At 35.7% G+C, this 140,278-nt stretch overlaps 18 protein-coding genes, 1 long non-coding RNA gene and 1 pseudogene across 37 annotated transcripts in view; 7 read left to right on the forward strand and 13 right to left on the reverse strand.

Annotated features, from left to right (window-relative positions):
• Positions 1–18,261: 18,261 nt before the first annotated feature.
• Positions 18,262–18,992, reverse strand: LOC104711596 (LOB domain-containing protein 28-like). The gene has a single exon (XM_010428292.2). It carries the CDS (start codon positions 18,980–18,982, stop codon positions 18,407–18,409), a length of 576 nt encoding a protein of 191 aa, XP_010426594.3. The 5' UTR covers positions 18,983–18,992; the 3' UTR covers positions 18,262–18,406.
• A 765-nt stretch (positions 18,993–19,757) lies between these two features.
• Positions 19,758–21,584, forward strand: LOC104711597 (phosphoglycerate mutase-like protein 4). The gene is made up of 7 exons (XM_010428293.2): positions 19,758–19,904; positions 19,992–20,070; positions 20,237–20,287; positions 20,366–20,476; positions 20,790–20,921; positions 21,011–21,086; positions 21,183–21,584. Exons 1-7 carry the CDS (start codon positions 19,885–19,887, stop codon positions 21,404–21,406), a joined length of 693 nt encoding a protein of 230 aa, XP_010426595.1. The 5' UTR covers positions 19,758–19,884; the 3' UTR covers positions 21,407–21,584.
• Positions 21,585–24,876: 3,292 nt separating this feature from the next.
• On the forward strand, positions 24,877–28,380 carry LOC104711599 (CDPK-related kinase 5). The gene is made up of 11 exons (XM_010428294.3): positions 24,877–26,016; positions 26,135–26,265; positions 26,360–26,401; positions 26,495–26,603; positions 26,688–26,766; positions 26,847–27,143; positions 27,218–27,330; positions 27,414–27,521; positions 27,616–27,678; positions 27,768–27,935; positions 28,023–28,380. Exons 1-11 carry the CDS (start codon positions 25,441–25,443, stop codon positions 28,158–28,160), a joined length of 1,824 nt encoding a protein of 607 aa, XP_010426596.1. The 5' UTR covers positions 24,877–25,440; the 3' UTR covers positions 28,161–28,380.
• A 2,099-nt stretch (positions 28,381–30,479) lies between these two features.
• LOC104711600 (uncharacterized) lies at positions 30,480–32,848 on the forward strand. Of its 2 annotated transcripts, XR_015565751.1 has the most exons (5): positions 30,480–30,618; positions 31,017–31,144; positions 31,710–31,919; positions 31,992–32,103; positions 32,530–32,848. It is a non-coding gene; the product is annotated as an uncharacterized LOC104711600 (long non-coding RNA). The 2 variants fall into 2 exon arrangements; XR_015565752.1 differs by lacking the exon at positions 31,992–32,103.
• Positions 32,849–37,272: 4,424 nt separating this feature from the next.
• On the forward strand, positions 37,273–38,632 carry LOC104711601 (uncharacterized). Of its 2 annotated transcripts, XM_010428295.3 has the most exons (4): positions 37,273–37,604; positions 37,690–37,847; positions 38,110–38,165; positions 38,377–38,632. In XM_010428295.3, exons 1-3 carry the CDS (start codon positions 37,465–37,467, stop codon positions 38,121–38,123), a joined length of 312 nt encoding a protein of 103 aa, XP_010426597.2. In that variant the 5' UTR covers positions 37,273–37,464; the 3' UTR covers positions 38,124–38,165; positions 38,377–38,632. The 2 variants fall into 2 exon arrangements, with proteins under 2 accessions (XP_010426597.2, XP_087323653.1); XM_087467527.1 differs by lacking the exon at positions 38,110–38,165 and having other exon boundaries at positions 37,312–37,604.
• Positions 38,633–39,157: 525 nt separating this feature from the next.
• Positions 39,158–42,255, reverse strand: LOC104715519 (uncharacterized). The gene is made up of 5 exons (XM_087467618.1): positions 41,755–42,255; positions 40,733–41,004; positions 40,256–40,349; positions 40,048–40,159; positions 39,158–39,539 (listed from the first exon to the last, which is right to left on the reverse strand). Exons 1-5 carry the CDS (start codon positions 41,894–41,896, stop codon positions 39,335–39,337), a joined length of 825 nt encoding a protein of 274 aa, XP_087323744.1. The 5' UTR covers positions 41,897–42,255; the 3' UTR covers positions 39,158–39,334.
• Positions 42,256–44,274: 2,019 nt separating this feature from the next.
• On the reverse strand, positions 44,275–45,086 carry LOC104711602 (uncharacterized). Its single transcript, XM_010428297.3, has one exon. The coding sequence runs from the start codon at positions 44,988–44,990 to the stop codon at positions 44,418–44,420; it is 573 nt and encodes a 190-aa protein (XP_010426599.1). The 5' UTR covers positions 44,991–45,086; the 3' UTR covers positions 44,275–44,417.
• Positions 45,087–46,956: 1,870 nt separating this feature from the next.
• LOC104711603 (uncharacterized) lies at positions 46,957–48,012 on the reverse strand. The gene has a single exon (XM_010428298.2). The coding sequence runs from the start codon at positions 47,928–47,930 to the stop codon at positions 47,103–47,105; it is 828 nt and encodes a 275-aa protein (XP_010426600.1). The 5' UTR covers positions 47,931–48,012; the 3' UTR covers positions 46,957–47,102.
• A 326-nt stretch (positions 48,013–48,338) lies between these two features.
• LOC104711604 (uncharacterized) lies at positions 48,339–56,923 on the forward strand. Its single transcript, XM_087464232.1, has 25 exons — positions 48,339–48,553; positions 48,705–48,845; positions 48,924–49,033; positions 49,133–49,298; positions 49,390–49,490; positions 49,588–49,660; positions 49,755–49,890; positions 49,999–50,159; positions 50,282–50,406; positions 50,496–50,595; positions 50,760–50,856; positions 51,002–51,053; positions 51,144–51,245; positions 51,319–51,465; positions 51,539–51,701; positions 52,069–52,299; positions 52,384–52,538; positions 52,992–53,120; positions 53,228–53,345; positions 53,427–53,622; positions 53,823–53,934; positions 54,016–54,170; positions 54,448–55,834; positions 55,971–56,165; positions 56,271–56,923. The coding sequence occupies exons 2-25, from the start codon at positions 48,710–48,712 to the stop codon at positions 56,745–56,747; spliced, it is 4,824 nt and encodes a 1,607-aa protein (XP_087320358.1). The 5' UTR covers positions 48,339–48,553; positions 48,705–48,709; the 3' UTR covers positions 56,748–56,923.
• Positions 56,924–57,494: 571 nt separating this feature from the next.
• LOC104715520 (precursor of CEP9-like) lies at positions 57,495–58,441 on the reverse strand. Its single transcript, XM_010432915.2, has one exon. The coding sequence runs from the start codon at positions 58,371–58,373 to the stop codon at positions 57,657–57,659; it is 717 nt and encodes a 238-aa protein (XP_010431217.2). The 5' UTR covers positions 58,374–58,441; the 3' UTR covers positions 57,495–57,656.
• Positions 58,442–63,233: 4,792 nt separating this feature from the next.
• On the reverse strand, positions 63,234–65,710 carry LOC104711605 (uncharacterized). Its single transcript, XM_010428300.3, has 6 exons — positions 65,086–65,710; positions 64,600–64,829; positions 64,244–64,502; positions 63,989–64,168; positions 63,741–63,896; positions 63,234–63,646 (listed from the first exon to the last, which is right to left on the reverse strand). The coding sequence occupies exons 1-6, from the start codon at positions 65,113–65,115 to the stop codon at positions 63,479–63,481; spliced, it is 1,023 nt and encodes a 340-aa protein (XP_010426602.1). The 5' UTR covers positions 65,116–65,710; the 3' UTR covers positions 63,234–63,478.
• Positions 65,711–78,142: 12,432 nt separating this feature from the next.
• Positions 78,143–81,000, reverse strand: LOC147938858 (uncharacterized). The gene is made up of 6 exons (XM_087464136.1): positions 80,879–81,000; positions 80,417–80,779; positions 80,176–80,308; positions 79,819–80,072; positions 79,514–79,720; positions 78,143–78,897 (listed from the first exon to the last, which is right to left on the reverse strand). Exons 4-6 carry the CDS (start codon positions 79,957–79,959, stop codon positions 78,853–78,855), a joined length of 393 nt encoding a protein of 130 aa, XP_087320262.1. The 5' UTR covers positions 79,960–80,072; positions 80,176–80,308; positions 80,417–80,779; positions 80,879–81,000; the 3' UTR covers positions 78,143–78,852.
• LOC147938859 (uncharacterized) lies at positions 80,687–91,705 on the forward strand (annotated as a pseudogene).
• Positions 87,313–90,875, reverse strand: LOC104711606 (phospholipase D zeta 2-like). Of its 17 annotated transcripts, none has more exons than XR_015567015.1 (10): positions 90,583–90,875; positions 90,108–90,297; positions 89,794–90,010; positions 89,363–89,435; positions 89,095–89,209; positions 88,895–89,025; positions 88,665–88,792; positions 88,372–88,573; positions 88,070–88,159; positions 87,313–87,611 (listed from the first exon to the last, which is right to left on the reverse strand). XR_015567015.1 is itself a non-coding variant. In XM_087467366.1 (9 exons), exons 6-8 carry the CDS (start codon positions 88,964–88,966, stop codon positions 88,413–88,415), a joined length of 234 nt encoding a protein of 77 aa, XP_087323492.1. In that variant the 5' UTR covers positions 88,967–89,025; positions 89,095–89,209; positions 89,363–89,435; positions 89,794–90,010; positions 90,108–90,297; positions 90,583–90,872; the 3' UTR covers positions 87,910–88,159; positions 88,372–88,412. The 17 variants fall into 17 exon arrangements, 3 of the variants coding, with proteins under 3 accessions (XP_087323492.1, XP_087323490.1, XP_087323491.1); XR_015567023.1 differs by having other exon boundaries at positions 88,372–88,446; positions 89,132–89,209; positions 90,583–90,872; XR_015567018.1 differs by having other exon boundaries at positions 89,132–89,209; positions 90,583–90,872.
• Positions 91,706–100,398: 8,693 nt separating the features above from the next.
• Positions 100,399–104,192, reverse strand: LOC104715521 (zinc finger BED domain-containing protein RICESLEEPER 3-like). Its single transcript, XM_010432917.2, has 5 exons — positions 104,160–104,192; positions 103,820–103,901; positions 102,294–102,367; positions 101,689–102,149; positions 100,399–101,506 (listed from the first exon to the last, which is right to left on the reverse strand). Exons 1-5 carry the CDS (start codon positions 104,190–104,192, stop codon positions 100,399–100,401), a joined length of 1,758 nt encoding a protein of 585 aa, XP_010431219.2.
• Positions 104,193–112,267: 8,075 nt separating this feature from the next.
• Positions 112,268–113,752, forward strand: LOC104711607 (uncharacterized). Its single transcript, XM_010428301.3, has 4 exons — positions 112,268–112,885; positions 112,969–113,036; positions 113,133–113,342; positions 113,465–113,752. The coding sequence occupies exons 1-4, from the start codon at positions 112,529–112,531 to the stop codon at positions 113,535–113,537; spliced, it is 708 nt and encodes a 235-aa protein (XP_010426603.1). The 5' UTR covers positions 112,268–112,528; the 3' UTR covers positions 113,538–113,752.
• Positions 113,753–115,062: 1,310 nt separating this feature from the next.
• On the reverse strand, positions 115,063–116,205 carry LOC147938860 (uncharacterized). The gene has a single exon (XM_087465784.1). The coding sequence runs from the start codon at positions 116,203–116,205 to the stop codon at positions 115,063–115,065; it is 1,143 nt and encodes a 380-aa protein (XP_087321910.1).
• A 3,192-nt stretch (positions 116,206–119,397) lies between these two features.
• Positions 119,398–120,582, reverse strand: LOC104711608 (uncharacterized). Its single transcript, XM_010428303.3, has 2 exons — positions 119,980–120,582; positions 119,398–119,690 (listed from the first exon to the last, which is right to left on the reverse strand). The coding sequence occupies exons 1-2, from the start codon at positions 120,365–120,367 to the stop codon at positions 119,653–119,655; spliced, it is 426 nt and encodes a 141-aa protein (XP_010426605.1). The 5' UTR covers positions 120,368–120,582; the 3' UTR covers positions 119,398–119,652.
• Positions 120,583–122,161: 1,579 nt separating this feature from the next.
• On the reverse strand, positions 122,162–124,337 carry LOC104711609 (scarecrow-like protein 7). Its single transcript, XM_010428304.3, has one exon. The coding sequence runs from the start codon at positions 124,176–124,178 to the stop codon at positions 122,547–122,549; it is 1,632 nt and encodes a 543-aa protein (XP_010426606.1). The 5' UTR covers positions 124,179–124,337; the 3' UTR covers positions 122,162–122,546.
• Positions 124,338–137,152: 12,815 nt separating this feature from the next.
• LOC147938861 (steroid (22S)-hydroxylase-like) overlaps positions 137,153–140,278 on the reverse strand; it is a 3,460-nt gene continuing 334 nt past the window's right edge. Inside the window, exons 1-8 of the mRNA XM_087467485.1 lie at positions 140,142–140,278; positions 139,725–140,049; positions 139,475–139,627; positions 139,032–139,343; positions 138,794–138,886; positions 138,623–138,701; positions 138,372–138,481; positions 137,153–137,494 (exon numbers count right to left, since the gene is read on the reverse strand). The exon at positions 140,142–140,278 is cut by the window's right edge and continues 334 nt beyond it. Coding sequence (XP_087323611.1) covers positions 137,249–137,494; positions 138,372–138,481; positions 138,623–138,701; positions 138,794–138,886; positions 139,032–139,343; positions 139,475–139,627; positions 139,725–140,049; positions 140,142–140,278 — 1,455 coding nt within the window. The 3' untranslated portion in view covers positions 137,153–137,248. The remainder of the gene's footprint in view (positions 137,495–138,371; positions 138,482–138,622; positions 138,702–138,793; positions 138,887–139,031; positions 139,344–139,474; positions 139,628–139,724; positions 140,050–140,141) is intronic.

The following is a 140,278-nucleotide window of genomic DNA, read 5'->3' on the forward strand; positions in this document are numbered from 1 at the left end:
GGCCGCACACTAGTCTCTAGATATGTAAAGTTTCTTGAACAACAAGGATACTATGATAAGAAGGATTGGGAAGGCCTCAAAGACTTATCTCAACCCAATACTGACCGGGCGGCCAACTTACGGTTCCTCCTTAACCATTTGGGCATCACCAAACCATCATATCCCGAGGCGTCTCTACCAAAACCACCCTCCGATGGGCCTACAATATTATCGGAACCTCCGGGAACTCATGATGCTTCTCCTTCCCATACGGAGAACAATATTCAAGAGCCAAGAGAGACACAATCCGAAGAAGCCTTGACTACACCACCTGATCTATCACCTGACGATAGTACAGCTGAGACAGGCCAGCCCACACCATCTCCACCACAACTTCGGCGCAGTGAACGTTTAAAACAACCGCGGTGTAGTGAAAGGTTAAAGAATCAACGACTCTACTACAACAATCAGGCTGTCGCCCACCCTATTCAGGCCGTGTGTTCGCTTGACCTTATCTCCTCGGATCACTCTGCCTTCCTTGGTAAGCTTGATGAGCACTTTGTTCCTCAAACCTACGAGGAAGCTAAGCAAAATAAGAAGTGGCTTGATGCGGTAGACGATGAAACGGCGGCTATGATCCGGAATCAAACTTGGGACGAGGCTGATCTCCCTAAAGGTAAAAAGGTTGTCAGCTCCAAATGGGTATTCACTATTAAATATATGAGCACTGGAGAGATCGAGCGCTACAAAGCCTGCTTCGTCGCACGCGGCTTCACTCAAACCTATGGACTTGACTATACGGACACCTTTGCTCCGGTGGCCAAACTCCATACAGTCTGGGTCGTCTTGTCCTTGGCCACTAACCTCTCTTGGGAGCTTTATCAAATGGACATCAAGAACGCCTTTCTTCAGGAGGAGCTGACCGAGGAAGTCTACATGCATCCTCCACCGGGTTTAGAGCACATTTTTGCTCCGGGTAAAGTTCTCCGGCTTCACAAGGCGATCTATGGTCTCAAACAGTCTCCGCGGGCGTGGTACCACAAGCTAAGCTCTACACTCCGCACGAATGGTTTCAAGCGCTCTGAAGCTGATCATACGCTGTTCACTCTCCGGACTGACGGTGGCCGCGTCGTCGTTCTCGTCTATTTTGATGACATCATTATCACCGGTGATGATAAGGACGGTATTTGTGCCACTAAGGCTCTTCTTAACTCTACCTTTGATATTAAGGATTTAGGTGAACTTAAATACTTCCTTGGGATAGAAATCTCTCACTCTTCGGAGGGATTGTTTCTATCTCAAAGGAAGTATACACTTGACCTTTTACATGAGACAAGTAAGATAGGAGCTAAACTGGTGTCCACGCCGCTTGAGGAAGGTTACCAGGTCAAGCGAAAGGGGGAGAAGCCAACACCCGGTGCTCCAGTTAACAAGTCGCACGAACCATACGAAGATGTGGGACACTACCGTAGGCTGGTGGGCAAGCTTATCTATCTTATGATCACGAGGCCGGACATAGGCTATGCGGTGAACCAAGTCAGCCAACACATGAAGGCTCCAACGAATTTTGACTGGCAGACGCTCGAGAGGATCCTATGTTATATCAAGGGTATTCCAGGACAAGGCATTTGGATGGGAAAGAACAACAACACGGAACTCGTCGGCTACTGTGATGCTGACTACGCTGGTGATACAATAGATAGGAGGTCCACGACAGGGTATTGCACATTCGTTGGAGGGAACCTAGTGACCTGGAAGTTGAAGAAACAGAAAGTTGTGTCTCAATCAAGTGTCGAGTCGGAATATAGGGCTATGAAGAAGCTAACCAATGAGCTCACATGGCTCAAAGGCCTCCTCAAGGACCTTGGAGTGGAGTCTGATCAACCAATCACCATGCATTGTGACAATAAGGCGGCGATACACATAGCAACCAACTCGGTCTTCCATGAAAGGACTAAGCACATTGAGGTAGATTGCCATAAAGTGCGAGAAAATATTGAAGAAGGTGTAGTCTTGCCGTGTTACACTCCAAGCAAAGACCAACTGGCGGACATCTTCACCAAAGCAACGAGTCCTCAGATTTGTGAATACATTTCCAGCAAGCTTGGACTAGTAGATCCAACATATCCGTGAAGAAACTCCTCTAACCTGTGAAGATCATACTCTTTTCCTTAACATGGTTTTATCCCATGTGGTTTTCTATGTTAAGGTTTTTAATGAGGTGATCTTATGCGGGTTCCAAGCTTAGCTGTCTCCCTTGGCTAAGCTTGAGGGGGAGTATTGACCAAGATCACCATGTCCGTACAACTATGTCATAAGGCCGAGTTATCTATGAGAATAAGGAGGCCTTATTGGTGTAAGCCCATGAGAAGGTTCGAGATCCTCCTTGTAGCCGTTAGAGAAGAAGAGAGAGTGGAGTCACGGGTTGTGCTTCATTTAAGGAAACAAGGAGGGGTCGCTTTCAATCTTGGGAAGAACCAATTCTCTTTCCTTATCTTTTATGCGATTTATTGTAAAGGGTGTAGCCCTAGTTCTCTTAGAATATATAGTCTTTTGTAAACCTTTGTAAGATATACTTATGGAATATAACTTTCTCTCATTCTTCTTGCCGACAATTCTCTTCTTCTCAACCTCTTCCGCTTAAATCCCAACAAGCCCTTCATTGATTGCTTTGGAAATGATGAAAAGAACGGGTTCTTTAATTCCTTGTAGAACTGGCAAAAATGATGCTTGTGGGGTCTTCTCTTTGGAATCTTCTAGTTCAATGAGAGTAATCAGACTTGCAATGGACTTGTTGAATTGTTCCCTTAAGGTTCTTGCTCCCAGCCTTGTCATAGGTTTGTGTATCATTGTTGGCAGAACAGGTTCTTCAGGAAATAGTAGAACGGGTTCTTCGGGAAATGGCAGAACGGATTCTTCCGGAAGTTTACTATTGATGTCCTCATCACTTGTGGTGAGTTTTTAGATTGAAAAACCCTAACGTCGAATCTCTGTCTCACTGGTGAGTTTTTAGATTGGAAAACCCTAACGTCGAATCTCTGTCTCACTATGGGAACCCATCGAATCTGCCTTATGGATCGAATTCTTTGATCCCCAATACCTATCCTCTGCCAGACCAACATAAGAGCTATGGAACCCATCGACTCTGCCTTATGGATCGACTTCTTTGATCCCAGATACCTATCCTCTCAATAATCTGCCAGACCATCTTAGTTTTGGGAACCCACAGATGACTTCTCTGCTCCCAAACTCTCCAGATACCTACCAGCAACAGTCTGGTGAGCCTTAACTGCAAAGTCAACAGCCAACACATACTACTACTCATCCAATGTTCAACAACTTTGAGTCGATTGAGACGTTTCTTCAAGATGATACGGATTTCAATGGTTTGAATGCTGCTACAGATCCACCTAACATTCATGAATATATCCCTCTAACTAGTCGTAGTAACCAGAGCGGCGGAAAACAACCTCTGTCTGGCGATCTAAGTGATGTTGTCGCTCCCCACCCATAAGTGGATACATGGAACTTCAGACATAGTAGCTTTAATCGGTTCCATTGATTGGATATATTGTGTTTTGAGTGGATAGAACTATAGTTGTATTGTTTATGCATCTGCTTTAATGTAAAAATGTTAAGCTTTAACTAGTAAAACTATGGAGAACCAAAGCATAAATCTGAATAATAGTTGATTAATAACCAAATGTTTGAGACAAGCTCTTAATTACCAAGAAAAACACCAAACTCTATTAGCAAAATAACAAGAAGATAATGAGAAGTAAAGATGAGATAGGCAATCCTCGCTCACATCCCTCGTATACCTTAGCCTCATGTCGGCTAATCCCTCACAACATTCATCATAATCCTCCATCTCATCACTCTTCCTTTATTTATAGACATCACGTGCTACTTCCTTTGACTCTAACAAACCCTTACACCTTCAACCAAAACAAACTCTTTATCAACATAAAAATTTTGAACCACTAAAATATCTTATGGAGACTGAATAGCTTACCTCGTTCTCCTCCATTGATATCTCCATGTAGGTTTCACCACACTCTCGGTTGATAAGGCGTGGAGATCAAACCGGTGAGCACATAAATGCTTTGGAAATTATCCTATATCGTTCCTTAGTGATATATCATGGTTTTAGGTGTTTTTAGCCATGATATAAGTCTTATTTATAGAGTCTTTGGTATTTTTAGAGTCTTTTGAGTCTTTATAGGATTTAGCATGGATGGAAGCATAATGGAGCTAAATAGGAGGATTTGGAGCATAATCAAGCATTGAGGATGAGCTGCAAAGTTGGGAGACGAATTCAGAGAAGGCATCGACCAATGCAAATGATAGTGTCGATCGATGCATAGCCAAGAAGAAATCGGAAGTTTTCCCAAAAGTTTTGAAGATTTACAAAGCTGTCCCAAAGTTTTCCATATTTGCATCATTAGTCCATGGACGTGTTTTAGGAATATAAATAGGATTTTTGTGGTCATTGTTTAGACCTAAGTTTTATTTTTCCCTGCAACTTTTGAGAAAGAACCCAGAGAGATTTTTAGAAAGCTTTTGGAGAGAAGAATCAAGACTTCTTCAGAGAAGATTCAAAACTCACTTTCTTCTTCTTTTAATCTCTTAATGCAATTTATTCAGTTATTGATTTGTGTTCTTACAATGATGTCTGAGTAGTTAGCTTGTTAGGTTCAGAGTTTTTTACAGGGTCTTTATGGTTTACTAGATCTGTTTATTTAGGATTCATTATCTTTCTAGATCTTCATCATAGGTTGTTCTTCATATTAATTCTTGATTGATCACCTAGAATTAATAACCTAGAAAAATAAATTGATATGAGAATATAAGTGATTTTCCTGATTAAACCTTTTGATGAGCAAAATTACTTCTTCCAAAGAGATTTGATTTAGTAATTTTGTGAACAATCTAAACTTGTATTTTAAACTGATTTTTAACCTTGAATTTTACAAAGAGATTTGGATTTTCTGGTTTTAAATTTAGATAATATTTACAGTGAAAACTGATTTATTTTACAAAAGAGTTTAGAGTTCTAGATCTGATTTTAAATTGCTTGAATCCTATTAATTTATTGATTAAATAATCTGTAATTTCCTGAAAAATTCCCTAGACCTAGCTTTTTAATTCCCTAAATTTACAACAGTTTTTATTTCTGTTTCTGCATTGTTTTTAAATTAATATTTTGATTTAGCATAATTAAAAGATTAATAAGTCTATTGTGTGATCTAGAGTCTCTGTGGATTTGACCCCTAGAGTATTACAACTGCAAAGCTGTTAGTACCATTAGGGTATTACAATTTGAGCATATCAAATTTTGGCGCCGTTGCCTGAGACTCTTTTGATTCACCATTAGATTAAAGTCATTGATTTTGTCTAAATTTTTATTTTTCTATTTTACTCACACGCTTTTGTTTCCTTTTTCTTGTGTGTTTAGGTACATGCCTAAGCCTAGGACCAGGAGCAAACCCACTGGTCCAGTTGTGAAGCTTACAAACCAAGAGTTAGGACAACTACAACGTGAAAATACCAAAGCAGCCAAGTCAGCAAAGATGGTCAATACAATCATATTGAGACCTGATGAGGCTGGAGTTTTGAGGGATCAAGAGGGTAATGTGCCCAACGAGCAAGGCCAGAAACTTGATGTTGAAGGACGGGTTATTCAGGAAGAACTCATCGTAACCGAGGAGAATGCACGTTGCATCGACCAACGCAATGGTGGCATCGATCGACGCAACCAAGAAGGCATCGACCGATGCAACGTTGGCGTCGATCAACGTAATGCCAGAGCCGGTGCGAATGGTGCGGATTTGGATGGTAACGACCAGCAGAACCTTCAGGGCAGACGGGACAACAATGGAGAGCTTGTCAAGATTCTTGCAGACTTCAACATACCAGACTTTTTCTATAAGAACCGATCCGCAATTGTCCCTCCTCCATTCCCAAGGAATGATTTTGAGTTGAAGCCTGCCTACTTTGCTCTTGTTGGAGAAAAGCCATTCCAGAACCTGCCACATGAGAAGCCTCTAGACCACATTGAGCACTTTGAGGATATAGTCACAAGCATCAAGGCTAATGGAGTCACAAAGGACTATCTCTACTGTAAGCTCTTCCCCTACTCTCTTGCTGGGGAAGCATCTCATTGGCTAAGGCAACTGAAACCAGGATCTCTGATGACCTGGAATGACATCAAGGTGGCATTCTTAAACTACTTCTACGATGATGCGATGTCTGATGAGCTGAGGATTAAGCTTTCCACCTTACGACAAGGACCAGCTGAATCTTACAAAACTGCTTGGGTGAGGTTCAAAGTATACCAGAGGGATTGTCCAAATCATGGGTTCTCAGAGGTGCAGTTGATTAGTATCTTCTTCAGCGGGATTGACTGGAGATATCAGATGGCTTTGGATGCTGCTAGTGATGGGAACTTCAACACAAGGTACCCAGATGACGCTGAAAAGTTGATAGAAAGACTAGCATCTAGCAACAGTACTAAGAATGCGGACCTAGAGCGGAAAAGAGCACATGAAGGCCATGATTCAAATCATTTTGGTACAGTGAATGCTAAGTTGGATACAGTGCACAATCTTCTTGTGGGAAAGGAGTCTGTCAATTGTGCTGAAAATGTTGAGACTTTTGAGCCAAAGCCAGAGATTACAGAAGAAGATGTCAACTATGTGTATGGAGCTGGATATTAAAATCAGAGATCTGGTCAGAAGAATTCCTTCACAAGAAATCCAAACAACAACTTCACTAGGAACTATGTTTCTTCTTCTTACCAACCCCTCCTTCCACCCAATTCAGAGAGCAAGATGGAATCAATGCTTGGACAGATTTTGGAAGGTCAACAGAAGTTAACAGTAGACTTTAATGGGAAGATTGATTATGTATACATGGAGCTGACTGGGAAGTTTGATGCATTAAATACTCATGTTAAGAAGCTGGAGAATCAAGTGATTCAGACTGATGGGTCTGTTAAAAGACAAGAGGAATTTCTTTCAGGAAGAACAGAGTCGAACCCCAAGCATGCTTGTAATGCAGTTTTGGTGAAGGAAGGAGACGACGATGATACTACGGTTGCAGAGCTTGCATCGACCGATATGCAGCAGCATTGATCAATGCAACCACCATCCAGCGTCGATCGATGCACCACAAGCATCGATCGACACCCCCCACAGACAGCTTCGGTTTCTGTTCCAGTTCAACAATCTGATTCAAAACAAGCTTATAAGCCTAAGGTTCATTTTCCTAAGCCTAGGAGATCCAAGCAGGAGCTTGAGGAAGCTAGATTCAAGGCTATGATGGGTAAGGTGATGGTAGAGATGCCTTTGATTGATGCAGTCAAGTTTTCTCCTGGGATTAATCGATATGTGAAGAGGATGGTCACTAATGGTTTGAGCCCTGAGGAAGGAGCTTTGCTAACCAAGGATGTCAGCTCAATTTTGTTGAATCAGCCTCCACAAAGGAAGAAAGAGAGGAAAGTGACAGTGGTTGTATCTGAGAAAGTGAGTGCAGTGATTCAGAGTAGGATTGCAGAGAAGTTACCAGATCCTGGAAGTTTTGTGTTAGATTGCTCTACCTCCATAGGAAAGTTTTGTCACTCTCTTTGCGATCTTGGCTCTAGTATCAATTTAATGACACATTCTGTTGCTGTGAGACTTGGGATTACAGATTTCAAGCCAACTAGGATCTCTCTTATCTTAGCTGATCAATCCAGAAGGATTCCTGAAGGTGTCTTAGAAGATGCTCCGATTAAGATTGGAGATTGCATGATTTCCACTGACTTTGTGGTGCTGGAATATGACAAAGAGCCTAGTGATCCTCTCATCTTAGGACGCTCATTCTTGGCTACAGCTGGTGCTATCATAGATGTAAAGAAGGGACACATATCTCTGAATGTGGATGATTTGGTCATGAACTTTGAGATGGATAAGCTGAGAAGAGCTCCCACTATTGATGGTCAGACATTTTCTATGGAAATTGCTTCTGATGATGATCCGCTCATAGAGCTTCATAAAGACATTACTGCTGGGTATGTCAACGAGTTGGAGACTGCTGAGAAAGTGAGCAAGCAAGCTGTTAAGCTTGAAAATTGGAGTGGAGATCATCTAATCAGTACTAGATACCATGATGAGGTTCTAATCCATGACAAGTTGCTGGTAGATGATGTTTTTATAATGGAAACACGGATTGTTGAGGAAAGTTGCATAATCGTTGAAGAAACACGAGTTGCTGACTAAGCATCGATCAATGCAGATGTAGCATCGATCGGCACACCTCCACGAGAACGTCCAGACTTATCCAAAACCGAAGATTCTCGAGTTGATTCCTTAGCTGCAAGTCCTAGACCAGTTTTAAAGCTGAAATCTCACCATTCCACAGTCAAGAACCCACATGTAAAACCAAGGTACACATCTTCTTCACTCGAACCTTCTCCTATCATCAATGAGACTTTCAAAAGTACAAAAATTGTTTTACAGTTAACCAAGCCACGAGATTATCGTAGAGCGCTTGTTTCTTCTGTTGATGATTTTGCAGGACATAAAAGACACCCACCCATACCCAAGTCTCGCCTTGGTCCTGTTCGTCATGTCCTTGGTAGACCTCATTCATCTACTGCTTATACACCACCTTGGATGATGAGACATTCATCTCTAAGGCATTCATTGCCATGTTCCGATCCACTGGATGCCTGAGATCCGACACAGTCAAGCTAATGACTGAAAACATGCGCTTAGTGGGAGGCAACCCACTGGTAGTTTTTTTTTTCTTTTTCCTTTTTCTTTTGATTTATTTTTATTTAATTTTATTTGCCAATCTCTTACTTGATAACATTGGAAAAAATTTTATTTAAGTCTAGGGGAGGCAGTTACTAACTATGTTTTTTTTTTTAGAGTCAGTTAAAATAAAATAAAAAGAATTTGTTGAGTCAAAATTATTGTTGGGAGCTATGATTTTTCTTTTTAGTACTGCCTTGGTTGATTAATGCTGCAGATTGAGTCCAAAATCTGACTAATGAAAAATCCAAAGGCTGACCAGTGAACCAAAGACATCTGAATTTCCAACAGAATCTACAAAAGCCTGAGGCAATTTCTGTGCTTTTCGTTTTACCTCATCAAGGAGATTGATGTTCATAGAGCTTGACTCCTTGTTCATACCTGACAAGTAAGATTTAATAAGAAAAAAAAAAATGGTACTGCTCTCCCTTATTTAAGTTTAAAAGATTTTTCCTAAGAGCTTTGTTAAAAAACAAAAAACAAAAAGATAAGATGATTTTGATCAGTCTAGAGGGATAGGTAAATTACCTGTGATCCCATTATTCTACTCTTGAGTCAAATGATCACACAAAACTTGGAAATGAGGGGTAGGTAAATTACTGATGACCCCACTATTCGCCTACACCTTTGATAAAAAGAAAAAAAAGAGAGATAAGAGAAAAACAAATAAAGCAAAGCTCAAAAGAAGATAAAAATAGAATAAATCTGGGGGAGAGAAAGAGTACGACAAGTTGTAAAGATATTGTCTTGCTTGTTATGGTATTGTACGGGAATGATTCTAGAAGGTTCTTGACATTGATCAAATTGATAAGTCTCATCGATGAAGGCTTAATGGAGGATGTTGTGGAATTTGGTTTGAATTTGGGATGCTACGAATGTCTAGGGAGAAGTACATGGTGGTTCGATTTGGATTTGTCTGCTAAGCATATGGATTATGGTTTGGATGATCATGACATTATTTTAAAAAGAAAAGGAGTTTCCGCGTTTTCATCCCTTTTCCACAGATTAAGTTTTTGATTTGCTTGAGTGCAAGCAAAGGCTAAGTCTGGGGGAATTGATATATCATGGTTTTTAGGTGTTTTTAGCCATGATATAAGTCTTATTTATAGAGTCTTTTTGGTATTTCTAGAGTCTTTTGAGTCTTTATAGGATTTAGCATGGATGGGAGCATAATGAAGCTAAATAGAAGGATTTGGAGCATAATCAAGCATTGAGGCTGAGCTGCAAAGTTGGGAGACAAATTTAGAGAAGACATCGACTGATGCAAATGATAGTGTCGATCGATGCAGAGCCAAGAAGAAATCGGAAGTTTTCCCAAAAGTTTTGAAGATTTACAAAGCTGCTCCAAAGTTTTCTATATTTGCATCATTAGTCTTTGGACGTATTTTAGGAATATAAATAGGATTTTTATGGTCATTGTTTAGACCTAAGCTTTATTTTTCCCTGCAACTTTTGAGAAAGAACCCTGAGAGATTTTTAGAGAGCTTTTGGAGAGAAGAATCAAGACTCCTTCAGAGAAGATTCAAAACTCCTTTTCTTCTTCTTTTAATCTCTTAATGCAATTTATTCAGTTATTGATTTGTGATCTTACAATAATGTCTGAGTAGTTTGCTTGTTAGGTTCAGGGTTTTTTACAGGGTTTTTATGGTTTATTAGATTTGTTTATTTAGGATTCATTATCTTTCTAAATCTTCATCATAGGTTGTTCTTCATATTAATTCTTGATTGATCACCTAGAATTAATAACCTAGGAACATAAATTGATATGAGAATATAATTGATTTTCCTGATTAAACCTTTTGATGAGCAAAATTACTTCTTGCAAAGAGATTTGATTTAGTAATTTTGTGAGCAATCTAAACTTGTATTTAAAGCTGATTTTTAACCTTGAATTTTACAAAGAGATTTAGATTTTCTGGTTTTAAATTTAGATAATATTTACAGTGAGAACTGATTTATTTTACAAAAAAAGTTTAGAGTTCTATATCTGATTTAAATTGCCTGAATCCTATTAATTTATTGATTTAATAATCTGTAATTTCCTGAGAAATTCTCTAGACCTAGCTTTTTAATTCCCTGAAAATACAACAGTTTTTATTTCTTTTTCTGCATTTTTTTTAAATTAATATTTTGATTTAGCATAATTAAAAGATTAATAAGTCTATTGTGTGATCTAGAGTCTCTGTGGATTCGACCCCTAGAGTATTACAACTGCAAGGCTGTTATTATTATTAGGGTATTACAATTTGAGCATATCACTTTGAATATACATAATGAAACTAAAGTTCTTTTAAACAATGTCTTGATTTGTTGTGCAACATTTTCACACATAGATGTAACAGGTAAGCTATTTGGGTTTGATTTAAGATTTTAAATATTCAATAAAAAATTATAAAGAAAAAGTCTAAATCATATTTTTTTAACAACCAACGATGTTCCCACTAATTCCCAATTGAATTACACAAACTACTATAGCGTAAGCACGCTGAACTGTGGAGTTCTCTCAGGACTTTTGACCGAAAAGATAATTGCATTTTGGTAATATAGGTGCCCAAATCAATTTTTTTAAACCTCTATGCAAGTCTCTTAAACCGGAGTGTCACAAAAAGCCTAAATCATATTTGTTTAACAACCAACAGTGTTCCCGCTAGCTAATAGACTGTGGATGTCATGGGGTCAATTTTGCAAATGTTCATATGCTTGAAACAAATGGTTGTTCAATGTTGCTTCTATCAAGTGTGGCTCTGTGCTTTCAAGTAGTTTCTTCATTAATGCACCTCCAGATTCACACTCTTCAAAAGGCTGATTAAGCTTCCACTCATTGTCCCTAGTGAAATATGGTGTAATGATGTAACACTTCTTTTTTTGTTGTTGACAAACAAGACAACGGTTGACCATATACATCTACATTGAAACAAAGAAGATAAGTGGATTATATATAGATTATTCTCGCAAACCATAACAATCTTCATTTTATCATTGGAAGGATTACTTTGACAAAAAAAAAAAGTCAACTGAAGAATTAAGCAAGTAACACTTATAGATTAGAAAATTGGGTAAAAACAAAAATTTAAATTCATTATTGGTTATGTGTAAAAATAAAGAAATAAAAAATGAACACACTTATCCAATTGGTTCGTGCATAAAACATAGACCTTAATTGAACGACGGCTTTTGAACTATAAAATGTGTGGTGAACATGCATGCATAAAATGAAAATCCATGAGGCACTCACGCTCATCTTCTGGTTTTTCTTTCTTTCTTTTCCTTCATCGCTAGTTTAATTAATTCACATTATTAAAGGAACATAAAATCTAAAGTTAATACATCAATTAATTCACTCTTTTCTGTAACATTTTTTAATTATTAAAATAATAATTTACAATAATTTAAACTAAAATATAAGTCAAAACGAAATGAAAAAAAAAAAAAGCAACAAACAGGTTGGATTAACTGATCACTTTCGGTATTAAAAGAGGAAGCAACAGACGGTGTCCTAGTCATGTTAGGTCGCCGGAGAGTGTGGAAGAACAGGTCGGAAGAATATTGATCGGAAAAGTAAAATGGAGATAAATTAAGAAACGCAGAGATGAGTGAGAACAGAGCAAATATCTTAGTGCGTTCGGCAGAAAGTGCAAATTGAAGAGGGGAGCCGAGTATTTATAGACGCAAAGTGGGCGGCAACCCTACGGAAGGTAATCATAACCTATGCGGCGCTTCAGCTTCCGACCTAGTTATATAAAAATTTGGTTTTTCTCTCTTCTTCTTCCTCCAGCTCATCACTTTTTATTTTCAATTTTAACAAATTAATTCACATCATAAAAGGAGTACAAAATGTAAACTTAATGCATCAATTAATTCACTCATTTTTGTAATATTTTGATAATTATAAAAACCAATAATTTAAACTAAAATATAAACCAAAAACGAATTGAAGAAAAAAATAAACAAAAGAAAATATCAAAGTCAAATATAAATAGAGATTACATAAATATAAAATTAGTTATTTCTATCATAACATATAATAATTATGTAAATATTTGTAAAACACTAGAAATGGGAGAAAATAAAGCTATTATATATTTAATGGAACAACAATTACTTTCAAGAGTTACAATTATTAGGATAAAAAAAAATAAGATTTTTTTTTTAATAAACACAAAAAACTTAAAGGTTTTTTTAAATCAAGAGGTTATTCAATTCTTGGTATTAAATTATAAATTCATAGATTAAAAGTCGGTGTATATTAGTAATATATATATATATGTATTTACAACTTGAGACTATTTTGTTACTGTTAAATATCAAATATTTCTCCGCGACTCGCTTTGATCTTCCGGCCTTACAGTTCCATGCTGATATGGCTCTTCCGGGATACTTAATTGGCAAGAAAAGAAATATCATGGCATGGTGTGAGGGAGATGAAGAAGAAGATTATAAGTGGTATACTTGCATCACTTTTTACGAAATTGATCAAGGTGGTGTAAGAAAACAAATTGAGACCGGACGACATGGACTCAATGAGTACAATGACCCGTTGATTTGTAGTTATGTTTATGTTCCAAGTCTGATTCCGGTTCCAAAATAAGAGGTAGATATATGAGGACTGGTTTTTAAGCTCTGTTATATGTTTTTGTTAAGCCTTCTACTATGCATGTATGTTGGAAATTGGAATTAATCAACAAGGTTACTGTTTTATTTAGAGAAAAATAAAATGTGAAATTTCAAATTGATGCAAACACTCTTGACTTGTCATACTCAACAGAAGAAATCTATTTTACCAATAAGTTATGCAATTGTCAACGTTAAAGCATCCAAAAACTTCATAATTTTTTTTTGAACTACTCTTAAAAGATTAGAAAAAAAAAGGAGTCTTGGCACTGTAAAAGGAAACTTAGAAACCAAGAAATTAAGTTACCCTAAATTAATTCGGAACCGCCCAATGTCTTTTTGGGTTAATTTAATTCGGTTGGTATTTCAGTCCGGTTTAAACGTAACCGATTCGCTTACTTCACTCATCAAGATTGAAAAAAATCACAATTTTGGTTCGGCTGAACCGTGACCGGTTCACTTGCTGGAGTCGATGAGGGTTAAAGAAAGATTCACAATTTGGTTGGGTTTACGAAATGAACTCTCGTTTCCTTCTTACTAATTCGCGCTCCTTTAAAACAATCTGCCAGAATCCCAAAACAAACACCGAAAACTAACTGAGAAACGAAAAAGGAAACACGAAACCATTTTTTGATCATTGAAGAATCCCAAACTACTGACCCTGGCCCTGGCCCTGACCCTGCTCTAATTCCGCGGTTACAGTTCCAAACTCGTCCGGGATACTCCATCGGCAAGCACAGAAATATCATGGCATGGAGTGAGCAAACTGTAGAAGAAGAAGATGATAATTGGGTTTCTGTTTTCATTTTTTACGAAGTTGATGAAATTAAGTGGTGTCGTCACAAGGGTAATTGAGACAAGAAGACGTGGTGACTACATTGGCCTGTCAATTTGTAGCTACGTTTATGTTCGTAATCTGATTCCGGTTTCAGAATAAGAGGTAGATATGAGGGTTGCTTCGTGTTCTTCTCAATGCTCTGTTTTTTTGGTCTTTGTCTTTGTTGATCGTCTACCATGTAGTTGAAGTCAACTATGATACTATGTATCTACGGATGTTACTGAATTGACCACTGGTTTTAGTTGTGTTTGTATTACGATCTTGAGAAGATATGGGTTTGGTACAGAGTTGTATGTGTATTAAAATCAATCATTCGTAACCCAGATATATAGCTAAACCCACAGGAGCAGAAACTGAGCATCATTTCAACTGTATCTATATGCAGAGCCGGCCCATAGGCCAAGCCAATGAAGCATTAGCTTGCGGCCTTATATATTATATACAAAATTCGGCCCTATTTTCTCAAAAGTTTCTTTGGTCTAGTGGCGTTAAGAGCATAAGGAAAGACTATCCCATTTTGAGTTCGAACCGCTAGTCACTAAAATTCAGCCTATTTTTTTTATTTGATTGTGGCCATCAAAAAGTTAGCGACGGCTCTGTCTATATGCTAGATGCCTAGATAATAAACATGGTATTATCTGAGAAATTTCAAGCTAATTTGGAAACCAACAAAAGAAAAAACAAGTATTCATTCAGTAGTCATCCTTAAATAATTTCTATATTTGTTTGTAAACATAAGATTGCACCCTGTTTTTCCTCAACGTTACACATTACCCCTAGGGTAAAGAAGACAGAGCATTGCATTTGTAAAAACATAAGATTGCGCAATTGGTAATGACCAACAATATAAACAACAGTTTATTTACGAAGACTTACAGTAAAATGTGCAATGTCCAAGAGTCTCCAACGTATGTAGTTTAGTCCATATGCTGAAGTCAGAGATGTCAATCCTTAAGGAAAGGAAGACAAGTTTTCGCTTAAAAAAAAAAAAAAAAAAAGGAAAGGAAGACAAGTAAATCTGAAGGAAGACAAGTAAAGATTCACAATTTGATCGGCGAGGAAGAATCTGAAGGCGCGTATTAAGGTGAGTTTCTCAACTGTGACCTTGATATGTTTTATAGCATTTTTAGAATATTTTACTTACACTGATTTTTCAGAAATCAATATAATTTTGATTTGTATATTTGTAAGTATATTTTAGTGAAATTTTGCATTAAAATAGTATGTAACTATTTAATTAGTTTTAATATGTGGTATTTTCAAAAAGATATATCTAATTATTATTCAGTTAATTACTGTTTAAAAAAAAATAATGGCATATTAATGTAATTAATTAAAAAATTAAAAAAAATAGAAAATTTAAAAGTATTTTGCTAAAATGTGCATAAAGCTCTATAAAGATTGACACATCAACTTTTTCTCTATAAAGATTTTCTATTAATATATAGGAGATATATGGGCCTTGCTCTCACATTCTCATCCCTTTGCAAGGTTTATTCCCTTACCTTCGATCTACTGCTGCGCAAATTCAAACATTGCAATTTTTGCTAATGTGTTGTTACCACTTGATTTTTTTTTTTTGGGTTGTCTTAAAATATTAGTTGAGCAATTGAATTACACAAACAATTTTTGAATCGGTAGCATTATTTTGTAAAAAAAAATATATTTGATATCACTAGAATTTCTAGAAATGTTAACTATATACATTAAATAAACAAAAATTCAAATTGGATATTTATAGTCAAAAATTTCGCTTGTGTAGATGGGTACATCACAGAGAATAACTAATCAAATGTGCACAATAACCTACATACAAAGGCTAATATTAATTTTGGCAGCCGATTAAAAATCTATTCTTCTAAAAGAAAAATACCACATTGCTTTTTGGTTCTCTTAGTCTGCTTAGGTCATTGATTATGTCAAACCAATCAAGTTTATATTACACTACTCTTTATCCAGTCATAATGCATAAAACTAAATTTGTTAATTATTTAATTGATAGAATTTGTAAGTTATTTAAAAGATAAAATTTACTTCTAAATTCGTAAATATATAAATAAATACTATAATAACTAAATTTGTAAGTTATTTAAAAGATAGAATTTACTTCTGCATATTCAATCTCGATGATTTGATTAATACGAAATTTATGTTCCTCGTTCAGCTAAAACAGAGATTAATATGATCTAAGCAAAGTAGAAGGGAGAAAACTAGTGTACTCACGAACGAAATTCAGTGGCTGAAGCGAAATTTGAAAAGTATGAGAAATTATCTTCAAGAATCTACTACACACCGCAGCAATGAGATCATCTAGCTCGCCTAGCTCTTTGGATCCCATTTGGAACATTTCTCATGAGCTATCATCACTAGAAGAAATATGTATGTATTGCACCACAATCGGTGAAAATGGATCAAGAGGAGCCTTGTTATACAATGACGATTGTATAAGTGTTGACTGATGCTGGCTTTGAGTTGCTAATGAGGGATCTGTGAGATAAGAGGTTTGTCCGTATAGAAGAGGATCACCATAAAGTAATGTTGATTGATGTTGGCCTTGAGTTGCTAGAAGATGGCAGATGGACTAATAAGGAGAGTGTGAAACTTATTTTTATATATATGATTTCATGGTTCAAAACTGTGATCGATAATATCTTTCTGTCACGGAAAATTTTAATCATTGCACTCTCAGTGTTGATTAGCTTAATAAGAAAGTGATGTCACCATGTCAGTGATATAAGAAGTGCTTTGAATTAATGGACTTCTCTGATTTATTTAGAGACCAATGTACATACATTGTACATGTGGTTTTATAAAACTATAGACCATATGAATATGGTTCTTGTATTAGATGGCCACAACTAGCTTAAGGTTGTTGTGACGAGTTCACATATGCCTCCCAGTCATTTGTGTGGTCATCATGAAGTAAACCCTGGTTGTTGCCAGATTGATGTGGACTCAAAAAATATATTTAAGTTTGTGTATCTAATAATATAGGTACATAAAAATATATGTATTTGACAACAACAAAAAATTAACATATGAATTGATATAAGAACCATAACCACATGTTCTGTACGCGTAGTTCCATGTTTAGTGAATTTTCCTTACATATCAAACTATTGACTCAACATTATCACTTGAACTTGTGATTGTTAGAACATATAACATTAAAGAGATTTCAAATATATCTTGATAACGAAATTAATAATTGTAAGGTAAAAAATCGTTACCAGTATGAAGCCAAAGTCAAACTCAAATCAAACAATTGGTTTGAGGACAAAACTTGTGTATTGTTGTTGTTCACTTCAATCCAGCTTAATCCTGAATCTTTAGTAGAAGCTAATCCTCTAATCTTCCTTCTCATATCTGCTGCATCCTCCCATCTCCCATTCACTATTGACTCCACATCATCACATGAACTTTTGATTGTTAGAACATATATATATCTCGATAACCAAATTAATAATTGTACGTAAGTTAAAAAATCGTTACTGGTATGAAGTGAAAATCAAATTGGTTACCCTTTCATTTATTTACAACTATATCATTTGTAGATAGTAGATACTGAACTTGATGTATCATATTATACACCTTTTTTTGGCTTCTTAATATTACTATTATACATATTGACACTACTCCTAAATTAGCAATTTATTAAGTTACGGACGGATTTAACTATGTGATCTTCACTTTTCATCACTATTCAACAAGTACGATCATAGAGAGAATCAACCACCAACTGTGACTTTGTAGGTGTTTTTACTGTATAATTGAATAAAATAAAATCGTAAAACGTCGATTATAATCGTATATACAGAACCAAGAAGACATGTTCGATTATACAGTATATCACGTCGATTATACAGTATATATCATGTCTTTGGCTGACTAGCAAATTAATTGCCAAAAGATCTATAAAAAAATTTGAAAACATGATATTTGCATGTAGATACAGAACATGTTTATCTGGAAACTGATGACCACAAAAAACGCTTGATTTCTAAATTCATCATGACCACAAAAACTGATTCTCACTTTATCCTGAGTATATAGTTCCCTTTACTTGCATAAAAACTAAAATAATTAAAAATCGTTAAACGTCCCATTAGTTCATGTAGCTATGTACAAATAAGATAATATAAAAGGGTTATCAAGACTATTTCCAAGATTTAGGTATGGTTCATATCTTCTTGTCACGGACAATCATCACATTCTCATTGTACTGCGTCTGCGACTCTTGCGTTTGCTGGAATTGAGCAGTTTGTGTGGATGCAAAACGCTGAGCCTCGTCTTGTAGCTGCTGAGCCGTTAAACAACCGTCATTATTAGTCGTATCCGGTATCATAGGATTGGGATGGATTCTTTGCTGATACGTGATTGGAGGCGGTGGCACAAATGTCGTCGGGACCATACCGAAAGAGGAGGAGAGTTCGTTCTTGGCGATTGCGATTTGGTTTTGAAGGTCTTTAAGCTGATATTGGAGGGGGTCTAAGATACTATTGACACCATGGATGGGGTCATTGTCACGAAGTTGTGCCTCCCAAGCGAGCGTGCTCATTGCAAAGTCTCTGTGGTTAGGGGGAATCTCGTTGATAAGTGAAGCAACATGGCTTGCTCCGAATACCTTGTGGACCATTTCGTAGCTTTCTTGTTTGTTCGTTGGGAAGTAAGGCGCAAACACACAGTCTTTTGTGCACTTTCTCCTCAGGTGCTTGCACGCAGCGCATGGTGGCGTTATAGTGTTGTCCTTGTCCATTTGATTATACAAAAATCTGTTAGAAGAAAGAAAATATATATTTACACACTTAAATTAAATACATAATAACTTCATATCTTTTTTATTTATTCAAACCCTGAATTAAACCGAATCAAACCAAACGTAAAAAAAAGTCAGATTGTTTTTTCCCAAAACATAAACATAAACAAACTGGAAAATCCCAATTAAGCATATATATAGCCGCAATTTTTGTGAATTCCAAACAGCAAACAGTAAGTAATTAAGGAGATTAAGGTTACAACTAAAAACCATGGATTGCGTTGTCCACTCAGATATACTATATGGTAAAGAAGGTGAAAACATAAACATTAATAATGTATTATGTACAGTATATAAGAAGAAGATGAATCTAAGCGATTTCTAATTAAAACCAGATTTTGAGATGGAGAATGAATATATATATATACTTCTCTGTAAATTCTCTTCTCTACAGTAAAATCTCCTACCACGCAATTTTCGATCCTTTTTAACGATTTCCTACAACGACACAGAGTTTTATATTTAGGTCAAAGTTTCCAGCTACTTAATATTTTAAATAATTAAAACAGTAGATAAAATCAAATGGATAATTATCCAGAAATAATGTTTTTTTTTTTATTTAAAGTTAATACAGTATGATTCTAGTAACATTAATATTTGATTTGATTCGTCTATAATTCCAAAAGATTATGGTAAAAAGTTAATGTTTGACAAAACAAAACAAAAAAAAGTCAAATGTTAATTTAAATATCTGCTATAGTTTACAAAGGGCAAAGGCCCATTAATAAAAAGCAATGAAAGCCCACTAATGTTTGTCATCACATTATTGTTTGGAATTTGGTTGTCTCGTCGTCGTCGGATCTAAAAAAGCAAATTGACCGGCGATTTCATTCAGATCTCCGATGGCGGAATCAAGCTTTGAGTATGCTTCTTCTAAGTTCTAATTTCTCTGATTTTAGTTTTTTTTTCAATGTTAATGGAATGTTCTTGTTGGTTATTTTAATTACAGTTCCGGTGATCGTGATTATGCTGAGATTGTTGTTGTTCGTCATGGTGAAACTTCTTGGAATGCCGAGAGAAAAATCCAGGTTATTGCAATAGATGTATCTTCAATTTTTATTAGCTATGGTTAGTATTCGATGTAAAAGTAATAGTCTTTTGGGAATTTTTGATTGGAGATGTAGAAGAAGAAAATGTGGTTGGTTGGTTGGTTGGTTGGTTGGTTGATTTGGTATGTGTGTGTGTATGTTGCAGGGTCATTTGGATGTTGAGTTAAACGATGCTGGAAGACAACAAGCTGTTAGAGTATGTTGGTTGTAACTTGAATCTTGATAATGATGATGCGTTTTTTTTTTATAACTTTTCTCTTCTTTTGAAATGAAGGTTGCAGAACGGTTATCAAAGGAGCCTAAGATATCTTATGTTTACTCTTCTGACTTGAAGAGAGCCTTTGAGACTGCTCAGATCATTGCTTCTCAATGTGGCAACCTTGAGGTACAAACCCATTTCTTTTACTTCCTTTTATGAATCTTCCTTCTCCTAAAGTCTCCACCTTTGTGCTCTTTCTTTCTTGTTTTGGTTCTTGTTTTGGTTTAAAGACATTATTCGTAGACATGTAGCTATGTGTTGAAACCCACTTCCTTTTGTTGAATCTGCTGCTTCTGAAGACTCTCCACCTTTATGCTCTTTTTGTTGAGCGGTTGTTAGCAGATAGTTCTAAGTTCTGAAATAAGCTCTTTTCATCTATCACATTTTGTGGCTTTGAATGCATATATATATCTTTCAACTGTGTTTAAATGCTATGCAGGTACTTACTGATCGTGATTTGCGGGAAAGAAATTTAGGAGATATGCAAGGGCTTGTCTATCAAGAAGCTTCAAAACTTCGCCCTGAAGCTTACAAAGCCTTTTCATCTAACCGCACTGACGTTGATATCCCAGTAAGATATTATTAAACAAGAAGCTTTAGTTTATATAAATGATGCTTGGTTTCTTGATTCAAACAAATCTTGTTGATTGATATGAAAAGGGTGGAGGAGAAAGTCTTGACAAACTTTACGACAGATGTACATCGGCATTACAGAGAATTGGTGACAAACATAGAGGTTTCTTACTTTTCGTGTGTGTTTGTTTCTTATAGATTTATTGTATTACGACTCCAACACATATGTTCTAAGTATTGGTTTTTGGGTATGATGAAGGTGAAAGAGTAGTAGTAGTGTCTCATGGAGGAACCATTCGATCTCTCTACGAAAGAGCTTGTCCAAGTGCAAGAAAAGTTGAAAAGATACTCAATACATCGGTCAATGTGTTCCGTTTATACGACGGAGACAAATGGACTATCCAAGTTTGGGGGGACGTGAGTCATCTGGACCAAACCGGTTTCTTACAATCCGGTTTTGGTGGTGACAGAACCTCTGGTTAAGATTCAATACTCTTCTTCTTCCTCTTGGAAGAGCATTTATGTAATTTAAGTTTCACTCCATTACCATTTTCAAAGTTTAACATTTGACCCCACAACTTGGAGGTTTTCTCAAGTTGATCAAGTAAATTGGGAGTATTGTTAAAGTACACTTGCTATTTATATTTTATCATTTTCTTCATTTGCAACAGTGAAGTTAAAAGATGAAATGTATTCTGACATTGAACAATGAAAAATAATCAATATGGGAAATGAAATAAGATTCTTGAGGGGGACCAAATCGTGGTGTCCCAAATACAGTGTGTTGAAGTTTGGGAATAGAAACATTGAACAATGAAGTTGTTTAGTAACTTGACTGAACTCTAAAACCAAACTATAGTGTTACACCCTTGAATAACATTGGGATCATCATCTAAACACTTTTCTTTCTTCTTGGAGATTGAGAAAGAGATTTTGTTTAATTTACAGACTTACCCCCTTAATAATAATATAACCCTTTTATATTGGCGCCATCACTATCAAAAAGAAAAAGGGAGAAAGGTACGTTGAGTCCATTTGACCATATTGTTTGGCCCCCAAGAGCACCTTCTGATTTTTGGCGGCAATGGCAAAGGGGTAAAACTGGCAAAAAAAAAACATAAACAGGGGTGACACAAAACAAAGTAGAGATATGTTATTTTCCTAAGCTTCATGATTGTCATCATTAGGAGTATATGAGTATCATGTTGTTGCTTTCTTTATCGACTTTTTTGTTCATTTAATGAAGTCTAGACTATATAGTATATCTCGAGTTATTATGTTAGTGGTTACAGTGTTACACAACAATTGCTTCTAGTTATATAACAAAATAGTATTACGTATGTCACCATAGCTCAAATGATGAGAGCCGTCGTCGGTACATATTTTTATAGTACTAAAAATGGTTCTATTGAAGACGATGTTTCAAGATTATGAAAGCTAATGAAATTTTTTTTGTTGTATCGAAAACAAAATAAAGACTAACTAAACAGTAGAAGAAGAAACATTGTAAGAGTACAGAGGAAACGTGGAAGAAGAGAGAATACAAAAGGGTGGCCATATATTTTTATTTTTATCATTGCGGTGTACCATGCGATAAATCATAATCTATACATCACTTTACATATAATCTTCCTGCACTATATATGTATCACAAGATTTGCGAAGTTGACTTTGGGATCTTTTTAGTGGAGGATATCAATTATAAATTTATTCTGCCCTTCTTTTAATGAGAGGATGCACAAAATTAAATAAAGGGTAAAAAGTCTATTCACAATTCTTGGATCTTGTTTTACCATTTGTTTCCATTACACCGCTCTATTCTACTATTAAGTGATTTATTTATTGCAAGATTCATATGATAGGTTCATGGGATGTTAAGCTTCGTGCCGCTAATCAGTCACCTTGACTATATGATTTGCTCACGTATTACAAACAAGTATATAAATTCTTCTTTTTGGTTAGAAACAAAGTAGCTAGTATCATTTTCTTATTTCTTTAACTGATCCTCTTTTAAGCTTAGGATTGTTGTTAATTGCTATCACAAATTGATCCTAGCTTTTATTAAGCACAACTTCTGTATACACGTTTGTACATATCGAAAATATTAGTCTATATATTTATCTACATTAGTTTTTCCTATAAAAAAAAACACAATATTTAATTAGTCTTTTGCTAGACACTTTTTTTTTTTGTTATAAAAGGTTTCACTTGGATGAGCAATTAGAAAAGAAAAAGTCAAACTGATTTACAAGAAAATAGGGAAATACAAAATTCATCAACACATAAAAATCTTATAAGGGATACATAATGAATATGTTTACCACTACGTGTGCATGCATTTGAAATAAATAAAACTAAATCATACGAATATAAGTGGGGGAAAAATGATAGCTAGCTGCAAAATTTGAATTGGCTTCTCAATATGTCGGATGCAACAAGCAACCAAGTTAAGCAAGTTTCATTTTCATCATCATACGAATTATACAAAATACAACACAATCATTATAGTTTTCATACAGTCTCACGTTGTATTGCTTTTATTTAATAATAACTATAACTAATTACGCAAAATCGTCAAACATTTGTATCAAACTTTTGCGCCTATAACGTAGCTAAAGATTTTGTTCTTAATTAAAAAAAAAATGTCAAAATCTTACAAGTAGCAGTTAGGTTTGTTTGTGTTCTACGTGAGAGAAGTTAACGTCTTTGACCAATGACCATAATAACGAGTAATAGAGGTTGGAGTGACGATTGTAACCTTGAAGTGAGTAATAGAGAATGCAGCTTTATATTTTATTTTTCGAGGAAGCATCGATAGAGAGTCCCTACCACAAAATCCAAATGGCAATAGCGTTAATTAAGGAAGGAACAAACCTACTTCTACACTTATTTATTTATTCACTCACACATTACTATTATCGATTTATCGAGCTGGACCATTTAGAGTCTATGCTGGGTCCTGCTTTACCCACCCACCTCTCTGTTCCTCCTTACGTCGATCTCCGATTATTATTACATCACATTTCGAAACCAATAACATTTTGGATTACAATAGTTAGGAATTTCGTTTTGTTACAAGTTATGTTGCTTCTCTATGTATTGATAGACAAGTTCAAATAACAATAATAGTTAGATTTTAGAAACTTCTGATTGTTTGCTTTGGCATTAGTGAAGCAATACATACATTTTCTTTTTGTTAATTTTTTAATATATTGTTCGTAGTGACAATCATTTTTATTACATGGACAATGATGTTATTAACTTATAGGGCAATTTTAATACCGTCGGACCGAGTGTGTCCATATACAATTTAAGTCTTTTTAAAATAACAAAACTTGTAAACGGGCACATAAAATTTAACTTGGACATACGATACATTTTGACAAAAAAAAAAAAAAAGGACATACGATACGTATTAGCGTTTCCATCATAGCAAACCAAAAAAAAACAAGACGTATTAGTGTTCTCGTATTACATTTTTGGTTTAAATTCGATAATGTGTTATGTGTGTTTTATTATTTGTAGATTGTAGTAACCAAATAGCACTCGAACTTGTTAACATATGAAAAATTTATTTGCCACCTTCTTAGTTTAATCACTGTCAAAAAAGTCTATAAGAATAGTAATTGTTTTTTTTTTAAACTGCAAAAAACTAAACAAAAAAAAACCGAAACGTTTTTGATTCTATATAAATCCATAATATACAATAATGATTGGTTAACTTACTATTAGCGGTCTTACCAAAAATAATCGAAATTATTATACAACATTCAAGAGTTGGCAGGAGTTTAAATGCATCTGCATAATAATAATAATACAATCCCCTGTCAATGTCTATTAAAATTGTCGAATTAATTCTCCTCCCAAATAACTTATCCAAATAATAAAACTCTATATAATTAATGAAGTTGGTTAGCCTTTATATTCATGATTGAGATAATACCAAGATTTACAAAGTACACAACAACATTAATATTCACACTCTATAGTTATAAATTTGGCAAATTTTCACCTAATTCTCCTATTTTCTAGTTTGTTCTTTGTCTTTACATACACACATATTTATTATATAAATGCCACCAAAGATACGTAACAAATTTTAGTTAAAGTGATTAAAAAACACTAGTTAAGTAGTTTAATTGTGTAATTAGTAGTAGTAGTTGTTCAAATGGTTAAAATAAAAATGTTTTTTGTTTTTGTTTTGTTTTCTTCTAAAAAGCGAACGTATCGTCGTTTCTCTTTTTAACTCATTCCTCTTGGATCCAAATCTTTCGCTTTGGAATTCGCCATAGACAAAGGAGTCAATTCCAAAGAAAGAAGACGAAGCAAAAATTACAATTTTTATAACAAAATTCTTACTTCTCCCCCCAAATTTATAAAAATTTAATCTTTTTTGTTTTTGCTAAGATTCAAAAGTTTGAATTTATTTTTAACTTGTTTTTGATTTCGATGATGAGATACAACAATTGAGAGGTTTTGATATTTTCGTGTGATGTGAGAAGAGTAGAGATTCGTAAATGGGTCTCTGTACTTCGAAGCCGAATTCACCTAACTCCGATCAAACTCCGGCGAGGAATAGTCCACTTCCGGCGTCTGAATCCGTCAAGCCTTCGAGCTCGTCCGTTAATGGAGGCAACCCTGTTGAAGATCAGAGTGTAGTACCGAGCAATGAAGGCAAAAAGTCTCCGTTTTTCCCCTTCTACAGTCCGAGTCCAGCTCACTCTTTCTTCTCCAAGAAGACTCCGGCGAGATCTCCGGCGACTAACGCTAGTAGTGGTAACTCTACGCCGAAGCGGTTCTTCAAACGGCCGTTTCCTCCTCCTTCTCCGGCTAAACACATCAGAGCTGTTTTAGCGAGACGTCATGGCTCTGTGAAGCCTAATTCGTCGGCGATCCCTGAAGGGAGTGAAGCTGAAGGAGGTGGTGGTGTTGGATTGGATAAAAGCTTTGGTTTTTCCAAGAGCTTTGCGAGTAAGTATGAGCTTGGTGATGAAGTTGGTCGTGGTCATTTTGGTTATACTTGTGCTGCTAAGTTTAAGAAGGGTGATAATAAAGGTCAACAAGTCGCTGTTAAGGTTATTCCCAAAGCTAAGGTTAGTAGTGGATTTTGACTTTCTTCTGTGTTTTACATGGATTGTTGTGACGAGATCTGTTTAGATTAGAGAGATGGTACTTGTACAAAGCTTTTCAATTTCAGTTTTGGTTGTGTAGATGACGACGGCTATTGCAATTGAAGATGTGAGGAGGGAAGTGAAGATATTGAGGGCTTTGTCTGGTCATAACAACCTTCCTCATTTCTATGATGCATATGAGGATCATGATAATGTTTATATAGTGATGGAGTAAGCTCACTTTTGCTCTGACTTTATACTGAAATCAGCTTGGGAATTAGCATTTGGCAAGGTTTAACAAGTGTTTCTGTGTTTGTTGTTTTAGGCTATGTGAAGGAGGAGAGCTTTTGGATAGAATACTTTCAAGGTAAAGAAATTTTAGCCAGTTTAGAATTAGGATTGTTCGTTCTTACAAGTTTTCGGATTGTTTTTATTGAGCTTGGTGGTGTTTTGTGTGCAGAGGTGGGAAGTACACAGAGGAGGATGCAAAGACTGTTATGATACAAATATTGAATGTGGTTGCCTTTTGCCATCTCCAAGGTGTTGTACACAGAGATCTCAAACCTGAGGTAATAAAAGCTCTTTCTTTCTACACTTATACATTTGATGTTCATTGGAATCTAAATTAAGTTTACTTAAATTGTTTGGATCAGAATTTTCTTTTTACCTCAAAAGAAGACACCTCTCAACTGAAGGCAATAGATTTCGGTTTGTCAGATTACGTGAGACCAGGTAATTAGATTATATGCCGTCTCTATATGTAGATTCCAGAGTCTAGAGACTTACATTTGTTTATATAATTGCATTTGCAGATGAGAGGCTCAATGACATTGTTGGCAGTGCATACTATGTAGCACCTGAAGTTCTACATAGATCTTACAGTACAGAAGCTGATATTTGGAGTGTTGGTGTGATTGTGTATATTCTTTTGTGTGGAAGCCGACCGTTTTGGGCTAGGACTGAATCAGGAATCTTTCGAGCTGTTCTAAAAGCAGATCCGAGTTTTGACGACCCTCCTTGGCCTTTGTTATCTTCAGAGGCAAGAGATTTTGTAAAGCGGTTGCTAAACAAAGACCCTCGTAGAAGATTAACAGCTGCTCAAGCCTTAAGTAAGTCTAGAATGCATACAAAATTGTTCCAATGTGAAAAGAAGAATGTAAGAAAATATTTTACTTTCGTTCAGGTCATCCATGGATAAAAGACTCAAATGACGCAAAGGTTCCATTGGATATTCTGGTTTTTAAACTTATGAGAGCTTATTTACGATCATCATCTCTCCGTAAAGCTGCATTAAGGGTGAGGTTTATCAGTTTTTTTCAGTATTTCTGCTTCAGTGGTCACTTCTGTTTTTTTGCTTAACGTTAGCCATTTTCTTGCAGGCCTTATCGAAAACACTTACGGTTGATGAACTGTTCTATCTGAGGGAGCAGTTTGCTTTGTTAGAACCTAGTAAGAACGGAACCATAAGTCTAGAAAACATCAAATCCGTAAGTTTTCTATCTTCTGTCCTGTTTCAGATTATCTTCTGTATGCTTTGGTTATTAATATCATCATGACACTGACTCAAACTCTCTTTGTTAGGCTCTGATGAAAATGGCAACAGATGCAATGAAGGATTCACGTATTCCAGAATTCTTAGCACAAGTAAGAGCCTTAAATTCGTGCATATCAATGTTTGAACCACACAATTTGACTTATGGTAATTGATAATTCTTATTGGACCGTCTTTGTAGCTGAGTGCTCTTCAATATAGAAGAATGGACTTTGAGGAATTTTGTGCAGCTGCATTGAGTGTTCACCAGCTAGAAGCTCTTGATAGATGGGAACAACACGCTCGTTGTGCTTATGAGCTTTTTGAAAAGGAAGGAAACCGACCCATCATGATCGATGAACTCGCTTCGGTCTGTCTCTTTTTTAATACAAAACTCTGTTTCTAAAGTCTTTGCAAAATGCTCAAATGAACTCATTTGGTTAAAACTTTATTTCAGGAACTTGGTCTTGGTCCTTCTGTACCGGTTCACGCAGTGCTTCACGATTGGCTTAGGCATACTGATGGAAAGCTTAGCTTTCTCGGATTTGTGAAATTGCTACATGGTGTGTCTAGCCGTACGATCAAAGCTCATTAGAATGGTTTTGAAACTTCAATGATATGTATGAAATTTGTCTGAGATCACTTTCTCCTAGGAGCTTTTCTTAGAGAGTTATATAATATGTGGCTTTTGACTTTTGTTATGAAAGCTGAGAAGAAAATATTGAAAAAAAAAGACAAGTGTGTGTGTAGCAAAAAAGACAAGTGTGTGTGTTAGGTAACGGTTTTTAGAGAAAATGATGATATATTTTTCCAAACTTGGTAACTTATGACGATTTCTGACATTCTTCTAGATTTTGGTCTTTTGATACCAATCTTATTTTCCAAAAATTTTCTCTATTAAATTATTGTTCTGAAAAATCATTACAATAAAGAGAAAAATTTGTAAACCACTATTTTATTGTCTTAAAACTTTTATTGTATGGGATAGAATTCTTCCGCGACAGAGGAGGCAGTTGTTTTTTACGGGATCCTTATTAGAATGGGTATATGCAAACTTGTCAGACGATTGATGAGAATTAAGTGTGTGTGTGTTAGGTTTGTAGAGAATAATGATGATGTTTAACTTAGGAAGATTGATGATGTTTCTGACATTCTTCACTTTCTCCTAGAGCGTCATCTATCTTAAAACATATATATATATGTTATCGTATATTTGTAACATGTGTTTGATATGTTCAACTTCTTTTAACTTATCTAGATTATAGTATATTTATCCGTCATAGTGTATAATATCATATCAATTCATGACTAAAGGTTTTTGTGTTTACCTATAATTATAAACAATGACTTGTTCTTCTTGTATACACAATAAAAGTCTATTGGAGTGTTCACACAAGTGCCTCCATCACAACATTTGTGTCTTCCATCAGCATGAAGCATTTGACACTATGTCTATAAAGGAAATGTTATAATAAAGTAAATTCCTTCTCACAATGCAGTAATATAAGATTATAAGAAATATCACCTTTGCATCCACCCATAATATATTGTTGCCGGTGTAACCATTAGAGCAAGAATATGATGGATATCCAATTTCAGAATCTTTGAGATTTTGACACTTGCAACGGTTTTTCTTGGGACACCAAAAAAAAAAAGATACATTGGCAGTGTGTACTAACCATTTAAGTTGAACCGTCGGAGTGTAATTCGTCGACAAGAACCACTTCATATCAAAGTATGGTGAAAGACCTATGTTAAACATGTCTGTCAGAAATGTCTTTTTGCATCCTCTGACTGATGTATTACCATTAATGCCGTCAATGCTTATGCCAATGACATGTTCTATTTTCTTGCGAATGTCTACCCAACAGCATGTTATAAGTACTAATTGTTTTTTATGTCAAACTAATTTAAAATATTTAAAATTTCTAAAATTAAAATAAACAAATATATACTAAAATCCTCATCAATAATTAAAATTCATTCCTATAAACTCATTTTGCCAACAATTTGTGTGTTCAATTATAATTATATGCATTAAAATTTACAAAGTAAAACATAAATAAAATATAAGCTAAAAATAAGTAAAACATAACACGAATGTAACTATCTACCATTTGTTTAGACTTTAGACTAATCAACCAGCTTTATTATATAATTAATTATTTAGTTATGCTTATGCATCACATACTTTTTCGTTTTTTATTATTATCTTTTTTTGTAAAATGTATTATTAACCAACAAAGTAATTTTTTTTTTTTTTTTTACAAATTGAGTCCCCAGAGATTTTGTGAAAGATCCGAAGTTTTGAACAATTTACGAAGAACAATACGTAGAAGGAAAAAAAACAAGAGAAATGCTAAGTGAGTTCGAAGAATTTGTGGAAATTTGACCCATCAGCGACAGTCGATAGATGTGAATATGTGATTACACACCTAAGGCGACATTTAAGGCTAAAACAAGAGAAATTCACAAAGCAACGTACGTACGACATTAGTTCTTGACATCAATAGAAGAAAATTTTAGTTTATAAACAAACAAATTTGTTGTTTACGGCCATAAACGAGAACAAATACATTGTAGATCAAATAAAATAAAAAAAAAACTTTCAATAAGAAAAAGAAAAAGTGTTGTAGCTTTCATCGACTAGTAATCATCGCAAGAACATGATTTGATAGTATCGGCACATAGAATTCGGTTTCCAGATAATTTTGGATGTCGGACCGGATTACTTAATAACCGGAAAATCCGGTTTCCAGATAATTTTGGATGTCGGACCGGATTACTTAATAACCGGAAAAACCGGTTTGCGATTCAATTTATGTTTGGTTGACCCGGTTTGGGATTCAGTTTGTCTCTCGCTCTCTCTCCAGTTTTAGTTTCTTCACATTGTCTATTAGGTCTAAGCTATAGATTCAACAAATCGGTTCTCTAAAAGAAGTTTTGAGATTGATGGTAGAAGAGTGTTGGTGATGGAGAGAAGTAGAACCCTAGCTGAGCTGCGACTGCGAGAGAAGAACCAAGACATACTGTATGTTCTCCAGCTAAAGCTGGTTCGTCTCTTAATCTCAACTTTGCTGATTCGTGATTACTCTTGTTTAACTTCTCCTCGTTCAGCTCTTTATAGAGTTTAGTTATAATGCTAATGATCCCTTTGAATACCCAAGTCGTTTTATACTTGCTTCGTTTCTATGTTCGATTGCATTGTAAGTTTGTAACACTCAGTATTTAGTTTTAAATTGAGTTGTTATTTATATAGATGCATCAAGTCTATATTGATTGATTCAGTATCTGGGAATTTAGCTACTATGAAGGTGATTTAGGAGTGAAATAAGTTGAGCCGGTTTGGTTATTTCTTTCGGTTTCGGTTTGGGATTCAATTTATGTTTGGTTGACCCGGTTTGCGATTCAATTTGTCTCTCACTTACTCTCGTTCTCTCTCGAGTTTTAGGTCTCTCTTAAGCTATAGATTCAACAAATCAGTCCCCTAAAAGTTTTGAGATTGGTGGTGGAGAGAAGTAGAACTCTAGCTGAGCTGCGAGAGAAGAACCAAAGACATATGATCTTCAGCTTTAGCTGGTTCGTCTCTTTATCTCAACTTTGCTGATTCGTGATTACTCTTGTTTAACTTCTGCCCGTTCAGCTCTTTCTAGAGTATAGTTTATGGTAATGATCCCTTTGCGAGCACCAGATTCAACATTGGTTGTTCTACTTCGTCAAATTGAATACCCAAGTCGTTTTATACTTGCGTCGTTTCTATATTCGATTGCATTGTAACACTCAGTATTTAGTTTTAAATTGAGTTGTTATTTATATAGATGCATCAAGTCTATATTGATTCAGTATCTAGGAATTTAGCTACTATGAAGGTGATTATTAGGAGTGAAATAGTTGAGCCGGTTTGGTTATTTAATTGTAATTAGCTTTCGGTTTAGGTTAATCCGTTTTACTGTAATTTAATTGTAATTGTGATCTGGTTCACTTTTTAAATACGTTTTACGTAATATGACTTTTAAGGAAGTTTTCATAGCCGCCTGCCTTATAGTGTTGCATGTTTGTTTGATATGAAACACACTTTTGTATCTGCATTCTGATCTTGTTCTCACAGATTTGAGTTGTTAATGTCTTCCCTAAAACTCGTCAGGTTCACTTGGATCAGCTGAGCTATAAACCCAAAATGATAATCACAATGATAATCTTATGAAATGTCCACCCAAGCCAGAAGTTGACTCTCCTGTATGATGCACCTAATTCTGTTTCGACTAGGCACCGAAAAGGGAGAGGATTCATAAACCCTCTTTTGGAAAAAAAAAGGTGTTGAAAAGGCTGCTGAGGAGTGAGGACTTACAGAAATGTATGTTTCTTTCAATTCATGCCCTTTTGCTGTTTGGGAAATCTAAGTTAATATTGAAAATCTTATATGCAGATGACCTGAATAAATGATCCGATTGCTTCCGGAGATCCATACAATGACATTATTCGTTTCAAGACTTGTAACTTTTGCTTATTTTTGTGTTGAGTGACTTTTCTTATGACATGTGAGTTTTGTTCTGCGTGAAGTTTAGCCTGTATAACTACGAATCAACTGAGCTTAGGACTAAAAGGGAGTTTGAATCTTATGGACTAATTAAACGTTTAGGTGATGCTGAATATTACTGGTGTTGTACACTTTACATTCTTGGTAGTTGGAGTTGGGAGCATTAGAAAACCCGTTTCTCTTTTCGTATTTTCTACATCTCTAAATGTTTGTGGTATGTTGGACTTGCGCTACTATGAATGTGATCTGGTACTTAGTAGCTCTTTCTTTTCTAGCAACCAAGGTTAGTGGTTTTATAGACTTTATACATTGTTGGTAGTTGGAGTCATACTCAGGCTTGGTGGTGGACTTGGGATATCATTTTCATTTCTCACTAAACTCGTTGGGACCAATTTTGGTGCTGATAATGTTGTGGCCTTGTCTGCAGTGAGAAAACTCGGGGTAAGGACAAAAGAAAGGGAACCAGAAAAGGTCTCTCATGACAGACCAAGAGAGAATAAACATCTCAGAGACTGGGACGGAGGAAGCAGAGACAAGACAACAGACATGACCGTGACCATGCTACAAGGGATCATGGAGGGAGCAAGATTATGAAGGATTAGCACGGTGGGCGGCGACCGAAGGCGAGACAGAGATGACAAGAGAGAAAATGATATAAAATACCGACCAAGTAAATTGGTTCTTTGTACCAAAACAGATTGGATTGTAAAGTTGTGATCTTCTCTTAATAATTTTTTTCGCTGTAACTCTAATTTAACAATTTTATTTTCTCTAAAAAAGATAGCAATGCGAACCATGAGAAGACTTCAAAGAGAGTCCTTCAAATGAACCAAGTGTTTGAAATGGTTTATTTAACCGAAAGACTTTGATTGCAAGTTCTTTTCTTTTTTTGGCTTCTCATCAACAACCTGTAAAGGAAAATAACCGGACAGGACAATTCTGCAGATACAAAAGATGAATAACCCAAACTGAGCTTAAATCATGCACTCAATTAACCTTCAGAGACTTTCAGTTGTCAGGCTGGACTTTGTGCAACCGGCTTGAACCTATTCCAATCAACCAATTTAAATGGCCAACCCAATAGTTTCTCATCACAAAAACAAAAAGCAAAACATATGTAAAATATAGGAAAAATGTTTGTTAGCTACTTGAGGTATACCCCAACACATAGCCACACATACAAACAATATAAATGTCTTATTAACTACGTCAACTATTGTCGTTACATAAGGACATACATAAACAAACATAGGTTATGTGTACAACACCATAAACATTCAACTCCGGTAGTTGGTTCGCCGGAATCCGGCATTGACCAGTATTGACCAATATTGACCAGTTTTAACCGGCGTTGACCAGTGTTGACCGGCGTTGACCAGAAAAAAAAAATCAAAAAAAAAAAATTCTTTCTTTTCATGTATTTTTGATAAATAAATAAAAAGATAAATGATTTGTATAATTTACTAAAACAAAATATAACAACAAAAAGTTATACAACAAAATTTTATGTGTAGTAGATCTTTTCATAAAATTATAACAAATATATACCTTTTCCTTTTAAAATTCATTTTTGTTTTGAATTTTCAAAGGTAGGGATTTTAAATATATCTTCTTTTTTTTGCTTATTTATAAGATTATGTCATTTGAAATATATCCAAGGAATTGCCAACTATTTCTTTGATTTTACAAGACCAACCTTTGATTTTACAAGACCAACCTTTGATTTACAAAATCAACTTTTGTTTTTTAAGTATTTTCTAGATATATGTCTTTCATTTAAATAAATACAATTTTCATTATTTTCTTCCTTTCTTCTTCTTATTAAAAATAAAGAAATAGTTGGCAATGTCTTGTATATATTTCAAATGATATAATCTTATAAATAAGTAAATATATATATATATATATTTATAATCCCCACCTTTGAAAATACAAAATAAAAAATGATTTTTGAAAAAAAGGTATATATTTGTTATAGTTTTATGAAAAAATCTACTACATATAAAATTTTGGTGGTATAGTTTTATTATATTATTTTTTGTATATTTTCTGTATTAACAAAATTAGTTACTAGATATACCACAATTTTTTTTTGTCATATAATTTTTACTTTTTTTTGGTATATAATTTTTACTTTTTTGTCATATAAGATTTTATTTTTGTATAACTTTTTGTTGTTATATTTTGTTTTTGTAATTATACAAATCATTTATCTTTTTATTTATTTATAAAAAATACATGAAAAATAATTTTATATTTAGGAAAAAAGAAAAAAATATTTTTTTTGAATTTTTTTTTTCTGGTCAACGCCGGTCAACACTGGTCAACACCGGTTAAAACTGGTCAATATCGGTCAATACTGGTCAACGCCGGATTCCGGCGAACCAACCACCGGAGTTGAATGTTTATGGTGTTGTACACATAACCTATGTTTGTTTATAGATGTCCTTATGTGATGACTATAGTTGACGTAGTTAAGAAGACATTTATATTGTTTGTATGTGTGGCTATGTGTTGGGGTATACCTCAAGTAGCTGACAAACATTTTTCCTAAAATATAAGCAAAAGCTAAGAAAAATAATTTTACGTATGTGTTTTTATAACAAATAAAGTAGACTCTCAAATGTCATACTATCTATTTTTTTATTGTCACATTAGCATTTTGTTAATTTATTAAAAAAGGTTTGATGTGATTCTTCATTTTTTTATCAAACATCTCATATATTATATAATACACTATCTATGTTTTATTGTCACATTAGCATTTTGTTAATTCATTAAAAAAAGTTTGATGTGATTCTTCATTTTTCTTTCAAACATCTCATATATTATATAGTACTCTATTAATATAAATAAAAGATAAAGAAATATGAAAATAAATTCATATTTAATACTGTATAATTGTTTTCTATATCTTTAAAATAGATCTTCAATGAGTTTTTAATTAATAAATTAATAAAATTGATAGACTTTATATATTAAAATTGAATAGAATGACACATGTCAGTTTTCAAATCTTGGATTTTGTTAAAACCTTACTTTATTATTAAGATATGTAACTAAAAAAATCTCACGCAATGTGTGGGGGAAATGAATGTAGTAAGCTTACAAATACATTCATTAAAAATTAGCATAATAATTGTGACTAAGACATATTATTTGTAAACTAAAAAACTATTAGGCTTTACAAATTATTATCTAAAACTAAATTTTGATATATTAAAAAATTATCAAAACAACCAAAAGAAACAAATTACAATATGTATAACTATAAATCTTGAATTTTATTTAAATTTATAAAAAGTATATGCAACATTTCTTTAACTATTAGACTTCAAATTTGAATTTGTATATATTATATTGATTGTAGTATGTGTTTAAATTGTAAAAATTGCAATAGATTTGACATTGTGAGATTGACAACGTTTTGATTAATTTGTGAGATTAACATATATAAATTTGATACATTGATACGAATTGATATTTATGAAATCCTGAAGTCTGAGATCTTGGCTCGGTTGTTCTCATCTAGCATAATGTTGGAGCTTTTGATGTCCCTATGATAAATCTTGATGGAAGCCTCTGAATGCAGGTACGATAACGCTCCAACAATGTCTGTTGCAATGCAGAGACGCAGTTCCCAGGATGTATCAGATGTGCTGTGATGGAGAAGGTTGGAGAGATCTCCGTTGGGAACATATTCATACACGAGCATAGGAACTTGGGTTTCCAAGCATCATCCAAGTACTTTGACGATGTTTTTGTGATTGATTTGGGAGAGAATCACAAGCTCGTTGATGAATTGTTCTAGATTGTTTTCATCAACGGCTTTGAACTTCTTAACCGCCATGATTCTACCATCTAGAAGCATGCCCTTGTAAATGGTTCCCTAGCCACCTTGTCCAAGCACCCTGTTGGTGTTAAAACCTTTAGTAGCATTGTCTAAGTCCGTGGAGGAGAAGATTGTTGTCCTCTGAACGTTGTCTGCATTCGAATGAAGCTGTTGTTGCAGGAGGATGCCACCATTACATTTGAAGAACAATTGTTTTTGCTTGATCTTCATCTGTCTCTTAAATCAGATGTATACCCGGAAGGTTAATCCAACCAACAACAACACGCCAAGGCTAGTAAAAACACCTAAAAAATGCATAAAAGAAAGAAAATTAGATGAAGAATTATTATGCTAATTTCCTTTGAGAATTTGAAGCAAGTGACAAGAGATTAAGAAAACTAAAATCCATTTTAAGACTAGAGATTTTCCCTCAAGAGACTAAACTAATGCCAAAATAAATGCTATAGACAAAACTAATTTTACTGCAAAACTAAAATCCATCAAGCATATATACTCTTATTGCCTCTGATATATAGTTTAATGCTATAGCTTATATATGGATGGACTAGAAACAAGTTTTGTGCATTTTATTTTGTAATGGAATTACAAGAAATAGTTTGTATCGATGCTTTGTTGTTTGTAATTATCACTCATCATTATAATATTTGTAACTAAAAAATCTCATGCGATGTAGGTGAAATGAATGTAGTAAACATACAATATTTTATAACTGAAATATATTTAAATTATTTATTTGTGGAATTTAATCAAGACATTCATAAGTATTTTGATGGGTGTAAAAAAAAATATTAAAGAAAATATACTTGAATTCAGTTAAAAGAAAAGTATATGAATTCATATTGATGTATTTATTATAGTAAATGTAAATTTTAAACGTAGAATATAACAACTTACTATAAAAAACTAAAACACATATACAATTACGGTTAATTAAAAATTATATATTGGTTGAAAGGTCAATAAAGTTGAGTTAATTGATCAAATAAAAAATATTTGAGTTTCTATTAATTGATACAAATTAATATTAAATTGACATAAGTTTAAGCAGTGATATCGATGAAAATCATATATTTTGTATAAGCTTGATATTCATAAAGATCTTGTAGACTAATAAGTAATAACAATAAAACAAAACAAACAAATAATAATAATAATCTCTCTGATGTTTAAGATAAAAAAAAAAAAACACAAATTTAGATAATTTATTTTTCTTTCCAAAACAAAAATATTATTTACATTTTAATTTAAAACAAATTTAACCAATCATAAAAGATACCGTAGAATATAAATGCTTACAAGTTGTCAAATTCATTTATATTTATTTATATTAAAAAAAACTTACAAAACATCAGATAAAATATAAAACAAACAAAAAAAAATGGAGAAACAAATGGAATAATAATTAGAGAGTTTCGGGTCGGGGCTCCGACAATGTTTAATGGTCGGTCACTTTGAAAGAAAAACAAAAAAAATCAAAAAAGCCCGTTTGCTTTTTTTTTTGAAAGTTCAATGACGGATGAGAAGGAGATCATTGATGATGACTATAGCTCAGATGAGGAAGAAGACGAAGAAGATGATGACGATGATGATGTCGATGGCGAGAGTAGCAGCGAAGAAGACGACGAAGAAGAAGATGATCGGAGTTTGAGGTATTTTGCTTATTTTCGCTGTGATCTAATTTCTCAGATTTGATTTCGTTAGTTTTTTTATTGGTTCTGGATTTGTTTGATTCAGTGGAGATGATAGCGAATTGAGCGAAGATGATTCTACTGATTCCAATTCGGATTCTGATGACGACGAAGACGACGACGACGACGACGATGAAGAAGGAGATGAGGAAGAGGAAGAGGAAGAAGACTCTCTTGTTGATAAAGTCACTCGCCTATTCAAAGGTTTTTTTTTTTTTTTTTTTATCAATTTAGGGTTTCTTTATAAATCTTGATTTGTTCACACTTGCTTCGATTTAGGGTTTATGAATCTTTGATTGATTAATAAATTAGGTTTTGCTTAATTTTTGTGGGGAGAGAGATCACTGAAATTGGAATTGGATCACTCTTTAAGTTTCTATTTACAAATTGGGAATGTTGTTGCTTACAGTGATTAGGTTGTGTTGTTGTTATCACTAAAATCTCTCTGTTTGGATTTGATTTTTAGGGAAACAAGATTGAGAGACTCATAAACATTTCTTAGCATAAGAGAGCTTTCTTAAGGTAATCAAACCGACTACGGTTAGCACAAGCATAGCAGTTTATGTTCTGTTGTTGTTGTTGTTGTTGTTGTTGTTGTTGTTGTTGTTGTTTCAGTCTTATGACTACGAGCTCCATTTTTGGTTGAATCTATCTCTCGTTGTTGTCTATGTGATAGTATTTTTCCTCGGTTATGTGATTTCTTTCTTTCTTTGTGATCCTTTATGTAACTCAGGGTAAAAGATAGAAGCAAAAGAAGCAGTTTATCAAAGATCATCTATTGCAAAGGTAAACTAAATCATATACCGGTTTCTATAATACATGCCTCTTATGTTTATGCCAGAGATGTCGATAATTTTTGTTTTACAAACGAAGAGTTTAGTTCTCTTCAATCAGAGAGTTTAGAGATTTTATAATGCCTTTCTCCAAAGACGATTTGTAAACTCTTGTTTTGATTACTCACAAGTACGAATACCACTATTTTTTTTGTTTTTGAGGTGGCATGTAACTTCTTTAACTCACTGTCCCTGTCCCTGGTCTTGTTTTGCGTCCACACGATGCTCTAGCTCATATGTCTAGTTAAAGAACTCCCATGTGTTCTTTGATCAACATTATCAGTACTCTTATTTAATTTTTTTCATTCAAAAAATGTAAGAAAGCTACAAGACTCCTTGATGAAATTCTCTTGACGACCTGACCATCATCAAAGTTTCACTCTCTTTGAGTGAAAAAAATGGACCCCGAAACATAGAGTAGTTTCCTTGACGTGACAACACTTAAAGGACGATTGTTTCTAATTTTACCTTTTTTTTAAGGGGGTCCCTTTTTATTTTGTGATCGGATCTTATGTCCATTCACATGACTTGTCGGTTCTTCTTGTGTCTCCAATTCGAACACGAAGGCACTTGTACCTTTTCAAATTTAACGCCACAAAATTTTAGAAAGCTCAAGCCTTAGCCGACAAAACCAAATCATCATCTCAAAAGTTACGCAAACTAAAAACCAAAATCCAACTATTTAGAGAGATAAGAGATTGATAGATCATTCACACCAATCATTAACAAATCCTTCAGAGTACTTAATTACATTCCAAACACAAGAATATACATACATACATATATATATATGGCTCAAAGAACATTGAATAAAATCAGAAACCATAAGAATCGATTCATATATTTTAAAAGTACTAGCTAGAATCTTGTGTTTGATGGTCGGATATCAAGTTCATGGGTCCAAGCTCTTCGGTCTTGGACATGGAGGTACCAATATGTTTGAGCCAATACATCAGGATCCATTCCCATCACTCCCGAGCTTTCTCCTTCTCCTTCTCCATCTTCGCCTCCTACGCTGAATGATTGGTTCGCGACCATTCCTCGAGGAGGGATGTTTATTTCTCTGAAAAATACATTTCCAAGAGAATTTAGCGATGCGATACTTATTCATTTTGATTGACCTTCGAATACTTAAATGTGTCAGTAGTAGTGTGTGGACCGTTGTGGGTGTGGGGGACTCTATTAAAGTTCATCTCTTTTTCATCATTGACCATTAATATGAAGAAGATAAACAAATGGAGGCTAAGGATTTTACCAAAAAAAAAAATGGAGGCTAAGGAATCATATATACACTAAATTGGTTTTCATTTGATAGAAGAAAAAAAAACAAGAGTAAACAAATAAGAAATGGAGTACTCACAAAATTATTTATTTGCGAGTTTAAAATATATTTTTTTTTGTTCTTTATATGAGGTAAGAATCTTGTCGGTTTGGATCAGAATCTTTGCCGTTTGTGGAAGCTATATAAAGTTAAAAGAGCCTTTTTTCGGACAGATATTTTGTGGTCTAGATTCATTTCTTATAACTTATAATGAAAAATGGAATAGGAAGGCATAATATAATTTGCGTACCGTGGAGGTCCAACCACGCCGTCGATGATAACATGAGCCACATGTATTCCAAAAGCTTGATATTCTTTTGCTAAGCATTGAGACAGTGCCCTCAATGCAAATTTCCCACAGCCTGTTCCGATTCCAAATATATATTTTTACTGATCATTCCTTTTTAACGAATACTAAAAGAAATCAAATTATTAAAAATCTTGAGGACATTAATTACATAGTTCGGAGAAACCAGCAACGCCATTCAAAGACGCCGAGCAACCGGTGAAGAGTATAGTTCCTTTCACTTTCTCTATCATCCCGGGAATAACCTTTTGGTACCATATCATAAAATCAAAATGAACTACTTACAAAAATAGAAAAAAAAAATTAAAAATCGAAATAACTCAATATTACATATACCTTTCATCTTACTGATTTAAATAATCTATATAATAATTCCATTGTTACTAATAACTAATCTTATTTCTTTTAGCAAAAATATTAAATCTCTAGGAAATTTTGACAATCACAGTACTAATAAATAATCATACTTCTTTTTTACGACTGGCCTACATTATGGATCGAAACAAATTGAGACTACATATCATGTGTTCTAGGGTTTTTCGGCCATGATTAACAAGAAGTCTTACGTGAGTAGTTTTATAATAAAACACATTGTTCGTATATGCATGAGATTTCAAGAAATTGTCACCTGTTGTGCGCAAGGGAATGCAGCGAAGACTGAGACGGAGATAGAAGTTTGGAAAGATTGAAAAGGAATGTGGGTGAAAGAAGTTGGATGGTGACTTGTGTAGGAAGAAGAAGAGTGATAAGCATTGTAAACCAAAACCTCCACGAACCCTAACGACAAGACTCCTTCGAAGGCTTCTCTTACGCTTCTTGGATCAGCACAATCAATTCTTATAGCAAACACTTGCGCTTTCTCTTCTCTCGCTATCTCTTCTGCTACTCGAGATAACCTACCTGAACAATTTACCCGACCATATCAAGAGAGTGACTAAATGTTATTTACCAAAAAAAAAAAAAAAAGATAACTATTGACGGTAAGTGCACCGTTTTGTGATCAATCTAAGCTGATGAGCGAGGCTAGTAACAATTTCATATAAGAGAAGGACCGAAGAGAAAAATATAAAAAATTAGACGGATGAAGAAACAATCTAATTAATATTAAAATCGAGTGGAAAATAAAATATTTCCATCACCGAACAGAATGAAAAAGGTGTCATTGTTTCCTTTACTTTTGTGTAGAACAAAAAAATATTTCACCTAATTAAATAAGTTTTTACTGAACTAATTATAATAAAAGCTGAATATTTCTACTATTTACACTGAAAAAATTACACTATTATGTCTTGCTAATTAATCGAGTGGTGATGATGTATAAACCCAAAATCTAAAAACAAAACTGTAATTTAATATGTGTGATGTGTGAACATGTTAGCCGATATTAATATTCTCGTTAAATCGAGCGAGAACAAACAGCATTAAAATGTCTCAGTTTGCAAAGAAAATTGCCACAATTCTTTATCTTCTTTGGTACATATAATGGAGAAGAAAATTTCTGTACATATATAAAAAGAAGCATAAGTGTACATGGAAATATGCGTTGTTTATGTGTGTATACGTGTATGAATAGGCGGAGATATGGATAATTATAAAAATGAAAAGCAAAAACCAAAATTTAAAGAGAGAGAGAGAGAAAAGGAATCAAACCGAGATCACGGGCGAGAATGGCGACGGTGTAGCCTTCATGAGCAAACTTCCGAGCGATGGAGCGGCCAAGCTTTGGACCGACGCCTACCACCGCTGCTATGCCTTTGCCGCCGGAGCTCGAACTCCCTACGTTTCTCATCATCGATCTTTTTTGATATTTTCTTTCTCCACCTTCGTCTCTTTATATGTGCTAGCTACTTCTCTTTGGATTGTGGATAAAATTATGAAAAGTATGAGAGACAACAAGGAGATATAGATTAGTTATATAGTTGTCGACGTAAGCTACCCCCCTTAACCTAGGCCAGTCTCAAAGCTCTCTTTGTTTCTCTATTTATTAAGAGACGGAGAAATTTTCTTGTGGACTAGATAATTTTTGGTTATACACCTTTCTTTGTCATTTATATATCATAAAAGTTTTCATCTACTTTAATAACAACAATAATAAATATAACAATGCAATGATATAGCAATTAGTATATAATTATATGTACACCTTTTATCAATTTAATATCCCATATATAGATATATATGTGTTCTAGGTGAAAAAGATGGTGTCCAATGGATAGTGTGGTTCTTAGACAAAGAGACATGTCATGTGGTGTGGAAGGAATTGTAGCAATAATTTGTTCTTACTTGTTAGACTCGAAAGATGTTTCGAAAAGACTTATATAAGGTGGGCTTTTGCGAATTTAAGTTGTTGAGGATTCTATACATCTATTGGTCAATCTAAGAGCTCCAATGTCACCATATACGAATTTTTCATTTGCACTTTTTTTTATTCGGTCGTTCGAAACGGTTTATTATTAAAAATAGTGGAATAATATTTCGTCCCATTATTATAAGAAAGTATAGACAAATTTTGTGAATATCATTAAGGAAAATGTATGAAATAAGTCACAGAACTATGGTTAAAAAATCTGATGTAATGTTAAAATGTGGTTTAAAAGATGGCTATGATATAATAATACCCATATAAACAAAAAATATTTCAAGGACGTTTTTAAACATTTTAAAGGATCCAATATTGCTAATTTTAGAAATGAAGAAAATTCATGGAGAAGATAACAATTTTAATAAATAGGTTGACCCATATGCTCTCCTTTTATGGGGAATATTATTATGATATTTTTCCCTTTTGATTTTGTATATAGATTTGGCTTTTATTTTTGTCTTGCAAGTTGGTCATTTTGCTTGACCCCTTTCCTCTTCTGTCTACAGCTCATCAGCATATCAAACAAATACATACATCTGTATTATTATTTCATCCGAAGTTTCTAGATACATTCATGCATATCCGTATATTTAATTTAGTTTTTCGTTGTTAACACACGTGATACTGCCGATGACAATACTCTTATACTTTTGGAAGTAAATGAATTACATCTACTCTTGCATTTTGTACACTTAATCAACATTACTCTTTTTCTTTGTTTGTATAGATTAACATTAATCAAAGATCATCCTATGATTAATATATCAGAAAATGTATTATATGGGATTGTGAATGTGAGAATGTGAATAGTGTGAATGATAAGATTGTATAGGTTCTTGCAACAACAAAAGAAGATTCTTGCAAATATGGGAGAGATAAACTTGGAATACATATATATACGAATTAATAAATGGAAGAAAAAACACTAACAAATACAAATATTAAGTTTATCCAATATGTAGTTGGGACCAGATATTGGGAACTGAGTAACCCATATCATCCATGATTGGTCCAATCTTCACAAATCTTTCCTCCATTCTCTTTTTATAACCCTCTTCGATCACTTTAGTTTGAAACATATATGAATACGAGTATCTATATTATTTGATATAACATATATGCATTTTATGATCGAGTCTTTTAGTCAAGTCGATTTAATCAAAGTTTTATAATAAAATAGTAAGTCTACACTTAATCATAGATCAAATCATTTATTTACAAAAGTTAAAAACCGTTGTTAGCCGTATATGTATGAACACAACCTAATGAAATAAGATAAGATAATGTCTGGTCATTCTCATCTTATTCTCGTTTTTTAGAACTCTTTTTTAGTTAACAAAAAAGAGAGAGAGAGATAGCGAAAGTGTTTTTTCTTCGGATTCCTATCGCATCGTCACCAAAAAACCAAATTTATTTAACGTGTTCTAGAGGTGTGGCCGTGTGGGGGGGATGAAGTCAATACCAAACATTAATACAAGAGGTCCCAAAAGGAGTTGGTGAGTAGCTCCAATTATTCCAGTTATATTAGTAGAGATTTCATGTATGTAAAGTATGTAACTAAAGTGTCAGGCTCATCTCAATTGATAAAGCCGCAGGTTTACGAACTTCATGGATGATCCGATAAAAGCCCACACACACTGCCCTATTATATGTTTTGTTAGCCTATATAGCCCATAATCTTAAATTGGCAAAAGTAGTTTAAGTATTGGAATCAGAAAATACCAACAAAACTTATCCCCGTAATTTCAGGCGGATCTACGAGCATGCAATTAAAATTGAGAATATATTTGTAACAGAAGAGATAATTAAGTTATAACAAAAAAAATAATTTATTAATTAAACGACGAACAAATCAAGTAGGTGTCCATGAGAAATGGACAAAACAAAAACAAAAACCCTAACATAACTTTAAAATATAAGCAAAAAAAAAAAAACAAAACGGAAGACGTGCTTAGTTCTTGGCGTGCTTGATGTGACAAGAATATTGAAGGAGAGGAGCAAAGAAATGACTCTTAAACATCATCTGAAGATGGCTGTGACACCTCTTGTTCATATTAACAACGATCTCACAACACTCTTTGTCCAATGCGAAATCGTTCTCCGCCCAACTCGAAAATATTTGCGAGAAACATTTCTCGTTCGCTTTCGATCCATCTTTGGACAAACACTTCTCTAACTCACCGGACTGCGACACAAGAAGAGACTCGAAAGGAGGACTCGGAAGTCCCGGGATGTTAGGTAGTCCCGGGATTATTGGCATTCCCGGGATTCCAGGGATGTTTGGAAACGGGATGTTTGGTATTCCAGGGATTTTAGGGATGTTAGGGAACGAACCGGGAGGTGAAGGAGGAGCGTTGGGGTCTGAGGATCCGGAGGAGGAGCAAGCCCAACCAACTTTAGAGTCACCGAAGTTGCCATTGTGGTTGGCTAGATCGGACGGCATAGGCCATGGTTTCTTTCCGACGGTAAGGTTTGGGAGAGAGACAAGGCATAGTAGAGCTACAATGATCATGACGCTCTTCATGGCTAAGGCGATGGAACACAAAGATTTTTTATGAGCGTATAAAGAAAAATGAGTGAGAATGTATGGATTCGTTTATATAGACTTTTTATTCTTTTATTTTAAAGTAAAATATATATATATGACGATGAAGATAGAATTTGTATATACTACGAATATGTTGTAGCAGTTATAATCTTTAAAAACTGAATTGCTGCAACCATTATCTCGTGTTTTAATAATTAATAAAAATATTTCAAAATGATGTTTTCTCAACGATCAATATGAATAAAAATAAAACCAAATAAAAGATTGTAAGGTGATTTAATTTGCCATAAGGATAAGGTTTATTAGGGAAATTTATCAGCTAAATTTTTTTTTTTACAAGTCACAAGTAATAACGAAAAGAAACATTCAAAATTACTTCGTCTTCCTGAATATTCTATAAAATCCAACAAGAAGATCCAACTCTGTTGATTAGAGAGTTTTATGCTTACTATTTAATTCAGAATTTTAAATTATAATCCGATAACAACAGAAAGAGAGATTGCACCGATATCGCTATATATAATACAACAATTTGCTCTTTTCCTAACTATCTTTTAAAGTCAAAAAAATTCATATCTTTATACGATCTCACATAAATTGAATGTGGGTATTTTTATTGGTAACTAAATTTTCTTTCTCATTTTGCTGACTGAACATAAATCAAGAACAAGAATAAGAACAGCCATATTATATAAGAAGAAACAAATGAAGAAATTAGTTGGTAACGTGGTGTGAATCATCCAACAACGCCATCGCATTCAGTTTTCATGTTGACAATAAGATTGCAATACAACAATAATTATTTTAAGTTTAAGAAGAAAAAGAAAAAGCAGAACATGATGAATATTTTACTCCACTGGACTCCACATATTTCTAATTAAGGCCGTGTCGACTTGTGATCCTCAAAATTTGGATGAGATTTTTGTTGTCAAAGTGTTCGAAAGTCACAATATCTGCTATGACAATTTAAAGAATGATATTATGGATATCCCAAACGGGACAATGATATTAACTAGAGCTAGACTACATCTCGAAGCCAAACCCTGAGGCTGAGGCACTCAAAATGGTCGTCTTATGTATCAATATCATAGCGAACTTACTCTCTGGTGTTGTCATGGCTATATTATGCCATCATTTTTTTGGCCGTAGTACTTGCTATATACGTAATGCCTTAAAACAAATGTATTAAAAAAGTGTCCATGCAGCCGTCTATGTGTCGCCTAAGGGTCAGACGACTAGACGAGAGCATACACCATGACGATAAATTTTTAGACTTTAAAATTTGTTATCATGCAATATTGTTGTCTTCAGCGGTTCTAAGTGGTAAGAAAAGGATACTGAGGACGTACAGCCGTTGCGATGGGATAGAGAGAGAGAGGCACTCTCTTTAGTCCGATTTGTATTCAAATTATTTTGGTAAATGTTGTTTAATTATTTGTATCTTTGTTGGAATTTATCCCCAAGTTTAAATAATTACTTTTATTTTGGTAAATAATTTAGGTGAATATTTTAGATAAAGTATAAACAAAAAAGTTTAATTATACTGAGTATATTAAAATATAAAAAATCACGAATAAAAAAGGAAAAGAAACATTCAAATCGTAATCTGTTTCGTCTTCTTAATTATTCTTTCCCAGAATATTCGATTAAATTTCACAACTAGAAGATCACGCTCTTCTGATTGTATATCAAGTCTTTTTATTGAAGACTTGATATACTTTAAAAAAACGGATGTAACCAAAAAAGTGATTGCGTCGAAATCGATATGATACAACAGTTTCCTATCTTTCCTAACGAGCTTTTCGATCAAGTCCAAATAATCATTTATTAAACGATCTCACTGTTCGTAGTGAATCTTTTGAGATTAATGCAATTGAATCTTTTAATTTGGTGACTGAATTTTTTTTTTCTTCTTTATTATTTGCAAACACAAGCAACAAAAAGAAAAAGAAAGAGATTCATTAATTAAACTTTGACAAAAGATCGTTCATTAGATATGAACGGCAACAAATATTGCATGACTAAACGAACCAAAACAAGAAACAAATTATTAAAGAAGAAGGAAAAAAACCCTAATTAATCAAGAAACTAGCATGTAACATGGCAAGTGTAACGAACAAGAGGAACAAAGAATGGATCGTTGAAGTATCCCCAAGCGACGTCGTCGCATTCATTTTTCATGTTGACAACAAGGTTGCAACAGTAGTCACTAACACGGAACAACTTCGTGAAGTAACTGGCTTCCATCTGCATCCGACACATCCCAACAGGTCCCATGTTTCTCCAACAGCTGGAGATGTGTTCCCATGGATTCTGATTATGATGATGATGACTCGGAGGTGGATTTGATGGAGATTTCGAGTGATCATCACTTGGTGGATGAGATGGAGACTTCTTGGGCGCTGGAGGTGGAAGAGACGGTGTTGAAGGCGTAGATGGGGACTTCTTGGGCGTTGGATGTGGAAGAGACGGTGTTGAAGGCGTAGATGGAGACTTCTTGGGTGCTGGAGGTGGTGTTGAAGGCGTCGATGGAGATTTCTTGGGCGTTGGAGGTGTTAGAGACGGTGTTGGTGGCGGTGGGGACTTTTTGGGAGCTGGAGGCGGAGGAGACGGTGTTGGTGGCGGTGGAGACTTTTTGGGAGCTGGATGTGAAGGAGAAGGTGTTGATGGAGTCGAAGGTGTTGATGGTACTGTGGGAAACGGCGTTGATGGAGAGATAGAAATAGCTGGAGCAGATCCGTTGCTATAAGTACATTTCCAGACTTTGGAATCTCCATAGCTGATACTATGGAGAGTGTTCAAAAACATCATCTCGTTTCTGAAGGCTTTTGACGGATGTGGCCATCCGACGGCTGTGGTCGGAAAAGCGACAAGGCAGAGGAGAGCTGCCGCTAAAAGGACGATGGAGTTTTTCATCGTTAGGGAGAAAAGGAGGATTTGTGAATGTGTGTATTAAGAAATGGCCATAATGAGAGACGACTATATCGGTTTATATATATAAAGGATTTGACCTTTTTTTTTTTTTTTAATGTTAAAAATATAACGAAGATCTTTTAACAAACAAAAACATAACGAAGATCAAACTCCACATCTCGTAACCATTATCTTCTTAAATATTAATCTTTTGTAAATACTACATATATTATCTCTTGAAAATTCGAAAAGAATATTCTTAACCGGAAAAAAAAAACGAAAATATATTTTCGACTCCTATTAAAGTCCATTTAGGCCCATTTATGTAAAATCTGGAGGGTGTCGAAAACGGCGTCGTTTAATAATTAGATAAAGGACCAGCAGAAAGACCCGACCCGGAAAGAGAGATCCGAACAACCCGACCCAAAATTTGACAATTTTTTTTGGTTCGATGTCTTCGTCGTCTACCTTTTTAACCGGTTAAATAAATCTATTGATTTTTTTTTTTTTTCTGATCTTCCGGTTCGATCTCACTCTGTTTTCTAAAAACCTTCGTGTGTTAAGCATCAGATTTGAAGAAGCAAATTGATGAACTCGTAATCTCAATACGGATCTAAGAGGAGCAGGTAAAAGCAAAATGAACAGTTGAAGCTATCAACGAATTTTCCAATTTTGAAATTTCTCAGATCAGTAATCTTTGTTATATCAGCTTCTCTCGTTCTCTTGATCGATCTAAATCGTAATTGCGACGATTATGAACTGGACTTTGTCTTTCAGGAGTTATGGAGTGGGCAACGGTGCAGCATCTGGATCTACGCCATGTTGGTCGCGGTGTGAGCAAGCCGCTACAACCTCATACGGCGGCGTTTCATCCGACTCAGGCTGTAATCGCTGTTGCCGTCGGTTCTCACATCATGGGTAAAGATATCTCCGCGATTAAGTATGAAGTTTCATAGTTGTGATGTTTCGATGTTAAAAAGACCTATTGGTTTGCAGAATTTGATGCATTAACGGGATGTAAGATCGCGTCCATTGACATTGGATCTCCAGCTGTTAAAATGTTGTATAGTCCTACCAGCAGCAATGCTGTTGTTGCCATTCTTGAGGTTAATTTCTTCAAAATGCTATTTTAGAGATTTGGAATACTAGTTTTAGCTTTGGTGATCAGCGTTTTTTAACTGCTTTAATGTTTGTGGATCGTTTAGGATTGTACTATTAGGTCATGTGATTTTGAGACGGAGCAGACTTGTGTCTTGCATTCACCGGAGAAGAGGAGTGAGCACATTTCCTCGGATACAGAAGTTCATCTTGCTGTTACGCCACTCCAACCTGTTGTGTTTTTTGGATTCCCAAAAAGAATGAGTGTTACAGGTTTGGTTAATCAGTTTCTGAGTTCTATTATATTTAGGTGAACGAGTGGGTGTTATTTTTCTGATTGCCTTTTATTTGTTCTTTGTTGTAGTTGTTGGAACTGTTGAAGGTGGAAGAGCTCCAACAAAAATTAAGACAGACCTGAAGAAACCAATTGTGAACATTGCTTGTCACCCTCGACTTCCTGTCCTGGTATGATATAACATCCTCATTTTTCCATCTTAGTGTGTGGAATCTGACTTTGTTGTATATATGGTTAACTTCTTTGTTCAATGTTGTGTCGTTTCAGTATGTAGCATATGCAGAGGGGTTGATACGAGCTTATAACATTCATACTTATGCTGTTCATTATACACTACAGCGTGAGTATAGGAGGATCTCACATGTCTCATTGTCTTTATTTTTTTCACCTGGGATATCCTGAGCAATAGCTACCACTTTTTGTTATCCTCGCAGTTGATAATACTATTAAACTCATTGGCGCAAGTTCGTTTGCTTTTCACCCAACACTAGAATGGATTTTTGTTGGAGATAGGAGGGGTACACTTTTAGCATGGGATGTTTCAACTGAAAGACCTAACATGATTGGGATGTAAGTCATTTTCGTTGCTTATAGCTCTCTGTCAGCTGGCATGAAATTGCTGTCCCTTTTTGCTCATAATAAATCATTTCTGTTTGTTTTATATTGGAACAACTGCAGAACTCAAGTGGGTTCTCAACCCATCACTTCTCTTTCCTGGCTTCCTATGTTGCGTGTACTTGTCACTGTGTCCAAGGATGGATCTCTTCAAGTCTGGAAGACACGGGTTATAATCAATCCCAACAGGCCTTCTACACAAACAAACTTTTTTGAGCCTGCTGGTTAGTCTGTTGTCTCTTAAAGAGGAAATGTCTTTTCCTCCCCGATTTAGGAAGAATTCCGATGGTTTGGTTTGGAAACGTTGATGGTGGGGAAGCTGTTTACCCTTTTTTTTTTTGTACAGCTATGGAATCGATAGACATTCCTAGAATTCTCTCTCAACAGGGTGGGGAAGCTGTTTACCCTTTACCACGAATCAAAACTATTGAAGTTCACCCAAAGCTGAACTTAGCAGCTTTGATTTTTGCAGTTAAGAATATTCATTGTACTTCCTATTGGCATTACTCGCTTAAGTAAAAGTGTGGCTTCTATCTTTGACATACTGGATTTTTATACAGAACATGGCGGGTAATGAAAACACTCAAAATCGAGCAGCTCAGACTAGGGAAGGAAGGAAGCAGCTCTTTGCAGTTCTGCAAAGTGCTAGGGGATCTTCAGGTGAACAGAAATTTTATTTGAACATAACAAGAGATACTCTTCTTAAGCTGTATGGATGTGTCTCTTGAGAGTCGCCAATCCTCTGTTAATCACAAGGGTTGTGGGTTCGGCCAGAGTTGTTTGGTGTCAATATTCTGGTTTCTAACATTTAAAGTGATTAACAGCTTCTGTTCTAAAGGAAAAGCTTTCATCGATGGGTTCCTCTGGAATTTTAGCCGAGCATCAACTCCAAGCTCTGCTACAAGAGCATCATCACAAGGGGTAGGTTGATATTTTCATGCAATTAGGGTTGGAAATTTCGTAAAAAATTGACTATCACGTGGTGTGAATATGCCATGAATTACCGAATGACTCAAGTTTTTCGTATTCCATATGCTTCATAGTTCACTCTATTACTTTTCTGCAGCCAGAGTCAGCTAACAATATCAGATATTGCACGGAAGGCGTTCCTGTACAGTGTATGACTGTTTTACCTTCTTGCCTAGACATTATGTTTGTTTAATTATTAGGAATTATTTTTAGCTAAGTCCATGATTTAATCCTTACAGCATTTTATGGAGGGCCATGCCAAAACTGCCCCAATATCAAGGTTACCCCTTATTACCGTCGTGGATACAAAGGATCAACTTAAAGACATCCCTGTTTGCCAGGCATGTAACTGTTGTTTAGAGCTTCTTTTCTGTAGTCTCTGTTTTATGCCTAACTGATTGGATTATTTGACAGCCATTTCATTTGGAGCTGAATTTCTTCAATAAGCCAAATAGAGTTCTACATTATCCTGTTAGGGCCTTTTATATCGAGGGCCTTAACCTCATGGCACACAATCTCTGTTCTGGAACGGACAACATCTACAAGAAGCTGTACACATCGGTATTATCTGATATCATGTGATTGCGTTTCAATTACTGGTTTCCTTATACTTACAGTACTTTTTTTGTTTCAGATTCCCGGAAATGTAGAATATCATTCGAAGCACATTGTTTACAGTCGTAAAAGGCACCTCTTTCTGGTTGTATTTGAATTCAGTGGTGCTACGAATGAAGTTGTGCTTTACTGGGAAAATACAGGTTCTCAGCTGCCTAATAGCAAAGGAAGCACTGCTAAAGGTTTGTCTAATCATTGGATTCCCTTGCTATTCTTAAAAGAAGTTTCTATCCTGCCTTAGAATTTGTAGTTTTTGAAAACAGTAAGTGGTATCATACTGCATCCAATCATTTAGATATACCAGAGGTACAATGTATGCTATAAAACAGTTGGTGGTCTTTCTGCTGAGTTAGATGCTAGGGTCTACTGCTGTTTACGCTAGAGACTAACGATCAAGGATGCTGAAGGTTTCAATAAGTTATCTATTGAATTGAAAGAGATGCAAGATTAGAATTATTTAAGGCGTTCATCCTTTCTGTTTTCCTGTGTCTCTGAATGTGTAAACGAACAAGAGAGGACTAACCTCAAAGCTTACCTTTTGTTATGCAGGCTGTGATGCTGCCTTTATTGGCCCAAATGACGATCAATTTGCAATTCTTGACGAGGATAAGACAGGACTGTCTATGTATATCCTCCCAAAACTTACCACAATAGAAGAGAATGAGAAGAATCTATTATCTGAAGAGAAGCAAACCAAGGAGACGAATGTTTCTGGAATTCAGGGTCCACAACAATTCTTGTTTGAGACAGAAGTCGATCGTGTTTTTTCCACACCGATAGGTGTTGCATCAAATAAACTCATTCTTGAAAATTACTTATCAATGGGACCATGCCATCGCTAACTGATGTCTCTTTAAATTACAGAGTCCACTCTGATGTTTGCTTGTAATGGAACCCAAATTGGGTTGGCAAAGTTGTTTCAGGGCTATCGTCTCTCAGCTTCAGATGGTCATTATATTTCAACACAAGGCGAGGGACGAAAGTCCATCAAGTTGAAGAAACATGAAATAGCTCTTCAGGTATGAAAATCCCTACAAAACATGAATGTCCTCCTGATTGCTGGTACAAGCAGACTGCAACATCTATTATTACTCGTACTGTTTGCTAGTAGTGTAATAGTTCCGTAGAATTCTCGGCCAAAGAAACTTTTAATATTTAGTTTCTGATTCTGTGACCAGCCCAATAAATGAGGTCGTATTATTCCTTACCCTTTGATGTGGCTTACACCTGGCCAGTTATCTTTTAAAGTAAAATGATCTCCTTCAGAACTTAATAATGACAGGAAAAGGACTCGTCATGTTGGTGTTAGCTGTTCTATTGCCGTAAATAATTGGTTGATTCGAGAAGGATCAATGATATAATTGTTCCTGAAATTTTGGTCAATCAACTTTTGTATTATGTAGATATTTTTAGAGATCTCCAAAGTATTCTTTCCCCCTGAATTAGTTCTATTGTTGTCTCATAATGTACAGGTTCAATGGCAAGAAACACCTCGAGGATATGTCGCAGGGATATTAACAACCCAAAGGGTGCTGATGGTGTCTGCAGATTTTGATATATTGGCAAGCAGTTCGACAAAATATGATAGAGGACTACCATCAATATCCTGATTAAACTATCTATATTTCCTTTTAATCATGCGCATTATATGTTAACGCTATTTATTTTTATGCTCATTGATAATTTGAAAACCTTAACTTATGCGAACTTTAGATCTCTTCTATGGGTTGGGCCTGCCTTACTCTTTTCTACAACAACTGCTGTGTGTTTGCTTGGCTGGGATGGCAAAGTTAGGACCATTCTTTCCATAAGTACACCGTATGCAGGTAAGCATATCTTGGTTCTCTATATGCTAAAGGTGATTTTTCTGTATTTCATTCTCTTAAATTTATCCTCTTTCAACGCAGCCTTAGTTGGTGCCTTGAATGACCGCCTATTGCTTGCTAATCCCACTGATATAAGTCCGAAGCAGAAAAAGGGGATTGAAATCAAGAGCTGTCTTGTTGGGCTACTTGAACCGCTTTTAATCGGATTTTCTACAATGCAACAAACATTTGAACAGAAAGTCGACCTTTCTGAAATAATGTATCAAATAACAACAAGGTTACCCCTGTCCCTTTTTCTTTCTTTTGCGCGTTTGAAATTTGTTATATATAGTGCCTGATGTCAATACTTTGGAATAGGTGTGCAGGATATATATCAATGAGTCTTTTTTTGTCTCTTTCCGTAGCTATCTTTGTTGGCTCCATTCCCATGCTAACTATATTAGCTTTTTCATTATTTTTTATATATATTGGATGCAGGTTTGATAGCTTGAGAATTACTCCAAGATCTCTTGATATTCTTGCTCGAAGCACTCCAGTATGTGGAGATCTTGCTGTATCACTAGCTCAAGCAGGCCCTCAATTCAACCAGGTCAGTCGAGTTCAGTAGATTTTATGACCAGAGCTCTCACCCATAAGATGTGTTCTAATTAAACTGTTTCCAAAAACTTAGGTCTTACGTTGTGCATATGCGATAAACGCTCTTCGGTTCTCCACGGCATTGTCAGTTTTAAAGGACGAGTTCTTGCGTTCTAGAGACTATCCAAAATGTCCTCCAACTTCTCTTTTGTTCCAGAGGTTCCGGCAGCTCGGATATGCCTGTATCAAGTAAGTAAACTTTCTGTGCAGGACATATGTTGTTAGTTATTGTTGGACCGCCTATTCAAACTCATTTTCTGTTGAACTAATATATGTGGGAGTCATGAACTGGACCTTGAAAGTTAATCTCAAGTATTTTTTACCGCCTCCCCAGTCACTATCTATAGTTAGTTGGAACTTGGATATAACACTTCTTGATCCTTGTACCTACATCTCTATGCTAGTTTCTCATGGAAACGTTGGCAAGGTTCAGTCATCTAACTACTTTGGACATTTGGTACTGTAGATATGGTCAATTTGATAGTGCGAAGGAAACTTTTGAAGTAATAGCCGACTATGAGAGCATGCTAGATCTTTTCATTTGCCACCTCAACCCTAGTGCTATGCGTCGTCTTGCCCAGAAACTGGAAGAAGAAAGCGGAGATCCGGAGTTGAGACGATATTGTGAAAGGATTTTACGAGTACGGTCTACAGGATGGACCCAGGGAATATTTGCTAATTTTGCAGCTGAGAGTATGGTTCCAAAAGGACCAGAATGGGGTGGTGGCAACTGGGAAATCAAGACTCCAACCGACATGAAGAGCATACCTAAGTGGGAGCTTGCTGGAGAAGTAATGCCATATATGAAGAACGAAGATGGAACCATCCCCTCAATAGTAGCTGATCATATTGGTGTATACTTGGGATGTGTCAAAGGTAGAGTTAATGTTGTGGAAATTAAAGAAGACAGCTTAGTTTCTAAACCTGGAGGGCTTAGTTTGTTGGGTAAACCTGTACCGGATAAACCTTTGGCACTTCCTGCTGGTGAATCCAGTTCGTTGATGGGTCTGGAATCCCTTGGAAAACAAAACGTAGCTGATGAACAGGCAAAGGCTGCTGAGGAATTCAAGAAAACAATGTATGGTGCTGCTGGTGATGGCAGCAGCAGTGACGAGGAAGGTGTGCCAAAAACTAAGAAGCTGCAAATTAGAATACGAGAAAAGCCAACATCCACCACTGTGGACGTCAATAAGCTTAAAGAAGCTGCGAAAACGTTTAAACTCGGAGATGGGCTAGGCTTAGGAATGAGTAGAACAAAATCAATTAGTGCTGGATCCCAGGATATGGGTCAGATATTAAGCCAGCCTTCCTCAACAGCTTCAACTACAGCTGCTCCTAGTTCTGCATCTGCTCCTGTTGATCCTTTCGCGATGGGCTCATGGACACAGCAACCTCAACCAGCTTCTCAACCACCTCCATCTGGTGTAGCCGCGCCGATACCGGAAGACTTTTTCCAAAACACAATCCCATCTGTTGAGGTTGCCAAGACATTGCCTCCTCCTGGCACTTACCTTTCGAAAATGGACCAAGCTGCTCAGGCTGCAATAGCTGCACAGGGTGTTCCAAATCAAGCAAATAATACTACAATGCCTGATATTGGGCTTCCCGATGGTGGCGTTCCTCAACAGTATCCTCAACAGGCAAGTCAACAACCGGGTGCTTCATTTCAGACTGTTGGACTTCCTGATGGCGGTGTTCCTCAACAGTATCCTGGTCAGACCCAGGGGCCAACCCAGGTTCCGGTTTCTACACAGCCTCTTGACCTGAGCGTTCTTGGAGTTCCAAATACCGGTGATTCTGGGAAGCCTCCTGGACAGCCTCAATCGCCCCCTGCATCAGTTCGTCCTGGACAGGTAAATGTGTATTTGATTTATCCTATGTGTTTGCATGCCACTCAACTTGCTAATGTTCTGAAATCACATATCTAGATAAAATTCGACACATAAATCTCACTGTTGCTTTCTTCCCTATGATTACTACTCTCCTTAGGTTCCACGTGGAGCTGCAGCTCCGATATGTTTCAAGACTGGACTTGCCCATCTTGAACAAAACCAGCTTCCAGATGCACTGTCTTGCTTCGACGAAGCATTCTTGGCTCTGGCTAAAGATCAATCACGTGGAGCGGATATCAAAGCCCAAGCCACTATTTGTGCACAATACAAGATAGCCGTAACTCTCCTTCGGGTAACCAAATCTCATATATCTCCCGTCTTAATAGAAAGTAAAAGATTCTGCTCGAAAAGATAGAATCATCTTATCAATGTTTCTTTCTCCTCTCCCCATTTGCAGGAAATCTTGAGGCTACAAAGAGTCCAAGGCGCGAGCGCATTAAGCGCAAAGGACGAAATGGCTAGACTTTCAAGGCATCTTGCTTCCCTGCCACTACTAGCAAAGCACCGCATAAACTGCATACGCACTGCAATCAAAAGAAACATGGAAGTCCAAAACTATGGCTACTCAAAGCAGATGCTGGAACTTCTTTTATCAAAGGCACCAGCGAGCAAGCAAGAAGAACTAAGAGGACTAGTCGATCTCTGTGTCCAGAGAGGCACATCGAACAAATCTATCGACCCGCTCGAAGATCCTTCTCAGTTATGCTCAGCTACGCTCAGCAGGTTATCAACTATTGGATACGATGTTTGTGATCTATGTGGTGCAAAGTTTGCTGCTCTTTCTTCACCCGGTTGTATCATTTGTGGTATGGGAAGCATTAAACGGTCTGATGCGCTCGCTGGACCGGCACCTGTATCCACACCGTTTGGCTAAAGGTTATAGACGTTATCACAGTTGGTTCAATTAACATCAAGCAAATTTTAAACTAGTTACATGTAAGAACATTCATCGATTTTGTGAGGTTTGTTTTCGGTTTATTTGTGTGTATATGATTTGATTATTTGTATCTGTTTATTTTCCGTACGTGGCTAATACAATTTGTAACGTCACTCTTCTTTGCCCACCATTTGTTTAATTTAAGTCGACACTGCAACACCCACTTAAATTTTTCTAGGCCTTCTCAGTGGCGTGATATGTAAGTTAGTATTAAACACCTTAATTTTTAGATAGCAGTGGTATCAAGCTCTACACAACGTAGTATCCCAAGGTAAAGATTCGAGCGACAAATGCATCTTAGGTTTCATGTGGACATGGATAGTTGATATATATTCCCCCAATTTTATGAATTAGCAAACAAAAAGAACAAAGCTGTTTTCCCCTAATATGGAAATCTTTAGACCTTGCTTGACAACAACCACAAAAATGGAAATATTTAGACCTTAAATCTTTAGTTTTTGTTGTCCCTATAACTCTTATCTAATTGTGTAAAAATTTGAACGTATGTACTTATTGAGAGACATAATATACACGTGCTTTTGAATTCTAATTTACCTCATGTCATTATAATTAACCATATATACTGACATTGCGGACAATCTAAATAAGTATTACAAATCATAATTAATTAATAAATAATATCAAAATGGAAACTTATATATATATGATAGAAAGAGTTTCAGATGGTACGAAACAAGTATTAACCTTAATTTTATTCATGATCTAGAATTATGAATCTATCAATCATAAAGTATTACAAATGGTATAATATGGTATACAATAATTTTAAAAAATACATACTGTAAAACAATGTATTAAATAAAGCTATAAACTATTAAACCTTTTCTAAGCTGTAGGTTCATCGTTCTTGACAGCATGACCAATCCCGGGGCTATGTCCTGGTGTTGTGGGTTTGAAGTCATCTCCTTTCTTATGTCCCATCCCGGGACTGTTTCCTGGAGAAGTAGGTGCGAAATCATCCGTTGTTCCAGTTTTGAAATGATCTTGACCGTTGGCTTTCTTCAATCGTCTTTCTTCCGTGGGTGCGAAGTCATCTTTAGACCCCTTAACATTCCCATTTCCTCTCTTGTGGCCGATCCCAGGACTGTTTCCGGGAGAAGTCGGTGCAAAATCGTCCGTAGATCCTGTTTTGAAGTGAGTCTGACCGTTGGTTCCTTCCGTGTGTTTGAAGTCATCTTTAAACTTTTCAACTTTGGCGTTTCCTTTTTTATGCCCCACCCCGGGGCTGTGTCCTGGGGAAGTAGGCGCGAAATCGTCTGTTGATCCGGTTTTGAAATGAACTTCACCGTTCGTTTTCTGCAACTTTCTTCCTTCCGTGGGCTTGAAGTCATCTTGAAACCCTTCAACATTGGTATTACCTTTTTTATGTCGCACACCAAGGCTGCTTCCTGGAGAAGTAGGCACGAATTTTTCTGTAGATCCAGCTTTAGAATGATCTTGATCTTTTGTTTTCCTCAACTTTCTTGCTTCAGTGGTGGTTGCTGTTTGGGCAAATACCATCGAGATCACGAGAATGGTCACACTGATAGTGAGTAGTTTCATGTTGTTGTTCTTTTTGTGGATTTCGAAATAAGGTTTAAGAGCTTGTATATATGAGTAGTCTGTGCTGAAATTTGGAGTAAGAATGCCCCATAAGAGATTGTATTTATAGTGCCATGAGATTGCTATGTTGCTGTTCATTGAATTAAAAATGTGTGCACAATGGCCACATTGATTGATTATGGACCGTCTGTCTATCAATTTAATAGTATTGATAATACTACAAAGTAGTCATATAATAATATCAAGACCGTCAATTTGAAGGGCTTTGTTCTAAATGAAATAATGTTCGAATACTCACAAATTTGGTTTTCAGTTCCAAAAAAAAAAGAATGTCACGTTTATATTTTTTATGAAATTATACCTTTCTTGTTTATCTAAAAATAAATTTAAAGAGATGATAATTTTTTTTTTATTGTTGATATCAATGTAAAATTTCATCAAAATGGAAGAGATGATAACTTGATGATGATTTTTTAAAAAAATTATTAGCAATCGATCAACGTTCGTATATATGTCGACATTACTAGCATCTAGCTACTTTGACATAGTTCGTTATTGAATTCTCCATTTTCACATGCAATGATGCAAATAGTATAAAATCTATTCAAACACATTAATAACAAGTGGGCACGCATTTTTATTTCGTTGCTCGTGGTTAAATGTAAACAGAAATGCTATAATAGACTACCAATGGACGATCAATATAGCCTGTGTAAAGGAGATTCCAATATATTGGTAGATTGCTATTTTTGTTGAAGGTGAAAATAATATACAATATTTCAAAGTCGGTCCTAAACCTCCCGTAGTGCTCCATTGTTGAATATACAACACATATTTGTATTCCGAAAGTTTTTTTTAACGATGGAAATAACTACATTTGGTTTGAAATTTTTAAAATAGTATTTGAATTAATCGGTTCATTGTTTAACATGAAATCAAAGGCTAAGAAGAGCCGCCCTTTAGCCACCACAGAAATGTATATTTCAAACGAAAGACTATTTTAATATCACACGAGTTTAAAGAACACTAATGATTTGACAAAAGATATTTTTAATTGACCTTTCTCTTCTTTTAAAAGTCGAATGTGAAATGTAAAAATACTAAATAGGATTCTAAGCATGTTGACTATATATATTGCATAATGTTGAGATTTCTATTTATATATAATACTTTTTACATAATACGCATAAGAAGATGATCTCAGTCACAAATATAGAGATCTTCCACTACCCCATGAAAAAGGTTGGCTATACCATCAATGTCTTGTTGTTGTATGAAAAGATTTCAAAGTTAAACAATACTCTTGAATTTTAGAGATTGATACCCTTTTTTTTTTCGTTGATTTCGAATCACTCTCATCATTAATGTTCAATCATAATACTGTACTTAGAACACAAATCTATAAAATATATGAAACAAAATATATTGTGGACTTACAGTTTTCGGAAAGTTTCAGACATTGTAAGTTGAATTTTCCTTTAAAACAACATAGTATTGTATTTTGCACATTTTGTGAGATTTGATAAATGATATATATACATCGTAAAAATATTGGTCATTATAATGCTGAAATGGTAGGATCATATGAGATGAAAGAAAAAGAAAAAAGAAACTAAAGGTGCTTCTGGTTTTGAATCTCATGAACTAAATGTTACCCTAGCTTAAAAATTCGAAACCAGTCTTCAGGTGAGGGGACGAGAATCGCTATATAAGAACCATCTTATTGACTTGGTGTATGTTTGTGGATGTTATTAGTTTCCTTGCCAACTCGCAAGTGTCCGACAACGCCGCCATGCTTCAAAGAATATACCATTCCAAATAAATAATAGTGACAAAAAAAAAAACACAAATCAAAAGAGGGAATAATTAAACCAAAATATAGAAAAGTGAAAGTAGTCAATAGATTCACTAGAATAATGTCAAAGGCTCCATCACCATCAACAAAACCACTATATGGTCCCTACGCGTCACTCACCACTCACTTATTTTTTTTTTGGTCTTCACCTAATTAAACCCTTTTTCATATGTAGGACATAATATCATATTAGTTTAAGAGTTTAATCAATATAATTACCGTGTTGACAAACAAAAGAATCGATATGATTGCCATATATTGACTGTTACAAATTAGAACATAAAAGAATATTCTTACTAGACATCAAATCTCAAATTTGATTCCTATGCCTATTTCTTGTCAATCACCTCAACCCTTAGCATTTTTTAGGCAATTTACAAAAACAAATCTAAGCAGATTGTATTATATCAGTTCGAATTTTATCTTTTACCGAATCAGTTCGAAATATCTTTTTTGTATTATATAATACCCATTTGCTAACCGCTTTTGTAACATGTGAATGATGAAGTGAAATTAATTGTATATGTATTCGAACTAGCATCTATTATATATTGAATGAATGTTGTAAACGGAGCAAATTAAACTGTTAGTGGACTAGACTGTTTTATTTTTGGAACAGGCTAGCTGTAGACTATTTGGTTTACGACATCTTTTTCTCTATTTTTCTTGATGTATATTACATACTATAAATAAAATTTGATTTAGCATACAAACGAATTTGCCTGTTTCAACCATTAACCATTAGAACTCTTTTGTTTGGAAATAGAAGAAGTGCAATATTGGTTGAACAATGCGCATGCATATATTACACAGACACTTGATACTACAGAAAAGGGATTATAAAAGTAACAAAATAGTGGACGGACATGTCTTTTTTTTTTTTTTCTTTTTGTTTTGACATCAGTGAATGGACATGTTGAAAAGTGAAAGAAAGCTCTTTAATTTGGTTGGCTCCTGCACACAGGGAAGTTTTTCCACTAAGGGACCTACACCTACTGTAGCCTCCGCCACCCCAGGCTTCTATTTATATTTTATACAATACAATGTATGTATTGTACAAGTTGTTCTTCTTTTCTAAAGAAACGAGAGAATTTTGGCAACACAATAATGTCTTTTCTCTTGGTGATTAATCACCCTTGATTTTAAATTTAGTCGTCGTAACTCTAAAATATTTCAGACTTGATCATATAATATCCACGTTTAATCAACTTCTCTACCTCTTTATTAAAATGATATGCATACACAAACTTGACATTTATTTCACGCAAGCGACGAGAAACAGTTTGATCACACAAGAAAGAAAAAAAAAAAAACACACACACACACACACAAACTTGACATTGTACGTGTCCCTCGAGGGTATTTTATATATGTGGAGATATCAAAAGTATACATTATCCACGATTTTCACAAAAGTTACTTAAAATAATGGAAAAACGAGTCGTAGATTTTACATGTTGTTTGTTAAAGCGTGAATTTAGGAAGTTTATGAACAAAGAAAATGAAATAAAGTTAAATTAATTAAGATGAAGAATCCCCTATGCTAGGAAGTCGAAAGAAATAGAAAGAACAATTTGAAATCACACGTACGTGTGATTGTCCTAGGACTCTAGGAGGTTTTGAAGTCTAGGGTTCTCTTTAATTATCAACGAGATAATTAATAATGTGATTTGGAAGGTGTAAGCACCTAAAGAGATATAAGGTGGAATCAATTAACTCTCTTAATTATGAGAAGAAACCCATGTTAGTTTAAGTATGATGAGAACATAATGATTGTGCTTACTTGAAGCATTTTCAACTGGTATATACTCTTTGTTTTCTTTTCGAATTCTGGTCGATTAGTTTATATATAAAAGAAAGTATATAATAATATTGCCTAATTTATGAACTGTCGCATTACATAGCATAGAAAAAGGTCGTTATTCCAATATTAAACATCACAGAACGAATCAATTTATAAGGAATCACAAGTCACGATCATAGATTTGTAAGGCTGTTTCAGTCTCACCTTTCCAACCTCAAAGTTGGTCCGTCTCAAATTTTTAGCGGTTCAGAGACATTCACTCTTGCTTTTTCCTTCTTTTGGTATGTTATAGGCATCTTTTTCATTTAATTACACTATTTCGAAGCTTCTTTAGTTACTTCCTGCCCCAAAGGCCAAAGTGAATCTTTATAATGAAAGCTGAGATATTATTCTCTCTCTGATTTGATTAGTCGTACAAAGTGTACAACCTTAGTTTTCAGTGATATACTAGTTTCTCATAATACTAAAGAAGAGGATGGTAATTACAGAATAAAAGACCCTATAAGTATGCCCAAAAAAACAACCACTTATTTTTAAGGATAGTTAGGTAGACATGAGGTAACTATAGTTTTGCTAGCAAAATAGCAAAAGCAAAATTTAACTTCTTATACGGTTTAGCCAAAATACCATTTGCAGTTGTGCATAATTGTGTTCTTTGATTAAATAATGTATCATCTCTTAGTATCTCACATATCAATGAATATGTACATGGAGTAGTACATAGTCGTATAAAATTGCGTGATATGGAATAGAATAGTGCATCATTAAACTCACGTGAAACCATGTACCCTTGTTTCTATTCTATGCATTTATAATCTAACTCAATAAGTTATTTACCAAACAAAAGAAAAGTTCGAGTTTACCCTAGTAGTAAATGTACCCTTGTTTCTGTGATATTTACAACTGTTAGATGAATGTTAGTATTATGTAAACTACTACTCGTGAAACAATTTAATTCTCTACACTTTACAAGTAAAAAAAAATGTCGATGAGAACAAAAACAAACATGAATCATGTGATGTGAAGGTCACAAGAACTCGAATATGTCCATGGTCAAAAACTGAATATTCCAAAGCAGAAAATGGGAATCCAAATGGTCTTTTTGGGCCTATTCTCAAGGCCCATTTCATCTATGAAAATAGTGAAATTAAAAAGTCCAAAAACAAAACATATGTGTACTGTAATGTACCTCAAAATCAAATATCACAGAACAACTTAATTGACATCTAAAAAAAGAAGCAAATACATTTTCCAGTCCCTATACAACAACCACTGAGAAGATTAAAGAAGAAGAAAACAAAATCATATCTGTTCTAAAAGGAAAAGCTCAACAAAGTAGTTGAGCAGAATAACCTAAGGAAGTAGAAAGCTTCAAACAGAAGACCCTTTTTTTGCATTTTGCAAACCCTTTTAGTAGAAAAAGTCTCTAAGATAAGCTAAAAAACACTAATAATCTGCTCGTAGATATTTCTCGTACTCGGTCCCGTTCAATGTCTTGTTTATATCTTCCCAGTTCTTTATGTGATCTGACAAATCTCCTCTATGTATCTTCACCTGTCTGCTTGACAAATCCTTCACAGGAATGTTCAAAAACTCTTGAACTTGTTTCAATGTCTGCATCCAAACACACAAAAGCACACAAACTTTTTAAGTGTGTTGAGTGTTTATAGCAAAAGATAACAACTTTAAGATTGTTTTGAAACGTTACCGTTTGATTTGTTATGAGATCTTCGTAGAAGACAACGATATGACGAGTGGTATTGAAATATTCTAACGCCTTTGCAGCTGAATTCTCTGTTTCTTGTAAATCGTGGATCAATGATGTCGAGTTGATCACGGGCTTATACTTAGAAAGTGCATCTGCCTGCAGTTTTGAATCAAAAAAACAATCAAGAAACCAATCGAAATCAAGAATCCAAAACCACAAAACATTTGTATACATAACATAAAACAAACCTCTTCAGGAGAATGAACATGAGACTTATGAGTCCCATTCAATAGCTTAGCATAACGGTCATAAGAATTTGCCAACACAGAAACCATTCTTCTTAAAGGATTCCTTCTAAATAGAAATATCGCCGAGACACCTCTACGGTTAAAGTAATCTACTATTTCTTTATGGTTAACCATCAAACCCTGCACACAGAATCGTATCAAGAACTCAGTGACTGACTCCGTAACGATTCAAGTTATGTTACTTGTTTATTATACCTGGTTAAGCATCCATTTGAATCCAATAGCAGCAGAGCACTCGTTCTTTGAAGCACTCGTAAACCAATCAAGATTATAAACTCTATCAAGCGTCTGAATGATCGAAGATATGTTTTTTCTCCGATCCAAAACCGAGAAGATCTCTCCGTTAGAACTCACATTGTTATGACTATTCAACAATGTTTCAAACCAACCGCTTCCTGATCTCTGCATCGACAATATCGCAAAGTACCTCACCGGATTATGCCCACATTCATCTCTAGTTCAAGACAAAACAAAGATTTCAATAAGCAAAACAAAACAAAAAGACACATGGACAAGAAGAAGAAGAAATAATAGCACTACATTATTATTACCTATTAAAAGTCTGTGGCTTTGGGTAATGAATCCGAGTAACAAAGCGTAAGGAGTGAGAATCAATAGGACTAGTTTGAACAAGTTGGGAGCTTTGGAGATTGACATAACCGAACTGTTTCAAGCAAACGGAGCAAATGTAGAGACCACAAACCATAGCAAACACCAAAACTATCATCCTTAAGAACAACGGTGATTTCTTTGGTTGCTTTATAACAATCGCTGCACTGTCCTGTTTACAAACCAATAACATCTCAGAATCAAAGAGTCTTTAATTGAGATATCTAAACACTAAATCAAAGACACAACACATGAATCAGTACTAAATCGAAATCAATCTCAAAAATCATAACTTGTTTTCATGAAATCCAAAAAAAAAGAGATTTTTTTTGGTAGATTCGAGAGATTAAACATACATGCAGAGATACCCAGAAGCTTAAATGCTTAATCACAAAGAGATATACGAAAGAGAGATTAAAAAAAGGAACCTTTCCGAATAAACAGATGAACTCCGCCATTGATGTGTCACGGAGCTTATAAAAACAGAGTAAAGTACAACTAAACAGAGGCCTTTACTGCCTTAAGATACAGAGACGAGTTGATGGATTCATGAATCTAGTTCAGCTACAGAGAATCTAAGAAGAAGAAGAAAAAGCTAGAAGCTAAACCCAAAAGAGTCAAGTTGGGGTCTGAGCAAAGATTTTTGTAATAATATATTAACAAACCTGGAAAGCAGAGCCATTGTCATTAAAACATGGCTACTGTCTTTTTTTCCTATTAATTAAAAATCTAGCAATTAAAAGGCTAATTTACAACAAAAAAAAATTACTCTCTCTATCATAACTAGATCATATTTTAGAATTTTTCATATAAATTAAAAAAACATTTAATGTTTAACAATAAATGCATTATTTATTTACAATAACATATTTTCATAATTGTTGACCAATAGTAATTGATCAAACTTTTAAATTTTTATTTAATGATTTTTGAAATTTATAATTTACTAGCATTAATTAATAAAATTTTACAGAAAATCAATTTTTTTAGGATATAAGAAAAAAGTTTAAAAAATTATCTTTGATGATATGGAGGGAGTATGTCTTTTTGTATAAATTAAGTCTCTCTGATCAGGAAATTTATTAACTTCCTTGTTTCTGAATGTTGACAACTTTGTTTAATATATTTCCCATTTGGTATCATTACGTAAGTTGCTATATTACTAAGTTTTAATTAGAAACTTAGAAGTTGACTATCACAAGTTTAAGGTTAATTATGTTTTTTGATTATTATTTTTTTAAAAAAATTGATGAATAAAATTTTAAATTAAAGTGAAAGAGCCACTGTGTCACGCGCGTCAGTCTGTTCTGAACGTTACACTTTTGCTCTGTTCATCACTACTAGTATTGATGAACTGATGATGATACTTTACACTAAAGATTAATAATGACTAATAATTCTTCCATGGTGAATTTTTGTAGTATTAAACTTAAATAAACATTGTTTAGGCACATAATCAATTCAAATAATTACCCTTTGTCTTTATTTAATAACCCTTTGTTAAGCGGATGTTATTATGTCCCTTTTTCGTCTACCCCTTTATCTTTATTTGATCATTTAGTTTATAATTGATGTTAATATTATTTTATACATTGGTGAACGAGTCTTGTGTGCAAAAAGACTTTAAATTTCTGAAGCGGGATGAGAAGGAAAGAGACTTTTGAAGTTTTCTTTTCAAATATACTTTTAATTAATGTTGTTAGTTTGGAAGTGTTAATCAAGATATATAGTAAAAAGAATAGTTGCAATACTTTTGCAATACTAAATTTTTCTTTGAAAGATCCTAAAACAGCGGTGAAGAATATTCAATCTTTTTGCTAAATAATAGTATAATTAATTATTGAAAGAGAATACATTTTTCATAGTACTATAAAACACTAAAAATACAAACGCATATATGACAAAATAAAAAACGAATAGAGAATACAATGATACAAATGAGTTCGAGCTACCGACACCGTACGTTATAGTATTTATAACTGGTCGGCTTATCAAACCGAATCTTTGGTATGTATTTGGTCTTTACGATATATGACTTAATCGGAGTAAAATATTTGTTAGTACAAAATAGTATAACGTACCGGGTTTGTCGCAGTTTGAGACGGTCGTCCATTGATGGCAGAGCCTTATTTGAGCATTCCTATTTATTTTAGCCCGAGGGCTTGTGTGATTGATCTCGTCTACGGTCGATATTTATTGCACACATACATGATAGTGAATCTATATAATGATTTAACCCAAAAACATACACTGCTAATGCTCAATTTTTTCATGTGAATAATAAAGTCATATGAAGAACATATAGATCTCCAGGACTCCATATATAATATATTCTAACTTGACCCCAAAAAAAAAAATCATACTAGCTAGTGTTAGGCATGCAAGAAATAAACTATAAACAGATTATCATTATTAGGCTTAAGGCATGCGATATAATTTACATAGCATCATCACTTTCACTTACATATTAAAAATAAAATATATCCAATTGTCCATGTGTTTCCTCTTCCAGCGTTTATACATAGAGGAAAAATTACGAAATATTGGAAAGCAGCCTCGCTTATTAATCACCCACCAAATTAGTTTTCTTTATTTCATACCCACCTTGATTGTTTTATTAGTTTATTTCGTCGTTTTGTTTACGGGGATTTAGTTTTCTTATTCTACGAACTTACGAAGGAAATGGAAAAAAGAAGAGAAGAACTTTGTTTATTTGGCCTGTCCTTATTTGTTTAATATTCCTAACAAACGAAAAGGATTTTGAGTTGGTACCACATGGTTCAAGACTTCAAGTCTTTGAACCTTTGAGTGGGATCCGACGTGGTACTCATCGATGAAAGAATCAAATGGTGCGAGTCCATTGCAAACTGCAAATAAACACGTTCAGTCGACACTTGGAAGTTTGTTGAGATCCCGTAGATTATCATAGAAAAGACCATGATAATCATAGAAACATAAAAACTAATTAGCCAATTTAACTAAGATGTAAGATCCATGGAATCAACTAATATGCATAAAAAGAATATGTTTGATATGTGAGATAATGTTGTAGGAATACTTGTTTTGTTGAGAAATGTCAAGTGTTTTGTCATTTTTTGATCTGATGGTATATCCTGGAGGACTTGGACAATGTAAAGATATATGTAATCATCCAGTAGTAGTACCATAAGATTTGTAACACTGTATGCTGAACAGAAAAAGTATTTGGTTTGACCCAATAACGTGATGGTTTAGGCTACAATGGAAATGTGAGCTACAAGATTTCAGTGTTGACTCATAAGATCGGCGAAACAGCAGGCCCAATTAGCTGATATTTGAAAAACCCATATCAGTTTTTTGATTCAAATGAAACTTCTTACCAAACTCATTTTATATTTAAGGAAAAACGAAAGCCCAAATACTTTCTCCTTTTTTTTGAAAGTCTACACATTCTAAAAAGCATATAAGAGATTTTTCTTTTGTTACATGACATGCATTTCATTCGTTGGATAACTGGATCTATCCATAACCTAATTCATTGTCTTTATCATTCGTCACATTTTTTTTTTATATTTTCATAATTGGCTCCTGTTATTATATTGGAAAAAATATTGAGAGAAGGATATACCGCATATTCGAATGAAAAAAGAAAAAAAAAAGAAGTAAAGTTCACTTAAGAAGAATGGAGTTGTCTGTATTCTGTAGAGGCGCATCATAATGTCCCAAGAAAAAAGGATGAAGAAGATTCTCCAGGCTGAGTAGATATGCCAGTCGTTAGAAGTCAAATCATAGTTTTGTTGTTATGCTTTGTAACAAAACACATACACCATAATTGAATGATGAGAGACATATATAGACACCATATTTTCAAAATTTTATGAAATGTTATTTGAAAGGAGGACAATCTATAAATGTTCTTAATCGGTTAAGTATAAAACACTAGATAAACAAAACCGATGAAAAACATTGATAAGAGTTTTTAGTGATAAACGAGAATGATAAGCATTTATATCATTTTGTTATTTTTGTTTTATTTTAGTTTAACACTCAACAGTTACATATTTTGATCATAGAGCAAGAAGTATGGACATGTGGCCTAAAATGAAGAAGGCGAACGTAGGAGGTCCACATAATTATCTCTAATAGACAACGATGGACCATGAAAAAAGGCACACAAGATAACACCATTTCGTTGTCCTCTCTTCTACTTCCCACTAACCACCAAAATTGCATATATTCTCCTCTTTATTTTTTTTTGTGTTAGTGTTTGCTCTATGTGGGTCTACCGCTTGTGCTACTCGTGTTTTTTTTATAAAATTTAAATCTGTACGTAAGAGTTTGGTTTGGCCTTTGCAGTTTACAAAAGTGAGATTAATAGTGGTTTGAATTTCATGAAACTCGCTGATATTGTTTGGAAGCTATTCATGAATCATGAATCAGAGAAGCTGCTCGTGTTTGTGATTATGATTATAAGTGTTCTAGTTCTACAGTATGTGTGGGGCTTTGCAAACTTTGCTCATGGGACTGTTGGTAGGAGCTTCTTAGTGTTGTACCCACGATCTGCCATCTCAGGCAATAAGCAAAAGGGCCCATGCCGAGCTTGTCTAATGGGCCAAGAGCGTATTACTGATCGGCCCATCAGGTCCGGAGGAAGGAAGTGAGCGCGGAGATGATCTGTGTTGGTCAGCTCGCAGCTCGGGCCCGGTCAAAGATTTCCGCATTCAAGAGGATTAGTTGGGTTGCGCAAATCGTGCCCTATTAATTATGTATTAATTAGATAATAAATTGGTCTGTATAAATATGTAAGGAGGGAGTCTTTTGTAGGGGATCAGAAATATTTTCCAAAAGCAGCAATACAAATTCAAATTCTCAAAAACTCTCTCAATTCAGTTCGGAATTATAAACGGCGACAAGCTCCTCCACATTCGAATTACTTCAGAAGGAGAAACTAGATTTCAGTTCTCACATTTGGCGCTAGAAGGAGGGGTTAAAATGGTGGAGTTCACGGTTTTCGACCGACCTGCGGCCTATAATATTATTTTGGGAACTCCTTGGCTCTACCAGATGAAAGCAGTGGCCTCGACGTACCATCAGTGCATCAAATTTCCGACCCCGCAAGGAGTACGGGAGGTTCTAGGAAGCCAAAGGACGGCGAGGAGCTGTTACCTCGCAAGTCACAAGCTCCTGGTCCAATAGCAACCACAGCTCGAGGTCCCGAAGAATCCAGTTCGGAAGCAGTTAAAAGGTGACCTCACTGAGTCCATTTTCATCAATGACAAGTTTCCGGATCAGGAAATCAAGATTGGAGTGGGGTTGGGTGACGAGCTCCGCGCCAGTCTGATAACCTTCCAAAAGGAAAGGATGGCTACCTTCGCGTGGTCCGTAGACGAGATGCCCGGTATCAGTTCAGAGGTTATCTCCCATGAGCTGAATGTGGACCCGACGTTCCGACCTGTAAAGCAGAAGCGAAGGAAGCTGGGTCCTGAGTGAGCTGAAATCGTTAACAAAGAGGTTGAACGTTTGTTGAAGGCAGGACAGATACGCGAAGTAAAGTACCCCGAGTGGCTCGCAAACACAGTGGTAGTCAAGAAAAAGAATGGAAAGTCACGACTCTGCGTTGATTTCACCGACCTGAATAAGGCCTGCCCCAAGGATAGCTTTCCACTTCCGCACATCGATCGGCTAGTTGAATCCACCTCGGGGCACGAGTTGATGTCTTTCATGGATGCTTTCTCTGGCTACAACCAAATCCTTATGAACCCAGACGATCAGGAGAAGACTGCGTTCATTACGGACCGTGGGACTTACTGTTACAAGGTTATGCCTTTCGGGTTAAAGAATGCGGGAGCAACTTACCAGAGACTGGTAAATCGAATGTTCGAGCACCAGCTCGGAAAGACCATGGAAGTTTACATCGATGATATGCTGGTAAAATCAATGGAAGCCAGCTCGCATCTCGCGAATCTGAAAGTTTGCTTCGACATCCTGAATCAGTCGGGATGAAGCTTAACTCCACGAAATGCACCTTTGCAGTCCCATCAGGGAAGTTTCTAGGGTATATCGTCACAGAGAGAGGAATTGAGGCGAATCCGAGGCAGATCAATGCTTTCTTGTCTATGAGTTCTCCTAGGACTTTACGCGAAGTGCAACGCCTAAACGGACGGATCGCAGCCCTCAACCGCTTCATCTCTCGATCTACGGACAAATGCCTCCCGTTCTACTAATTGCTGCGAAAAGGGGGAAACACTTTCTTGTGGGATGCGAAGTGCGAAGAGGCGTTTGCTCAGCTCAAAACCTATCTATCTGAACCACCAGTCTTGGCTAAACCCGAGTTCGGTGAGCCGCTTTTTCTTTACGTAGCCGTCTCGGACAGTGCAGTCAGCGGAGTCTTGGTTCGTGAGGAAAGGGGGGAGCAGCGACCAATTTTCTACATCAGCAAGTCATTTACTGGGGCGGTGTCCAGGTACCCTATGATGGAGAAATTGGCCCTAGCAGTAGTCACTTTGGCAAGAAAGCTGCGGCCTTACTTCCGGTCCCATACAATCATAATCCTGACCATGCAACCACTACGGACGGTATTACATAGTCCGAGCCAATCCGGGAGGCTAGCTAAATGGTCTGTCGAGTTAAGTGAATACGACATCGAGTTCCGGACTCAAACTTGTGCAAAGGCACAAGTGCTGGCTGATTTTTTGATCGAACTCCCACTAGCCTCTTCGGTTAGCGACAATGTCGAAGCCCCATGGACGTTGTATGTCGATGGCGCTTCTTCCAAGTCGGGAGCAGGAATTGGGGTCCGCCTCACTTCCCCTACAGGCGAAGTGATCGAGCAGTCATTTCGCTTGGCTTTCAGTGCGTCCAACAATGAAGCCGAGTACGAATCCTTCCTTGCTGGTTTACGCCTCGCAGTGGGGATTGGTGTCCGAAAACTCCGAGCTTTTTGCGATTCACAGCTGGTCACCAACCAGTTTTTGGGGGAGTACGAGACAAAGGATGGTCGTATGGAGGCTTATTTGTCCAAAGCTCGGGAACTAGTCACTAAGTTCGAGGATTTTGAAATCACTAAGATCCCACGAAGTGAAAACTCCGCGGCGGACGCTTTAGCATCTTTGGCGTCCACTTCGGATCCCGCGACGACCAGGATTATCCCCGTTGAAGTTATCCAATATCCAAGCATTCGACTAGAAAACTCAAACGTCGTCACCCGGGCAATGAAAAAGCAGCTGGCTGCAGGGGAGGCAGCTCGCAAGGCGTCTGCGGACTCTTTGCCACCGGAGGACCCAGCCCCCGTTATGCCTACTCCAATGGAAGTTCACCCACCTCTGGCCGAGCTAGACGCGAGTCAAATTCTGGAACCGTCAAGCTCACCAGTTGACAATCAAGCTGTTATCCCACATGCTACTTCGAGCGGCACGAATTCTAACAGCTGGGGGGCAGATGACTGGCGGAGCCTGATGTGGGCTTACTTGGAAAAAGGGGAACTCCCAGCCGACAAATGGGCAGCTAGGAAACTCAAGGTTGTCAGTGCGCGGTACTGCGTTCACAACGGAATACTTCTACGCCGAAGTGTAGCTGGTCCTTATCTAACATGCGTGGCTGGTAGTGAGCCCGCGATGCTAATGCGAGCTGTTCACGATGGTCCCAATGGAAATCACTCCGGAGGTCGGACTCTGGATTTCAAAATCAAAAGGCAAGGTTACTTCTGGCCTACCATGGTCACGGACTGCGAAAGATATTCTCGAGCTTGTGAGAAGTGTCAGAAGCACGCCCCGTCAATTCATCAACCTGCCGAGCTCCTGTCTTCGGTGTCCGCACCTTACCCATTCATGAGGTGGTCTATGGATATCATCGGTCCATTACGTCGAGGACCAGGAGGAGTTCAATACGTGCTCGCTCTTACTGACTATTTCTCCAAGTGGGTAGAAGCGGCAGCCTATGCGAAAGTAACAAGTAACAAAGTGGAACAGTTCGTGCTTAAGAGCATAATCTATCGCTACGGTGTCCTGTGTGAAATCATCACGGACAATGGTCCACAGTTCATCTCCTCGAAGTTCGAAGAGTTCTGCGCGAAGTGGAAAATTCGACTCAATAAATCAACTCCTCGTTACCCACAAGGTAATGGGCAAGCCGAGGCGATGAATAAGGTCATACTTGCCAACTTGAAGAAACGGCTTGATGCTCGCAAGGGGCGTTGGCCTGACGAACTACAGGGCGTCCTCTGGACGATCCGAACAACACCTCGTCGGGCCACTAATGAGACACCTTTCTCCCTGGTTTACGGAGTTGATGCCGTAGTCCCAGCCGATATAGAAGTGCTCGGAATCCGTTACCTCGCTAAACCCACTCCGAGCTGAGGAGAATGAAGAATTCCTATAAGATACTCTCGATACAATCAACGAGCGTCGGGACCAGGCCTTGGTTCGGATCCAGAATTACCAGAACGCAGTAGCTCGGTACTATAACTCCAAAATCCGAAGCAGACCCTTGGCAGTTGGCGACCTAGTCCTCCGGAAAGTCTACGAGAACACCGAGGAGCTCAATGCAGGAAAGCTGGGAATTAACTGGGAAGGACCGTACAGAATTACTCGCGAAGTCCGAAATGGAGTCTATCAGCTCGAGGATTTAGAGGGAAAACCAGTCCCGAGGTCTTGGAATTCTTTGCACCTTAAACTCTTTTACAGTTAATTTATTTGTATCGAACTACGATTTAGCTTGATCCCGATTAGGGTACGTAGGCAGCCCACTTCGGGTCCAGCTATACATATTAATAAAATTTAAAGTTTTCTTAAACTTTTTTTATTAATAATGGTTCCTCAAAAAAAAAAAAAAAAAAAAAAGCCGAATTCTGACTTCGCGTATATCATTTAAGCCGAGGTTCATCTTCGTAGGTCTAAACCGAAGTTTTCACTTCGTACTCAGCTTTACTTTAAAGCTTAACGTTGCGAAAACTCTAAACCGAAGTTCTTACTTCGTACTCCACTTTACTTAGTAAAGTCAAAACTTAGTTTCTTATCTAAACCGAAGTATCCAATTCGTACTCAGCTTTACTTATTAAAGTGGGATGTCATCTTTTCGAACTACTTAACCAAAGTTCTCACTTCGTGTTTATTCCTGCTCGTATCATCTTTTAAAACAAAAGATTGTGGAAATTAAGTTCGCATTTAAGATGACAAAACAAATTTTTTTTTGTATGGAGTGGTCACCACGACCAAAACACTCCAAAGCAAGTCTGAAAATAAGTACTACAAACAGGGGGGCAACCCGTGCCAAAACACCCCCAAAATGAAAACTAAGGATTAGGAAAAGCGGGATCAGACGCCGCTTCGGATAGGGCCAAGCCCATCTCTGCGAGCTCCTCTTCCGGCCTGGTGTTCACCAGAAAATCGTCCATTCCCTGCTTTGACATTTGCCCGAGATTAGTGCCGGACTCGTCGATTGTGACGCTTAGCGGGTTCTCGCTGCACAAGAGATCGGGTGTATCCGCCAAAAGATCTGAGAATACTGAGAGGTCGAGGTCACGAGGAGTTACCTTCGAAACCTTCTCGTCCGCCACCTCTTCGTCAGCTTTCAGGAGTCCGAGCTTGGCCTCCATGTCTTGGATCTCTCCTCTGGCGATTTCCTCGATCAGCACCCGGTTCGCCCTAATCTCAGCAGCTCGGACCTGGAGCAGAGATAGCTTCTCCCTCTCTTTGAAGGTGACCCTCACCTCCTCAACTTGAGGACGGAGAGTCCGCCTCATTGCCTGCCTCTCCTCCCTTCGCACCCTCTCAATCTCGCAGCTGTTGCCAGCTTCGAGTAGCTGATTGCGAAGCTCGATCTCGTGCAACCTGTTCTTGGTTGCCTTCGCGTCCTCCGCAGCTTCGAAGTAAAGGTCCCCCGCCTTCTTCAGTTTGTCTCGGAGGTCTTCGTTGGCAACCCCAAGGTCGAGCACCTCTATTTCAGCCTTCTTCATCCGCGCTCGGATTTGCTCGGCTTTCGCTACGGTGCTAGCATTCTCAGCCTCCAGCCTGGCGTACTCTTTCACCTGGGCTTCCAGGTCAGCGATCCTCTCTTGAAGAAGGTTCACCTCGGAAGATGAAGGGGAGGCGAACAATTGATCCTCGTAGGACGCCACCGAAGAATTCTTGTTAGAAAGGCGAGATTTGCCTTCAGCAAGGACCATCGTCATCTGTTTCTTTGCCTCTTTTTTGGCAGCTCGGCATGCCCTTTCTTCCTTGTAATTCATCTCCGAAACGCTCACGGGGGTAGAACAGTTTAGAGAACGTCTTCCGAGCCTCGCCGTGGACTCTCTGATCCTTTCGCAGGAGAAAGAATCCCAAGCAATCTGTCCCTGGCTGCAGAACCTCGAGAAGAACTCTGCGAATGTGGGGTAAAGCAATCCGCGTTCGAAGTGATCTGAAAAAGAAACAGTTAAAAGGTGAGACGGAAAGTCAAGCAATACTTAACGTGGACCTAGCAAGGAACTCCATTCTACCAATTTTCGAAGTCCACTTTGATACGTGCGAACTCACGCGGTGGCCGAAAGTGAGCTCGTTAACCGGGAAGAAGAAATAGGACTCCGCCACTTTTCATCCTTCTCGGTGGGGGGGGGGCGGCTCTTTAGATCTCCTCTCCGAGGAGGGACCCCTGTCTTTCGAGCTCGGTTTACCTCGCTTATCCCCTAATGAGCCAGTCCGGGCTCGGACTTTTTCACGAGAAGAGGAGGCGGTCTCGGGCTCCTTCCTCTTCTTCGATGAATCAGTTTGCTGAGAGGACATCTCAGCAGAGGTTTTCTTTGATGCGGGGGGGGAAGCAGCGACCTCCCGTGGCTCATCGCTAGAATCAGCAATGACAATCACGGGGGAACCAACGGGCCAGCAGGAGCCCTGGTTGATTCTGTACGAAGCTCGGGAGAGCCAGTTGGAGGTGCGGAAGTCCCGCTCACCTCAGGAACGGAGGATCCAGAGGAATTCTTGTTAGAAAGGCGAGCTTTGCCTTCAGCAAGGGCCATCGTCATCTGTTTCTTTGCCTCTTTTTCGGCAGCTCGGCATGCCCTTTCTTCCTTGTAATTCATCTCCGAAACGCTCACGGGGGTAGAACAGTTTAGAGAACGTCTTCTGAGCCTCACCGTGGACTCTCTGATCCTTTCGCAGGAGAAAGAATCCCAAGCAATCTGTCCCTGGCTGCAGAACCTCGAGAAGAACTCTGCGAATGTGGGGTCAAGCAATCCGCGTTCGAAGTGATCTGAAAAAGAAACAGTTAAAAGGTGAGACGGAAAGTCAAGCAATACTTAACTTGGACCTAGCAAGGAACTCCATTCTACCAATTTTCGAAGTCCACTTTGATACGTGCGAACTCACGCGGTGGCCGAAAGTGAGCTCGTTAACCGGGAAGAAGAAATAGGACTTCCGCCACTTTTCATCCTTCTCGGGCAGGTCGTCAAAGACCTTTAGCCCGGCAAGTGGGCTCACGTAAAGTGTGCCCTTGGTACGACCAGTCTTCACCGTGTACACCTAGAGGAAGTCGGCCAATGACAACTGGTAGTTGAACTCCTCCCCCAGAGTTTGAAGGCACAAGACAGTCCGAACAAAGTTGGGGCACATCTGGGGAAGAACGAAGCCCAGTTCGAACATCATCGTCACGATGAGTTCGGGAAGGGGGAATGACAGACCGCACGCAGAGAAGAATATCTCGAACGCGCAACAGTACCCTGGAGGGGGGTTCTCTGGAGACTCATGAGCCTCTGGGAATCTGATCTCGACCTCTGACGGAATCCCGGTGGATCCTCTAATCTCGGCTATGCTTTCCGCAGAGAGAATCGACGGCTGGTGGGGGCCAAAAAACCCCGGAATTAAGGGTTTTGCGGTTTTTCCCGATGAGGATTTCGGCGGAGACATGCTTTTCCGGTAAAAGTAGTAAGAAATAAAGGGAGAGTGAAGGATTTTCCGGCGAAAGTAAAGAAGTTCACAGAAGGAAAGAGAGAAAATCGAAAAACGGAGAAAACACAAGCACAATTGGGGATTAAGAGTGAAAGAGAGAAGTAGAGTTTACCTTTATACACGGAACCAGGGAGTAATGATTACCTGGGGAAGTGAAAGGTCTCGCACCGTTCTCTCTTTCTCTCTTATAGCTAACACGCCACTTAGTGGGTCCTGAGGCTTGTTCGGGAAGGCAAATCTCATCATTACCACGATCAAATCGTGGAGATATGGGGGATATTCAGTTTCCCAAAATCGATCGCTTGAAGGTTAAAAGTCCCCCGAACTGTTCAGCTCGGGAGACTTGGGGGACAACTGTTGTACCCACGATCTGCCATCTCGGGCAATAAGCAAAATGGCCCATGCCGGGCTTGTCTAATGGGCCAAGAGCGTATTACTGATCGGCCCATCAGGCCCGGAGGAAGGAAGTGAGCGCGGAGATGATCCGTGTTGGTCAGCTCGCAGCTCGGGCCCGGTCAAAGATTCCCGCATTCAAGAGGATTAATTGGGTCGCGCAAATCGTGTCCTATTAATTATGCATTAATTAGATAATAAATTGGTCTGTATAAATATGTAAGGAGGGAGTCTTTTGTAGGGGATCAGAAATATTTTCCAAAAGCAGCAATACAAATTCAAATTCTCACAACTCTCTCAATTCAGTTCAGAATTATAAACGGCGATAAGCTCCTCCACATTCGAATTACTTCGGAAGGAGAAACTAGATTTCAGTTCTCACACTTAGTTTCCTACCCGAGATGCTCATTTGGAAAGGTTATTCCAATGCGAGAAAGTTTGTACGGAGAATTCTCATGTTCGACGTTTTAATAACGCACTACAGTTTTTGGTTTGTATAGTTACCAATAAAATTGTAGCTATTTACATATTTTTTGTCACAAATTTTTGTTTGTTACAAAATTGTTTCGAAAACATATTTGCGCCTATATGGTTGTAGCAAAGTAAGCGTTGTAAAAAAATCATAGCAAATTAGCTACAAATTTGCAACAATTTTATTTTTGTCAATTTGCTTAATTTTGTCTCATATATTGTAACGGATTGTTACAAATCCCCACGTAATAAGTCCTCGCTAATAGTTATGAAGACTACATTTAGGTTGTAACAAATTTTCTATGAATTGCCATTAATAAAACAGTGTCAATTTGCGTCAATTTTGTTTCAATATTATTGTGACAATTTGTTATAAAATCCCATAAACTACATTGTTGCTAATAGTTACAAAGAACTACACTTATCTTGTAATTTATGAGCTACAACAAGAGCGGTCAATATTGTAACAAGTAGACAAAAAAAAATGCCAGTAGATCTCAGTAACAAATTAGCAACAAATGCTTCGGTTTCGTGGTAAGAATTAGCTATTATATATGTAGCTATTTGCCACAACTTGATACAATATACTAACAAAATATTAACTGGTATCAAATGTTTATATTACTCACAAAAATATGTCGTCGCAAATACCCATGATTAGCAATAGAGTATCTTGTTGGAAATTGCTTCAGATAGTAACAAAATGGTATTAAAAAAACTGAAGAAAAAAAACTATGAATTATTTTTATTTTGCTTGCAAACGTGACAAACCAAAACCATTTATATGGTAGTAATCATTTGTACAAGAAACCAAAATCAACAGAAATTTTTACAATACATATATTACATCATATTCAAACATCATACACCAAAAAATAAGCATTCATAAAAAGGTAGAACACAAACATGGAGATCTAGCATATAAAACACCAAAAAACAAGCATTCATAAAAAGAGTTTCAAAAGTAGAACACAAACAGGGAGAGCTAGCATATGAAAAGCTTGTTAAGCATAATGTCTTAATTAAGATGAGAGAAGAATGGAAGTCTAACATCACCATTCACTTCATCAATTAGCACCACCATTGTCCTCATCAGCACTGTCATCTTCTTGGTTTTCCTCATTGGGAACTTGGTTAGGATATGCAATTATGGGAGTGCCTTCAGGATATTGCTCAGGTGGATTACCAGGTTTAGCTTCAACTCCAGCTCTGGCAAGATTGTCATCATTATTGTTGTTGAAGCGAGATGTCCCAGCTACAGAAGCTCTGGTTCCTTGTGTGGGCTGAGCATAAGGGAAGTTTGTGGTCGCTCCTTCAGACATGTACTGCTTCATGTACTCAACCACAGCAGCCAGCTGCTGTTGCAAGGTGGAGACTTAACGTTTAAGTAGCTATTGCACCAGCAGAGCTTTCCCCATGCTCAAGAGTAGAAAACTATTCTCCACGACCAAAGATCCTTCCATTATGAGACAGTACATACTAAAAAAAAAACAAGTTAGATAACAGTTTCATGAACTTCCAATTTGATACAATATTTATTCAAAAACTTAACTAGTTAGGTCATTGATAGAACATTGTTAGAACAGAACCACAAACCAAAAATCAAACTTCAAGTAAGTCTCAATAAAACAGTTAAAAAATGTAACAAAGTTTTGCTCCATGGGAATAATTCGTTAACATTCTAAAAAAAACTCTTCTTATGGATGGACGTTTTCTAAAAAGAAGACATACTTTTTTATAAGAAAAACGTAAACACGAATCTAAAGAGAAAACAAAACAACAACAATATAATAATAACTACAGATTGAGACAAATACCATCATTATACTAACATAAAAAAAATTAAAAAATAAGATTAAGGAATTACAGATTTTGAGTACAATAGAACTATTTTAATCAATTAAATGAACGAATACAAATGGATTGTGTTTTCTACAATTTTTTTTAACTATTGTGTCTAACGGTGTAACTATGTTTTATATGTTTGTAGTACAGTATCTAGCTAGTTTATTCCAAAGTATAAAAGCAATAGAAGTAAGTAAATGTTTATAGAACCATATAACATTAGAATTGGAGGAAGAATTGAAACTGTTACCTTCAAGTACAGTTCATCTTCATCAAGTTGTGTGATCTCTAAGCCGTCGTTGGTTGGGCCATCATAAGCTTGGGAGAAGGCTTCTATTTGTCTTTGAAGTTCTTCGTCAATTGATTGTTCCCGTCCATCCACATAAGTCTTGTCACTTCTTCGATGAGTCTCTCTCAATACACGCAACATGGAAGACTCAATGCCTTCTCTTTGTCTCTACAAAAGAAACAAAACAATTTATTGTTGAAACAAGGAAAACTTGGAAGACTTATACTGATTATAAAGTGAATCACATGAGAACCGATTTAACTTACGATTTGGTATCTGACTTGGTTAAAAGATCTAGCACCTGTTGTATGAGCATGTGGCCCATATCCATCCCTAGCTGACATTCTATTGTCTGAAGCTATCTTGATTATCTTCTTAGACTCATCTGAGTCCCAATACTCCAACATAACCTCCTAGATTCCTCCACTTATCCATTCTAGCTTGTTACCGGAAACATTTACCTTAGAGACCATGTCTCTAAGACGGGCAGCCACAACATGATACCAAAGGCGGTAAACCTCTGCACCATCTATAGGATCCCAATAAAATTCTTGTTGCAAATAAGAGCATTTATTTATTATTTATGTACTCTCATACAAGGTGTGAAACAGATTGGAACTTACAATAAAATATTCCCACCACTGGATGAGAGCATCACCAGGGACAGAACTGATGTTGTACCAAGGACCATTATAGTGTCTTCGTTTTGAAGCAACTATTGCTCGACGTGAAGGGTTACCTAAGAACACAAAACAACTGAAAGAACCTGGTTGTATTCAAAACTGGAAAGAAGAGAATATATGTAAATTCAGAAAACTCAAATAGTTTATGAAGTTAATTAATGTTGACGCTTCACATACTCACCACATAGCTCCGTTTTGTCTCTAGGATGAAGAACATGCATGAGTCTCTGGGATTCTTGAGCAAGGAGAGCGTCAATGGGCATTATAGTCTATCATACTTCTCGTATTTAGAGAAATATTATAGAAGACGTTTACGTATTTGATTTGCTTGCAGGACTTGGATTTTGGATTTAATTATGTGTTATTACCTTCGTTCAAGTTTTTTATTTTATGTTCTATATTCTAGACCTGTTCTAATTAAGAAGACAAGTATTTTAAAAGTTATATACAGATGTCTACCGTTGACTCCGATGAAACATAAGATGGAACAGATAACGAAAAGAATGTTCTTCATGACGAGCTTCTTTAGAATACTTCAGCTCCTCTGCATACACAAGGACGTGAGAAAGGAAAATGGGTGGTTAATGTTATAGGTATGATAGAAAAACGTAACTTCTAAAGATAATAGTAGGTATTAATTTACATCGATGTATTTTTCTTGCAGGTTCAGATGGAATTGTAACTTAGGAACACCTTACTGCACAAAATTTTTGGGGAATGGAGAATCGTAAAGTTATCCTTGAGTTTGGTCCCCATAATCAACTTGAAGGAGGAAGTGAAGGTTTGGTATGTTAAGTACTGATGTCAACAAATTTCCTATAAATTATGTGGTTTGGAGAAAGGTTCCAATATGGCGAAAGGATGAGGCGGCTTGGGAGTATATTCAGGTATAATAATGGTAAAAGTTTATATAATATACAACTATCAACATGACTTTTAACTATTTATCTCTCTTCAAACTTATATCCAGTCTAAGTTTTTTTTTGATGCTTCTAATGAGAAGATCAAAAGGTTTGTGCTGACAAATTTAAGTCAAAAGTGCAATGGTTTTAAAACTCGTCCTTGGAAATTTTATCGACATAATACTCCAAAGGAAGCTATAGAGGTTCGACCAGATTTTATTCCAAAAGAGCAATGGCAAGATTTTGTGCATTTGCAGTTTGATGAAAAAGGTAAGGTAAGATACCATACATTTTAGTGTATTGTAATACTCCCTCTGTTTCACAAAGAGTGTCATTTTGGCATGATTTTTTTGTTTCAAATTAAGTGTCATTTTAGATTTTCAATGTAATATTAAGCATAAATTTCTAACTTTAACCTCATATTCATTGAAGAATATCAAGAGTCAATATCAATTTTAAGGGTATAAGAGATATTTAAATATGTTTTCTTAATTTGTGTGTAAGTGTCAAAATGACACTTATTATGAAACAGAGGGAGTATAATGTTATAAGTTCCTTAGATGGTTACATAAATGAGTTTCAGAAGTTGAGAGCGCAAAATGTGAAGAGTAGGAGCCATTACAAAACTCTACATACTTTAGGGAAAAAAGTATCGATAGGAAGGCTAAATAAATTGTAAGTGCCCTTTGTACTTTATTAATTCATTTGTCTCTTATTCGATTTATCTTGTATAAATGTCTAGTCTCTCAAGAAGGGTATACGTCTCGGCCGTGGAGAGATTTTTGTGTGTACACGCCTAAAAACTAATGGAAATTTTGTTAATGAAGAAGCTTGAGAACTATCAGTGAGTTTTTTTTATCAAAACCAATTACTTGATTTTTTTTTTACTCAATCATTTTCTTATTTATACTTTGCTTTTACTTCTATGGATACTTTATTTATTTTAAATGGTTAGAAGAACTATTCAGCTGGATTGTTCACTAGTATTTAAGCTTTTGTTACTCTCTTTTGTTTAGTAATGTACTACTCCCTCCGTTTCAATATATTAGTTTTTTTATGTTTAGCACACAGATTAAAAAAATTTTTATTTAATTAAAACACTCAACTAAAACAGTTAAAGCAATTAAAGTGGGCAAAACGTGCTTAATTATTTTGCCCAAAAAGGCCCAAAAAAAAATAATTAATAAAAAGAAATACTAAACGTCGTTACACAATGTAGACAAAGTAAAATTTTGGTGAATCTAATTTACTTGAAAAAAATAGAGCCAACGTTTTACATAATTTCTTTTAAACTTAAAATTCAAAAATTTTACATTGGAGCCAATGTAATTTTTTTGTGAATCTGTTATGCTTATTTAAGTTTCAAAATGAGAATAGTTTCTAATTTTTATTTCACAATTCTAAATGATTTGAGTATGTCACTACTAAATAATGAGAATGATTTTTTGTTTGATTTAAAAGAAATCCCACCAACAGAAGAAACTTTTAGCAATGGCAATGGAGACTTTACAGTTGTTCCAGGTATTTTTTTTTTTTTTTGGCATAATAAAACTGAAGTTGGTTACTGATTATTTTTTTGTTCCTACTTTTTCTCTATTAGTTCTTCTTAATTAGTCACATATTCTTTGTTTGAGGATAGTTTTCTAATTGTTCTAATATTCCAGTTATTTAGGCTCTTTTAAATTTAGTTACGATTTTGTTTTACATAGTTTAAAGTCATGACTCATACAGTTTAGCTGCTATGTACATGTCAAAGTAAGAATTACATCGGAAAAGTAATATTTTTAGCTGCTATGGCTCATCCAAGGTTTGACGAGGAAGGAAAGGAGATATTTTCTGGAAAGATTGGAATATTTCGTTTTGTTACTATAGAGCCAGCTAAGAGACGAAGTAAAAATAGAGAAGATCGGTCAGCAACATCGGTCAAAAGAGAAGATCTAAAAGCATGTTTGATTGAAAAGGTTCTTCCTGTTATTCATGAAAAGTGGTCACTAGAAAAAAACTGTAACGTCCCTATCGCCACCTCTCAGTGGGTCCTATGTCCAATCCTAGTCTATGGGCCCACCTTCTTTAATGGGTCTCACGTCCTCTCACTAAGGCCGTGAGCCCATCCATATCCGACGGTCGATTTGCTACGTCCGAGAGGTTTTAAAGACTTGTTACCGTCCCTACAAATCACCACATGATCTTTCCTTGTGTTTTGTCCTCACTCACACAGTTCCGAAAGTCATTTCCCGGAAGGTCATCCATCCTGAGACTACTCCAGCTCAAGCACGCTTAACTCTAGAGATTTCTCAGGACCCTTGACCGAAAAGATAAGTGCACTTTGGTGATATAGGTGGCCAAATCAATTCTTTTAAACCTCTCTGCATGTCCCTGAAACCTGGGTGTCACAATTCACACCAACTAACAGATCGCAACGTCCTCGTTGCGCACCAAGACCGTCACCCCAGACGGTGTGAGCCCATTCGACTCCACACTTATTTGGGTTCGGCTCTGATACCACGCCACGATCGCCACCTCTCCGGGAGGTTTTAAAGACTTGTTACCGTCCCTACAAATCACCACATGATATTTCCTTTTGTTTTGTCCTCACTCACACAGTTCCGACAGTCACTTCCCGGAAGGTCACTCATCTTGAGACTACTCCAGCTCAAGCACGCTTAACTCTAGAGTTCTCTCAGGACCCTTGGCAGAAAAGATAAGTCCACTTTGGTAACATAGGTGGCCAAATCAATTCTTTTAAACCTCTCCGCATGTCCCTGAAATCGGGGTGTCACAAGAAGATCGAGGGAAAACTATCTACATCCAACAAGATAATGCAAGAACACATATTGCATGTGGGGATAAAGATTTCCAATAAGTTGCTTCAAGTAATGGTTTTGATATCTAGTTGATGTGTCAGCCACCAAACTCGCCGGATCTAAATATTTTAGATCTTGGATTTTTTAGTGCTATTCAATCGTTACAACATTAAGAGTGTCCAAAAACCATCGAAGATCTTGTTCGTGCGGTAGAAGAGTCTTTTGAAAACTACTCCACGGAAAAGGTAAACCATATTTTCCTAACTCTTCAATCGTGCATGCAAGAGATTATGAAAGTTGGAGGATCGAACAAGTACAAGACACCACATATAAGCAAATCGGCGTTGGAAAAAGATGATCAGCTTCCTATACAAATAAGTTGTGATCCTGTATTAGTCCAAAGTGTGTTGAACACACTAAATTTGTCGAATTCGTGAACTTACTGTTTTGTTTTTGTTTTTTATTGTTTTTTATTGTCATGTGTTTGGATAATGTTATGATCGGAACTTCCGATAGATGGAGGCTTTCTTGTTGGATTATGTTATGATTGATTTTTATTTGATTTAAAAATTTAAAATTTTGACTTAGTGGGCAGATCAATAAGATTATTCGAAATGGCAAAGATATTTTATTTAGATGATTTTTATAGATTTATTAGTTCCTTATAAACATCGTAAGAAACCAGAAGAAAGAAACTCACATAGAACTATAGAGAAGAAAGATCGATGCTAAAAAAGACTTGGCACATAAATCTTTAACATAACCAAGATAGTGTCTTCTACTTCTTTGTTGGGATCAATCTTTCCTTCGTAGAAATAGATCTTCTTGTTTAAATCAAAGTCTTGAGGGTTGCTTGCACTTATTGGGCGAGTCGGTTGAACATCTTCTTCTTCTTTAATTTTTTTTTCGTTCTGACTTTTCTTTTTGATCCATTTGAGTATTCAAAAGAAATTTCTTTTGATTTGATATCTAGAACTAACAACTGTGTCCCGGTTTTATAGTGGGTGTTGAGAAAAAAATATTTTGGGACTAAAAAATGTAATAAATCTGAAAAATTAAACTCTGTCAACTATATCGTAAGTTGTATAACCTGGGAAACTAAAGCAATAAACTCTAAAGATAAAACGTTTTTTTAATAAAATAGTACTAGGTAGTAACCCGTACCGTAGCACGGGACAAAATTTTTTCATATAAATTTTAAATTCGTAAATGACTAAAATTATATTAACACAGATGCTATAGTACATGTGCGGATACTATAGTACATGTGTGTTATTTTAATTTAAATAAAAAATTAAACATAAACATATTTATTCTAGAACTGGAAACACGTCCATTCCCGTCCCATCTCCTCACCTCTCGTCCCATCTCATCCTGTCTCATCTCGTCTTGTCTCATCCAGTCTCATCTCATCCAGTCTTGTCTCGTTTCATCCCGTCTCGTTCCGTATCTATCATAATATTTTGTCTTATATTCGTTCTCTTTTAAATAGTTACTCGTTAGACAATATTTACTAAAAGAGATTAGGTAAGAAAATTAAATGGAATACCTGAGTTCTCTGTTGATCTTTTTTATTAAGTCAGTTAAAATTATCCAAAAAATTATCATTTTAAAAAACTATATAATTATTTCCAAAAATACCAAAATTTTTAAAGTGCCCGTTCCAAAGTTGTTAATTAACTATCGTATAGTCAATCCTTATCCAAATTAGTGAAAACTTGATACTTGAATTCATCTACCTATATTTTTTATTTTGTACTTTAATCTAAATTTTATGTCCCTTTTTTATAAAAAAACTATTCAATATATTCTTTTTCATTATTCGAATTTACCCGTTTTAGTTTACATATACTATTTTTCGTCTTAATACCATAAATAAACTGGAATTTTCTCAAAATTTAATTATTGTTTTTAAAGTATATGTACTCAATTAGTAAATTAAATTACTTAAAAAATACTGGTAAAACATATATTCAGTCAAATAATAAACGTTTGTCTATTGGAAAATTTAAATGGTATAATAGTAATATTTTTTTTCGTTAAAATTAGTTGGCCACTCTTTCACGGTGTTTTGTCAATATTTTGGTGTATATGTAGATACCGCAATCCGTACCGAAAATAAACATGATCATCATCTTCATTAGCGGGAAAATAGATACTTTTTTGTAATCCATCCATAATAATCAAAGACAGCCCGTATTTATTGAAAATGTTAAAGTAATTTTGTTACTGGTGTTAAATCTTGTCCTGTCCTATTTCATCCCTTTCCCGTTTTGATCCATCCCATTAGAAATTTTATGTCTCATAACCATTTTATTTTAATGAACTATCAATATAATAATATTATTAATAATTTATGGCTAAGAATTTAGACAAAATACATGCATTCTCCATTTGTATGTTAAAATTTCTATAGTTAGTAGAAATTATAATTCTCAAAACTCTCAAAATATTATCAAAAATACCAAAAATTCTCAAAATACCCGTGTGAAGGTAATAACCTGTGCTACAGCACGAGACAAATATTTTCATACAAATTTTAAATTTGTAAAATAACTCAGAATTATATGAACATGGGTGCTATAGTACAGGTACGTTCTTTTCATGTAAAATTTTAAAAATTTAACCCTAAATGTATTTACTTTGCAAAACATGAAATAATTACTCGTTTAACCATCCCCTCTCTTCCCGACAAATCCCGTCTCATCTCGTCTTGTCTCATCCAGTCTTGTCTCATCCCGTATCCATCATAATTTTTTTTGTCTTATGTTCGTTCTCTTTTAAATAATTACTCGTTAAACAATATTTACTAAATGAGATTGGGTAAGTTAGACGGGATACCATATTTCTCCGTTGAATATTTTTTTATTTACTTAGTTGAAATAATCCAAAAAGTATAGTTTTCAAAAACTATATAATTATTTTTCAAAAAAACCCAAATTTTCAAAATGCTGTCGCATAGTCAATCCTTATCCAAATTAGTGAAAGCTTAACACTTGAATTCATCTACCTATATTTTCTCAACTAATCAAAATATTTCTTACAATTTGCTTAGACGTCTTAAATTCAAGTCTTAAATTCAAATCCAAATATCAAATTTCAGTTTGTTTTTAATTTGTATTGTTGCAATCCAAAAAGACAGACACTATGAAATCCAAAAGACAGACATTGTTATAACCAAAGAAACACAAACATATAAGACCAACCCATCAAGAAGAAAGAGCAAAGACAATAACTTCTACAAAAAAAGATTAAGACTTTTGACTAAAAAGCACAAGGTGACAACGTTATAAAGTTCGTTCACCCGTTGCAATCATCGTTTCACTATTTGATTCACAGAACCTGGCAATAATAAACCCTGAAACACGATCTTTTTTTGACTATAACATTTTTATTAAATATTATTTCTGCGTCAAATCAATACAATTTGTCTTCGATAAATATAATTTGACAATATTTACATAATTTATATTCGATAGATTGAACTCAAGTCTCAAAATGAAAAATTGCAACTACTCAAAGTCTCAAACTAAACAACTACTCAAATCCCAAACATTGATAAGAAAAAAACTACATCTCATTAAAAATTTGCAGAGAAGGTAGTGTTTCATATTCTCAAACCAAACCTTGCAGCTTCGAAATTAAAACCTATAATTTCTCGAACCAATATCTGCAAATTAGTTCGCCAAATCAAATTAAAATTAGTCGACCAAAAACTGCAATTTGTAACTTAGAAAATCAAAAGATGTAGTTTTGTTTACAAAATTCTGCAAATTGTTTAACCAAAACCTACAGTTTATATAACTTGGAAAGTAGAAACCAAACAAACCAAACGTTCAACTTAAAAACAAAATCCTGTAACTTAGACAACCAAATTCTGCAAATTAATTCACAAAAACCTGCAATCTATAGCTTATACAAACCAAACATGCAACTTAGACGATAAAACTCTGCAACGTGAACCTAAATGATTTTAAGCTACGTTGATTATCATAGTCACCTACTCGTCATATCCAGAAAACAACATTATGGACTCAAATAATTTCTTAAAACACAATTCAAACAATCAAGATAGTGAGAATGTCGATTCACATCACTAATTGAATTTCATCGTAAACCGAAACTCACTGTTAATTCCAATCTTTATCTCCTTAATTTGAAACTCTCATATGAAGTACTATCTTCTTCTACATCTCTCCCGTTCCTCAGCTGGAAAACCTTGCAACATTCAAATTAAAAGGCACTTGATAAAGTCTTATAGCAGATTCTATGGCTACTAAATGATAATGCTAAAATCCAGATTTCATACAAACAAAGAAAAATAGAAAAAGCCAAAACATAATGTTCATCACAATAATGAGGAAAAAAAAATCAAACAAACGGGGAAAAGAATATTTACAAACAACCCGTTATATATGAGGAAAACTTACATTGTATTTAAAGCCTCATCTATTGATTACCACAAAATATTCTAAGAGTGCCTATAGCGGTGATCACCAACATGTCTGGAAATGTCAAGACCAATTAATCATCAGACACATGAACTGTAATGGGAAACACACAAGGTGACCTCTTGTCTCATTCAGCCTCTAGTTATCTTTTATAAGAGACATGTTCTCTCTCAAGGCAGTTCTGTGTTTTTAGATCAAAAGAATCATTAGATCATCTCATATTGAGGGCAAGGAGTGTGTTAATTAAGGAAACTAAAAAGAGAAGTATGAACCTTGAGCGTATATGCTCATTAGGAATGCAAGAGAAGACTTGGTTGTAGATGTCAGCGTTCTTCTTAGCTGTTGCCATCCACAAGTCCTTGTATGTTGCATCTTTGATCGGTTCTTCGATTATTTTCATCTAAACACAAAAAATATAAGATTATATTAACATTTTAAAATTTGCTATGAAGTCAAGAATGTTAAGTATAGGCGTTTCTAGAAAATATATATGTAAAAGTACCTCCCCGGCGTGAAGGCCGAGATGCTCTGACCACAAGGAACATCTAAGACTGTAAGAGAATTTCCCGGCCATTCACTTCACTCCGTTCATGAAGATTCGACAAATTCTTTGTCTTCGATCACAACTCCAATCTGAAACACGATCGATTGATTAATGAAATTTAAGACTATATGGATTAAGAAAAAAGAAGAACAAATAACCATTATAATTTGAATTTTGCTGCTGGTTTTCCAAGACCATTGAGCAGGTTTTCTCCATTACAACACAAGCATCGCAAGTTCCAGTTGACGACGACTCATTGCGATGATGGTGAACCTGATACAAAACAACATGTCATTTTAATTTCACTTTTATTATGATATTTTACAAAAATTAATAACTTTATACTTTTCTCATAGAGAAACCAACCACCTGCTGTACATGAACTCAAATAAAGCTAAAAACATGAAAACCAGAGAATTAGCTTACATTGCCACAACCTGTTGTACATCCTTCTTCATTAGATCTTTGTATTTATTATTTCCAACTGATCCCATGTAAGCTGCACCAACAGCTCAATAGATTATATTCATAAGAACAGTAGATCAAAGTGAAGATTATTAAATATGAATCATTGAAAGGGTCACATGAAAACATATATTTAAATAACCAAAAGCTGAAAACTCTCTTGGAAAAGGTTGTACGACTTTCATACCTTGTCCTCTAAAATCAATTCTTGCTTATATATTCTGGGAAAACATGTTCTGCAACTTAAATAACCAAATTCTACAAAATTTTAAAATAAAACCTGCAATCTATCTATAACTTAGACAAACAAAACCTCCAACTCAGACAACCCAAATCTGTATATTAATTAATCAAAATTTGAAGGATCAACCGAAGGGACCAAGCGAATATACCAATCACAGGTAAGACGCAGCCGAATAAATAACTGGTGTTGGCTTGGTTGAGCAAGACAGTAAGCAATTTGGGACCACTGAGAAAAGTCATCGCCATGGCGAAAGAAGACATGTCATGATGTATCCCTTTAAAATGAGGTTTCTGATTCAACAACAGCCACCCACCAAAAGCCTCTTACTCTCAGAAAAGGTTTGTTTTTTTTTTTTTGTTTTTTTCCTATTAACCAATTCATATGGATATAGATTTTCATCAATATTCATGTGGCGATGTAATATAATTCAAATGGATGGATAAAAAAACTGATTGAACTTACCAAGCGGAGATGAAAGAGATGGGGCAAATGAAGAGAGTGGCTCTGACTTGATGCAAAGACGGTGGAATTGAATCCTTCCATGAAATCAGCCGACGTAAACTGCAAAAACACTAACGCTAAGACCACCATCGTCACACCAATATCTTCTCTTCTCATCTTGCTGCCATCAGTTTTTGTTTTTTGTAAATCTCTGTTTTTCAAATCCAAACCCATTCAGGATGTATAAAATCATTTGATCGAATTTATAAGATTAGAATATAGAAATCATAATGAATTGCACATATATTTGAGATTGAGTCAATGACGATTTATAAAACTGAGTTTATCATCTCAAAATCGTGATTATGACCAGAGAAGAACCCAAAACCATTACACATCAAGATTCAGAAACAAAATTCCATTAAAATTTGGTTTTAATCATCAGACATAAATTTAAAATCTAAACTTAATCAAAAGAGTAAAAAGAAACAAAAACCTTACACACGCTTGAACAATTTTTGTTTGTCTTCTTCTCTTCCTCTATCATCTTTTCAACTTTATCGACAAAAAGCAAAAAAAAAAAATCTGTAAATCCATATTTGGGAGAGACTGCAAATAAGAGAGAGAGAAAGTAGAAGAGAGAAAAAAGCTTTTAGGTTTAGGATGAAACGCTTAGTTAATGGATGGTTGAGATTTATTCTGAAGAAAATATTTAACGGCTAAGATTATAACTTGAAACCGGGTCAGGTTACCGGATAAAAAAGATCCGCATCTTTATCCATTTACATCGCTTTGGAAATTTCTTTAGTACCCTTTAAAAAATTCGAAAATTTGAACATAATTCCAATGGCATTGTATTGTAATTTCTTACAAAACTAAGGTTTTTTTCAAGCAACGTTTTCCTTTTAATAGTAGGAATTAATTTTATATAGGGATAAAGAACATCCTATATTTTGAAACACCAAATAAACCTCAAAACATCTAACATATTGAAACAGGGGGAGTAATATTTAAGCTTTATTAATGGGCATACACACTTGACAATAGAACTATAATTTTCAGAGATATGTTTATCTCTCGATCAATTATATTATTTGGTTATAATTTATGTTATAATTTCAACTGAATCTTCATTGAGCAGTTTGTTAAGTTTTCTGGTAATTTGTTTTACTTTCAGGAGCAACTAGAAGAGAAGATCACTCAAAACGCTGGAAACACATATGGGAACAACGCTACCTCAACTTCAAATGATGAATTCGTTCAAGTATTTGGGACTGAACAGCCTGGTCATGTTCGTTGTGTTGGACTTGGTCCCACTCACTCCGTCGACATTTTTTCAGAATCGCACCACAACAACATCCAATGATGCAACATAAGTAATTGGCTTGAGGAACACAGAGTTTGTGAGTTAGAAGCTAAGTTGGTGAAGATGAGTGAATTGGAAGATAAAGTGAATAGGTTGAATGAAGTTATCTATCAACTTGCGAGTACCAACAATTGCACTTGCAAAAGGTTAACTCTATATATATTTCTCTTACTTTCGTGTGCTTTGCAATAGTCAAATTTGACATTGATAGTACTTTTTTTTATGGTTATGTTACTGTTAATTCAGGGACTAATGGTTAGAAGGAGATGGTTTCAAGTAGAATGGGTGCTTGCAAGTAGTTTATGTTATTCTGCTTATGCTTTGATGAACATTCAGTCTTTCTTAGTTTAAAACTTCAATGAGTGTTTAGTGCTCTGCTAAAACAGTGAACAATGATGTAATGCATAACTTTTTAAGTTTAATCTATTATGATTTCATATCGAACATGATTTTTTATTTTTTAGATTATTATTGTATTTTAGAAAAATGAAATTAAATTTAAATATTAAAATTATACATTATGAAATCGTTTGAATGTAATTGAATAGTTTGAATACATAAAAACTAAACATAAATTGTTACTAAAAACACAACCATCAAAATAAAAACTTATAATAAAAAATATTATGTAGAGTAGATGCAACTTTGCAAAAAAAAATTGTTTAAATTATTATAAATATAAGAAATTTTATGAAGAATTATGGTAAAAAGCTACAATTAAAAAAATCATTACGACAAAGTGATCCTAACTGAGAATATTGAACTAATGGTTGTAATGAGTAAATATAAATTTCTATTAAATAATAATAATTAAAAATATATTTAATAATGATTGAAACTGTATCAACGAAAAATTTAAATTAAAATACACAACTTTTAAAAACAAAATAAATTAAATTTTTAATATTAAAATAGTTTTTAAATGAAAATTACAATGACGCAATTGTAAATTCTATATTAAGTTTTATTAAATTTCTATATTACTATAACGTTGAATATTAGATATTAGTATTCAAATTATTTTGATTCAACATAAAACAGAAAATTTGTTTCAACGAACAATGATTTGTTACTTATTGATGACGAGACAAATATATAGAAAGTTCAAAAGACATGACTATTTAAATAGAGATACCAATTAGAACGAAAACTTGTGATGAAAAAAAGAATAAAATATAGTGAGAGATACAACTCTACAATAAACAAATACAACTGTTTGAGTTTACAAAATAACAAATGAAAAAATAATTTTTTTTACAAAAAAGTACTATGAGAAGTCGCAACTGTTGTTCGCATTTATTCAGATTGTTATTTTTATCTTTAAATATTTAAATATTTTTCTAACAAAAAGTTACGATAATTAAACGCAACTGTAAATTATATATTAAGTTGTATTAAATTTCTCTATTGTTATAATCATTTCTAAAATTTTAGTTAGATTATAGAGTAACGTTGAATATTAGATAGTAATATTCAATTATTTAGGTTCAACACAAAATGGAAAATTTGTTTCAACAAACTTGTTAGTTACTGATGAAGAGACAAATATAAAGAGAGTTCAAAAGACATGACTATTTAAATAGATACACCTATTAGAACAAAAAGTTGTGATGAAAAAAACAGAAATAAAATATAGTGAAAAGAAAACAACTCTACAATGAACAGATACAACCGTTTGAATTAAAAAAAAAAAAACAAAATTTTTACGAAAAGGTACTACAAAAAATTGCAACTGTTGTGTCTGCACTTAATTATATCTTTTTTTTGTCAAACACTTGCATTTCATTACTCAAAGGAGTGAAGTATCATACAAGCAATGGTTACAATACAAGATAAAAGGGCATTCCCCAATGCCAAACAACAAGAAAATACAGTTAAGAATAGTCGGCAATAGGTTCTTGAGAGCTTTGAGCCAAATTCATGAAGATACTTGGAACATGTGAGATCAAGATTGTCGACAAGCTCTTCCATGATCAAATCAGTGGAAAAGGTGATAGCCACTGTCCTGAGACGAGTTGGCGTTAATGAAGAGGTCAGAGCTGAGGTTCTTACCGGTTTGAGTTCACGGAGAAGTAGCTTGACAAGATTTTGAGCATGGTTGAAAGTGCTCTGAAGCTTGAAGATATTTGCTAGAGCTGCCGTCGAAGAACATTTGGCCTTGGACATACCAAAGCCGTAGTCAAAGAGACAACTTGGAATCGGGATCAAAGAGCCATAGAACTTCAAACAAGAGGGTTCAAATAACAAGGCTAAACTGGAAACTAATGCCATGATTCTCAAGGAATTTAAGCAGAGCCATAACAACGATGACGAATCACTTCTCAAATGGAAATCATAGTGAAAGTGATCTTGATCACACCTTCGGCTATAATATGGCTTCGACACATGGAGCAAAAGATCATAATTGGACTTACATGGATTTAGCGTTGGATCAGCAATTGAATGGGACTTGTCCCAGGAATTGATAGAAAACAGAAGCGGGAGTCTCGATTGCCTTGAGCTTTGATGAGCAGATTTTGTCGAGTAATCGCTTCAACCCAGGGTTCGCAATTGATAATAGCTTTCCTGAATCAAGAGTGTCGATAGAAATTGCAGAAGTTGTCGAAAACTCTTACAAACACCATATCGAAATCACTTAGAAACGAGTTTAGAAGAAGTTTAGAGTTAATGGACCTGGGTGTTGAAGCTGTGGGCTTTACTTTTGGTAAACTTAATGGGCATGTAGATAGGACATGGTCCACCAAGAGAAAACCTAGTTTTCCAATCGAAGAGTTTGGGTGTGGCGGCTGGCCGGAAAACGCAGAGAGCTTTGCGGAGCATAGAGCAACTCTTGTGCGTGATAGATCGGCGGGATTGGCCGGTGGTTGTGTCTTGATTCGAGTTTGGAGACTAGGTCCACTGGGGAAAATCCTAGAGTCACAAACGCTTGCCAAATTAAGGGCTGAGTGAGGAGTCTGTCCGAACTTGACGGAAAGATTTGCGGTGCAAATAACATCTCCGGTGCTTGTAGAATTAGCGGAAGCAGAACATTGGCCATATACTGAATCAAATTTGGAAACTAAGTCCACTGGGAAAAACTCTAGTTTCGCCATCAATCGCTAAAATGACGGATGGTTGTAGTGGCTGCCCAAATATTGCAGAGATTTTTGTCGATTACAGAACATCTTCGGTGGAGAGAATGTCAGCTGGAGTAGGCAAAGGTCGGGGTTTGGTATGGAGGTAACAAAGAAGAGAGTTTGAGAAGGGTTAAACAAAAAGAAAATTTGGGGAAAAAATTGCAAAAGAGAGCACTTAAAGAAGCAGATCGGGGACGAGAGTGAGATGTGTCGGAGAGATCCCGACGCCGGCGAGCAGCAGCTCCGCCGGCGTCGAAATGCTTGGTTAAAAGAGATGTCTCGGAAATCATGTCTGGGAGAGAAAATGAATGATTTTATTTCTCCATGTGGACATTTTGCACTTGATTATATCTAATAACTCATATAAACTGCTTTTAAATAGAAAGCATCTATTACCATATTGAAAAGTCAAATCCAAAAACTCACTATATAATCCATCTAACTCTTGGAAAAAAGCTCTAGATATTTTCATTAAATTTTTATAGTTAAAATTAACTAAAAGTTGTAAATTAGATTCATCATTCCAAAAATCTTTTGTTAAATCAAGAATTAGAGAAATTTCTTTACTTTAAAAAAATGAATTCTAGAGAATAATTTAGAAAGATGTAAAAAACTGTTGAAATTGAAATTTTATATTATTGTGTGTCATAACAAAAAAATGAAAACAGTTCAAACAAACAAATATATATATATATATATATATATATTTCAAAAGATATGAATATTCGAATAAACACAACTCTACAATGAAAAATTGCAACTTTTCATAAAACACACAATTTAAATTTTCTACAAATTTTTTTGAAAAATTATCCAAAAAGTACGATTGAAAAGACACAACTTTTGGTGGCATTTATTCAGATTGCTATTATATATAGATTACAGTAAATTTATACTTTAAACATATTATAATATGCCAAAAATAACATATCTACTTTTAATGTCATTTTCAAAAATATAAATAAAATAATGTTAAGATTTTGAGTCGGTTTGGAAGCAATGCAAGTATTGAAGTTAACGTCGTTGTAAAAATCGACCTTAACTAATTAACTTCGTTTACTAAGTGATGTTAACATTAATACAGCAACATTTAATATAAGTGACACTAGACAATGCTAAGTTAATTATTATATCATTTAGTAAAGCGATAAATGATCTTGTAATTCAAATATCACTACACCTTTTTTGTAGTATAATTACAAATTTCCTTCATGGTTGTTTTTTTAAATTTCCGTCCCTATCAGTATTTCTACATTAATTTGTGAGAATTATTAGAACTATTTACTACAAATTTTATTATTATACAGAATAGTGAGTATATTTATTACACATATATTGTTACTTATCTGTAGCTAATTACTACAAAAATAATTAGTAACTACTTACTACAAATTTAAGTTACAATTCACAATAGTAGGTATATTTGTTACAACAATGTTGTTACTTAAGTATAGCTAATTACCTCAATAATAATTAGTAAATAATTAATACAAAATTATTTACAATCATAAATAATGAGTATAATTGTCACAAAAATATGGTTACTTATCCGTAGCTATATATTTCTCATAAACTTTATTGATATTTAATATTGTCACTAATTATTACAATAGACTTCAATTTTCCTACTAAATTTATAATTTTATTTTATGTTACTAATTAGTAACTAATTGTCACAATAATTTGCTATAAAATAGGCAAAGCTATATCATCCGATATATGTAGTGACGTGTCACATTACACTCTTTTTTTTTTCAACCAAACATTAATAAATTAAAAGAGAACTCCAAGATTGGTTGCCCAAACCGGAGAAAAAGAGTTTACAAAAGAGGATTCAGAAGTTAAACATTTTGAAGACCGAGCAAGACAATCCGCCCTTACGTTGACGTCGCGAAGAATCCTGACTAAGTTGAAGGAAGGGTAAGAAGTTCGGAGCAGTGCGAAATCCTCAAGCAAATTCGAAAAAGCGGGCCAATCAGCAGGCGTCTGCACCATCGTAACTAGCTCAGCACAGTCTGTCTCAAAAGTCTGACAAACCACTCCAGCCTCCAATAAAGAAACCATAGCCCAGATCAGTGCTTCTAATTCCGCGTGTAAGGAAGTAGGGCCTCGTCGGTGACTCCGTGCTCCCAAAAGAAGTGTTGAATTTTTTCCACTACAACACCACCAGCTCAGACCCTGGAACGGATCCGAACTTTTCCATGAACCATCAATCTGACAACGGAGAAAGAGGTCCCTATCCTCCAAAAGAGGCAGAGGATCCAGATAACGCGCCGAATATGATTTGGCCTCTTCCCACAATAATTTATCATTAGCCGCTTGATTCAGAATTTCAGATGGCTCTAACTCGATACCTTGGAAAACCTTTTTGTTCCTATCTTTCCAAATCGACCATACAATCCAGGGGAGACGAAAGGCTATATCCGGGGCCCCAGATTGGGAAGAAGCCCGCCAGAATATAAAATCTAAATTCGCATAAATCGAAGCATATGGGAAATCTCCCTGGTCTAACGCGACTGGAGAAAGATCCCAAATGCAACGCGACCGAGGGCACTCAAAAAGCGCATGGTTTATAGTCTCAACTGCAGAGTCACATCTCTTACATAGATCATCACACCGGACACCCCGATGCGCCAACCGTTCTAACACGGGAAGAGTACCTGACCCAATCTGCCAGAAAAAGTGTTGAATCCGCGAGGGTACATCTAATTTCCATGACTGTGCCCGCAAGGGCATACATGTCGGACCATACACAACATCCGTAATTAGTTCTCGGGCCAACCGATATCCTGATTTGACCGAATACTTACCTGATTTAGTAAAATGCCATACTAACTTGTCCGGTTTATAAGTTTTACTAATCGGCATACTCCGAATAAGAGAGACATCCACTGGATCAAAAAACTCCTCAAGAATAGGCAAATGCCAGTCTTTCGTAATTGGATTGATTAAATGGTTAACCATCAAACTTGGCAGCCACAAACTCCCCCGACCACTCGCTGGTCTGGGACGAATATCCGGTAACCATGGATCACACTACACTCTTATCAACACGTAATATGAAAAACATAAAAAATCACCTTGTTAAAATTACGTTTTTACATCGAAAAACTCTAGTAATTCCAATTTCTGAATTTGCCATCAAAATGTTGACAACAATTAAAACAATTTCTATTTTCTGTTGCCCAGCCCACGGTTTGCCATATTTGAAAGCGGAGAAACAATGTTGTGCATAATGGTTGTGTTCTATCACCTTCGGAAATCTTCAAAGATATCGACAGGGAGATCAAGAACTCCACTGAATGTCAGTCGAGTTGCTAAAGCACCTCTCCTGAAAAGGAGAGGATAAGAAAAAGCCAACTTGAAGTTCAGTTACTTGCCTTCCCCATTCTTTCGAAGTTGCTAGCATTCTATCTCCTTTGCTCCAAGGGAATCTGTAATAGTAAACCACGCACAGATGCTAGGAATGAAGCCAGCCAATGCCCCTTACATTACAAGAAGATCGCTAGTAGAAGAAGATACCCACACCCACGGCCAGAGAATAGGCGAATAGGGGAAAAACATGAATAGGGCTTTTTGAAATAAATAGGGTTTGCGCAATTCCATTTCTAATAGAATGCCGTCTTTAGCAAAAGCAAAGGAGGAATGATCTACGAATGCCGGGCATAATGTATTAGTATTACCCGAGCTAAGTGCGCTGTTTTCAGAACAAATGCACAGTGAATCTACGAAGTCTTCCCCTTAATGTTAATGTCCTAAAGCAGGAGAGAGTTAATCAACGGGTAGCCCTCTGTCAATCTCTGATGGCATCAAATCCGCAAAGTGGACAAATCAAAATATGAGAATCAACAGCAGTCTCAGTAAGAGTAGCACGTTTTCGACCAGGCTTAGGATAACCGATTCTTTATTTATCAAGCCCTTCTGTAACAGAACTAGCACCGCTTACTTTGACAACAGGGGATGATTTCACAGTGACTTTATCTGTAACACCGATAATGAACTCACTAGAAAGTCAAGTCATCTGTTCCAGAGCCTATGAGCTCTACATTCAGCGGCTACGGGCATGTATATGCACTCCCTCCTTCTCAGTTGGCTTCAATGGGTGAGTAAATGGATACTTCAAAAGCAAAAGGGGGTTTAGACAGGGTGATCCGCTTTCGCGTTATCTCTTTGTCCTTGCTCTAAACTGTCTATCAGCCATGCTGGATAAAGCTTCAGAAGAAGGGAAATTAAAATATCATTACAAGTGTCGTGATTTAAAGCTTACTCATTTATGCTTTGCAGACAACTTGCTAATATTTGTTGATGGATCTTTAGCCTCAGTCCAAACGGTCCTCACCATCCTAAAGGAGTTTGAAGCTGCTTCTGGTCTGGCCATCAGTCTTCCAAAAACAAGTTTCTTCTCTTCGGGGCTATCCTCAGCTGAAATAGATCAGATCAAACACAAAACAGGGGTTAGTCATGGGCAACTACCGATCCGCTACCTAGGTATACCTTTGTGTACTAAAAAGCTTACCCTTTTGGATTGTGCTCCACTGATTCAGAAGGTTAAGAGCAACTTAAATGCCTGGTCAACAAAGTCTCTCTCATTTTCGGGAAGATTACAGCTCCTTAACACCGTGATTGCTGGCTTGATGAATTTCTGGTGCTCAGCTTTTCTCCTGCCAAAGAAATGTATTGATACATTAAATTAGGCCTGCGACTTCGGTTTATTCGGGTTGGTTTTTTCGGTTATCGGGTTATTTCGAAATTGAAACCTCTACCGAAACTAACCGATTAATCAATCGGGTCGGTTCGGTTCAGACACGGTTTATTCGGTTTGGAGGGTCGGTTATTTCGGTTAATAACCGAATGTTAATAAAACACTATATAAGACCAAACACAACTCAACAACATCATAAAATACAAACTGTTTCATTACATTTAACATCTCAAGTGCTTATGATAGCATACAGTTCATGCTTACAAAAAACAACAAGTACAAGTGTTCATCAGTCAATCCTACTTCTCTTATACATAAAGAGACTATGGGAGACAATTTACAAAAAAAAGAACACTTACAAAAGTCTCCATGATGGTCTAATACTTAGGTTACAAAGATATTAGGAGACATTTGTTCAAAAAATAAGTCACTTGCCAAAAGTTAATACCGAGAATGAGAATTGACAATATACCAATGATCCTCTCCTATTACCAGACCAAATTGTCATTCTCTACTAACTCGATTCCAAAAAATAGTTAATAGTTATCAGTTTTTTTTTTTTGCAAAAAGATATAGAGTGTGAGAGACAATAAGATCATTAGTTGGTTCTAGTCTCCTTTGTTCATCTCTACATCACGGAACTGCAGCTGCATGAGTCGCATTTTGTGTAGCTGCACAAGGAAAATGATTATCAATTAGTCAATTTGCTTGAACGTAATGAAAAATGTAAGAATTATGAGAAAATGATTACCTAAGGACTCATGAAACTGCAATTCTTCAAACATCTGAACTAAGCTGGCTAATTTCTCAGCTTGAATGGTGTTCCTTAGCCACTGTTGAGTGCAAACCAACGATTCAACCATGAAAGGTGACATAGAACTGCGATATGGGTCCAAGATGCGACCACTGGTGCTAAATGCGGATTCAGAAGCAACCGACGACACTTGAACAGCAAGGATATCTCTAGCTAGCTTGGATAAGACTAGAAATTTAGAACTGTTGCGCCACCACCAAGATAAAACATCAAAGTCCAATCCCAAAGCAGATGGAGTCCTTGGCACCGGTTTCTCCAACAAGTAAATATCTAACTCACTGCTACATTCTTCATTTGTAATTTCAGCCACCATCTCAGAGTATAGTGTATCCATCCTCATCCGACAAATCAAACAAATCATTTGCGGATACTACAGGATTAGTTCCAACTCCAGCAGTAGTTGGTACTCCAGGTTCACTTAAGCTCAACTTCATCACATACTCTGCATACAGCTTCTTCATGACACCCTTGATTGATGATCTTAGATGAGTACTTTCAACACTGTCTTTTCCATATAGCTTGTTGAAGCAAAGCCCAGCAAACTGCATCTTGTTCCTGGGATCAAACACACTTGCGATGATCACAAGCGGATTCATGTTCAAGAGACCATCCCAATATTTTTCAAACTTACTCATCATCATCATCGCTTCTGTCTTTAGTAGCACATCACCGTTTGTGCTTAGATTGATCAGATTCCTCTCAATAGTCACAATCTCGTTATAGCAAAAAGTAGAGGTCACTGATTTGGTGGCTGAGAAAGACAAAGTGCAGTTGAAAAATATCTTCAAGAACTTAACTAACCTCTGCACTTGATCCCAATCAGCAAAAGTAGGAGGACCAACACGCTTCTGTCCATTCAACTCAGCTTCATCACCCGTAGCCTCTCCATTTTCTTCAGTTTCCATGAAATAGTCATTATACAACTTATCTTCGGCCAACATCTTCTCAAAGGCAACCCGAAACTTGATTGCAGCTGTCAGCATTAGATAGGTGGAATTCCATCTAGTAGCAACATCAAGACACAAACTACCTCTACCTACATTCCCTGTGTCGACCCTCAACAGAAACAACTTCAGTCTATCACCAGATGATCTCACATACTTAACCGCATTTCTGATTGAAACTATACTCCTTTTTGCTTTGGATAAACCATCCCTCACTATCAAGTTGAGGATATGCGCACAACACCGCATATGAAAATAATCACCATTGCTTACTAAAGCATCAGGTCCTCTCATGATCAAAGCGTCTGTGAAAACCCTTAGAGCCTTGTCATTCCCCTTAGCATTATCGACTGTTACTGTGAAGACCTTCTCGATTCCCCATTCTTCTAGACAGGCAACCAAGTGCTCAGCAATTGTATCACCTTTGTGATCTGTGACTGGCTTAAAACTAATGATCCTCTTCTGCAGCTTCCAATCTCTGTCAATTCAGTGAACTGTTACCACCATATAGCTACAAGAAGTCGTTGGAGCTACCCAGATATTAGTTGTCATCAAAACTCTCTACTTCTCCTACTAAACAGCTCATTCAAAGCTTCTTTGTGTTGAAGAAACATAGTGTATATATCTGATGTCGCTGTCTTCCTGCAATGGACAGTATACATTGGAAGCATGTTGCTGCACAATCTCCTAAATCCCTCGGACTCCACAAATGCAAACGGCAGCTCATTAAGGACGATCATCTCATTCACAGACCTTATGAACAAACCTTGATCATACTTGATTGCTGTCATTACACCACTGCTACCACCAGCCAACACCTTCTGACTTCCACTCTCTTGATGCATCTTGAACAACTTACACCTACTAATATGATTCTTCATTGCACTTGTTCCATGAATCACTGTGTCACATCCTATCTCTTGACCACAGTACCGACAGTTTGCAATGGCATCATCATGTGCTTGCTGAACAAAATGCTCCCAAACATGAGACCTATGAGCTGGCTTTCTCCTCGGCTGAGTTTGTTTTCTCTTCTCTCCAAATGAAGAAGCTAGCGAACCATCATCAATCTCTTCATGTAGGACGGGGTCGCTATTGTCTTCACCAGAATCATGAGACATCTGTTAAGTTACAACAAAGGAAAAAGATCAATTCAAGAACAACACTATCATAACAAATACTAACTATCGAACATCAAGAGATTACATATCAATCCAATAACAACACTATCATAACAATCGAAACTCATCTGGTATAGAACCAACCCAAGAGAACACTATTCTAACAAGTAATAAGTCTCGAACATCAAAGCAAAAGAAAGAACCAAACCTAGATATCCCTATCATAACAACTGATAACTATCGAACATCAAAAGAAACATATCAATCCAATAACAACACTAACTTAACAAGTTATATCAATCGAACATCAAAGAAAAAGAACCAAACCAAGAGAACACTATCCTAACAAGTAATAAGTCTCGAACATCAAAGCAAAAGAACCAAACCTAGATATCCCTATCATAACAACTAATAACTATCGAACATCAAAATAAACATATCAATCCAATAACAACACTAACTTAACAAGTTATATCAATCGAACATCAAAGAAAAAGAACCAAACCAAGAGAACACTATCCTAACAAGTAATAAGTCTCGAACATCAAAGCAAAAGAACCAAACCTAGATATCCCTATCATAACAAATACTAACTATCGAACATCAAGATATTACATATTAATCGAACATCAAAGATAAATAACCAAACCAAGACAACACTATCTCAACAAGTAATAACTATCGAACATCAAAGCAAAAGAACCAAACCAAGATAACCCTATCATAACAACTAATAACCCTAAATCTATACAACGAATATAAATCGATTTATCTGTCGCCAATCAAAGACACACAACGAATGAAAGACACAACAAATCAAACACACACAACAAAACAAACACACACAACAAATCAAAGACACACGACGAATCAAAGACACAACGGATCAAGTAGTTTAACTGTTTATGGCTTAAAGAGAACTTACACTGGATCGTCTGAGAACAAGGTTGATCGAGACAAGAACACACATGATCGAACAGAAAATCGAAGTTCTTCTCTCAGTCGCCACAAAGACAGAGAGTTTAGATAGATTAGGTTAGATTGGTAACTAATGAAATAAACCGGATTATTAGCTTAAATAGCTAGGGTTTAATTTTCGGGTTTCCGTCGGTTATGCCTCTCCGAACCAAACCGAACCGATTACATAACCAAAATTCTCTTTTAACCATTCCGATCAGAATCCGAAATCAAATAAAATCGAACCGAATTGTCCTAATCTCGGTTCGGTTCGGTTTGGACAATTTGGTTTGGGTCGGATTGCCAGGCCTACATTAAATTCTTTAACTAGTGCTTTCTTGTGGAAAGGAACCACAGAGGGTCATCACTCGGCTCGAGTGGCTTGGGAAACTATCACTAATGACAAAACAGAAGGAGGACTTGGAATTCGTGATTTGCGAAAGTGGAATACAGCGTGTATGCTAAAACTTATCTGGCTTTTATTCTTCAGGTCAGGTTCGGTGTGGGTTGCTTGGTTCAGATTAACTGTCCTTTTGGGTGATCTCAGCAACTTCTAGACTCGGAAGCCAAACACCAAGTTCTCCTGGCTAACAAACAAGCTCTTAAAGCTTCGGGAAGAGGTTTACCCTTGGATAAAGATGAAGGTGGGAAATGGCAAAAGCTGTAGGTTCTGGAGCGATCACTGCTGTAATCTTGGACGGCTGTCGACTTACCTGAGTAATGAGGGACCTCTGGGAATATCGCAAAGATCAACCATTGCTGACCTATGGCGTCAAGGCTCCTGGAGAGTACCGCCTGCATGGTCAGATAAACAGGTCAACTACCACATTGAGCTAACTACTTTGAGATTAACAAATGAAGAGGATAAGTATGTCTGGTGGCTAAATGATCAATTGCGAGATGGTCCATCAACTGGAAATATATACACTGCCCTGAGAGAAACCCTACCTAAGGTGGCATGGCACAGGATTTTTTGGTTCACTAAGGGTATTCCGAAGCATAGATTCCTCACCTGGCTTTTTGTGTTGAACATTTGCCCAACTCGGGACAGACTTTGATCTTGGGGTCTATCGCTAGATCCGTCATGTCTGTTCTGCGGATCGAATAATGAGAGTCGTGATCATCTCTTCTTCGACTGTCCGTTCAGCTGGAGCATCTGGAATCTCATCGCCAATCGCCGCTCCTTTTCCCCTGTGCGCTCTTGGTCAGACTGTCTTCAACGACTCATAAACTTCCAAGGAACCCGGGATGCAAAGATCCTCCTCTTCACTGCTTGGCAAGCTACGATCTACCACTTGTGGACGGAAAGGAACCACCGCCTCCATCGAAACAGTTTCAAATCTGCCGATCTCATTGTCAAACAGATCGATTCTCTTCTTCGAAACAGAGCATTAAGCTTCTGTGATTCCAACTCGACCTTGTCTTCCAATATGCTTCAACTCTGGTTTGTAGGTTCTTAGCCACAAAGTGGAAAACCCTAATCGCCGCTGGTTCTCTTTCAGTCTCTTTCTCTTCTCTCGATCTCGATTCTCTGCCAATCATTGATGGCAGCATGGGATGGTTTGAATTGGCTTCTAGTGCCTAACCGTTTTTCTGGTTCGGTTTCAACTAATCGGTTCAAACTTGGTTCTGTTTTAACTATGGGTTCTGTTTGGTTTAGTTATATCTCTAATTTTCTTTTTTCATTGGGCTTCCAGTATTGGGTCTTTGGCCATGTAAAACATTTGCTACATGCTATTTAAATTTAAATGCCTTTTAACAAAAAAAAACTTCATAAATCAATTTCGGAACCTCATATTACTTTGGCTATGATCTTTTATGTGCTGCTTGACACCAACACCTCCTTGTAATTCTTGTTTTTTATCCTTTTTTGCAAGGTTTACATTCTCTAGGTTAAGCTTATTTTGTATAACCTAAACTCTTTCATTCCTAATATGATATTCACATTCCTATCAAAAAAAAATATATATATATATATATATATATGACATTTAGAATTTGAGTCAAAACTTTTTTCAGTGATTGACATTAAATTAACAAAATTAATAATTATCAAATTCATGTTCAACAGCCTTTCGGCCATAAAAGTGTCACTACCCTAATAATATATTAGCACAATCTTATAACTTTTATACGTAACCAGTCAATTGATTTGTTTTGACAGACTATATAGGAAATTTGTCGTATGGGTGGTGGCATGTTACCACGTGCATTTGCTAGTATATACCATGTACCGCAGCCTCTGATAATCTGAATAGTTTGAGTTTGCCCTAAAACTTTCTCTCCCAAGCTCGAATATGGAGGAGCGCTACCACCAAATCTCTCTGATGCCGGTGGAGTTTCTGCTCGCCGGCGTCGGGGTACAGCGATATTAGCTTCCGTTCTCTGCTTCCTTTGCTCTCTTAGTTTTTTTTTTCATTCTCTTTTCCCCTTTTTCCCTCTTTTGGTTCCCGTTTTGCAAACTACAAAGATCCTTTCCATCCCACCAGTCTCAGGTACAGGCTTGCAAAAAACCAAAATCAACTACGATTCAGCCTCACTGCCGACGGAAATCAAGTCCCCTTGTCCCTTTAGCTATCGATCCGGAATGACTACCACTTCTGCAGATTTCTTTTCCCCAACTGTCACCCGAGCTTTGGCAGGCGGAGACGGAGACGAATGTGGGTGAGGAAACCTCCAACAAAGTGCTTTTTTCCGCTGCTGGACTACCGTCTTGAAAACAGACCATTCCCTGCGCTTGGCAGCTCTGTATGTGCTTTCACCGGAGACGTCTATCTCAACCTCCCGGGCCAGCCGCTATGCGTTACAATTCTCAAATCTGAACTCCAGATCTGATATCGGCATGGTAGCTTTACATGAGGACTCGCCCAAATTACAAAAGCCCAGGTTTCACTCTGTTTAACCCTTTGTCATTCCTTCGACTTTGTCTAGATTATTTGGTCAGCCTCGGTGTCCGAAGACTGCATCAGAGAAACCACTTAGCTAGGCTGTCACGGATGTACATAGGGTGTGGTAGAACTATGGTTATTACTCAGGATGTGTCATTGTCTACTGGTCCCCGAAACTGGAGTTATCAATATGTTCTCAACCCTCAACAATCACCATCCCTTATGAAGCTCAGGTCTGCTGCTCCCTGGTCCGTGTTTTGCCGATCACACCCTTTGTGTGGAATTCTTGATCACCATCTCCATGGCAGAGAGGGTCCACCTAGAGTGTCACGGTATCACACTTGCTCTTCGTACATGTTAGTAACTCCGTTTGTACGCTCTCCTGCCCACAAAACCTCACAACCAACCTCTCTCCCGAATCTAAGGTCTGATTTTCATCGTTTAGTATCTCACCGACTTCATACTCTGTGTGGAATTCTTGATCACGATCTCCATGGCAGAGACTGTAGGCCTGGGCAAAAAAACTGGACCCAAAAACCCAAACCGAAACCGACCCGAAAATATGGACCCGAATTCGAATCCGGAACCGGTAAAATACCCTATTGGGTCCTAATCTCCTAAACCCGAAGAACCGGAATCGAACCCGGAACCGAACCGAAAACCGAATGGGTACCCGACATACCCGTAATAAAATCATATATAGAGAATATTAGTTATATATATTTTTATATAACATTGTTATTCAAAGTTACAACTTAAAATTCAAAAATATTATTTTTTCTTAGATCAAAATAATGAAAATACTCAAAATAACCAAAATTATATTGAAATATTTAGCTATATTTTAAAAAATATTTATTTTAAAAAATTTATTTTAATATTTAACATTAAAATTTCTGAATAATCGGGTAAAATTCAGATTTTCGGGTTAAATTTCGGGTAATCGGGTACAAAATACCCGAACCCGAATGATATCCGATTTTTTTGGGTATTTATAGGTTCTGAAATTTTAGATCCGAACTGACCCGAACCCGGTAAGACTCGAACCGAACCCGAACTGATATTTTCTGTTTACCCTATTGGGTCCTAAACTCCTCTACCCGAAAAATCCGAACCCGATCGGTTCCTACCCGAACCCGACCCGAGTACCCAATGCCCAGGGCTAGCAGAGAGGATCCACCTACTATGATACGGGCTTACACCTGCTGCTTGCGAACCCTGGTTTTAGTCCCATTGGTGAACATTTCTGTTCAGAAACCCTTGAAGTCTCATGGCATCTCAGTTCTGATTGCAAGCTACCGAGGGTGTGTTTATGGTCTCAGAGTTTTCTCCACCAACAATCACCTCTCGCCATCTCCGGCCACATACTTCAAGTACCAATGCCTCAAGCAAACTGATACCAATACCTCCACCACCATACGGGCCTTTGTTCCCGAAACCCGGACCATGGCCTTGACTTGGCTATTGTTACTCAATCCGGCGAGCTACTTGGCTCTGCTTCTCATATCAACGGCACAATGCCTTTTGACTGTGACCTATTTGTCATCTCTCGAGTCTATCGAAGATGTCCACTCTTGCAACCTTGATTCCGCTTGTTTCCATTTGCTCTATAGCACTTGTTTCATAGCTATCATGCAGGGGCGGACCCAGCAAAAATTATTACTGGTGACAGATTACCACTTGGTGGAATCAAACCCTCAACCTTGAGCATATTTTACCTTGTTCTCAAACCATTCTGCTATTTAGCCTTTTCTGTTTAGTGTAAATTTTTTGATATTACAATATTACTGGTGGCAGCTGCCACCACAAACCATAACGTAGATCCGCCCCTGTTATCATGGACCCTTGCTTGATGTCGTTGTTACCTTTAATCATGCTTATGGCTTTGGGGAAAGCCTTAATTTGTATCTTCTTAAACTTTGGGATATTTCATCCTTATCTTTGTATTGTTTCTATTTGATTAATAGAAGCACTTGGTTGATAAAAAAAAAAATACCATGTACCGAAGTAACCCAACCAACCCATATACGTTCATCGTGGTGCTTTTATACATATGTGAGCGTTTTAATACGTGGATACGTACATGCATTTAGGTAGACGTAAATGTATTTAATTATTTGGGGCTCTAGCTATTTGCATAGCTTCTAACATCTAAATAAAATGTAGCTTGTCCTCTTCTGCTAGTCACCATCATGCCAATTATCATTAGGTGTTTATATTTATTGCAATTTGGATACACCGTCTGACGTCTGTGTCTTACACGAACATGCATATCTAGCTTCTCGATGATCTATATATATAGGGGTTTTAAGTGGTAATGCAAATTGACTTACAAATTTCGGTTGCGGCGTAATCCACAAAACCAATTTTGTTTGATTTAACTAACTGAAAAAGTAACAAGAAGTTGTTTTTATGGGTTTCTCGTTGGTCTTTCTAGAATTTGTAGCATTACTAATTTTATCCACCGATTTTAATTTGAAATTTTATAAAAATAAAAAAAATGATCCAAATTTCTATCATCTAATTAGTGATTACTTTTTCAAGGTGAATATAATCGTCAAATAATACATTCAACTGTTCTAATGAATTTAAAACATGATATTGTTTCGAGTGGTCAAATAAATTACTTTAGTAAATTTCTTTCGTTTAATTGAAATAACAACATTTGATGATAGATGTGATGACTCCAAAAAACGATGACATGCTTCTCCATTTATATATTTATCATCAACAAATATGTTCCAATTATATTTGGTATATTTCATAAGCAACGCATGAAAAGCTTAGTTTCTTTTTCATTTTACATAAGAAAAGGTTGACAGAGACGAAAACAACGTGAATAATGGCATCTTTCCATGCCTCCATCGATATATAATCGAAGAAGAAAGATGAATCAGCTTTAATTCAATAAATAAAAATTAAACTCATGAATCTCCCTTTCGGAAAGAGAGTCGTTGTAGGGTTTATTGGAGCCTCTTGGGAAATCCATAGGAAGAAAAAGAAAAAGTTCGACTTAAAAAGTGATTGCTTTTTCTTCTTTTCTTTTCCCCACTATAATTGAGTTTCGTGTATAATTTTCAAAAGTACACAGAAAACACTACATCACTTATTTCCTTTCTAAATTTTGCTTAATATAAAAATCTATCATTATTTCATCTCTTTAATTAGATAAAGTTCTCGTCAGCTTTCTTTGGCAGATGAAGTTACATTATAAACTTTATTTATCAAAATATAATTTTCAGCTTGTTGCTGATTTTTTATCCACTCGAATTTCTTTTTAGTTATATTCAATGTTTTGGTTTATGAGTTTAACCATATGTGTAGCTAACTATAAAAATTATCAAAAAAATTATAACGAAGGTAATAATATTAAGCGATTATACAATTTCTAAAGTCTAACAAGAACTCTTTTTTTTAATCATTATTACTAATTTACCATCGAGGTTCTCTTAGACTATATGTCACGTTGTTATATAAGTCGTGTTTTCAAATATTTTTTTGTTGTTGCTGTAATAAATTGTTTTACAAGAGCATTTAATTGTGGCATTTTGCATTTAATATGTTGCACTAGATTGAAGGATATTTTGTCCGAAAAAGATAGATCTTAGTTGTTGACATACCCTAGTTATTTTATACAGTCAGATGTAATTTCTTTGATGTGGATACTAATTTCTGATAATACTGTCAAAACATAAATCATTACTCCTACTTTCTAACAGAAACTCCAATAAACCACTTAAATTCTTGTTCGTAAAGAGGGAGAGATTTCATTTAATAGAGACACAAAGGACTCAACCTTGAACCTTCCAAAAATATTTCTTTGTTAACTTGGCGTTACTTATTGCATGCAATTTGATAATATTCTTAAGATAGAGGCCTGTCATATAGTAAAAAAGTTTCTAAGTAAAGTTAAAGTTTCCAATCATTCGCGTCTCACAAATATTGGCGAAAGAAACGTTCACTACAATACAACACAATACAAATACACAACGTAATTAATTTGTAAAGAATAACAAATGTAATTAATTTTGTTTGTTACTCTTATTAGTTAGTACGTAGTTTATCAACTTAATTATCGTTTTTGTTTTGTCTCGTCGATCATGTGTTAATGTTCAAATGTTTCATACTAATATATAAACCCCCCCCCCCCCCCCCCAAAAAAAAAAAAAAACTGCCTAATTCATAAAAGGACAATATTGCGTCGTGGCATTAGTATTTGTTAATCAGTGTATTACATTTTAGTTTGATAAATTTAACTAACGTTTAGTATGGAATATTTAGCCTAGCTTAGGGTCCTCCCGGGTCCACCCACCTCCATCAATTATCATTCTGTTATCTTTTTATTTTGACAATCCAACAGTGGTTGTGAATCATGTGATATAGCTTCACACCTATACATGATCCCCACAAATTAAATTTGTAAATTACGTTAATCTCGTATGAAACAGCCAAAACTATGAAACGTCATCTAATCAAGGTTTTATTCAAAAAGGAAAACATCACTGAACACAAAATTAACAATGTTTTTTACATCAAATATGGAGTTTAATGAAGGCTTGTGTGTGTTTCCCAACTCAATATCATCACCAACCCGTTAATCAAACACTATATATTAAGCACATCAACCTCAATTTAAAACTTTAGCCATCTACAAAAACAATACAAAAATGGAGAAACGACAAGCTTGCTTCGCGATATGGTCTACAGAATCGCAAATGTTTTGTAGAACTGTACAATATTATCCGATTTAAATCGCTTTGTTGTAGTTTTATATATTCTAGATTTAAATTGAATCCTTCCATTAGTAAAATGGTTATGAAACTGAGGTCTTTTTGATATAATATTGAAAAGAGAAAGATAGAAAAGTGGTTTGTAGACTTGTAGTCAATAACGCGAACTAACATTTTGATGCGTAATTACAAATTATGATCATGATCATGATAGACTTTATTGAATATGAAATTTCGTGCCCACACTATAGAAAATCACTAAAGATCCCATGTGCCCTTGTCTGCATTCACTTAAGTCCTTTTTCGTTTTATTGGACATCTTTTTCTACTAAAATATATATTTACTTATTTAGATGTGTTACAAATTCACTTTTCATGATAGACACAGTCTTTATGTATATTTGGATAAAAACTGGGACATATCTAAAAGTTATGTTTTTCAATAAATATTATCGCAATTAAAATTGATAATTATCCATCAAAATGAATCTTTATTCACAGACAAATTTTAAAACTATAGGATACATAAATATTTGATTTCCTTGTATAAATAGTGATTGTAGCGGTAACTTTGATATTTTGTAAGCGAATAAATAATATACATTTATTCGAATTTGAAAATATGTTATGTATTGTTGTTCACCATTTCTTTCTGATTCCATAATATACATGACACATAGCCACATAGGTATGAAATTGGATGTTAGTTTCACTCGTACATTCATCTGACGAAAAGAATTCATAATTTGCCATCATATTGCAGCAAACTGTACATGCATATACTTTAGACATTGTAATAGACTAATAGTGGATGCACACCACACACACACAAAAAAAAGAGACGCAGTTTAGTAATGATTGAGTAGGCAGCTCGTGGGCATATTATTAAATTGAATGGTGTGATGGATTTGCAGACAGTGTGTTCTGGTGAAACTCGAAATTTTATATATGAACGACAAGATGATGGATATTTTTTTACTTTAGAAATCTCATTTTATTTTTATTTTTTTACCCAACGAAAAATTCATTTCTCTAACCTACCATTTAAACATTGTCCCACTTCAAAATTAATCCAACCATATAAAAAAATATACGACACACATCGTAAAGAAAAATATAAAACAAATTTGGGATGGTCTTACACACACACTTCCAATTTGTTCGTCGTCCGATCCGTGAACTAGTGATGATGATCCAATGGCATAATCGTTATATCACTATAAACCTACGGATAATATTGTCATTCAAATCTAAACCTTACAATTATTACAACCCAAAATAAAATAAAAAAAGATTAAACAAATCCACCTATCTTATCTCAAAACCACGAGAATATTCTCATTTTATTGGAAGCCAAACAACTATATTAAAAAAAACTGTAAAGAATTCCTATAAAAAAAACTATAAACTATAAAAAAATTCAAATTTAAAAACTCAATTATCCCCTCCTAAAAAAAATTAGACCACTAATTCTTTAACGTTTAGAAACTGTTGTAACAGAAAAGTAGCAATTTAAGAGATGTTGTCGATACAGTAATCACTCATGTATCAACGGCGCCGTCAAATTTCCCGTTACACTATTCCTTAGTTCACACGAGGGCTTTTTTTAATTACTATTTTTCTTTCTCAAGTGAAAACGACAAGTGTTAATCGTGGCCGTTAAAAATACTACGATTAAAATCAATCGTCACCATCTATAACAGAACAATACGCGAGAGAACACAGACGAGTGATTTTAGAAAGAGAGAGAGAGAGAGAGAGAGAGAGAGAGAGATCTAGAAGAAAGGTGACGTCGTCGGAGATAATGGCGGCGGTAAGGAGAAGAGAAGGAGATACGGTGGAAGAAAATGAAGTTACGACGCCGGTGAAGAGGAGGAAGATGGAGGAGGTGGAATCAACTAGGATAATATCGTCGCCGTGCGTCGTACAGGCGACGAATAATCGTGGTGGTGGAACGGTGGATAGGAATTCAGCTGGAGCGTCGGAGACGAGTGTTGTTATAGTTCGACGGGGAGATTCTTCGGCTCCTCCGGTTGCAGAAGAAGAAGAAGAAGAAGAAGAAGAAGAAGAGTACAGTCAAATCGGAGAAGATTCGTGTTGTTCAAGTATTAGATCCGAAGAGAAATCAAAACGGAGAATCGAATTTGTAGATTATGTCGAGGTGATCATCTTCTTCTTCTTTGAATTTTTATTTTTATTTTTTTGATTTCCAGATTTTTGAATATTTTTTTTTGAATTTTCCAGGAAAATAACGGTGAAGATGATGATGATCAAAGTGGAACGTCATGGATTTATGATGATTATAATAAGAGGTTTTTTTTTGTTTTGTTATTAAAGAGTTTTTGAATTTTTTTGGAAAAATTCAGTTATTAATTTTTAAAAATTTTCTATAAATAAAAATATATCAGGAGGAGAGATTCAAATGGTGAGGAGGAATCATCATCGATGGATTCAGAAGAAGATGTTGTTGTGGAGTCTCGTCGTCGGTTAAAGATGAGTAAGAAGAAGAAGAAGAAGAGTTGTGAGACGACGTCGACGGTGAAAGAAACTGAGTTAGATGATTTTTTCCAAGCGGCGGAGACTAATCTACGCAATCAAATCTTAGAATCTTCTATCAAGTACGTAAAGTCTTTTTTCCTCTTTTCTTCAAAATTTTAACAATGAACTAATTACAGATTTTGATACTAGCTACTTAGGATTTGGAAACTGATTGATTTTTTTTTTTTTTTAAATTTGGTAGGTATAACTTTGATTTCGAGAATGAGGAGCCACTACAAGGTGGACGATACGAGTGGGTTAAATTGAATCCATGAAGCTGATCATGAAGACCAACTCACCACCCCAAGTACTTGATCTCTTCTGTAATGCATATATTTGCTTAACAAAATCCCCAATTGTAGATATATATCTTTCTCTCTTTCTTTCTTTCTTTCTTTCTTTCTTTCCCTCAAATAATTTAGTAACATCATGTACTTCAAATTTCGTTTTGTCTTTCACAAGTATATAATTAGATTCATGCTTTTTTCTTTCTCGATTAATTAACTACTTTAAGTTTTTAACATATCAGTAATTTACAGACATAATTATCAAGAAAATGCATAAAAATGAATATTACTACCATTTTATTTGTAATTTTGAAAAAAAAAAGAATCATATTTAGTTTTTCTTTTTTTTTTTGACAATGAAAAATAAAATAGAGTGTAGATAATAATCAGAAAAAAAAATAGAAGAAGCAAATTAAGGCTGACGTGGTAAAGGAATATTTACTGTTTGTTCATCAGGCTTTTTTGATTTTTCAGTGTAAAAGTTACTATTTTTTCTCACTTGGATCTCCATGCTGCTACTCTAGAGTACTCTAGTGTCTAGTGATTTGATTAACTACAAACTTGTGCTTCACCTGCTATATTGATATTAACCAAATACATATAATAACTTCTTACAATATACAGATCTAAAAGAAAAATCATATTTGAAACACAAAATATAGCCATTCTTAGTTACTTTATTTTAATTCTATGTAACGTGGATTTTAGGTATTATTGTTCATCATTTCAGTAGCAAAAATATTTAGTCATTTGCTCCTAAAATCTCTACTGGCAAAAAAAAAGGATCTGTAGTAGTAGTATTAAATTGAAAAAGCTAGTCCAGGACCAAAGAATGGACCTAAAGCTTGAGTTTGAGACATGATTGGTGTGTATTTCCGTGTCGCTTTCTATCAGTAAAATAAAATGAGTCAGTCACAAATCTTTTCATACCAAAAAACTCTGACATTATTATAACTCTCTCTTATTAATTTCCTAAACCAAGAATGACTTTATTTACAACTTTCTCTTCCTTTTGTTTTGGTCTCTCCTTTTCTGGTTTTCTGTTTTGGTAATTATTATCTCTCTTTACTTTAAAAACACTACAACTCAAAAGATTCAACTAGAAAATACAAATTTCAGTGGTTATGATTAAAATGTTTAAATTGTGTCGTACTGTTGTACTGATCGGTTAAAAAGAAACTGACACAACAACACAACAACACAAAAAGATGCGAGAATATGTACGTACACTAAATACCACGAGGCAATAGATATTTTTTTACTTTTTTTCTTGTTTTTTTTTTTTTTTTTTGGCCCGATATTACAGATGTCTGCTTCCACAAAAGACTTTAACCAAATAGGAGTGATAGAATACAGTCTGGGATCATAATTTTGAAAATAAATATATTCCTGAGCAATTCTATCAGCAAATAAATTACCATCTCGTTTAGAAAACACAAACTTGACTTCTTCAAAGTTATGACAAAGGCATCTGATATCTTGAAGTATGGGCGCAATTTGGGGCATGCTGTCCTCACCATTGATAGCAAAACCGTGACACAGATGCCACTGTCCATCGTAATGCTTCAGCTTCTATTTCCAGAACAGAGCGCGTTCTTGGCACAACTCTAGCTTCCAGCCATAACACCTTTCCACCTTGATCCCGAAGGATCCACCCAGTTCCCCTACGGTTACCTTCTCTCGGCCAGGCTCCATCCGTATAACACTTAACCCAATCCGCCTGTGGGCTGATCCATTTCACTTGCTGGGCTATTCTACTAATGGTGGTAGCACCTACATCCTTTGACTGCACCCTGTTTTTCCATTCTTCAGCATCCTCTTCTGCTAATTTTAACAGCCTTATCGCCTCAGTTTCTCTCCCTTTAAACACCAGATCATTCCTATTTTTCCACAACCTCATTATCCAGTGACAGAGATTAGCCCTATCTGCTAGTAGGGGCTGAAGATTCTGAAAATTACATGACCAATAAAAGTTCTCGTAAACAGAATCAGTCCATTCACCACCATGAGGAACTGGAACTGGGGATAACGCCCACACCAATCTGACAAAGGAACATTTAAACAACACATGATTAACTGATTCGATACACTGTGGGCATCTATGACATTCGGCTTCCCTTGCAATGTGACAATGAGCAAGGTTTCCAGCCACCGATAAGCAATTACTCAGGCATTTCAAGACAAAGTGATGTATTTTCAGTGGTGCATCCAATTTCCATACAATTTGGAATAAAGCATTAAGGCTTGGCTGATCAACCATCTGCGCTCGCCCTCGTTGGTTGATCTCTTTCACCACCACCCAATACCCTGATTTAACACTATAATCCTGAGTGTAGGTATCAGAAGTCATCGCTCCCCCTGGCCTTATCTCTTCTATCATTCTTCTGTCCTCCTCATCAAAGACCGTAGAAACTAATTCCCAGTTCCACTCCTTGCCGTCGGAATGGAGGATATTACTCACTGTTTCCAGTTTGGAGACTGAATTGCGTAGCCTCGTAGGAATATGCTTCACTTTAGTGATACCTCTGGCAGGTTTAGACTGGATCCATTGGTTTCGCCAAATATTGATACTTTTACCACTCCCAATCATTGCTCTTGCACCTTGCTTTAATAGTTCTTGTGCAGCATGTAAACTTCGCCAGGCATAGAACGGCATGGATCCTAGTGGAGCATTCAGAGGGTATGTCTTCCTAAAATATCGACTTTTATAAACCCGGGCTAGCAAGGAATCCTTCTGTGTGATGTATCGACTTTTTTCCTTGTTTCTTCTATGGATTTTGTTTTATTTGTCAATAAGTGGTAAAAGAGTGTTGCAAAATTGGAATCTTTTTTTATCGGCTTGTTTTTATAAATTGGACTCGATGGCCTAATTTTGAGAATCATATACATAAAAGTAAAGTTTTGGTCTCTTCTTATTGGTTGATTTTCATTTATTGCTTTCTATTTTTTTATTTTTTTTTATTTGCTAGCTAATTGTTTAATTGCTTTAAACAATATTTCAGAGCCAATTAACACAATACATTTAACTCACACATTAAAATAAAATTATAACTGAAAATAAAATAAATTATGCATTAATCATATTCCACCACTCAATTTTATTCAAACACAAAAATTATAATTTTAACTCTCATAATTCTAAATGTAACTTCCGTCAATTTTTATCATATAAATAAGTATTCTCTCATTCTCTCATATTGGCATTCTTTTACTTTATCATTTTCACATTCTCTCATTCTCTTCCACTTCTCTCATTCTCTTCCACAATACCTCAAATCATTTTTTGTTTTTTTTTTTGTTTTGGATTTCTTATTTTTGTTGTATGGGTTACAAAAAACCAAATGAAATATCATTGTAAAATTTAAATGTTAAATTTTAATTTTAGAGACTACATGATATATATTTTACTTTGTTCTTATTTTTAAAGATTCATCTCTATTATCTAATTTGGATTATCATGTTATAAGTAATAATTCTCTCCTCCTCCCCCAACAATATCAAATGTTGTTATATCTCATATGTGTTGTAAGAGTTTGATTCTATATTTTAATTTAGAAAATATTATATATATTTAATGTTGTTTTCAATTTTTATTGTATTTTTATAAAAATAAAATATTTCTTTTATATTTCTTGCCTTTCTAATCTATTCATATTTATTTTTTAAATTTACATAGTTTTTAAATTCACATATGTTGGTTTTAACAAAAAAAATCAAGTTTATTTGAGAATAAGATGTTCCTATTCATTTTAAATGATCACGGTGTAAGATATTATACTTTTGAATCAAATTATGGATCCACCAACACTCACTTTTAAACTAAATAGGTTTTAATTTTAGGAGTTGGAAAAATATACAATTTTATTTGTAACTCCCATAATAATATCATAGTAGTGTTCTCAATGAATTTAATTTAATATAATAGAACATATTAAAAATGTATTAATATGCACTTAACTGAAATTTTGTAACTCTCAAATAGTTACCGTTGATACATTGATTTATGTGTATTATCTATTAGAATAAAGACACATATTTCACTATAACCCTCATGACGTCATATTTCAAATCTCACATAATTTTATAAATTCTATAATATCAGTTTTTTTTTTCTTGATCTAACCAATGATATCGTAACTTCATAAAAGTTTATGTTTATTTGAATAGGATATACATGTAATATACGATATATAGTTTAATTTTATCATATTTTACTCGAAAATATATACTTTGTTGTTTGTTACTTTCAATTGTAGTCATTTCCTTTTTTTTTGTATTTGTATATAAATATAATTTCAAATAAATTTTTAATGTTGTAGTCGTTTTTTTCTGTATTTGTATATAGATATAATTTCTAATTTCTTTCGACTTCATGATTAAATAAATTAAAATCTCATAATTTTTAATCATGATTTTTAAAATGACGTTAATTAAGGGACTTTATATTATGATTTGTTTGTATTTGTAGTGATTCCATGTATATGTGATAAATTATTAAAAAAATATAATAATCATTGATTACAAATTCAAATCTCATATTTTTTAATTAAACTTTTAGTTGATCTCAAAATTTTAAATTTATTCACCCCACAAGGTCATGAGGTTGAAAATATCTATGTCTAATTCTCTATTCTCGTCTAGCACTCAAATTTAAATAGAGTAATATATAGAAAAATAATTTAATTTTTAAAATATACCATCATTTTAAAATATATTCTTTTTCTATAAATCAAATTCCATACACAGTTAAAGACTTTAAGATAATAACTTAATAAAGTAGTTGCTGATTTTTCTTTTATTTTTATAGAAAATGTATTAGTCTAATAATCTATTGTTAAACTTACTTAGTTATATATGTATGAGACACTATAAACCTACTGTTTATTATTTTAATTTTTTCTTAATTGAAACATTTTAAATCTCTTTAAGCTATCATCATAAATAAATAAAAAATATGTATAACTAACACCACAAAAGAAGTTTTATGAAAATATATATCACAATGATTTTGAAATATGACTACAATTACAAAAATATATGGTATATGCCATGTAAGATACAATATGACTTAATTGCACTAAATATATTATCATCAAAATAAAATTTGATTTTTTTACTTTATTTAAATTCATACCACGTAGTCTTTAAATTTTGATGTACACCAAAAACAAAATAATAATAAGATGTTAATTTATATTATTTTTTTCAAAATAAAATAGCGATTATGTAAAAACTCACGCTTAGCGTGGACTAACACCTAATTATATTAGAATTGAAGCTTTCTATTCAATTAAACCAACCGTGATTAATCAAAATATTTAATCAAAATGTAAAAAAAAACTAAAATGTATATCATAATTGTATTCCATAAAGGACACACGACCAAACCCTCATACTGTTTAGTGTTCTCGTTCTTAAGCACTTTAGTCTTTATGTATTCGGCCTTTGTCCTTTCCGATCGAAATATGTATTCAGTCATATACATTTTGGATTTTTAGTGCTTCAAACCATGCATTGCATTCTTTAGACAGAGGTTTTATGAGCCATAGTTATATATATATATATATCATTGTGTGTTTAAACTGTGTTAGTAGATGTTTCTGTATACATTGATATATCACCTGATTTGATAATCAAGGATCTTCTACAACTTCATAGTCAATAAAATTTACATGATTAAGTACTTCAAAATGAGACCTAATACGTAAGAATTCTGAATTGTCAGGCATATAACAGGGCTTGTTACACTAATCCATCTAAGTGGGAGAGAGGTTTAATTGATTGATATGAGAATAAGTCGTGAGACAATTCCATGTTTTACAGTTTACACAACTTGTAAAACTAAAAGTGATAAAAACTTTTTTTGTTTTGGTTTTTCTTATACACACAAATCATCACTTGCATGAAAAACAGAGACGTTCCGACCAAATTGTTTCCACAACAAACCAAAAACACTGACAAGAACAACAAAACACGTGAACCAAAAAGAGTTGTTGGAACCAACTTCCCCCAAAGAACATATAGATACAGTCAATCTAGATTATCATAAATATAATCTAAATTAATTTCTAGAAACCAAAGAGACCTCTCTACAATTCGTTCATCATGTATCTGCAACTTGACACTCCGTCGCAACATTTCCTGAAACCCAAAGAATTTTTCTTAGTTCAAATTAACAAAATATGGAAAGTTACACCGATTTCGTCAAAACCCGCATTTATAGATTTAAGAATTTTGAGAGAAAAAAAAATACTAGAGAAGACTAGTTAATAGATATCCATATGAAAACATTTAGACTTTTTGATTTAAGGTTTGAATAGTTCCATTATGAAATTCAATCATGGTTAACAATTGTGAACGTTTTAAATGGAAATAATCTTTGGGTTTTTCACAATCCGAGACTAGCTAGCCAGAAGGAACGTTTGTATACCTGAGATTGTTTTGTGATCTTGACTCATTGAATAAACATTTGCCTCACTGACTTCATCAGTGATCTTAGATCTAACATGAGTCCTCTTAAGGCCCAACATCTCCCTCCACGTGCCCTTAGTAGAAAAAGATGAAGAAGAGAACGATAGTGGCCTGAGGGAAAAGATGTTGCGATCGACACCAGAACCCTCTTCTTCCACAAGAAGCTCTTCTTTAAGTGTTCTGTGGACGTGACTGGTCTCCTGGAAAGGTAAGATCTTTCCTTTGAGGAACATCAGCAGAGTGCATGGAGAAAGAGCTTCTCGAGCTAATGTTGTTGATCTTAGCATTACTCTTCTCCGATCTGATTTCGACAAACTCGTTAGAGAAAGAGCTTCTTGCAGCACCATTTATGGAGTTGTGCATTTCTAAGCGTGCCATTTGTGTTTTTTTTTTTTTTTTTACAAATACTCTCACTTGCATATAGAAGGAGAGAGATCTAAGCCTTTGGGAGTTGTAGGTTTTGTTATATAGAGGATAGGAAGTTGTGATGAGATGGCTAAATGTCCAACTCATAGATCCATCGAGCTCGATCTATATGACTATATTCTATATATGAATATTTGACCGAGAAGGTCTAGCGAAACGTGTTATATACTATCCTTCATCGGCATGATGTTGATCTTCGTATCTTGAGGGAGTTTAAGATCACATGGACACACGTGAGAACTATATCCATTTGTCCTCTGTTTTTTTTTTTTTTTTTTTTTTTTTGTTTGTCCTCTGTGATTCTCGACAATTATGGTGATAAAAAGTTCAAATTAATATCTAACGTATAAGGTAACGTGCAGTCAAAGGACCAGGGTTGTCAATCATGTGCTTGGATGTTCCATACTGAAGACTGTTTATATGCCACTCGTCGTGATGCGAACAGGCCACTTAAAATAATCTGGTCATGATTGGTCAAAGAAAGATGTTTCATCTCATAGGAAAATACTACAACATCATTACTTAATCAGGGTTGTCAGTCAAAGTTGAACTCTCTCAATTATACTTTGGTTTACAGAAGTGTTAATTATATTTATTTCCAATACTTAACTAAGACGACTAACTTCCATTTTTTTCGATAGTTGTTTGGTAAGTTTACAATAATTGGATTGTTACATTTCTTTTAACTTCATCTCACTTTTAAATGTAGAAATCTTGACACGTACGTCTTTAAGTAAAAATGATGCTTTTACTAGCCTATATACTCTACTTTCCTTCTTTAAGACCATCTCCAATAGTTTTACTCCAGTGGTTCTCTATTCTCATCTCTAAAATAGAGGACCATTAGAGTAAAACTCACCTCTATTATTCTCATACCATGTTAAAGTTCATAGGTTTCTAGTTCAAAACCATAGATTGTTACTTATTTACTTAAGTTTTATCTCATATTCGAATGTAAGACTCTTAGCACATCGTCTCAAATGTATGGGTTTTTAGGTAGCTTATCTCAAAATCAAGTCTCTTACAATCATCAATATGCAGTAACTCACTTCCCTGTTATTGGGCCAAGAGAAAGGTAACAGTGTGGGCTAATGGCATCTTCGTTAGTGTAGTAAAATTTAATCAGATTCAGAGTAGTGGCGAGACATGGCAATGGATTGATCCGCTAAGAGAAAGTGTAGCGTACGCGTGAAACAGCGAGGGAGAGATATGGGGACCAAAACACCACCGAAGAAGATCGAGAGTTGAGTTGACGTCATCATGGCACGTTTGAAGTTTTGAACAGAAGAGGACAGACTGACACAGAAAGAGTGAATGGGAGTGAATGGGCCAGTGCGCTCCTTCGCAAGTACACAACTATTTTTAATATCTTTTTTGGCTTTTTACTTATAAATAAATTTGTCTTAATGCTCCTATTTTATAATCTGGTACATATTAATTTGTCATGAAGTAAACAAAACAATATAGGCAAAGAAAAAGTGGGTCACAAAAAGAGGAAAAAAATGATGAAAAGGAAGAATAAATGATGTGTTAGTGAAAGATCTTAAGAGCATTTCAATTTCATTAGTGTCTTTTTATGGGACCATGACCATAAGTAACAAGATAAAGATCATACTCTAGTTTCAAAATCAAACTTTATCCCTACATTTCCCCAATTTCAGGGGGATAATTCCAGATGTTTTTGTTCACAAAAATTGTTTTCTGAAACCACATTCTTAGCAACAATTTTTTTTTTTATGAGACTTAAACATACATTTTTTTTTTTTGGCTTCTTTCGTCTATACCAAAAATATCTAGTCAAAATGTTACATACTTATTACAAATGAACACAAAAACAAAAAAGACAAACCATAGCTCCAACTCCAAGCACTAGTTAGAAAGACTAAAACAAATAGCTTAGAGACTAATACAGCCAAATCAAAAACCACTTTCAATAAACTTCACTACTTGAGAGAAAATCCCAAATATATATTCCCCCAAATAATACAATTTTTAAAAACTAACTCAAAAGACTAGATTAAACTTATCAGCTATATAGGAAGAAAGTAAAGTAACCGGCAGGTCGGTCCAGCTTGGATAGGATTGATTGAACCGGTTCAGTCAACGCCAAGAGGAAACAGTGAGGAGAGGTACATTGTTCCAAGCCAAAGAGATGAACCCTGGCTCCGATTCAACAAGTGAATACAATGTGCTGTAGTTGTAGTTCCATAATAGCAGCTTCGCTTGGCTAACCGCATAATTGCTCGGTTTAACCGGCTCAAACCCGGCTTTCTCCATCAACACTCTCCATTGTTCTTTCTCCTCCATTAGCCCAAACCGAGTTCCCGGTTTGTTATTATCATTACCCGTTCGGACCAAATCCGATATCCTCCTACCGAACAACACTCTCTCAACCCTTAACCTTTCTTTAGAATCTCGCTCCAAATTCGGTTCGAGCGATTCGAAAACCGCGGAATAGAACCGGAGAGAGTTCTTAACCCGGTTGGCAAACTCAACCCGGTTTAAACTAACTTCGTATTCACCAAGCGTCACGATCCTCGGGTTTAACGATCTAGCTAACCGGAGAGCCGTACCAACACTCGTCGCCGTCTCATCAAGAAGCTTGTAAAGCTCAAGCATAAAATTCACAACCAAAACCTCATCCGGTTCAACCCGAAAACTCGACCCGGTTAAAAACTGAATCGGAGTGAGAACCGGGTTAAACTCGAAATTGAGATCCAAAATCGCCGCGAAATCACGGAGACGGTTCCCAGTAGCGATCAGAGACATCTCCGGTGAGTCTCCTAAAGACGGAGCGGGTATACCCGAAACCCGGATCCGGGTGGGTTTACCAGAAGGTCGGGTCGCTAAAGCTTGTAACAGAGCAGACCATTGGATACCTTGAAAAATCCCGAAATCGACGATGTGAATGTTTTGGGATTGGTTCGTAGCTTCGAGGATTGCTTGGTTCGCTGTTAAATGAGCGAACTTTGAGTAAGGGCATGCGTCGTTCAAGGTTTTGTATGAGAGTATGAAGTCTTCTAGCGACGACGATGGCGGTGACTCTGTTTCTTTATGAGACAGCGCTTCTAAGAAGTAAAACCCGACTCGCTCTACCGGGTTACCCAACTCTGATACGGATTCTCGGATTTGGATTAATGTTTCCGGTTTAGTTTCCGGTTTACGTGCGTAGTCGTGGATAGCTTTTAAAATCGGTTGGTTTAGGTCAAAATCAGGCTGCGGCGGCGGAGGAGGAGGGGGATGGTGATGATGTTGTGGTGGTGACGGCGGAGATGGAGTACACATAGCTGGTGGCTGAGAGTATTGTTGAGTCGCTGAGTCATCATCCTTGTTGACTCGGTTGAGTCGACTCGGGAATGTGACGAACGGATCGTGACCGTAGATTGGGAAGTCTGGGTTGGTCTGCAACGAATCTCCACCGTTGATTAAACTCTCCATCCACTCGTCAGAGTCGAACTCTCCGTCGATGAACCTTAAGCCATCAGAAGCGACGGCGTTTTGATGATGGTGCTCCAGGTGTGGGAAGTGGAAGACCGGGTCGGTTGTTACTTGGAACGGGTCGGAGAAACCAGAACCGGGAATAGTAAACCCAAAGGACTGAGTTTGTTGTTCATGTTGTTGTCTTTGTTGCTGCTGCTCTTGTTCTTGTTCTTGTTCTTGTTGTTGCTTCTGTTTGATGAGTTGTTGAGCTATAGCCATTAAGTTTCCACTGTCAGTACACATATACGCCATTCTCCGGCGACGCGACGAAGGCGTTTCTAGTGCGGTGGTGATTGAGTAAGGCTCAGAGCTTGAGAGAGAGAGAGACAGAGAGAGAGATCTTTGTACTTTGTAATAAGGTGGGAGAGAGAAGGGTCAGCCCTAGAAAGTGGACAAATCTTTATATATTTAAAATTCAATTACCACTTGAATCTCCACTTATTTAATTAGAATATTTTATTTATGAAAAAAATTGTTATTTAAGTATTGTTTTTAGTAATAAGAATCACAGTTCTTTTTTTATGGCAAAACATAAAGTTTGTCATTTTGAAATAATTTCTGCATGCCATGATTTTGTGATTCTAATTTTTGTTCATTATTACTAATAACAAAGCTTTAATTAAATTTTAATATCCCTCAAATTATTGACTTAAAAACCACATATTATCTGGTGGGAACCGAGATAGACAATAATAACGCTATCTATCAGCAGTGACGTATCGTCGGAGAGTGTGACATCATCTCTCCACCGTTTGATATCTCAGGTTCGTCGTATCAGATCAATGGCTTTTGCTGAATGGTGAACGTGACACGTCGACAACTGTCTTCTGCTACTTGTCACCTGCATGTCGCCTGGCCAACTTTTCTGTCTTTTTTTTATTATTTACATTAACAGTATTATAAAGGTAATACTCTGAAAAAAAAAAGAAGTCTTACACGTAAAAAAGATTGATGTAAGAAAAAGTGAAAAGAATAGTAGGTTAATTTTATATAACTAGTTTTTGGCTTTCAAGCCGCAAAGGTGTAGATGTTAGTAGTACAAAGCTGTTTTCTCACTTTCTTATCATTATCAACGAACGAGTTGGTTTAACTGGACTTGGTTAACTAGCTATACTAACAAAATGACTTATGGTAAAACATATCGAGAGAGAAAGTCGAGCGAGTGCATCTCACGCGCAGTGTTTTTTTCTCTCCCAACGCCTCTTCTTCTTCTGACTACAAGCTCGTGCATCGACGATGGGTCCTCCGTCAATTCCGGTGACGGTAAGGACCCCTCAGCCCATGGTTCTTCATTCGTGACTCTTTGCATGCGACCGGCGACGCTGATGGAAGGAATCAAGGGAACTATGGAGAGAAGAAGAATCCGCGAGATGCCGATGGTAAGAGCTCTACCGGAGGCGTAGCTACGCGGAGCGGAAGAGGGAGATTCACGGCGAGGAACGAGAGAAGAAGGTAGATAGATCGGTAGACTGGAGATTCTGGAGGCTTCACGGGATCGGTGATGATGGGGGAGGTAGTCTCCAATCCGGCGGAGCTAAGCCACCGTCGAAGGTCCGCTTATCTACTCCCTGCTGCCTCTCTCTCTCTCACGACTGAGCGTGAAAATCTCCTCGACAAAGGGCAGATCGGATCTCTTCCTCCTTTCTCAAGACGGCTCTACGGTGGCAGGATGGCAACGGATCTTGGATCACCATTGCTGTTCGGCTACTGTCGCCCAGGCTCACCGGAGGTCCTGTTCCGGCTGAGTATCCGCAAGTATTGGGCGGCGGCTGCAAACGAGTTTTTCGTTTGCCGATTAGGGTTTCGCGGTCGCCGGTTTAGTTTGGTTTGTGAACCCGGCCGGTTTTGTTTCCATCGGTTTAGTTGGTTAATTGTAAATGAGTTGGACCTTTTTAGGATTCTGTATTGGGCCTACTCTGGAAATAGCCCATTGGGCATTATATTTTTATAAATTAAATACCCTTTAAAAAAAAAAAAAAAAACAAAACAAAAGGACTTGGTTTAGTTGTTAGTAACTTTGGGAAAATCTTTCGACAAGGGAAGCCTATAACATCTAGAATACGACTTAAGGAAGCAAACAAAACAATCAGAGTGATGAATGATGATAGACATGTTTTATTTGTATACGCATGTATTTTATCTTAACGTCATTGTCTACAAAGGACGGCTTGTAGGTCCGTAAGTAGGCCCATATACAATGGAGCAAAAGCGACTTGTGGCGGGGGCCAGAAGTATTTGTTGGACCGATCTTTGACGATGAAAATGCATGCAGCAGCCGGAAAGCTAGAAATTACCCAAAATAAGCTTAACGCAATAAAGAAACAAGAAAAGAGTTCAGAGATGAGGATCATCATAGTTCTAAAGTCTTTGGATAGCAATTAGCAAAACCAAGTTTTAGCATTCATGAACCACTCGTACTCGTTTCGAAACATGAATGAATATCTATATTTTAGAAGAGAGGTTGCATATTTGAAACCATCTAGTGTGAAAGTGAAAGCTCTTAGTGACTTTGTATTTTAATATAAAAAACTATAATATACAAAAGAACAACAGTGAACAAAAAAGCACATGGGAACGACGACACTTGACCCTTTGAGACATCACTCTTTTCATTTCATCGTTGTATCCGCGTCAAAAAGGCCTTACTTCCACTACTTTGTTTTATAATTATAACTAAACTAAATTACTAAACATGGTATATAGTCTCTGGTCCAAATCTACTTCTGTTTTCTTCACTTTTGACATTTTTACTACTAAGTGACATGGACTGTTCAAAAATTCGTAATGATTTCAACAAATGACCACATTTGCATACATGGAAGGAGAATGAAGAAGATGATATTTTGAAAAGGACTTATCTTTGAAAATGGCAATGTCGCTTTAGTGTTTAACCATCGCACCTATCTGCAAGTGGACTTGGAGTTGGAGAGAGAGAGAGAATGAGTGGTGTGTGAAAGGGACAGGAGTAAGAATGAAAGGGTTTGATTTGTCTTCTCTTTATATCCAAGTCATCGGTGGGGTTTCTTATGTATGACCAAAGAGTGGCATTGAGTCATCCGCAAGAAAGTCTCTCTTTATGGTTACCTATTTTTGTCACATCCTTTGCTTTTATTGACACTAATTTTCATTTGGGGTCTTACTAACTAAAAATTTACCCATTTTTGTTTCCTGCTTTGCTGTTTACACTAATTTAACCCAATTATATTTAATAATCACATTCTCTAGATCAAACATAGTATCATACTTTAGTCTAATAAATGAAGGATTAATTATAGAAATAGGCTTTTTTTTAAAAAATTTCTTATGGATTCAGGACTTATAGTCCAGACTTATAAAAATAGAGCTTTTTAGTTGATCGACCAAATCACCCCTTTCAATTATCATTCTTTCTTTTGCTGGTAGCCAATTTTTACGATAGCGTAACTTGAAGAAGACATGGCGACCGCCTAACGCCGACCGCCAACCACCAACCACCGTGACTGTTCCTTGCTTAGCCGGTGCACCGAGGTCTAGTCAAAGAAGGTTTCATATCTTCCTCTTGGCGAATCTATTTCTTCTCTCTTTCATTGTAATCTCTGATTTGAAGGTTTTAGAAGAAAAATAAGATTTCAATTGATCAACGATCACAAAGAATAAAAGAAGAATTACAAGCTTTTGTCTTGGGTATGTGTTAATTGGGTAAGATTACAAGCTTTGAATCGACAAATTTCTTTCACCTTCTCCAATTAATATCCAAAATTTGATTACTCATAGAGCCCTTGGGTTCACTAGATAGTATCCCTTAGGGTTTAGATTTCTTCATCCAAAGTAAAATAGACTAAATCCACTGAATTCACATAATCAAAGATGGTGGATTCGACCCAAGGGTTCTGATGGTTTTCGTCGGGTGAGAAGAGCGAAGAAGAAGGTGGAGAGGACAAGGCTATAATCATAATTGCATCTGCCACAAAAAGGCCTCATACCGAGAGTCCGGATGATCGTACCTTATCTCAAAGTTTTGGGCAAACAAAGCCTCTTTTCTGTAAGAATCCCAATAAATAAAGGCAAATACTAGTTTTTTTCCCTCTGACATTAGTATTCGTTCACTTGAAAATATTGATTATCAACAACATAACATTACATGTTTTAACCCAAGGTTACACAAGTATATTTGAAAATAAAAAAAAAACAAAAAAATATTAGGTGATAAATATCTCATACATGTTTTTTTCTTTTTCAAATGACAAAGTCCCTATCCGAACACTCAACCTAATTCGTACCCTTTTATTGACCAACTGACTCCTTTGTCGTCCAAATTTTTATAAGTTAAACAATCTCAATGCTTCTCCACATTTCTGATTATTCTGGATACCATCAAAAGATAATTGCTTGTGGCCAAAACCACTAGGAAAATTGTTTCCAAAAAAGCCCTATACTACAATCGAAAAATAATTTCGGTCTTTGGGAACTGATATAGGCACAGAAAATGCAACTATCGGCGAATTGCGATTTAAGTCAACTTAGTTATATAATCAAAGATGCATTGAGAAGATTAGGATATAAAAACATATTACTACTGAAGGGGATACTATGACATTCATATCATATTTCAACTATATGAATGGATAATTTCTCTGGTCATTTTCTGCCGTCGATGATCACGAATTCACGATAAATAGTGGACAATAAAATCTGAACCATTTGATGAAGCGTAGGAGGAGAGAATGCTGGTTCTAATTCTCCAAACTTTTTTTCCTTTATTGAATTTAAAGTGGCTGAAGATTTGTGATTTATAAGTTGTAGGTTTCCATTTAATTTTGGATCAAGGCATGTATGTGTAGTGTTGGGAAAGCTATGAATCATAAAGAATAAAGAAAGATCCAAAAGATCATTGATATTTGTCAATATCCTAGCTTAAGTAATATTATCTTAGATGTAATATTTACATGTATACTTATCAAAGATTAGAAAACTTAGGTTGATTTTATGCAATTTGTAACTGTATTTCTTATGAGAGTCTAATAAGAATTCTTCCTACAAACATCTCATCAATTTATCATATAGTTTCTTTACGTTTTAAAGGTTTTGTTAAAGCATGTTTTTGGACAAAATAAGGAATTGTATATTTAAATTATCAATAAAATTTTCGCTTAACAGTTTTGAGAAAAACGCATCTTGACATTGTTTGATGGTGTTGATCTTCTTTTGTCTTCTTTGTAGGTTTTGATCCCGGAAAAAGTGGTGTATCAAGAACATATTAAACCGTTTGCAGATTGTGCTTGGAGTACCGGGCCTAGTCTATCGATAGAAGAAGTAAAAACCTAGCTCTCTAATTTTATAGGAATAGCATAAACGTTCCTCTCCCTTTTCTTTTCTCAGTAGAAAGAAACCATTCTTATGCGGAGAGCTACTATTATTCATATAATTCTTCTCGACACCTAATTCTTTGTGTCTATGTAAAAATAAGAATCAAGATAAATTTGAAACCCAAGGTGTATTGATAATTGATAAGTTGTGTTCTGTTATTCAGTCTTCCAGCCCAATGATTTCCCCACTAGACAGTAGAAACCCTTGTGAGTGTTTCCATAATGAGATCAAAGGTTGTCGATTTGTTATATACTAGCCTATAATCGTAATTGTATTGTAAAGAACGCATAAGAAAGTGTGGGGTCCATGTTTCAGAATTTGGAAAATATGTTATTTGTAAATGGTAACAAAAATGAGAAACAAAGAGGAATAACACATTCTTTTCTGTTCTTTTTCTAAAAACTGGTCACCAGTTGTAGCTATTGTTTGATGGTGTTGATTGATATATCATGGTTTTTGTGGTTTTTAACCATGGTATAAGTGTGCTTTTTGAGTCTTTTGATTTGTTTTCTAGGTTGTTTTTGAGTCTTTATAGGTTTAGGTACTCATTGGCATGGATGGAACACTAAGGAGCTAAAAGAGGATGATTTGGAGCATAATCAAAGCATGAAGGCTGATCAACAAAGCTGGGAGACGAGTTTAAGAGTATGCATCGACCGATGCAACCAAAGCATCGATCGATGCAGGTGCCACAAAGCCAATCGGATGTTTTCTCCATAAGCTTTAGAAGATTTACAAAATTTGCCCAAGTTTCCCTTATTTGCAATTAAAGCCCAAGACGTGTTTTAGAGTATTTATGGGATTTATGGTCATTGTTAAGACCGAAGTTATTTTCTAGCAATTTTGATTCCAGCCACCTTATTGATTTGAGAGCTTTTGGGAGAGACATATCTGATTTCATCTGTAGAGAGAAGATTCTTGAACTCCCTTCTTACTTCTTAATATCAATTCCTTATTATTCAGAAAAGATGTCTTGTTCTTCATTAAACATGTCTGAGTAATTTGCTTGTTAGGTTTAGGATTTTTCATAGGGGTTTTATGAATTATTAGATCTGTTTATTTAAGATTCATTATCTATCTAGATCTTCATCATAGGTTGTTCTTCATATTAATTCTTGATTGATCACCTAGAATTAATAACCTAGGAAAATAAATTGATATGATAATATAATTGATTTTCTTGATAAAACCTTTTGATGAGCAAAATTATTTATTGCAAAGAGATTTGATTTAATAATTTTGTGAACAATTTAAACGTGTTTTCAAAGCTGATTTTTGACCTTGAATTTTACAAAGAGATTTGGATTTTCTGGTTTTAAATTTAGATAATATATGCAGTGAGAACTGGTTTATTTTACAAAAATGTTTAGAGTTCTAGATCTGTTCTTAATTGCTTGAATCCTATTTATTTGTTGATTTAATAATTTGTAATTTCCTGAGAATTTCCCTAGGCCTAGCTCTTTGATCCTTTCAATTTACAACACTTTTAATTCTGTATTGCATTGTCTTAAATTTAATATTTTGATTTAGCATAATTTAAAGAGTAATAAGTCTATATTGTGAACTAGAGTTTATGTGGATTCGACCCTTAGAGTATTACAACTGCAAGGCTGCTAGTACCATTAGGGTATTACAATTTGAGCATATCAAATTTTGGCGCCGTTGCCGGGGACTCTTTTGATTCACCATTAGATTAAAGTCTTTGATTTTGTCTAAATTTTTCTTTTTCTATTTTACTCACACGCTTTTGTTTCCTTTCTCTTGTGTGTTTCAGGTACATGCCTAAGCCTAGCACCAGAAAAAATCATATTGGTCCAGTTGTTAAGCTTACAAACCAAGAGTTAGGACAACTAGAGCGTGATAACACAAAGGCAGCCAAGTCAGTGAAGATGGCCAAAACAATCATACTGAGAGCTGATGAGGCTGGGGTATTGAGGGATCAAGAGGGTCATGTGCACAACAAACAAGGCCAAAAACTTGATGCTGATGGACGGGTTATTCAGGAAGAACTCGTCGTGGTTGATGAGAATGCAGGTGGCATCGATCGATGCAACGATGGCATCGATCAACGCAACCAGGAAGGCATCGACCGACACAATGCTGCCGTCAATCGACGCAATGTCCAAGCCGGTGCGAATGGTGCGGATTTGGATGGTAATGACCAACATATTCTTCAGGGCAGATGGGACAACAATGGAGAGCTTGTCAAGACTCTTGCAGACTTCAACAGACCAGACTTGTTCTATGAGAACCGATCCGCAATTATCCCTCCTCCATTTCCAAGGAATGATTTTGAGCTGAACCCTGCCTACTTTGCTCTTGTTGGACAAAGACCATTTCAGAACCTGCCACATGAGAAGCCTCTAGACCATATGGAGCTTTTTTGAGGATATAGTCACAAGCATCAAGGCTAATGGAGTCATAGAGGACTATCTCTATTGCAAGTTTTTCCCCTACTCTCTTGCTCGGGAAGCTTCTCATTGGCTAAGACAACTCAAACCAGGATCTCTGAAGACCTGGAATGACATCAATAGGTCTTTCAGTGGAAACAACCAGAGCAACAACTATCAGTATAATTCTATTGGCTACATTCCTAAGCAAGATTATCAGAAGCAGCAGCAGAGCAGTGGTTACATCAGGACCTATGGCAACTCTTCTTACCAATCTCCTCCTCCTCCTAAGACAACTGAGAGTAGGATGGAGGCAATGTTTGAGCAGATCCTTCAAGGGCAAGAACAGTTGACAGTAACATTCAATGGGAAGATTGACAATGTCTATATTGAGCTTACTGGCAAGTTTGGTTCATTGAATGTTCAAGTTAAGAAGCTGGAGAGCCAAGTTGCACAAACTGCTTGAGTTGTGAAGAGACAAGAAGGATACTTACCAGCAAGAACTGAATCCAACCCTAAGCACTCCTGCAATGTTGTGACCTTAAGGAGTGGTAAGCAGTTACAGTCTGAATCTAAAAAGAAGCAGAGAGCCAAAGAGTTGCAAGAATTGATCGATGAGGATGATGAGCTTGATGATCCGGAACCATCATCGACCGATGCAGCTGCAAAGCATCGATCGACGCAGCCCTCAGTGGTCGTAGAAGAGTTGACTTTGCGAGACAACATCGACCGATGCAATTCAAGCATCGACCGATTCAACGTCCAGACCGAGAAGGAGGTTACGAAAGCTCTGATTCCAGTTGCTGAGAGAGTGTACAAGCCTAGGGTTCCTTTTTCCAAGAACCCAAGGAAGTCTAAGCAAGAGATTGATGATGCTAAGTGCAAAGCTATGATGGATAAGCTTGTTATTGAGTTGTCATTGATTGATGCAGTTAAGACTTCTCCAATGCTTAGGAGATATGTCAAGAGAATGGTGACCAAGGATTTGAGTGCTGAGCAAGGAGTGATGATGATTTCAGCTCAAGTCAGTGCCATCATTCATAACAAGATCCCAGAAAAACTTCCTGATTCAGGTAGGTTTGTTCTTGATTGTACAATCTTCAATGAGAGGTTTGCTAGATCTTTGTGTGATCTTGGTTTCAGTGTCAACTTAATGCCTAGATCAGCAGCACTCAGCCTTGGGATGATAGATTTCCAACCCACCAAGATTACTCTTATATTTGCTGACCGTTCATTTTGCATTCTTGATGGTATCCTTGAAGATGTTCCAATTAATATTGGTAATTGTTTGATACCTACTGATTTTGTGGTCTTAAAGTATGTAGAGGAGCCTAAGGATCCTCTAATCTTGGAAAGGTCATTCTTAGCCACTGTTGGAGCTATTATTGATGTCAAGAAAGAACATATTGGCCTTAATGTTGGAGACTTGCAGATGCGTTTTGACATGGATAAGCTGGTTAAGAGGCCAACAATAGATGGTCAAACTTTTTATGTGGATACATTATCTAATCTTGCTGAAGAGTTTTTTAAGGAGCTGCATCCTGAAGATACTCTTGAGAGAGCATTGGTTGCTTCTACTAAAGAAGCTGAGCATTTAGATGACATTGTTGTTGGGTATGTCAAGCTATTAGATGCTAATGAACAAGTGAAGAAGTTGGTTGCACAAGAGGAATTGGTTGGTACTTCTTCACAAGCTGAGAAACTATCATATTGGAGCCTTGAGAAAGCTCCAAAGCTTGATCTCAAGCCACTTCCTGCAGGGTTAAGGTATGCATTTCTAGGTGAGAATTCTTCTTATCATGTTATTGTTAATGCTTCCTTAAACAATGGAGAGCTCACTTTACTGCTAAGCAAGCTGCGTAAGTTTCGTAAGGCTCTTGGCATGAATAGGGATTTCTCTTGGAGAGCTCTTGATGATATTGTAGGGATTTCTCCGGACTTGTGCATGAATAGGATTCATCTTGAGGAAGGAGCTAAGACATCTATTGAGCATCAGAGGAGGCTAAATCCGAATTTGCAAGATGTTGTCAAAAAGGAGATCATGAAATTGTTGAATGCCGGAATTATTTACCCAATTTCTGATAGCAAATGGGTCAGTCCAGTTCATGTTGTTCCTAAGAAGGGTGGAGTTATAGTGGTGAAAAATGACAAAAATGAGCTGATTCCAACACGGACGATCACCGGACACCGGATATACATTGATTATAGAAAGCTGAATGCCGCAACAAGGAAAGATCGCTTCCTGTTGCCCTTCCTTGATCGTTACTCCGGGTTCTTTCAGATTCCATACTACTGCTTTTTGGATGGTTACTCCGGGTTCTTTCAGATTCCGATTCATCCCGATGACCAGGAGAAGACAACTTTCACTTGTCCATATGGTACTTTTGCATATCGCAGAATGCCTTTTGGTCTTTGTAATGCTCCTGCGACATTTCAGAGATGTATGATGTCCATCTTCACAGACATGATTGATGATTACATGGAGGTTTTCATGGATGATTTTTCTGTTTATGGATCTTCATTCAAGAGCTGTTTGGATAATCTATGCAAAGTTCTAGCTAGATGTAAGGAGAAGCACTTAGTTCTTAATTGGGAGAAATGTCATTTTATGGTTAGAGATGGTATAGTGCTTGGTCACAGGGTTTCAGAGGCGGGTATTGAAGTGGATCGCGCTAAGATAGAAGTGATGACAGGTCTTCAACCACCAGATAGTGTGAAGTTGGTAAGGAGTTTTCTTGGACATGCAGGGTTCTATAGACGTTTCATCAAAGATTTCAGTAAGATAGCTAGACCATTTTCAGCTCTATTTTGCAAGGATGTCAAGTTTGAGTTCACTGATAAATGCCGTTTAGCTTTTGAACGGATGAAGCAAGAGCTTGTGAGTGCTCCTATTGTTCAACCACCAGATTGGGATTTACCTTTTGAGGTAATGTGTGATGCCAGTGATTTTGCAGTGGGAGCAGTGCTAGGACAGAGGAAGGATAAGAAACTTCATGTTATTTACTATGCTAGTAGAACACTTGATGATGCTCAAAGGAATTATGCAACAACAGAGAAGGAGCTGCTAGCAGTAGTGTTTGCTTTTGAGAAGTTTCGTTCTTACTTGGTTGGATCAAAGGTAATAGTTCATACAGATCATGCTGCACTCAAATACTTGATGCAGAAAAAGGATGCCAAGCCAAGGTTACTAAGATGGATTCTTCTGCTTCAAGAGTTTGACATTGAGGTTAAGCGAGGGGTATGTAAATTACCGATGATCCTGGTATTCGCTTACACCTTTGATCAAAAAAAGAAAAAAAATTAGAAGTGAGAAAAGGGAGAGGAAAGGAGATGTATGAAGAATGTCTTGGCCTGAAGAGAGTTCACATGCCACTGATCGATACACCAAGGTAATAACTCACCTGTACTTGCTTTAATTTATTTAATGATATAACAATGGTGAGACTAGAGATGCCAGAGGATTGTGGGATTTGAGTAAGGAATGTTGATGCTTTTCAATTGATAAAGTATATGAAATAAGTTCTGAAGACCAAGGCGATGAAGAGTGCGAAAAACAGTTACCTGCAGTTGAGTGATTTCCATGTTTTCAAACCTCTTTCACATGTCTAAGTTTCTGTTTTGCTTGAGGGCAAGCAAAAGCTAAGTCTGGGGGAGTTGATATATCATGGTTTTTGTGGTTTTTAACCTTGGTATAAGTGTGCTTTTTGAGTCTTTTGATTTGTTTTCTAGGTTGTTTTTGAGTCTTTATAGGTTTAGGTACTCATTGGCACGGATAGAACACTAAGGAGCTAAAAGAGGATGATTTGGAGCATAATCAAAGCATGAAGGCTGATCAACGAAGCTGAGAGACGAGTTTAAGAGTATGCATCGACCGATGCAACCAAAGCATCAATCGATGCATGTGCCACAAAGCCAATCAGATGTTTTCTCCACAAGCTTTAGAAGATTTACAAAATTTTCCCAAGTTTCCCTTATTTGCAATTAAGGCCCAAGACGTGTTTTAGAGTATTTATATGATTTTTATGGTCATTGTTAAGACCGAAGTTATTTTCTAGCAATTTTGATTCCAGTCACCCTATTGATTTGAGAGCTTTTGGGAGAGACAAATCTGATTTCATCTGTAGAGAGAAGATTCTTGAACTCCCTTCTTACTTCTTAATATCAATTGCTTATTATTCAGAAAAGATGTTTTGTTCTTCATTAAACATGTCTAAGTAGTTTGCTTGTTAGGTTTAGGGTTTTTATGAATAATTAGATATGTTTATTTAGGATTCATTATCTATCTAAATCTTCATCATAGGTTGTTCTTCACATTAATTCTTGATTGATCACCTAGAATTAATAACCTAGGAAAATAAATTGATATGAGAATATAATTGATTTTCCTGATAAAACCATTTGATGAGCAAAATTATTTATTGCAAAGAGATTTGATTGAATAATTTTGTGAACAATCTAAACCTGTTTTCAAATCTGATTTTTAACTTTGAATTTTACAAAGAGATTTGGATTTTCTGGTTTTAAATTTAGATAATATTTGCAGTGAGAACTGATTTATTTTACAAAAATCTTTAGAGTTCTAGATCTGTTCTTAATTGCTTGAATCCTATTTATTTGTTGATTTAATAATTTGTAATTTCCTGAGAATTTCCCTAGGCCTAGCTCTTTGATCCTTTGAATATACAACACTTTTAATTCTGTTTTGCATTATCTTTAATTTAATATTTTGATTTAGCATAATTAAAAGAGTAATAAGTTTATTGTGTGAACTAGATTCTCTGTAGATTCGACCCCTAGAGTATTACAACTACAAGGCTGTTAGTACCATTAGGGTATTACAATTTGAGCATATCATTGATCTTCTTGTGTCTTCTTTGTAGATTTTGGTCCCGGAAAAAGCGGTTTATTAAGAACATATTAACCGTTTGCAGATTTTGCTTGGAGTACCGATAGAAGAAGTAAAAAGCTAGCTCTATAATTTTATAGAAATAACACGGTAAATGTTCCTCTCCCTTTTCTTTTCTCAGTAGAAAGAAACCATTCTTATGCGGAGAGCTACTATTATTCATATAATTCTTCTCGACACCTAATTCTTTGTGTCTATGTAAAAATAAGAATCAAGATAAATTTGAAATCCAAGGTGTATCGATAATTGATAGGTTGTGTTCTGATATTCAGTCTTCCAGCCCAATGATTTCCCCACTAGACAGTAGACACCCTCGTGAGTTGTGAGTGTTTCCATAAGGAGATAAAAGGTTGTCCATTTGTTATATACTAGCCTATAATCGTAATATGATTGGGCTTCATAAAATGTGCCCATCTAAGGTTTAATTAGTAGTCGACACTAATAATCAATAACATCCATCATATAGAATACATATGTCAAAGTAGCACCCAATACAAAACATATCGCCCATTGTCAAAACTCAAAAGCGTCGTTTGAATGAAACCCGAACTAAAAATCGAATCTGAATAATTTTATTTATCCAATTTCTTTTCTTTTAATTCGGGCTAAAAAAATAATGATTAATATTATCAAAAAAAAAGAAGAGAATCAAAATACTTTCAACTTTTTTTTTTTTCTTTTTACAGAATGCGAGAAACCCTAATAGGCAAACCGTTAGGAAAATCAACGAAAGGAAAAGCAAATGGTTGATCATCTTCAGCTAATTCCCAATTGAAATTAAGAACAAGATGATGAATAAACACTGCCATCTCTAACTTGGCTAGCTCTGAACCAGCACATAGCCTTGGCCCTCCTCCAAACGGCATGTAGTTGTTTCCCCACGTCGAAAAGCTACCACTTCCTGACGAAGACGTCCCGTTGTTTTTCTGCCCCAACAAAAACCCGTTTTTAATCACAACAAGAACCCCCAAAAAATAAAAATATACTCATATAAGTTTACGAAGACGAATGAATAAAGGAAGAAGAACACGTGCTTGTTGGCACCACACCACGTGGGTCATTAATCATCTCTCACCACCTCTTACCTTCCCCACTCACTCTTAACATCATGACTCCACATTTTTATTCATTATTTCATTAAAAGTATTTTCAATCTCATAAATCATAATACTATATAGTTTTCTAGTTAGCCGATTTTGATAGTGTTAATTAGTATTTAGTAGTACTAGTAGTAGTAGTAGTAGTAGTAGTAGTAGTAGTAGTAATAGAGTTATGAATCTAGAGAGAGCAAGGACAGGTCAACGTGGCAGAATCTAACACACGTACTACAAGTCATCGGGCGTGTGAGATCCGTCAAAGCCGTGGTACCATCGTCCGTCGAATCTTAAAATTTTTAATCAAAGCCCCGTGACTAATAATAATAAAAATCAAACTGTCACTTTTATAAGAATTTTCAAGGTAAGCTCCTACGTCATTATAGACATACCATCCTACTAATTAATTGTCTTCACGTACACTTACACCAACACGTCTCTCTCTCTCTCTCTCTCTCTTATTCTTTTTACTTTAATTTCACATTATTTTTATGTTTTTTATATGCTTTCATGTGATTAATGATAGATGACGTGTTAAGATCCAACTTCAACGATAATTTTGCCAGATTAATGGTTCTCGTATAGTATCTATAGATGGGGTAATCAATGCATATGCACGTATGACGTATCACTTCATGCAATAGATGAAACTATGTGTTTTTTGGTAGATACCGAAAATTGAAAGAAAAAAAAGAGTAAAAAGTTTTACCTGTTGCCATCTCCAAGGATTAAAGAGATTAGGTTGGTCGTAACGAGAATTATCCAGATGTACGGCTGAGATCACCGGTAACACTTTCCACCCACTAGGGATATCGTATCCTTTTTTTCCAACATAAAAAGAAATCAAATTATTAAAACATTTGCCATCTCTTTAGCAAAAAAAAAAAAAAAAAACATTTTCCATCCAAAAGGTTTCAATATTTCGGATTTCATTATTTAGTTTTGTACGTAAAGTTTTACCTTTGTACCGAACGTCTTTGAGTGCTTTGCGATGCAAAAACCTAACTACATTTCCCAATCGAAGCGTCTCATTTATAACCTTCACACCAAAACATAAATATATATGTCAATAATTTGTTTTCATCATAAATTAAATTAACTTTAAAATAAATAATAATAAGAATAACATACACATTGAGTAAAGTCCATTTTCTTGTAATCATCCCAATTCAATTCTGACTCTCCTAGTTCCTTCTTCGCCCTCGCGATCTCAAGATGCTCTTCCTTCAAAAGTTTAAATCAATAAACATAAATTAGTGATATTTATATATATATATATATAGACCATTTTCATCGTATACGTATATAATACGTAAACAATTTAGGGTACTAGTAATTAAATTGAGCTGTTATAATTAATGAAGTTTACCCTAAGCTCTTCAACGGCTTTAGGGCAAGCTTGCAAGAAGAAGATAGCGAGAGCAATGGCGACAGAAGAAGTCTCATGTCCGGCGAACAACAAACTAAGAATGAGATCGAGGATTTGCTCAGTCGAAAGATTCGAATGTTTCAAAACCCATCCCAAAAGATCATCGTCTGTTCTCTGTTTCCTCACATGATCACTCTTACTCATCTCTGCCTCATCCTCACTTCTCACTTCTTCTTCTTGATCTTCTTCCTTAATCTCTGATTTCCTCTCTTCCATTTTCCTCTCAATGAACTTTAATATTGTTGCTCGTGACTGTACAACCATTTCAGAGTTCTCAATTAAAACATAATTTAAAACAATTAATTAAAAAAAAAAAACACACAACCTATAATGAAAGGTTGTGACTTTACAGCAAAATTTTAGAGGTTTTAATTTAAATGTACCTGAAGGGCTTTACGATAAGCAGTTCCAGGGAGATTGAGAGGAGCAGAGACAACACCTTTCATGAAAGTCACATACTCTTTCTTCAACTGCTCTGTTTCTTCTTCACCAGGATCCATACTCATTATATGTTTCGCCATTAGATTAAACGTAAACTATACAATTAAAACCCATGAACATAAAGTTAGCAAACTCAAATACTTTTAAACCCAATTCGAGCAATAGAAGAAAAAAAAGTAAAAAAAGAAAAACCTTTTTGGCTTCATCTTGAGCAGAGAAAACAGAGTGTTGTTGCCAAGAATCAAGAACAAACAAAGTGTGTCTCTCAACGTCTTTAAGAAGAATGGTTCTAAGACGAGCGTGACTCAAGAAGTTAAGAGAGATACTTCTCATGTCTCTATGCATGTCCCCAACAAGAACGAGCATCGACCATTTCCCAAGAATCCCACCGATACTTCGAGGGTAACTACATTCGAAAAGCCTCCCTTCGTTTTGTAATATGAATCTGTTTAGTCCTGCATCTGCTGATACGATCGTTGGTTCTCCAAACAAATTCGATCTATATATCTTTCCGTACCTGTTGTTAAAAAAAAATAAAGTTAAAAAAAAAAAAAAAAAACAGAAGATCTTTTTTTTTTTTTTTTGTTGGGTTGGAAGATGTGTGTATACTTGGAGACATGTTGTTGCATGAAGTCACCAAGAGTTATAGCGGAGTAAGGTTTGAGATAACCAATGGTTTCACCAAGAAATGGCCAACCGGATTGACCGGGAGGGAGATTGAATCTGGTTCTACTTCTTCTCTTCAA

Source organism: Camelina sativa, chromosome 9 (genome assembly GCF_030686135.1).
Source record: "Camelina sativa cultivar CO46 ecotype springtype chromosome 9, ASM3068613v1".
Lineage (NCBI taxonomy): Eukaryota > Viridiplantae > Streptophyta > Magnoliopsida > Brassicales > Brassicaceae > Camelina > Camelina sativa.

Excerpts from the sequence above, each read along its gene's own strand:
- LOC104711596 (XM_010428292.2), bottom strand. The coding sequence starts at position 18,982 with ATGGACAAGGACAACACTATAACGCCACCATGCGCTGCGTGCAAGCAC.
- LOC104711597 (XM_010428293.2), top strand. The coding sequence starts at position 19,885 with ATGGCGGAATCAAGCTTTGA. Across the intron at positions 20,288-20,365 it reads GAAGACAACAAGCTGTTAGA|GTTGCAGAACGGTTATCAAA; the intron begins GTATGTTGGTTG and ends TTTGAAATGAAG. Across the intron at positions 21,087-21,182 it reads AATTGGTGACAAACATAGAG|GTGAAAGAGTAGTAGTAGTG; the intron begins GTTTCTTACTTT and ends GGTATGATGAAG.
- LOC104711599 (XM_010428294.3), top strand. The coding sequence starts at position 25,441 with ATGGGTCTCTGTACTTCGAAGCCGAATTCACCTAACTCCGATCAAACT. Across the intron at positions 26,017-26,134 it reads AGGTTATTCCCAAAGCTAAG|ATGACGACGGCTATTGCAAT; the intron begins GTTAGTAGTGGA and ends TTGGTTGTGTAG. Across the intron at positions 26,266-26,359 it reads AATGTTTATATAGTGATGGA|GCTATGTGAAGGAGGAGAGC; the intron begins GTAAGCTCACTT and ends TTGTTGTTTTAG.
- LOC104711601 (XM_010428295.3), top strand. The coding sequence starts at position 37,465 with ATGACGGATGAGAAGGAGATCATTGATGATGACTATAGCTCAGATGAG. Across the intron at positions 37,605-37,689 it reads GAAGATGATCGGAGTTTGAG|TGGAGATGATAGCGAATTGA; the intron begins GTATTTTGCTTA and ends TGTTTGATTCAG.
- LOC104715519 (XM_087467618.1), bottom strand. The coding sequence starts at position 41,896 with ATGATGAGAAACGTAGGGAGTTCGAGCTCCGGCGGCAAAGGCATAGCA. Across the intron at positions 41,005-41,754 it reads CATTCTCGCCCGTGATCTCG|GTAGGTTATCTCGAGTAGCA; the intron begins GTTTGATTCCTT and ends TAAATTGTTCAG. Across the intron at positions 39,540-40,047 it reads GGCGTGGTTGGACCTCCACG|AGAAATAAACATCCCTCCTC; the intron begins GTACGCAAATTA and ends TGTATTTTTCAG.
- LOC104711602 (XM_010428297.3), bottom strand. The coding sequence starts at position 44,990 with ATGAAGAGCGTCATGATCATTGTAGCTCTACTATGCCTTGTCTCTCTC.
- LOC104711603 (XM_010428298.2), bottom strand. The coding sequence starts at position 47,930 with ATGAAAAACTCCATCGTCCTTTTAGCGGCAGCTCTCCTCTGCCTTGTC.
- LOC104711604 (XM_087464232.1), top strand. The coding sequence starts at position 48,710 with ATGGAGTGGGCAACGGTGCAGCATCTGGATCTACGCCATGTTGGTCGC. Across the intron at positions 49,661-49,754 it reads TGTTCATTATACACTACAGC|TTGATAATACTATTAAACTC; the intron begins GTGAGTATAGGA and ends TTATCCTCGCAG. Across the intron at positions 50,160-50,281 it reads AAACTTTTTTGAGCCTGCTG|CTATGGAATCGATAGACATT; the intron begins GTTAGTCTGTTG and ends TTTTTTGTACAG.
- LOC104715520 (XM_010432915.2), bottom strand. The coding sequence starts at position 58,373 with ATGAAACTACTCACTATCAGTGTGACCATTCTCGTGATCTCGATGGTA.
- LOC104711605 (XM_010428300.3), bottom strand. The coding sequence starts at position 65,115 with ATGGCGGAGTTCATCTGTTTATTCGGAAAG. Across the intron at positions 64,503-64,599 it reads AAGCCACAGACTTTTAATAG|AGATGAATGTGGGCATAATC; the intron begins GTAATAATAATG and ends GTCTTGAACTAG. Across the intron at positions 63,897-63,988 it reads ATGTTCATTCTCCTGAAGAG|GCAGATGCACTTTCTAAGTA; the intron begins GTTTGTTTTATG and ends TCAAAACTGCAG.
- LOC147938858 (XM_087464136.1), bottom strand. The coding sequence starts at position 79,959 with ATGTTGGAGTATTGGGACTCAGATGAGTCTAAGAAGATAATCAAGATA. Across the intron at positions 79,721-79,818 it reads ACCAAGTCAGATACCAAATC|AGACAAAGAGAAGGCATTGA; the intron begins GTAAGTTAAATC and ends TTTCTTTTGTAG. Across the intron at positions 78,898-79,513 it reads AAGATGAACTGTACTTGAAG|TATGTACTGTCTCATAATGG; the intron begins GTAACAGTTTCA and ends TTTTTTTTTTAG.
- LOC104711606 (XM_087467364.1), bottom strand. The coding sequence starts at position 88,966 with ATGGCCGGGAAATTCTCTTACAGTCTTAGATGTTCCTTGTGGTCAGAG. Across the intron at positions 88,793-88,894 it reads TCGGCCTTCACGCCGGGGAG|ATGAAAATAATCGAAGAACC; the intron begins GTACTTTTACAT and ends TTTTGTGTTTAG. Across the intron at positions 88,574-88,664 it reads AATGAGCATATACGCTCAAG|AACTGCCTTGAGAGAGAACA; the intron begins GTTCATACTTCT and ends CTAAAAACACAG.
- LOC104715521 (XM_010432917.2), bottom strand. The coding sequence starts at position 104,192 with ATGACGGATCTAGCGATAGACCCCAAGATCAAA. Across the intron at positions 103,902-104,159 it reads CGATAGACCCCAAGATCAAA|GCGGTACTCTCCAGGAGCCT; the intron begins GTCTGTCCCGAG and ends CTGACCATGCAG. Across the intron at positions 101,507-101,688 it reads TGCAGCAACATGCTTCCAAT|AGATTGGAAGCTGCAGAAGA; the intron begins GTATACTGTCCA and ends CTGAATTGACAG.
- LOC104711607 (XM_010428301.3), top strand. The coding sequence starts at position 112,529 with ATGGCGGCGGTAAGGAGAAGAGAAGGAGATACGGTGGAAGAAAATGAA. Across the intron at positions 113,037-113,132 it reads TATGATGATTATAATAAGAG|GAGGAGAGATTCAAATGGTG; the intron begins GTTTTTTTTTGT and ends AAAATATATCAG. Across the intron at positions 113,343-113,464 it reads ATCTTAGAATCTTCTATCAA|GTATAACTTTGATTTCGAGA; the intron begins GTACGTAAAGTC and ends TAAATTTGGTAG.
- LOC147938860 (XM_087465784.1), bottom strand. The coding sequence starts at position 116,205 with ATGCCGTTCTATGCCTGGCGAAGTTTACATGCTGCACAAGAACTATTA.
- LOC104711608 (XM_010428303.3), bottom strand. The coding sequence starts at position 120,367 with ATGGTGCTGCAAGAAGCTCTTTCTCTAACGAGTTTGTCGAAATCAGAT. Across the intron at positions 119,691-119,979 it reads AGATCACAAAACAATCTCAG|GAAATGTTGCGACGGAGTGT; the intron begins GTATACAAACGT and ends TTTGGGTTTCAG.
- LOC104711609 (XM_010428304.3), bottom strand. The coding sequence starts at position 124,178 with ATGGCGTATATGTGTACTGACAGTGGAAACTTAATGGCTATAGCTCAA.